Source organism: Strigops habroptila, chromosome 4 (assembly GCF_004027225.2).
Source record: "Strigops habroptila isolate Jane chromosome 4, bStrHab1.2.pri, whole genome shotgun sequence".
In the NCBI taxonomy this organism is placed as follows: Eukaryota; Metazoa; Chordata; class Aves; order Psittaciformes; family Psittacidae; genus Strigops; species Strigops habroptila.
In genome coordinates, this window is record NC_046358.1 from 27,503,240 (window position 1) to 27,637,085 (window position 133,846).

Sequence of the window (133,846 nt, forward strand, 5' to 3'; positions counted from 1 at the left end):
TTCTTAAGAGCACAAGACCCACAAGTGCCCTCCAGTAATGTGTCCTTGCAATGGTGGATACAAACCTGATCAGACCACAAAGGGGTTATGTTCAGGTCTTAAGCACTTCCCAATCAAATCTTGCACTTTGTAAGCAAGCAGTGTTGTCACTTTTATAGAAGCAATACTCATCAGCAACAAACAAAAGCCTTTTTGCATTGAGTACTGGATACCCAAGTCCTTTATGGGCTTTCTAAAATGCCATCCTTTCCTCTCACAACACTTCCACTTAGACTGACTATAGTAATTTTTTTTTTTTTTTCTTAGTTCAGTTGGAAAATAGAGACTTGTTCCCTTATCTCAAATTTTAAGGCCAAATCCTTTTTTTTTTTTTTACAATCCAAATCAGAATTAAATGTTCTATTTCATTTGGGAGTATTTTAAAAAGTTATTTAGGAGCACAAGGGGAATGTAGGGAGTTCCATGTTTATATTTTATTTGGAATTAGACCAATTATCAAAACAGTGAAGAGTTTCAATCATGCACACACTACAGAAATTGCTGAGTAAACTATCTTTCTTAAGGAATGTGCATGCCCAAATAATAGTGCTCAAGACCCAAAACCAGCCTGTCGTATCTGCCCAAGCAAGACCAACTGAAAATTCAGAAAGTTTACTCTTACTTCCCATAGCTCTGCACAACTTTTGCAGGAATATCAGCTTCCCGGATTTTGTCTTTTATAAGAGAAACATTACTCAGCACTTATCAGTTGGTTCATTTTGGCATACTGATATGTTACTGAATAGCTGGTGTGTTCTTGAAACAGGGAGGGAAGCCCTGGTCTTTCCTCTAGAGAAATGGTCAAATTCCAGAGCAAGGGAGCTGACAACACCCCTAGAAATGTTCTGTACCTTTTCCTTCCCTCCCCTGTGTTCCCCTCACCAAGGTGAATAGTGACCTATTTTTTTACGAAAAAGGCTTTTTTAAGCAGGATTGGATACTGCTTCCACCACTGAGTAGATCAGAGCCTGTCTGTAAGATAATTCTCATGGGTAATCGGATGTGTGGGGCCAAATCCTATTGGGGTGCCGAAGGGCTGGATGCAAAGACTGTACTGTTCTCCTGTTTCTCGTGAAAGATATAACGTATTTACTGGAATATAACCCTCCCTCATTGTGCCATTTATGGGAAACACAATACTTTATGTTTATAAAGCAGTTAATTTATAACAGACAAAACCAGATTATCGCTGTTTGGAAGAGCAAATATTTGTTGAAAAACTTCTATGTGGGACAGACACCTTCATCTTGTTTTTAAACGTAGTTGATGGAGAAAAGTTACAGAGCAGCTACCTAATAGGTAAGACAAGATTTATATTAAGCATTTAAATTGTAAGGAGATGGATTATTATATTTTTATATATATATTTACACATAATTTTATATATTTATCAGCTGTTTTCTAGATGTGATGTTTTAAATTATTCTAGATCTTAATCAGCATTTTAATATATTTTTTCTCTTGCTCTAATGCCTTCAAAAGAAAAACACATTTGAGCAAGAAACTTCTCTCCTTGATATCTGAGACAAGTAGAAACAAGTATTTCTTAAAATGGAATGTTCACTTTGCTCTAATACTTAATATGTTTACTAATGAACTGTCTACACTATGCATAAAGTGAGTTCTCTAAAATTAGCTTCACTCAGGTCTGAAAATACAAGTCTATAATGTGCAAAAATATCACTTTATTGTTTCCAGAACTGTTTTTCCTAGGCCTAAGGGATATGCTTTATTTCTAACTGTTACAAAAAGTAAACGATAAAGCTGCTGTAATGTTAACTTTAATTTTTTGTAATCTCAGATTTGCAGTGAATGCTTAGTGCAATTGTGAGGTTCTTATTCTTGTGATGTCCATAAGACCCAAATCAGTAGCATTTGTATATACCTGAAGATGCAGGACTCTTCTGAGTGCTGAATGGTCTGGGATGTGCCTGTAAACAAGGGCTTCTGCATTTCTCCTGTCCTCTCAGCATGAAACCTATTTGCTTTAGGAAGGCAGAGTCCTCTGGAAGGCAGCTCGCTGCTTTCCCCATTCAGTCCCTTCACATGTGCTGGGGGGATCTGGTGGCCTGCCCGAGCTGTGTACTGTCCCAGACCTCTCAGAGAGAGACGCAACAATGACGTCTGCCAAACACGACACTGTCAGATGTTGCACAGGAATTGCACCATGCCCAGAAAAGATGATGAAGAGCTAGTGCTCTGCAACGTCTCATGAGCAGAAAGGCCTGATGCTCTTTTAGAGAGACTGCTGCTGTTGCAGAAAGCCCTTTCTCCATGACTGAATACGATCAAAAGCAAAAATTTGCAATCCCTGCCTCTTTGATAGAGCTGACTCTGCAGTGTGCAAGGATACCTCTTTGAAGTAGGGATGACTCCCAGCGGAAAGGACTCCTTCTTGGCTGCCAGGGCAGGCACACCACTGTGGCAGGAATAGTACCTCAGTGCCTGTGTTACTTCCCACAGAAGTGGGTCACTACATAAGGAGCAGAAATGCCTAGCAGTTACTGTAATAGCTCTTGACAGCACTGCTTGCAGTTGTGAGAGTAAATATCCCAACCATGCAGAAGCCGCATGCACTGTTTGGCCAGGAAGGCAGCAGCTGAAATCAAGTCATCCCCTTCTCTATTCCAGTCCTGCAAAATCCAGGTACTGGGAACCTCACTGAAAATCAAGCAAGAATTAATGGGAAAAAAAAAAATAAAGCAAAAAACATTCACAATCACAGAATGCTGCATATTTTACTCTGTTTCCTGCCATGCACTCAAGGGGAGGCATAACATTCAGGGATTTCAGTGCCTCCCGATTAAGTCATTACAGCCCATCTGTGTTGCACCAAGTACAGAATGTGACCTATTATTTCAAAAGAAAAGAGCACACCACCTGACTGCCAAAAGCACCCTGTGACTTGGCACCCAAATGTCTTGGGGCTCACATCAACATAGCTTTTCAGGACTAACTCAACTCCCACAGCCTGAATCAGGCAACTGTGAAATTCAGTTGAACTCAGAATAAACAGCAATCAAATAAAACCAACTTTCCCATGTGCCAAGTCACAAATTATACAATGACTGTAATTTGCTGTTACAAATCCTTAACGTAAAAGGAGTAGTTAATAGTTGCCATGTGTTTTCTAGATTATTGAATCACTTACTACTTTAATGATGGGCTGTATAATCCATCTTTTCATCTCATTTATCCATTTGCATGCCACTGCTAGAAAAAATGATTCTGTGCAGGCTTGGTGGTCTTGAACATCATGTTTAATTTACAATGGGAAAACGCATTTTTGAAGGTTATGGCCATTCAAAATTTTTCCATAAGGTGCAATTCAACACTGCTGTGCAGGAGAGAAGTTCATATGTTGCTTTGATGGAAAGATGAATTATAAGCATAATTGCATTTTGTGCTTGAAAAGTGTGTTTGTGTGTGCAAATTTACACAAGCAATGTCTCAAGGCCAGGCTGGACGAGGCCTTGAGCAATCTGGTCTAGTGGGAGGTGTCCCTGCCCACGGCAGAGGGGTTGGAACTAGGTGATCTTAAGGTCCTTTCCAACCCTAACCATTCTATGATTCTATGATGCTAAAGTTTGTCCGAGGCCTTCTGTAAGATGCGCAGAGTCCTCTCCAAACATTTTGTTGAGATGAGAGACCCTGTACTAATGTTGCTCAGAAATCAAAATTTGTGTAAAATATTGTCATTTTAAGCACAGAACAACTGTTTCATCCTTGTGCTACTTGACACTGATACTTGGTATTTTCAGAGATGGTACTGACAAACCTGCTCCAGCATTTGCTGGACAGTAAAGGACGAAAGAACAGGGAAACCTTTGGCATGTGTTCAGCAGAATGATGTTAAGGGAGTAATAAACAACCTATAGCAGAAGGATGAAAAGTGAAATGCAATGATGAAAGGCAAGCATGTAATTTCACCACATGCTGCCTAGAATTCTTGTGCTTATAGATGACAACAATTTTATAGGAGCAAAAGCTGAGACACAGGTCCAACAAGCCAGTTTTTAATTTTTGAGCTGCATATTGCGACTTGAAAACTGGGTTTCATTTTGTAGAGGAATTGCAAGTTGGCAAGGGAAAAATCAGTGAAATATTTCTTATGTGAACCACCAATACCAGAAGATCATGATATATCTCTGGATTCACTTAATGATGTTGGAAAGTTCTCTCTTTCACTGGTCTAAATTTGAACTTTCAGGTAAGTACCAGATCTTAGGTTTAGAGTAATACACTGAAGATGCAGAAAGATTGCCTTGCTATATCTATGATCTTTTTTTGCATTTTGAATAGAACAAACTAAAAAGTCATTGTGGTGCCTTTTTTTTTTTTTTTCTTTCTCCATTTTCTTTACTTAGGAAAAGAAAAGACCTCATCACTGAATGTCAACATGAAAACAGGAATTTACCTACTTCTCTTAAGTGAAATATGTGTTGAAATCATCAAGGCTGGCATCAAACATAACATTTCACAGAAGGAAGAAGAGAATAATTTCTTGGAAATAAATAAAAATGTCACTATTTCTGAAGAGTGGCATCATCATAAGAATACCTCACAGCCTTTTGAAGACCGAGGTCTCGAAGAATTCACGCTTTACAACTTCACTGAAAAGACTGCAAATTTTGGATTTAACCTATATAGAAAAATTGCAATGACACATGATAATAATGTAATCATCTCTCCTCTTTCTGTATCAGCTCTCATGACTGCATATATGCTGGCAGCCAAAGGGGAAACACACAGACAAATAGTAAAAGGGCTAAACCTTCATGCTTTGAAGGACAGGGTGGATCATCATCATTTACCAGCTTTGTTTAAACAACTGAAAGATAATATCACAATGAATGAAGAACTTCTCCTTGTGCAAGGTACTCTTTCTTTTATCCAAAAGGACTTCAGACTCAAGGAGTCTTTTCTCAATTTATCCAAGCAGTACTTTGATATGGAATTCCTGAAAGTGGACTTTGAAAACTTTACGCAGGCGAAATTGGTCATAAATCAAAACATTAACAAAAGGACCAAAGGAAAAATCCCAGAGCTTTTTGAAGAGTTTGACCGCCATAATAAACTGCTACTTGTGGACTACATTGTCTTTAAAGGTAACTGGTTTTCTATTTTGCAAAGTGATCATTTAATAAAAGAATCAGGACTCTAACTTCAGCTATATTAGGCGAAGTTAAAATGAATTTAGATGTCCTGTTTGCTCTATGTCTCCATCTAAATTTAGTTTCTGCTATTACATTTATTTAATAGGAAATTATTTTTCATGATAGGGAACCACAATTCTTCTATGCTTTATTATACATACATACACATGTATATGTATGCATATACATACATACAACAGAATCTCAAACAGAACAAAAAGCCCTGCAACAAACAATTTTAATACACCTTCGAATGATCCCTCCTTATGACTGAAAAGGATGTTTAATGTTTCTTCACTACTTAAAATGAAAAAGCCTTAATCATGATAGTCTTTTGAATGCTGGATACTGGACATAAAATAATTGATTGATTTTACATAGTACACAAAATCATGAAAAAAAAAAAATAAATCTCTATTTCAGTCAAGAATCTTTTTCCCCAGATGAACCAAAGTACCCCATTATATTACCTTACAGGGCGAGGGAAAGAAATACCTGTATAGGGCAGAGACTGTTTTCTGGAGAGGACCTCTACTGCCAAATATCTTATGCTCCTTTTCCTGTTGTTGGGGCTTTTCTGACCACTGTCTTAGAAGATAGGTAGATAAAGGACTCCAAAAGGATGTCCTGGTAATGACAGGGAGCTATAGCCCACCCTTTACTCTGAAACAGCCATACAGAAACCAGAGATACCCACTTTTAGCAAAAAACAAAAAGAGCTACGGTGACAGAGGGGACAAGAGCAATGCTCTGCAGAGAACCCGCAGTCACAGCCACTACTCCAGTCCAAAGTACTCAGCAGATGCCATCCATGAAAACCCCACTAAAACAAACACACACGAGAACAAAGAAAATTACCTAAAATTACCTAAAAAAATTACCTAAAAAAAAAGTTTATTCTTTTGTATTTACAAAAGTGCAGTTTGTCCAATGCCGAGGTTACTTTCCCTGGCAGAAAGTCAGAGAAAAGAGATAGATGGCTGTGGCTATATTTTAAAGCAACAGCAGAGATCAGAATCATTAGTATAGAAGAGGTCACATTCCCGTGCACCTTACAAGTCAGTGCACTGTTGAATCCCCATCCAAAATATTGCATAATTAATTGAACAACAGGATGTTGAACAGCTGGTGGAGAATTTTGGAGAAGGTGACATGTTAATAAAAGATGGATGATCATACAGCATTTAATAGACAAAAATGCTATCAGTTCTGAACTTGAGTGGCAACTAATCAACCTTAGGAAAAGATTTCTCTTCTTTTCCTGCAAATGAAGGAGTTTATTTTGTGTATTACTTCTTTTTCCTGCTGTAAAAAAAATTAAAGCACATACGCTAAATATACTACAGTTGTTATCCACTTATCCCAGACACAACTGACATCTACTTCAACTAGATAGAGAAAATATCCTCTACTTTTTTTTAACTGTTTCTGAACATTTTTCTGAACAAGTCTGAATGTACAGAATTATTTAATTTATTTTTTTTCCCTAGGCAAGTGGGTCTATCCATTTAATTCCAAATTCACAGAAATGGAGACTTTCCACATAAACAAATACAGAAGTGTACAGGTACCCATGATGTTCAAGTCAGATAAAATTAATTCAACTTTTGATGAGAACTTAAGATGCACTGTGATAAAGATACCCTACAGAGGGAAAGCCCACATGCTGATTGTCATCCCAGAAAAGGAGGGAGATTACATTTCACTTGAAGACCATTTGACTACAGAGCTTGTGGAATCCTGGCTGGGAAACATGAAACCCAGGTATTACTTTAAAACTCATTGGCCATAATATCTTTTATGTCTATCACAACAAAGCAACAAAGCACAACAAGGAACTTTTTTGGGGTTTTTTCCAAACAGGAAAATGGATATTTCATTTCCAAAGTTCAAACTGGAGCAAAAATACAAAATGAAGAAGTTACTTCATGCTCTTGGAATTAAAAATCTCTTTACACGTTCAGCAGATCTCAGTCATCTCACAGATCAAGGATATGTAGCAGTTTCACAGGTAAGCCTTCCAAAATTATCTGCTATTTGGACTATAATAGTACATAAATGGCCCAGGCAAGAGACTATATCATATGCACTTACAGGGACACTAACAGGAAAGGATCTCATCTGCCAAATATATGCAATCTACACACCTTAACCAGTATGGCTCTCGCTTCAAGCATGAGGTCTGCATAAGCGGCAGTTATATGTCATATGTGTTCAACACAAAGTTAACCCATCACAGGAGGAAAGCTCTGCCTCAAGAAGGTTGGCAAGGAATGAGTACAATTAAACAAAAACTGTGAGCAAGAAAGACATTGAAAATGACAGTCAAATGGGAAAAACCAGAGCAAGGGAGGGAGCGAGTGAGTGAAGGAAAGAAGGAAGAAAGCGAGGGAAGCAGGCAGGAAGGAAGGAAAGAAGAGAAAGAAGGAAGGAAAGAAGGAGGAAGGGAGGAAGGGAGGGAGGCACCCTTCCTTCAGGTATTTATACCCTATCAGAAAGAAACCTTCTAAGCTACTGGTGATGCTGTTACAAGTCTTCCTACACCAAACCTTACAGAAGCCTTTGTGATCTGCCAAAACTGTTAACAGGTGGTATGATAAAACTTCTATACAAGTTTCAAAAACACTAAGCCCTGAACTAGAGTTTTTCAAAATTGTGCTGATTTAACAAAATAACCTTTCCTGTAAAGCATAACATCCTAACAATAAATATTTAAAACAGATAAAATCGCAGAAATTTTCAGTTTGTATGAACTATTTCAGTTTTGGGAAATACAACAATCTGCAGTACTTTTCTCCCTTTCTCTTAATCATACAACTATTTCATGCTGATTGCCAACAGTTAACTCTCTTGAGTTATGAAAAAATCACACTTGAATAAGCACTTGCTGATATTCGAAGCAATATATTCCTCAGCTACAAAGTGCCAGAGAAGCATCCTGTCCCTGTGAATGATGATATCCAGCTTCATTATTTAAGAATATTTAGCAAAGAGCTCAACACTGGTGAAGTCCTTCAACTGTCTTTGCATAAGTCATTCTTAGAATTAAGAGTCTGGATGTTGGGAATGCACTAGCTGCCTAAGCAGTTCACCAATTCAGATCCAAATACAGAGGCAGTACTCAGAGATACATGCAGGCTGAAAGAACAAAAATGGAAAAGAATCACACCCTGCCAAACCGCAATTTCAATGGAGAGGGAAGATCCTCAGACCAATGCAGGATTGTACCTCATTGCTTTATATATTTACTCTGTGCTATGAAATATACAAATTAAAATTATAGAGGAAAAAAAGCCAAGATTGGTGAATTTGCCTAAGCGCTCACAAAATCAACTGTGAATGACATATCCAGCCAGTCAGTTTTTGTGACTGATGAAAACAGACTTCCCCCTTTTGAGAAACTCTCCCTTGTTAGGTGTCAGAGGAGCACTATAAAAATGCAATGGTTGCTTCATGCTACCAGTTGCAAGAACAAAACCTCTATGCTCAGAAATGTAGAAAAGCACACTAGCATCCACACTGCAAGTATTGTGGTCATGGTGGCTGTACTACCCCCTCCGCTGCTAAAGTAGACAGCACAAGGGTCTGTCAGTCTAGCAGACAGAGCTAGATTGCACAGGACTACTCCTTTTAATCCTTAATAAAAGCCTACTTAAACTGAGTGCCTTGCACTTGGAAAAACATTTGTCATTTTAGTATTTATTTCTGTCACATACCTTATTTCTAAATTGCATTTCAGGTTGTCCAAAAGGCAGTAATTGAAGTGGATGAAGAAGGAACTGAAGCCACAGCAGCTAGTGGGTCAGAAATAACTGCATTCACAGTGCCTCCTGTGATCAAAGTGGACCGGCCATTCCTTTTTATGATTTTTGAAGAAACTTTTAAAACATTACTGTTCATTGGCAGGTTAGTTGATCCAACAGAAATGTAAATAAAGGAAGCAGTTTCCTTACTGGGCTTTTTTTGCATTTGTTGTGGTCTAACCCCAGCTGACAACTATGTACCATGCAGCAGCTTGCTCACTCCCCCTCGTCCCCCTAGTGTGATGATGATGAGAACTGGAAAAAGGTAAAACCCATGGACTGAGATAAGAACAGTTTAATACTTGAAATAAAATATAATAATTGTAATGAAAAGGGAGGTAACAAAAAGAGAGCAAGAGGAATAAAACCCAAGAAAAGAAAGTGATGCACAATACAATTGCTCACCACCCGCTGACCAATGCCCTGCCTGATCCAAGCAGCCCTTTCTGGACACCCCTGGTATATATACTGGGCATGATGTGCTGTGGTATGGAATACCCCTTTGGCTACTTTGGATCAGGTGGCCTGTCTCTGCTCCCTCCCGGCTACTTGTGCCCCTCCTCACTGGCAAACCATGAGAGACTGAAAAGTCATTGACCAAGGTAACCGCTACATAGCAGCAACCATACATCATTGTGTTATCAGCACTGTTCTCAGACTAAAGCCAAAACACAGCACTTGCACCAGCTATTGGGAAGAAAATTAACTCCATCTCAGCTGAAACCAAGACACTGTTTTATTAATTTACATTAGAATAAAAAGACAGTGAAATATGAAAATACAAACTCCTATTTTGTCTCTCCAGCTAGCAATAGGTCATCCTATTTATATTAATGCCCAAGTAACAAGCTAAATTCACTAAGGCCTAAAGTGGCAAAAATGTCTGTTGTAAAATGTACTATGCAAATAAAAAAACCCAGTTAAATAAAAAAAAAAAAAAAAAAAAAAAAGCCAAACACAAAACTGAACTTTCAAAATATTCAGGAAGCTCATTCCCAAACACCACAGGCTTGATATTCCTCAATATTATCTTCTGTTTCAATGAGACTTAAGAACCTACTGACCTCAGTGTTAGCAGAATTTTGCCACTTACAAAAACAGAAGAAGGATCAAGCCCTAAAAGAGAATTTACAGCCTCTGCCTAGAGGTTTTATTACTGCAGAAATTACACTGAGTCTATCATGAAGCCTGCAGCAGCTTGGAGTATGACCTCTTTCAAAGTGTTTATTCAGAGTATCAAAGCACCTCATTTTCCCAGGGTACATGATGCGCCTGCTTTTAAAATACTGTTTCTATTAAAGACAAAATAATTCTGAAAAATAACTTAGATATTCTGAACATGTAAAATCTGAATCTGGACTGCTTCATAACACCAAGCTGGGCCTCTCCGAAAAACAGAATTTCTGCATGTATTATCATCTAGATATCAGGGTGAACTACAAAACAGGACTCTATGCCTGAACTAAGACAGGCTTTGGTAGGAAAAACCTGTGTGGAGTTCCAAAAAACAGTGGAATAGATTTATTCACAGAGTTGATCCTAAAATCGAAAAGGTGCTGCAAAAATGCTTCAGAAAAATATTTCTATGATCAAAATACAATTCACTCTATTCAAGTAGTGCAGTGATTCCAACCAAACAGCAAGATCTTTAACATTTAGCAAATTTTTATTAGCACTAGAGTCCTATATATTAAGCATGGAAAAATGCAAAAAGCTGCTTCTAGCTATATATAACTTAAAGACCTAAGCATTACTCTACTTGCTCATACAGCCTTCACAAACAGCTGCCCAAAAGGGGGAGAAGAGTTTTCAAAATCATTTGACATATAAGCTTCATAGTGTCTATCAGTAAACACAGAGAGATGCATCTGCAAGAGAAGATACACAAGATACATTACGGGGTAAAGCTGACAAACATCTCTAAAAATCACATCAGTTACCACTAGAGGTCTACCCACAGCAACCCGGACGCTGGTGTAAGCCACTCGCAAAAGGATTTAGCAGGCAGATTCTGGTATCTGACTAAAACACAAAGGCGCATCTAACCTAAGTCCACATTGTAGTATGAATGTACCAGGAAAGAAAAAGAATCACTCATTTCTGCCTCTGAATGAATAATAGGAGGAATGATGCTCTATATCAGAGCCACCCGCTTAGCACTGTACAGTTGACCTACAGCTGTTATTCTGAGTTGCAGGTAAAAACAGTGCTACAAAGGGTTCAGAAGTGTTGGTGCTGTCCAAGAAGTAACCCAGAAGTAAGCAGCCCCAAAAAAGACTGCTGGGATGGAGGTCTGTAGTGTGACAGACTTATGAAAGTATACAGAAGACACCAGGAGCATTGTACAAGGAAGATGTGCAGACCAAAAGATGTCTAAATAAAGCAATTAAAGATTATATCGCAAGAATTTAATACACAGTAGGGTTATTGAGCGGAGTACGTGTTATCAGCATTAAATGAATTAATCAGTTAAAAATGACAGACATACAACAGCCAATAAGAAACAAAAGAGACTGTATTAGAACTCGTTACGTGCTTATTAAGGGGAGAAACAGCTTGGATTCAAGTTTCTGAACTTACTGGCTGTTCTGCATTGCTCTAGTAAAGGCTTTGGAGGGTTAAACACAGTTTTGAGTCCTGTTCTGCAGCTGGGTACTGCTGATACGAGTTTGGTCCCTGGCAGAAGTCAGACTGAACAGACTGAGCAGTCTCCTGCAGCCCATGGGTGAGCAGCTGTAGCTGGGATGTTAGCTGTCCCTGGGGAACTGGGAGTATCTGTTTGTATTAATGAGACAAAAGCAGAACCTAGGAGGAGTCAGTATAGGTCATCTGCGTATTTGTTCCAATATTGAATGTTAAACATCATAATACTTGAAGAAGCCTTTAAAGAAATCTGTGATTTACAAGATCCTATGCCAGGCTACAGAACAAACTGAAAACTGGAGTGTTTCCACAGAATCCAAACAATGTCTGTGACTTAACAGAGAATACTCTTATATCCAACTGCTGTCTAAGAAGCTTAAGAATTCAGACAGCAAAACACTGCTAAATCCAAAGACACATTTTGTACTTCACACAAGACAGCATACATCCAGTGTTGTTATTATTTAAAATAAATACCTTCTATAGGTAAATGCTTTTATTTAATTATAAAAGATGCCCTGAGAGTTGGTTGGTTTTTTTTCAAGAACATGCATGTACAGCATTGTCCTAGGTTTTATTTTGAGTAAATCATCATTCATATTTTTACATTATAAAAAGTAATCACACACGCATATGCATTCACAGATCAGATCACCTTTATCATACACCAATAAATTTTAAAAACCACATATTTCTGATATCAATATATTTATGCTGCTTCTACTCTGAAATAGAGAAGCTGACAATAGCTTCATAGGCTCTCTCTCTAGTATTGGCATAAATAGAACTCTTCAAAATAGAATTGCATGTTTTCCCACAGTCAAATTTTGATAGAAACATTAACATTAATACAAACGAATGCAGATGACATCACTGAAGCATGATAGCTTGCAATAGCAGCTGATTAAAAACTAGTTTCATCATTATAAATTATTCAAGTGAAAATACAATCTGAAATACTAAAAATTAAACCAGGTATTTATACAACAAAACTTATGAAATAAAACTTTTTTTATATCATTTGAAGACATCTGCTTTTAGGTTGCTTTGAAACTTACACAGTATTTTTATGCACTTTACTTAGTACTTGTAAAAACATTACCTCCAAATTCACAGCATAATGCTACTAAAGCTTATGATATAGACTGATCAATGGTTTTGGACTTTGGTCTTAAATTAGGTTTCAATATTCCTTAAAATGTGGGATTACTTTTTCATATTAATTACAATTCCTTCTATTTCTTGCATAAAACATGGGTGCTAACAATTGCTATAATTGTAAATAAGCCAATTAATTACTGGGTATGTGTATTCTAAATCCAAGAATTTGAACTACAAACGCATAATTGAAGAAAACAAAATCCTCTCTTTAGCTGCAGCAGATTAAGAGCACATAGCTGAAGTTATATTTCATAACATTTCACTACAACATTAGAATTCTGTAACTGTTACATTATTTATTGGAACCTATTTTACATCTCCGGATTTCATTTAAAAGATAAAAAGTTTTAACATTGCAAGATGCATTTTATTCATTCCAGGCATTAGAGAGTCCGTCTGCTGCTCCCACCTTACACCAGAATGCTGCTTCCACCACTCTCTCGTTCCCTTTTTTTTCTGTCAGAAGATCTTAAGAGTTTGATTTTCTGGATTTTCTTCATACAAAAGAAGAAACACACATAATATGTTTTTGCTATATTATTAAATAACATAACATAAACTGCTATTGTGTGTAACATTTTAATATAACTCAGCTGCTGTACTTTAAAAATTACTAGCTGCTCTACTGTACCTACTGAAAAAGCCAAATGGACACATTCTGAAGGCTTTCTTCACAAGAAGGGTATATTTTTCTCCATTAAGCTTTCTACAGAAGGTTGTGTAGAGATCCTTGTAAGTAAGATGTTAAGGTAGTCCAAGTAGCCTACTAGCGGCTACAAATAATGCCACAAGTCTCCAGCTTAACCCATAAAAGCCTGGGGAAAGTGGAGACGGGCAAGAGAGAGAAACTCTGAGCTCTTCACAGTGTTATTCCTAGGTCTTCTGCTGACCACATTAATTGGCAATTTCTGATTTTTCAGAGACTCAATTTTTAATCTTTAAATATATTGTTCTCGACTTCACAGAATTGTAGCTATGTCAATTATCAACTTGTTTTTATTGGTCAGAAATATGTCAAAGAATGGGGCTTAATTTTTAGAACTCTATGGAAATATTAATTTGCATCAATATTTTACAGTATCATTTACAAACAACACAATATATTGTTCTGTTTCACATTTTTTAAATTGCTGATGAAACCCATCATGATAATGTATCAGTGTCAGAATACCTACTAGCTTGATCTGAGAAATGGGACCCAAATCACATGCCAGACCCACTGGACCTCAGAAATCTTACCATCTTAAATAGCAGGATGAAAATGTGGTTAGAAGCTTTAAGTAAGCAACTTAAAGTGTAATAGATCAGTGGCAGAACTACTTCATCTTATGCTCAACTTCCTAAGCAATCATATGATTGGATTAAAGACACTACTTTAAAATACTTACACATATAATGCTTACTACATGGTCACACACCAATGTGGATGTCTTGAAGGTCAGTTGTGGACATCTTAGAAAATACTGACTTCAATTAATTATTATGAAATTGATTTCTATGCAACAATAAATCTACTCCCACTTTTTACAGAATGGAAAACTTGTACCCCTCATTCTTCCCTGAAAATGACTTTTTTATTAATATGTGTATATTTAGCATCAGGGCTGATTTTCTGAATGAAAAGAAACATAAAAGAGGTAGAGCTAAACACGTCTGTGGTCAACAAGATTATGTGGATGAATGCATTGAACACCAACTATTCCTGTATCTGTATCTCTTAATATTTCCTTATAGAGCTGCTCCATTTTCTTTGAAAACAAGTATTGGTCTACATTACAAAAGAAAAATTGAATCTGCGGTGCAGCAGACATTCTGCTAACTTGAGAGATGCATTTTCCCATAAGAACATAGAACATTAAAACTCTTATTCAGAACTATATGTAAGTCATCCTAAGCCTGCTCTTCTTTCTCCAAAAATGTTTTTCTTCCCCTAGTATATTCTCTTAGCTTTTGACACTATGCAGTTTAGGGACTTTCTGAACTAGAGAGAGCATCCAGTTCATGGTGTTTGATCAGATACCTACTTTCAAATAGTCTGCTGCTAAGGTATTCACCAATGTACCTCAGTGGTACACTGAGACTTGAAGCCTAGTCTCTTACATTCCACTTTTCTGCCTGAAGACAAAGGTACAAACTGCTCTGTGTGAGGTTTTTTCTGTCCTTTTGTATTCGAGCAAAAGATATCAGTTTTAAGTGACAGATAGATAGAAAAGTCTTTGCTTTGTGAGTATTAATCCATTTATTTTCTCCAAATTTTGTGAGACAGATGGGTAATTGGAATTTCTGCAATGGCTGCTAAAAGATTTATAACATTAGAACTAATTCTCCAGTTTTAAATAGAGGGAACAGAGGTATACAGTGATTAGAGTGAAAGCACATGGGGTTTTGACCACACCTGATTTTTGAAAATATTTGGCACTGTATGTCATTTTATGTACTCAAGATACAGTCCAATTTATGTTATGGATAGCTGAAAATGTCAGCATGTCTACTAATCTGTTGAGTTTGAAATCATGTGCTTTGAAATTAGTGACCACCTCATGATCACCTATAACAAGTCTGAAGTACTGTGAGTTAATACACACATTAGACTCTGGCCAAGGCAGGGATAGAGTGCAATCTGAATTGGCACTTTAAAGTACTTCTGCTGTGAAACCACTGACTCAACAGAAACAGTCCACCTTCATTCACCACTTGTCTTCCAACCTTTTCTACAAAGAAAATCTAGTTTTAAAAACAATACGTCATTATGCAAGCTTGATTTCTTTCCAGAACAAATTTATCTTGTACAGTGAAGGTGGTAAAATTGCAGCAGAAAAACACTATGTAATCACACAGCAAAAGACTGTGTATCATAATATAAAGTATACAAGTATTTGAATGCAAGCTGTTCAGAGAACAAGTTCTTATATTTGTTAAACTTTTGAGTGTTTTATTTTACGATTTGGGAATTTTATTCACTTGTATCTATGAGAAAAGGTGGTGACAGGGGGAGTGTTTTGGTTTGTTTTTTAAAGGAACCTGAAAACCCCAGAAAGGACCACTCAAGAGATATCACTTTCACTATTGTTTTCTCTTTATACCTGGCAAACCAGTGTGTTTCCTCTTTCCTGTCTGGTGTAGACTCCGTGTCTCAGCTCCATTATCTTTGAGGCAAGTTATAACTTCACATCCTGGACGACTCTTTCATTCTCTCATGGTGGTCTCTCATACCTACTCAGACTTCCAAGGCCCCTGCTTGAATTTCCCCATATTTTTCAGCTTCCAGTTCTAGTTCCTATTACATTTAAGCCTACTTTCCCAAACAACCTCCGTTTCTTGAAATAGCTTGCTCCTTTCAATTCTCCATTCCAACTTGGCTCAGAAATCAAATCTCCAATAGCAAAGAAAAATCTCAGTTTGAGCACCCAAAATTACAGCCAGTCCAATGACAGCAATTTAGAACTACAATTTATAGTGTAAAAGGAATATGAAGGGAATTCGCTGCTAGAGTCTACAGGTATTTGCTAAGTAAGTACACATCACAGCGAATTTCTAGGACTTACAGTTTTAGCACAGGAGCAAACAAATTCATCTGTGATTTTATTCTTGCAAAATGTTGAACAGTTTAGGGTAAAGTTTAAAGAAAACCAGCCTGAGGGAGATGCGTAGCATTGAAATTTTTTTACCTAAATGATTAAGGTAAGGCAAAGGCAGCAGCCTTAACAACAAGTAGCAGTACCAGTTCAACATAACTCTCAAACACATAAAAATATAGACGTATATAAAAAGGAAAAGGAAAAATTATATCATCTAACAATGCATATATTCTATTTCTCCAACTACAGGCAGCTGAATCACTGTGACTGTAGTTACTATACATCAAATGTAATAACCTTCACTTTGTCGCATTCCACCCTCCCTACAATGTTCCAGCTGAATGCAAACATGTGCAGAGGAAACAATGTGAAAGCCTAATTAAAAAGGAATGCAATCTTAAAAACTCTTGCAATTGCACACATCACATTTCTACCCTGCTATTTTAGTATTTCAAACTCTGGGTGCAGAAGTATCATAAATACAAGCTTAATTTCACATGAGTGTCTTCAGTTCCCTTTGAAAAATGTTACCCATAAGCTTGATTTAAACTCTTGTCAACCACTTACATGCTCATCTTTCGGGACTGACTCTCCTTATTTCCATTGCTCTTCTGGTCAGTGGAGTTAAATAAGTTGCGAGAAGAAGAACTGGAAGGGAAGGCAGCGTTCCCACTATTACCACTAGAATGAGTCCGGAATGAATCATCTGAAATAAAGAGTTGCAGTTCAGACAAAGGATTTTGTCTGAAAAACGTACACAGAGAGTAAACAGAATGAGCTGGTTTTTCTGTGGCAATTGTGGCATATTTCCTATGGCAATAATCCAAAAGTTAAACTTTCTGTAACAGAATGGTTTCAACTTAACATTTCTTCTTCTTTTATGGAAAAATGCTAAATAAAAATAATTAGAAGACACATTTTGGAAGATAAGATTAATACATTTCATGTATGAAAACAGTGGGATTTAACTGGCCAATCTTTAGGTGCTTAAAATGTATCTATTTAATCCAAGGTAATTGTCTGGTGTCTATTGGTACTGAATGGAAAAAAGACAGGTTCCTCCAGGAAGCCACTAATCTCACTCTAATCTTTAATGATCCATACTCTTCAACAGCAAATGAAGAGAGCGGCACTTCCAGATAGCAGTTTCTCTCCCCTAATTCAACAGAAGGTATACATAATGACCCTTTCCTCATGTAAAATGGATGGAGGCAAATTGCAAAACCAACCTTTTTATGACATCCAAAATATCAAGAAATGTCAAACTCATTTTACTTTTACTACATTTAAATATAACTTTATACCTACATGTAACAAAACCCAAACAAAACCAAAAAGAAGCAAACAAAAAAAAAAAAAAACCCAAACAAAAAGCAAAACAAAAAATGCAACCAAAAAAAAGAAAAGTAGACTAACTAGACCAGCATTTAAGTGGCGAAATGTATTGGCTATCTATTATTCTATGTTCTTTAGGAGACTGATATCTTACAGTATGCCTGGTAAATGGGGTGTATGTGGGGCCCACATATTGAGCACCCCCCCCTAAAAACTAATATAAGATATAATAGAATAACCTACTTACCAGTAAAGGATAACATACAATTCTTTCCCATTCCTGAAGACGTATATCCTGTAGCAGAGCTTTTAATAAAAAAAAAAAAAAAAAAAAAAAAAGATCAAAACCAAACTGCTTATTATAGAAACACGTTTCTCTCGATTGTATCATCCTGCCCTTTATATAATATTGGAGGTTATTTCTGAGTTTATATGAAAAAATTAAATTAGAAAGTTATACTGAAATTTCTTTAGATTTAGCAGTTCATATCAAAACTTGTTTTAATATATGATAAAAGGTGACATATTAACTTGAAAGGAATACATAACAAATGAGTAGGATTCAGCATGCCTTAAAATGATATATCTTCCCTCAGTTCGAAACTGCATGCCTTAATCAATTAAACAGGCTGAAAATTAAGGTCACAATTCAGTGAGCACATCACTACTTTCACAGAGTCATGTGTATATAATTTCATAACAGTTGCCCACGAGGTAAGGAATTAAGATAATAAAGATACTTAGGACACTTGTCTAAGGTGCTGTATTTTGGATGTAGTGCTTGAGTACTGAAAGACTGGCTCCGAACCAACTTGGATTTTTTGTCTTCTTTGCCTAAAATTATAAGCAGCAAAATTTTTTAACATAGATATAATTGCATTTCTCCGGTAATTAAAATCACTTTTTAATATAATTTTCTGTCAGCTTATGCTAGCTGAAGGAACTGATTTAAATACTTCAATAATAATAAATAAACTTCATGTCACTTACTTATATACTGAAGATTAAACTAGAACTAAAAAACATCGAAAACATTCAGTTCTAGGAGTGGAATAATTTCCTGTGTGTAGTAGGTTAAACTAGCCCACAAATCCCAACAGCAGCTTTGCTGGGTTTTAACCTGCTAATGTTACACCAAAACATTCGAGAAGAGTTTTTGAGAGTTCTTACCTGCTGATGTAGCAGAAGAGCTTCCAGGAACAGAGAGTGTGATACTTTTTGCCAAACCTGATGATGTTTTACTATCTCTGCCTAAAAAAAATCCAAGTATAAATACTCGTCTCTTAAAGCTTAACTTTAAAAAAAGAAAGAGGACATAACATATCACAGCCCTGGGATAACCAGCAGTAATATCAAATCCATTGCTACTAATACTTCACTAATACCACAGACAAGTACTTACATTACATGCCAAAATTAAAAATACCAGAGAACTAAAACTGTCATGTGTTTTATTAATAAAGCCAAAAGTCTTCCCTCTAATATAATGAGGCCAGTGTTTATAAGTATTTTTAGAAATATATAGAAAAAAAGTTTTATTGCCACTTTCGAAAACTATTTACTGTATGTTTTTTCTCTGCTCCTTTCTCCTACTTTTGCAGAAGAGCAATGCATGCAGAAACAAAATGTACACAAACAAACTTACGCTTCTTTTCAAATATTTTGTTATTAATATTTGTAGATCTTCCTTCATTTTGCTGCTTCTCTTTTTCTAATTGTTCCTAAAAAACGGATAATTTTCTTAGATATTCCTCAGAAAAAAATAAACTGTGTTTCCAACTGGAGATTGCTTCCAAATCACCAAAATAACAGTTAATTCCTACTCTCTCCAACTTTTACTACAGCCCCTAGTGAATATCTTGATAACCAATTAAATAGAACAAAATTAAATCAGGGTACATATTGTATATAAAAGTCACACCAAAAAATGTTGACGGCAATTATGAAGGAACCTCAGAGTTGAGGTTCAGATTTATAACTTATTATTAAAATTACACCTGGCCTTTTTTAAAAAAAAAAAAAACAGAAATTTGCTACACAAATAATCTGATAATAGGCCTAGCAATATTTTTAAGTTAAACATACAATTCAATGAAAATGCTTTTCTCAAATGGTAAAGTGTTTCACATATGTTAAACTTTTTAAAGGTCTAAAATTAACATCTGCATTTGATAAGCCTTTATGAAAACCAAGTATTACAATTGTTCAGATTTAAGGAATTTCTTTGCCTTTCTGTAATATTAGCTAGCCTTAGGACCTTTTGAGAGTACATTCATAAACAGATAACAGTGTTAACACAGCTACATCAATAATTTCGAAAGTCAATACTTGCTTCAGGATTGTTGTTGAATAGATACCACTCCACCTTCAAAAAGCTATTTAATGTTAGCTTATTTTCTGTACTATGTTAATAATAAAAAGTGTCAAGTGAACCGTAATTGTTCTACTCTATTTTTTTAATGTCATTCTAATTACTACCCAAGTTAAAAAAAAGAAAAAAATAATAATTATTAATTCAGGTCAAGGTTGCTGGAATATAGTTTCTATTAAGACAGTTGCTAAAATTAAGAAAATGTATTAACATATTCAGTATTAAAATCTGTAGCAGTCAGATATGTTTAAGTAGGTTCACCGGCTCCTCATCTATTTGTGACTGCAACATAGAATCATAGAATAGTTAGGGTTGGAAAGGACCTTAAGATCATCTATTTCCAACCCCCCTGCCATGGGGAGGGATGCCTCACACTAGACCATACAGTCCAAGACTCTGTCCAACCTGGCCTTGAACACTGCCAGGATGTCACAATTTACTGTATGCATCTCCAGTTCCTCAAAAGCATGCTTCTCACAGACAACGCTTAATGAGATCTTTGTGATACAGAAGGTATGCCCATTTCAATGGGATATATCACAAAAATACAGGTGCTCTTCTAAAGTCTAGCTGCAGAAATAGGGTAAAAATTAATGTTATTATACAATAAACAGTAACAAAGAGCATACCAGAGGCTAATTTACCACGGCCCCAACTGCTTTCACTATAAAAACATTTATTTTATCTGCCTAAAAACTGATAAAGCTAAGTTCAAGTCTTTGAATATACGTATGCAGGTCCTGATAACAAAGCTTGAACCTTTGCTACCCAAGAGAAGGTCTGCAGTGCCTATTGACCTTAAAGTGGGTCAGAAATGTAGGCTCTGTAGAATCCCAGAGAGGAAAAAGTGTTTTTTGGACAGTCTTGAATCTGTTCTAGTTCACTACAGAGCAGCTTCATTACCTCCAGTCAGAGAAACCATGCTAATGAAATTCAGTTTCTTCTAAATCCTATCACCTTCTTACCTTCTCTCACCTCAGGCTGGAGAGGAGGTAGCAGAGCAGAATACTGCAGTAATCTCATCTAGGCTTTGTGAAAACATAGTAGGCTATGTGGGGAAGCACCTGCTGCAGCTTTCGCTTACAGACATGACTAAAGGTAAATAGTTTTATAAGTTGAAAAACCATTCTGCAGACTTCTCTTCCAAATCCTAAGTAATTTTCAGCACCTTTGGTCTATACAACCTGCACTAAATCTCCCTCCTGACAGCCGGCAGATATCAATGGCCTTTTTTCTGATTAACAGCAAAGCTTGCAACACACAGAGCCTTCTTCAGCTTCCTTGGCACAAAAGCTAGGACATTCATTGCTTTGCCTAAGGAAGCTGTCTGTCAATTCTGAGGTGTTTCATTATTCGATTTATTATGTTATACATGCATGACAAATTGCTAAGCTACCTAAAATGATTTCATAAAGGTGTGCTGAAGGGCTTGGATTTTAGAACTATCGAGGCATCACACATGAGTATTTTTCAAGAAATTACAGTTTGCCTTTCTAATTGATACAGCAAAATTTAGGTAGTACAGAAAAGGAAGTTACATGTTACTTATGTCTTAACCCTGTTGTAAACTGTAAAATGAAACCACACACAGATTATGAACCTACCAGGTGTCTCCATAATGTGCACTTCCCCTACCTTAAAATTATTGCCTCATTAATATTTAGCTACAAACTACTAAAAAAAGGACAGATTGTACTCATAAGATATACCATTTCCAAAAGGAGATGTTCTTGTCTCTCTTTTTCTTGATCCAATAAATCATTTTCGTAAAATCTTTTCTGAAACTTCAAAATAAAATCAATAAAAATAAAAAATCACTACATGAAAATGGGAATTAAAAGCACTTTGTAAGTATTAAAGTTACTAAGTACTTACAGCATCTACAGAGATCTCCATTCTGTCCAATTCTAACACTGTCTATAAAGAAAATCAAAACATTATTGTTACTCAGCAGCATGCCACACTTTTAACTAAAAAACTATCCAGTTAAGCAGCTTAGAACAGTCATATTCAAGATTAAACATGCCTTTTCTTCATAAACATTTGAAGCCTATGCTTGCATTTTTTTCTATAAATGCAGTTAAAAATTCTCAGAGCACTGCTGAGACTCATGAAGAAGACTAATAATTGACAGACTATCTATCTAGAATTCAAAGTACAGTCAAAGAAAGCACAGAAGCATGAATGGCTGGAGCATGGAACTAGGAACCAAGACTATAAAAACAACTCAGGACTTTGTGAATAAGCCAGGATGCTCCCCTGCTCCAGGTGCTCACCCATTCTCTCCTGCAGACTGGCCATATAAGGAAGCCACCTACTTTAGCTACTTCATGGCTTCGTTGAAACTAAGCATGGGCATCCCTTAAAGATGTACTTTTTCATGAATATTCACATTACAAAGACATTTGTAACATTTCAAAATCATGCGAATCCTTTATCTGTATATTGTAAATATATAGATCAACACGGTATCTCTACCTGAAAGACTTGATCATTTTTACTAGGGTCAATATTTAATCCTATCTTTAGTCATCTATTATTTTTTCACAAACGGTCATTGAGCTAGTCCTGGATCCCAGTCGCTATAAAATAACCACAATATTAGTAACCAAGGAAACAGCAACTCTCAAATTTGACAGAACGCAGTACCCTACATCTTCTCTTAATTGTCCAAAATTATATGATAGACAATAAAATTCTTTAGTCTCCTGTTCTTACATTAAGAGAATCAACAGAAAGAATAAGGTGGATCATCTTTTAACAATAACCCCAAAACAAAATGCTGCTGGAAAAGAAAAATGCTTACTTTTTTTACAATAGTCAGGACATCTTTGTCTTTCTCTTGACACAAAAGTTTCCTTATACATAACTCTAACTGCTGAAGTAAATGTTTATCAGTGGGTATCTTCAGAGTAGATTTAACTTTTGGCAACAAATAGCATAGCTTCATTCTAAAAAAAAAAAAAAAAGTATATATTCACCTTTTCATGCAGATGTTTAATAAACATTATTAAATTTTGTATTGCATGCTAGCATTTCACATAAAATAGTTAGTAGGTTTGATTTTTCAGAAAATTATTGTTGCTTATGTATTGCTTCCAGATATACTGTAACATTTTCAAAAACTCCGTAGATCAGGAAAACAGTCCTGAAAGTCAATAAAGATTTCTTTTGGGGTTTTTTTTTTAATTGTTATCATTTTTGTTTTGGCTGAGTTTTTGGTTGGGGTTTTTTTGTTGTTGTTTTGGGTTTGAGGGGTTTGGCGTTTGGGTTTTGTTCATTTGGTTGGTTGGGTTTTAACCTAGAATGATAAGAAGACCTCTAGATTTTAAAAATTATCTACACGTCTAACTCTTTCAGGTACCTAAATACACTGGAAATCTGGTTCATCGGTACAAAGCAGCCAAAGTCTCATCAAAACTCATGTAACCGCAGTTCCATACAACTGCAAGAATGAAGGTAACTTTGTGATCGATAACATTCAAAAAGATATTCTTATGCAAATTCATCTTACTGTTTTCACACATTCAAAACATTTTAATCTTCACAACTTCCATCACAGAGTTACACCACTCTGTGAAAAGCTAGAATATCTCCCTATGTTTGTTTTAAAATCATGAGCTAACAAATATGTCTGACTTCTAAACTTCTGTCCACTATAGATGGTGCACCCTTTCTGTAAAAAGTGTTAGGGAACAATCCAAAAAAGAATTATGACAAAATTAATTTTAATGTCAGTTAAGGGATTGCAAGTTATTTCAAGTTTCCATTAAATTTTAATATTGTATCAATAGCACTTTTAATTAAAATGTTTGTTAAAAGCAAAAAAATGAATAACATACCAAATTCCCTTATATTTTTATATTCTTGAATTTACTTTAACAATGAAGTAGAAAACTTTTACACAAGGTAAAACCTATGCTAACTTGTTAAGCTCAGACTACTTGAAGAACTGCTTGTGTGTTTTACTTTGTGTAAAAAGAGATAGAAATGAATGGAAGTTAATGGAGACTGTGAAGTTATATTTCTCTCTCTATACCCATGAAACAGCAAATTATTTTCTTCTCACCTACTGTTGGCTCCTCAGCCTCACTGTTCCTTTCACTCCCAAAACCTGACATTTTTGATGAGTCCCCCCAACACTCAGACTGACCTACTTACGTGGTTTTCCAACATCATTCCCATAGTGCCCTACATCTTTAATATTGATCACCCTGAAGGCTCTGTACGTGTTTACTCAAGTCCCATTATTTAAGCAAGACGTGAAACCTGTAGCAATATTTCTAAATATAGCATTAAAAGTTTTTATTTCCTGTTTACTGCTGCATACTCTTTGTACAGTACCTCACATTTGCCACTGGATCATGTGTAAGTTCAAGCACAGGTAGAAAGAAGTATTTACAGAAGAATGATTTTGAAAACAGTTCCATAATGAATTCACATGTATCTAAAAACCGAAGTCTGTTCCAGTAACTTTTTCCTTGGCCCAGTTCTGAAAAACAACAATGCACAGATATTATCTATTAAGTTTTCAATCTCAGATAGATAACATTTCAAAGGTTAACCTAACATTTCAAAGATGATAGTCACACTCATCACAAGACACACCTCCTCAGATGATCTCAATTCTTTATTTCAGTGAAAACTTAGACTTCTGAATTCAATGACCATACCTGTCAGTGAGCATTGTTCTTCAGAAACACAAGTGGTCTCTCTAACCATTTGAAAAAGCAAAAATAGTAACTGAATTAGCTACTGTGTTGAACAAAGCCCTGTATGCCAATCAAACCATGTCACTGGTGTATCAAAATTACTGTGTAAACTTTAAGGATTGCTAATGGGAACTATTCAAACTGCTAACCTAGCTTTCAAACACATAGCATAGACCAGAAAGTCACCTTACGTGACTAACTTGTTCATAAATTAATCTCTGCGAAGATTTATTCAGCACTTCTTATGCTGAAGCCTCTAGAGAATTTTATTTCTATAGAGGAACTCTGTTTTGTATATTGCAGCACTTTCAGCTGAGCAATTTTGGATTCAAGCAGTAGGACTGGAGGGGTCTTGGCATATTATCAATTTCTCACATTGCCTCTTTCCCAATTCATTTCCCAATTCATATCCCAAGTTTCAGATATTCCTCGCATACACACAATGTGTTTTGCCTGGTGATAATATGAGCAACTGAACGTCTTCTAAGTGCAATCCCTCCAATGATGGCAGGAAGTTACACTGAATAAATATAACTATATATAGAAATAGATCTTCAGTCAAGACTAACTGGCATCTCTAAGTAATCATGGAAAAATTATCTTACGTTCAATCAGTTTCTGAATAACCTCATGCCTCTGTTCTTGTTTGCGATTATAACGCAAATAAACGCAGAGAGTTCGAGCAGCTGCTTTTTGGACTGGTAGGACATTCTTGAAAGAAATAAAGGGAACAAAATTAAACATACCTGAAGAAATATGACTAAAAATGTCAAAAATTCTAGAAGTAGAAAAAAATAGCTAAAATAAGCCTAACTTTATAAATTTTGAAATAATTGTCATAATGTAATGGAGAATCAGGAATTTTGACCAATTCATGAAACACCTACTTCTGTATCCCTTCTACCTAAGCTGTTTATTCAACTATTTCTTAAATGCCTTGAAGTATTCCACATTTGGGAGGTGCCTTCTATATTACAGGTGTTAGAAAATAAAACATCTCTTACAACGAATATTCATTTTCAGAATAGTGTTCTTTCCTAAAGAACGAAACACAACATGAAATAACGTATGGAATCAGGAAAAGGCGTATCTGAGAGGAAAAAAGTTTTGATTTACCTAGAAACAAATTGATAATGAGCACAAGGAAACAAAAGAACTCTCGGGTGGGAGGAAAAATATGACAACCTGTCAATCCAAATTTTGCTCCTCAAATTGGGGGGAAGTTCTCAAGGCAACTTCTCAGTCTTATATTAAAAAAACCACAGCCTGATATGCCATATGCAATGAGAAATAGTACTTTAAGATAATTTAAAAAAAGTACTACACATAGCACATATCTGGTGATACTTGCTCATGACCAAATAGCATAAACAAACAAAAAACAATGGGAAAGAGACAGGTGGGCTCACATTTGTCAAAATGATTGTCAACATTCTGTGAAGAAAACGGTAATAAATCTGATCACTTGATATGATATGAGGGAGACATGCATATTTTTGTAGTAACTTCTCGTGAGTTCTCCATTTCAAAGAAGTTGCTGCTCTCTGTTCTGCTGTTGTTAATGCAGTAATCAAGTCAGGAATAGACAACAACTAGAAACAAAAATATAAACATTAAAATAATTTTACATGTTCTAGCTGTATGTCACGTTACCATGCTTAAAAAGTACATCACAACAATGCAGCAGATGAAAAGATTTTTAAGGGGTCAGTTAATTCCTCTCCTCAGACAAGATCAGCTACACTGTGTCCACTTCCAGCAGTTGTTAGTCTAACTTGGTTTTAAAATGTAATGATTGGGTCTAAACAATCTCCCCTAAGCAGTAAATTCGATTTTACTACTCAAAAAGCTATTCCAGTTCTTAACTAAATTAACTTTCATTTCCAACACCTTCTCCTGACAAAGAAAAACTGATCACTATACCCTTTTAGAGATACGAAAGACCATTATGACAACTCTCCTCAGTCTTCTCTTTTTCAAACCAAATAAATCCCATTTTCCTTCCAGCCTCTTGATCTTTGCAGCTATTGTTCTCAGCTCCCTAGTTGATTTTAGTAGGAATTATACATCTTTTCTCAGTGGGAGGCAAAGACTTTGTAGTAGTCAAGCTAAAGTCTCTTTAGCACTAAGCAAAATGAAACAGAGTTCCACATTTGACATTGCACTTGTTATACGTTATATAGATTTACATCAGTAAACATCTGAAAAGTTCACATTTTAAATTACACTCTCAAGTTTTCTCCACACAAGAAAATAAATTTATTCATTTCTTATATTGTTGGAATATCTCAATTTCTCCATATATTGAGAAAGTATGCTCAAAGCATCTTGAAGTAGGAGATGATCTTTTATGTTCCATCTTACAGCTGAGGATTCACTGAATAAACCATCATCCAGAGCCACACACAATTAAATTAGTGAAGTTGGGAGCTGACTATAGATCTCCTAAATCCTATTTCAGTGCCTTTCTTCAGCAAGTAGGCTTTCTTCTAGCAGAAACTGTGTCTGAAAATGGCAACCACAGGCAGTTGCCACATAAATATTAAAAAAATTATAATAACAATTCTGTGTTAGCTGTCAATCCTTTAGCATGAAACCAACTTATGTTTTAACTTAATGATTGTATTCCAAAATTTTATTTATTTCAGCAAATCTGTGGCTAATTAGAGAAAGAACATGGATGAACATCATTCTATCAAGTCTTTCACAATTATTTTTATTATGAAGTTTATAAAGCCAAAGAACAATCACAAAACCACAGAAACTTCATATGTCACCAAAGCAGAAACTAATAACACAAGCATGTTCATACCATTTATGTCTGAACAACTTTGCTACTACCTTCATTTAGAAATCAAATTAAAAAAACATGAGAATACTCACCTTGTTCTCTGATCCACTGTTTTCTCCTGCATTAGTCATTAGTTCAAGGATTTCAGGGAGGTGACCTACCAGGGCATCTAGCACCTATTTAAAGAAAGGCTGCATAAATGAGTTCTGTAAATTAACTTGACTCAATTTTTATCTCTCACCAACAATACCTCTAGTGACATTTCTTATGGTATTGTTCTTTCATATCCATCTTAACATAAAAGAATGAGATGCAACATATTTGCTTTGCTGAGGACTGGGATTTAAAATTGATGTTTTAATGTATTAAGTAATATAAGTACTATAGGTTAAAAGTTTAGGAAAACAAACTGTAGTTTTGATTTATATGAATACCGCAGTCAATGCTTTCTAAGCTATTCACAGCATACAATATTTTAAAATGAACATTCATTCTTAAACAAAAGAGCCTTGACAAAAACAAAGAAATGGGTTTTTTTTATATTTGTCAGCTGAATCTTAAAAGCAATTTTTCCTGCTTTAAGAAAAGCTGCAGTTGATAAATTAAAATAGAATGTATACCCTATATTAATAGAATAGCCCTACTTTCAAATGTTATAATATTTAAAAATAGACGAGGAAAGTAATTAAATATTTTTGGCACCAATTCTGACTGAGATGGTAAATAAGATAAAGCACCAAATACGTTTTATTATAGGTATCAAAACAGGGAATTTTTTGGAATCATCAGCTGCTTCTGAGTCTCAACTTTCAGGTGTTCAACTTGAGAAATCTTTAAAGATGGGTTAGAATTTCATAAACTAAAAGTAGATGTTCTATGAAGACTTTTAACTCCCTTGAAAATATCTAACAAAGGGTACCAAAAGAGAACCTGAAAGCAACAGGAAATGATGATTTTGTCTCAATAAATATTTGTCTTTTTTCTAGACCAAAAAGTTCTCACTATGTCACCTGTAATATAGCTAAGTGATTCACATTTTAAGCAGGTTGAAACTGAGGTACACTAAACTATCTCATAAACACTCACAGATTCTGTATCAGACCTTGGACTGAAACTCTTTCTATAAATCTTGATCTTTGAACCATACACAACTTCTTAATCTCCCCTTCAACTGGAGAAATTAAAATAAAACAAAGCAAAAACCTTGAACAATAGCAAGGATTATTTTAACACAGTACCAAAACCAAATATTTCCATAGAATTTGTAAGGTAATAAATAATATAGCAATTAAAACAATTTAGAATATTTTTAAAAGCTAATAAATTCAGTGTGGGTTTACTAAATTCAAACACCTTCCTATTTTCCTCCTTTCTTATTCACAGAAAGCTGTCATCTTTATGAAGCATCTGTGAAACAGAAGTAAAAGCTGTCGATCCTTTCAAACTGTTACTCTACTGTCTTATTGAAGAGTTATTAAACACCAAGATCATCTGCTTCAATGTAACAAGCAAAATAAAAGTCCAATAAAAGTATGTTACCTCCAGTGACTCATCTTGCAATAGTGTAACCAGTTCTTTATGTATTGTATACACACCAGAATTTAAAAGCTTAGCCACCTAAAAATGACAGTAAAATAGCAAGGTGAAATATTCTCTAGTTTCATGCCACTACAACATGTGCTTACTCTACAGCAAGCATGAAGAAGGGATGAGGAACAATTGTTTAGTATCAGACTTCTAAAGTTGTGTGCTTTCCCATTAATCACATTAAAATATGCTAATATAAAGAATATGAGTCAAGAAACTGGCCTATTATCTAACCATCAAACATGCCTTTAAATTTAACACTATTTTACAGTTACCAAAAAATTTTAAGACTGCAAGGCTAGGAAAAGATCCTTCTGGAATATTCAAATGTTGTAGATCATGCTCCTTAGGAGAATTAACATTTCAGACTGCTACATAATTTACAAAAGATAAAACATAAAAATTGGTTTAGCCTGTGCTGGATTTTACGTTTCCCCAACCTTTCTATCTGAAGTTTTCAGTCCTCCTTTGGTTTTTTTGACTGTGATTCATAAATTACATATGAAATTCTAAAAACCACCCCCAGTCCATCTCCAGACTGTTAAAAGAGTTTTAACCCTTTTAACATGAGAAAACCTTGAGGGATAAGATTTTTGTGATACTGAATATTTAGATAATGATTTTTAATGATCTTCTTTATTTTTATAAGCCAAGCGAGAATAAGAGCTTGCTCCTAATCAAGATGAAGCTTTAAGGAAATGTCTACAGGGAGTTTATTTATAAAAAAATAAAAAAAAATAAAAAATGTGCACCTAGCAGTGAATACCATAAATTACCCATTTTTGGCTGTCACATGGTTGCCTAGTTATGGTGTTAAAATTAAATCAACAAGCACCAAATGTACATTCAGACCAAGGTATAGTTTCACAGGCTTTTTAAAATGAGCTAAGATACTGCATATTCAAGCAGTACCTTAAAAGTGTTATACATCTAACACAAAATATTATGTAGATGTTAATTTTACAATTTCAACAATTACCTTGGATTATCATTCCCTAAGACAAAGCGTCAATAGGTAACAAGAACTGGAAATATATCCATCTTTCTTATAATGGTGGAAAAAAAATCATTTAGGCCTCTACTAGTGATTTAAATGCTTTCAGCAAGCTTCTTAACTTACCAATTTCCCCAGGAACAAAATGGGATAAAAGGCTAGCTCGAAGACTGAAACACAAGGATTCTCAGTAAAACACTATGAAAACCTTGACGATCTCCCTACATAGGTTACTACGATCTGGAGAGAGTGTATTTTCCTTTCTGGAATTCACCCCACATACCTAATAATATCTACGCAGTTGCACATTTTTTAACTTTCATGAAAATAATACAGTGGAATTTATGTAAACTGAATGGAGTAATAAGAACACACATTCTTTTATATCTGCATAGATTTCCAAGCAGTTTCATATTAAATTGAGCATTTAACTTAGATTTGACCCATATAAATATTCTCCACAGAATACCAGCATACAGCAGCAAACTCCATCATTCTAAAGGAGGTTTTCAGGACCAGAAGTGGCAAGTGCCTTTCTCCCATCTGTCTCATTGTTTTCTAATAGCATTGAAAACCTTCAAATATTGTAATTGCTACAATTGCTTATGTTTGTAGTACTAGACCATTATAAGTTCCTTCTAGGTTTTGCTCCTTAAAAGCTCACCTAACAGCAGGCTCTTGTAGCCGAATGTCACGCAACTTAGACTAATGCGTGTATATGGGCTATATATAGAGCTTAGAAGGGACTGAACAACTTTGATAAACTGAATCCTTTCAACAAGTTTTCTCAAGTCTTTTTATTTTGGTTGAATAGTCATAAATGTAAGCTGAAAGAAGAAAACAACCTAAAATAAAAACATGTGGGTACTAACAAAGAACCATTGTAGACTTACTTCATAGAAGCTTAAGGCCATAGTATATCTGACAGGAACTTCAGGGTCATGACAAAGGCAGAAAAATATAGAATATAGTTCTAAATGGAAATTCTTTGGGTCCACAAAAACGATCATGGCCTGTGGAAAGATGAAGTCTTCTATTAACTGCATAACTAAAGGACCAATTATCAGATCAAAACACTGAGCTACAACCAGAAAGACACCTGAGAGGTAACAGGTTGTGATTTTAAAGAGGAAGTGTGGCATTTTTGATGGCTGTGTCAAAACACAGGCATCAGACAAACTCTGGAGCTGAGAACTAAACTGGATTTACATATCTTACAGACATGCTGCAGGCTTTTCTTCTGATGACACAGATTAAAACCATAAGATACAAAACCTTAGTTCTATAAGTATTGCTAACATTGCCTTACACTAGCGGAAGGTGCAACTGGAGACTTCAAAAACAACAAACATTTTAGCAAGCAGCAAAGCAAGCATCTGAATTTCAACATAGTTTTTTGTGTACATACCTTGGTTTTGCTCAAATAAACCAACAGATGTCTACCTACATAAAAGGTGCTTGTCTTTAAAAGGCAGAATAAAAATAACTGTCTACTGGCTCGTTACAAACATGCCTTCTTATAATATAAATATAGAATGTCAAAATACAAAGTAGATTTACAGAAACACAAGTAGTACATTTAAAGACCTCACTTTAACTTGGAAAGACTTTCTGTATTCAGGCAGGAACATGACTGAAATATTAATCTGACCATTCAGATTCAACCTTCAACTCCCTAGAATGCCATGACACACAGCAAATGTGAAAACCTAGCTTTGAATGGTTTGAAACTGGTAACTTCTGTTTCACAGCCATTTTCTCAAAGCCTTTGTGCTAAGGGTTTGAAGAAAATGTATAAGAGGGTGAAACCAGTAACTTCTCAGAACAGCAACACTCGCTCAGTCAAAACTTGTCAATAATTTTCCGAGGCTCTGTAAAAAGGAACCTTTCCTAATAACTCTTTGGACAACCTCCACTTTAAGCCATTAACTTGAACCTTCCAGGAAAGAGCTAGAATCTAGCTAAAAATGTACAATTTGAAAATAACTTCTCTATCACTCATGCAGTCCCTATTTAGTAAACTATATGCACAACACAAATTATTTAACCTTAAATTAATGTCACTTACTGGAAAATTGTAAGCACAGTTCTTCCTGACCAAAATATACTTCTTTTCCTGTTCCAGATTTTGAAGTTGTAGTTGATTATCATTGTGTCCATTTTCTTGCTGTAAACCCAGTGTGGAAAGCTTCTTATAAAATTCAAAAAACCGTAAGTGCTGTTCAGGAGTAAAAATGCCTTCAAAAGAAAAAAAAAAAATAAATAAAAATTTACTTTTCTCATTACGAATGCTATTAATAACATCCCAAAATAAAACTCATTTACAAATCTATCAAATATGTAAATTTTTATTTCTCCTCCCCCCACCTTGAGTCTACCAGAATATCACCAGTACACATTATACAGATAAAGTGATTACAGAAAAAAGACAGCTAACTATAACAGTGAATCTTAATTTCTGTTTACATAATTGTTGTAATACTCAGAACTTTATGGAACTCAGTCACATGAAGAATGTCTGCAGAAAGTTGAAAAATTAGGCCATTTTGCTACAGATAATAGAGGTATAAAAGTAGAAAACACTGAACAAACTGCAATACAACTAGAAAAATTACTTCAAAAATTACAGTTAATTTTATTAGTACCTTAGTAATAAGAGAACAATCAAGGAAAGGCTCAGTACAGTTAACTGTGACAAAGATTCAAGCTTTAAGCAGAGAAAGAATAGGTCAGTGAATACTTAAACACGAGAGGTTTTCAAAATGTGCAGGGTCAGATGTGCTTCATTCTAGTGTTCAAAAGTATTTAAAGTACTAGCTGCTGAAATCTTAAATAAGTGAGATATCAGAATGGACAAAGGCTGAAGTGGTACTGATATTTTATCATTGGAGAGGGGAAGGACAAGCCATATAATTACAGATCAGTCAGATTACTTTCATGTTTTTTAAAAAATTGGAACAAAATAAAAAAAATCTAAACATCTACTTGTAAATACTGAAAAGAAAACAAGAATATGAGTAGCAGCCAACATGGCAAAAGCAAACTTGTCAAAATAATTCCATTTCCTTTTATGACTGTGTAACAGGACCTGTGAATACAAAGAGGCAGTAAAGGTCATGTTTTTCACAAGCAAAATTAGGGATCGATAAAGAGATGTGGAAAACTATAAAGATGCTGCAAAACTGTTCAGAAAAACAGTTAATAGAAAGTTACCTATGGTTCATTGACAAGAACTGGAAACTGTATAAAGAAAAGGCTATCCTTGTTCTGCTACTATTCAGTAATTTCATTTGGTTTCTTGGATGTTGGGTTAGAAATTTATTCAATATCCTGATAACACTTAGGAGGGAGACTGATCGTTCTTCAAAAGGTAGAGGTCAAAATAATCTTCAAACACTGGACATACGGTCTTAAAAATTTAGACTATTATTCCAGTAGGACAGAGACAAGGTACCATGCTTAGGCAGATCCACATCACCTGCACAAGGCCAGGAAAGAGAAGAGTAACTAGATACCAGGTATATTAAGGTAAAAGTCTTCATAGGCTGCACTTGAACAAATACTGTCAAACTATTGCAAACTGTTAAAACAAGAAAAAAGCAGTTTTTCACACTGAAAAACTTAAACAGCAATATAGCCTCAAGACACATGAAGCAAGCCTTTCACTTTGTTCAGTTCTCTTAAGGCATAATACTTCAAGAAAAATACGAACTTGCCAGACAGAGATCAGAGGTGAAGAAAGATCAGTAATTAAAGTCCTTAAACCCAGAGAAAAGAAGACTGGGAAGACACAATAAAACCAGGATGGATGTCTTTGCTCTGTGTTTCTGTAAATAAGTTTGACACTGTGGAACAGCCTTTTCGAGTTATTTGTAGTGAAGCAACAGTCACTTTGATAGTCTAATATATCAGAAAGGATCATTATAAAGACCTGTAAGAATGATCAAAGGGTTTAACAGTCTAGGGTGAAATCATAATGTAGAATGTAAAACCATAATTCTGTGCTGTCCCTCGTCAGGTAAGCTCTGTGTAGAGAGTACACAGTGAGCAGAATGATCGAGTAAAGATCTGTCCTGGTCAAGTGAAAACCACAGAAATTATGCATACAGATCTGGCCTCAGCTGCAGCTAGGAATCCACAAGCCATTAGGTCTTCTTTCTCCCCTGAAGTTCCTTACGGGCCACACTGTCTACTGTGCCTTGAAAAGGTTATCAATCACAGAAGTAACTACACACATTCAACATCATACCATGTTTTCAAAGGTTCTCTAGTTTCAAAAATTCAGTCATCCAAAAAGGGATTAAAATAATCAGTCAAACCAATAAACACAAACCACTGTGTTTCCATCTCTGACGTTGTCTGGAAAAAAAAACCTCTGCCCTGTCCAAACATACATGCACAAAACCCCCAGACAATAAAGAAATGGACACCCAAAGAGGAAATTCACAAAATCCAGTATTTATGCAATAGATGATTTCAGAATTTTACTTCTCTATTTCCTTTTATAACTATAATTTCATTTTAAATGTTCAAATCTAGGTATTTTCCAAGGGCTTCCAATTCTCTAATCTTTACTCATTTTTAAGATTTAAAAATAAATAAATAAATTGATAGACAGATCAATAAATAAATCATACCATATAATCCATTACACAGTTTCCCTAAATGGAAAGATAAAGAAACTAGGATAGATTCATCTGCTTTGAAGGATTTTTCACAGAACGATTTCACTAAAGGAAGCACAGTTTGACTCCTATCATCTGAAAAAAAAAAAAAAATTATGTTAGTCATTTGTTGACATCTAAAAAAAGAGCACAGAGAGAGGATTTCCATAAGAAGTTATGAAAAATCTCATTTAGTATTTCAGGAGTATTTTTGGCAGACACACACTGGAAGTAGAAAACAAGCAGTGAAGAGAATGATGAACATACTACTATAATGCAGGGCCTAAATTTTAACACTTACCTTTTTATTTTTTGTTTGTTTGGATTTTAGGGAAAAGGCATCACTCAGTAAAGGATGAGACAGTCACTAATATAAATGAACTTTTCCATTCACCAAGAACACAGGGAGCGAAACAATACTTCAGTACTCCAACAATAAGATTTCCTACAATAGTAGGAATTCAGGGAGGTCAAGACCAAACATGACAGTAAAATAGAAATCTGCATACATCAGAAGTGAATTTTTTCAATCTACTGAGAAGAGGATGTTGAAAATCTTTTGGTAAACAAGAAATTCACAGAGAAACAAAATAATTAAGGATGGAGGAAAGAAATGAAATAATTTAGAAATTAAAGTCAAATCAAAGTACTCTGTGTCCTTCTAAAATAAACAGGTAAATATTCAAATAAATTTATGTGGTTTGACTTGTTTTAAATAAAACCTTTGTATTTGTGTACAAATACATTTTAAAAGTTTTAAAGGGATTAGTATTTTTTTAATGGAAAAATCAACACTGACGTTCAGCACATAATTATGGCCAAACAAAATATTTAGGTTGACATGAAGAAATATTTTGATCTTGTGGGAAAGAAACTCTAGGATACAATTTTGGGTCATCTACCTTCAAAATGTTCATTTCTCGTTCAACCACAAAACCAAAAACTGCACAAAACAAAATTCTAGAAATACATTCATTACAAACCTGTAAATAAATAATCCCTGATTGTTTTCTCAAAGCTTTTTTCAATGGCTAAAAGCAGTAGTTACAGTAATTGGGAGGTGCAGGAGGAAGAGTGAAGACTGAGAGGTGCAAAGAGAAGCACAAACTTGATAGCATCAATGAAAAGGCTCAATAATTTGAAAATTAACCTACTATCATACTATTACTATAAGCAGTAACTGCTAAAACTTCATTTTCAGTGATTCTCCCCAAAACTATCTTATTTCTTTACGTACTTCTCCATATGGTTTATATGCAATCATGTTTTTTAGTAGTTCACCACTATGTTCCTGTACAGTAAATATTTGTTCCTCATTTATGTATCAGGAAGGAGTAGTAGAGTCAGTAAGATGGGAGTGGGAGTGGTGCAAAAGACAGAGTTAGTACTGAAGATAAACAACTGAAGAATTTGGAAAAAGACAATATAAAAGGCAAAGTGGCAAATAATGAGCAGTGATCAACAATACAAAATATTTTTTTCATATACACAATAGCAATGATCTATCATGTGCTTTGCTGCTTTGTACATTTCCAGTTGTAAAAAAAGCCAGCAGAGAACACAACTGAAACTGAGCCAGAAAAGCTGACTGTTATTGTCTTCTACATCCCCCTGAAAAAATCTAGACAGAGCAGTTGAGTTGATTGGAGGACAAGGCACAGTGGTTACCCAGATGACTCCTATACTGGAGCAGTCACAATAGCTCTCCTTAAAGTTTGTCCCAATCAATGCTGAACTCAACTTATGATGAGAACCTGAGAATCATGCGTGTAGATAACCCACCACCACTATGCCAAAAGAACTGGATACAACAAAGAATTTCTCCTTCCTCACATGAAGACACAGACACTCACCCCTAGACCTGGAGAAGCATGAAATAGGCGTGTTGATCACAGGAAAGATACAGAGCACTGAGAAAAACACAAGCATTTACATTTCCTATTTTAAATAAAGAAGAGCTTTATAAGATACACAAACTTTCTCATTGCAAAGGAGAGAGCTTTCAGTGCCATACAGCCACAAGTTTAAAGGGATTTAAATAGTAACTGCTGACACTTAGTACCTCTAAAATTGATCAATTGTGCACACTGCAGTTTATGGAACATAAGGAAATATTTTCTGTTCCAAAATTTTTAAACCTATTTTACATATAACACTGGATGTTAAAACCTGCAAGGTTTACTGTTACACACACAAATATCATATCATTGCCCCAGTCAGTTCTTCAGCTCAGAAGACAGGCTGCAGTCGGTAGTTGTTTTTAGCTTTGCTTCAGTTAAGAGGCAAAAACTAGTTAATAGCAAAAAAACCCCATGCAACAGCATCTGTTGAGCTAACATTTTGTATTGCGTATTGATAGTATTAACTAAATACTAACAACCCAATATTCCTATCAATTATACATTAATTTTACTTATTCCATTTAGTCACATTACATTAGAAACTTGGAATAAGGTAATGGATTTCGTGGACAACTGGTTCACCTTCTTTAAAACTTACTATGTATAAAGCACTGCAAGACATGAAATACATGAAGGATAAAACAATAAACAAAATAAAATCAGAAATGCCTGAAAAAAGCAGACAGCACAAAAAGCATTTAAACAAATTTGTAAGATGCGTTAAAGCGTTAAGAACTGGGCTAATAAGCCTATATTAAATTCTTACCTGCATCAAGCATATCAAGCAGATTCACTAATGTCTCAAAAGCTGCAAGGCGTACACTGCTACCCTCATCTCTTGCAAGTTCTACTAACTCAGGAAGCACCACAGTTTTTGTTAGTTCTGTCCTGCAAAGTGAGGCAAGCAGTCAAGAGAAAACTTCTAATGAAACAATATTGCCACAGCAAAACAGAATTCTATCTTGAAATAATTATTTAGGTATTTTTTTGGTAGTCAAGGAGGAAAAATTGACAAAGTGGTAAGGAAATAAAAATGAAATAAAAACCTCCAGTCAATCTCAGGACTTTTTTCTTTGTCAACCAAAGAAACGCGCAAATTTAAAATGCAAAACTTCATCATTAAAAAAGCATTCAAATTAGCTCAAAACAAATCAGAGAAAATGAAGTCTGAAAAAAAAATCAAAGGAGTCCAGCTACTTCACTGTGTCACTAAAAAACCTATTCTGATCAAATATGCAGAAACTGCTCAGTGCAATGGTCCAAAGTCAAAAATTATTAAATATAATGCTGAAGTGACTGGAAATCTTACTCTTCAAAGATGAGCCTGCTTTACAGAGGGTAAGCAACTACTGCTCAGAGAAAACATGGTTTCCCAACTAGTCCAAACACTGCCTCCTGGGCTTATTTTAAAGTAGTAAAGAAAGGGTTCTGCTTGTCTGTTTTTGCCTTGGTAATTACTACCACTGCCTGTGTGTGATGGTCCTGGCAACTTGAATCTATACACTGGCAGCAGATTGTCAGAGTTTATTGTCCCATAAACTCTGACTTAGAAATCAGAGTTGAATGAGAGAGGTGACTAAGGAGGAGTGAAATACACTTGACACAGAAACATTTACACAGTAAGGTGACTGGCATAGTAAGTTCAAAAGAGATTTGCCTCTTGGAATAAAAGTATAGCTGTTGTAAAAGCTACCAACCAGCATAATTTCCCATGTCCCAGCCTACAACCAATTCTTGATTGCTTTAAGAGATTAGAAAGATCTTTTTTGCAGCCCTACTATCAACAAGAACTGGGAAGACATATCCAGTATTTCCACCTTTTATCCATGGAAATGTAGACAGTATCTCAAATAAGACACCAAAAAAAAAATCTCATGGGATTGAGCAATAACAAATAAGAAAAGAGGAAGGAAGGTGATTGAGATAGACAAGAACATACGGCCTAGGAATGGTCAGAGAAGAGAAGAGTAAGACTACATCCTCTTTCCACACCCAGAAATTGAGTTGGTGGGGGGAAATGACTACGGACATGACAAGAAATGGGGAGGAGGGAAGAAATTCTTATGCAAATATGTTTCTGGGGATTTCTGTTTTGGTGGCATCAAAAATCTTCAAACTAATATGACAGTTAGAACTACCCATCCCTTCAAAACTTCGTAGTTATGGAAAAAAAAACCTCGCTCCCTGAAGTTAAACAGAACCCTTTCACTCATCTTTAATCTCGCATTAAACAGAAGTCAACTTCAAGATAAAGATACATGCGTACAGTAAAAATAAATGCAACCTCAAATTATTCAGTAATTGAATTTAGTAAAATGCATGTTAAATTTCCAGTTTTACAAATATCAACAATACTGACAAAAACTACCTTTATTTTCTACAATCACAAGTTCTTTTAAATACAAAGCCATTCAATATGGAAAGTGTTAAAATTATTTACCGTGCTAACCTATGCTTTGTTATAAAATTAAATAAGCACAAAACCAAATGAGTAACTTTACTGAGATGAGTAATATTGTGATTTCACATTATTCACATCCTCTGAACTTTAGCAGGAGAAAGACATTGCAGAAGAGATGCCTATAGCACATATAAAAAATTATTTTGCATGCAATAAAGACAAGTTTATCTAGGAACCTAGAAATTACTGTCCTGCATGACCTTCCCAAACCAAAGCTCAAATAAGAATATGGCAGTAATGCCTAGTTCTTAGCATGAATATTCATTCCTTATATCTGAGTATGCTAAAACACTGCCTGGACATACATTTTTTCAGTATTCCATGGCTGAGAGGTAAATCACATTGTGTCAAGAATTTCTGGTGGTTTTGGTTTGTTTTGTTTCTGTTGTTTGGTTTTTGGTTTGTTTTTTTTTAATAACTCAGAATCTAAATCACAACATAACTCTCCAATAAATCAATCAATCAATCAATCCACAGCAACAGGAAGGCATCTTTTCCATAAGTACAGGTATGAACAAGCTAAAGTGCATATTTACCTTCTTTCAAATTACATTTAAGTTTCAGCCTCATCCTTGTATTTGCTCATAAATTCACATTTTAAAAAGCTAGAGGGACTCTTCAGATCTAATCTATCCCCGCTGTGTAACACAGGGCAGGGAAGCTTACTTGATCATTTAAATCTGTAAGAGAAGTTACTGCTTTTTTACTTCCTGACACAATAACAGGTGGAGACCTAGAATTTTAATATATTTGTTCACTCAGAGACCACTCCTGTGTGGGTAGTTAACATGTACTATTTATTAAAAGTTCCAGACTTTTTCTGTTCCTAAATGTGCAATATTGAAATTCTTCCATCTTAGAGTAAAAGTTGATACTGAACTGAAATCTGCTTACTAAACACATTTAGCATCTTTTCACAAATAACCGCACAGTAATTATTAGAAACTGCTAATACTTGCCATAATCTTTCTCCATTTTTAAGCAAGCACAACAACATCAATGGATAATTGAGATGATTTCAAGAAGTGTAGATTAACTCATTATTTACAAAAAAAAAATTTGTTTGCATAGTTCAGCAATTTTGCTATCATAGAGAAGCAAAAATTTGAAAATGGAAAAGAGCCAACCGCCAACTACTAATTCCTAAGAACACATCTGTACACTCCAAATCCACTACCGAGTACACATGAATTAAGTTAGAAATCTTAAAAGGACTTTTTAGGTTACCATTAAATATTTTAAAGAAAGATTTTGCATTTAAAAGCTGTTATGCAAATTATACTCACCCTATTCCTTGAGCTATATGTTCCAGTTGCCGACACATGAAAGTTCTAACTTCATATTCCACGTCCTGGCACAGTGATTTTACCAATGGAAGAATGTCTCTTTTAATACTAAAAATGTGAACATTTTTTATTAATTTACAGAACAAGAATATATAAATTTCACTCTGTAGTACTCAAATTTTACCCATATATTACTTCTAAAGAAAATTATATGGTACATCAGACGTGTTTCTATAAAGAAACAGAAAAAGGATTATTTACAGTCATCATAATTTGCTCATATTCCATCTTCTTTTTTTTTAACTACAAAAATAGTAGGCTTAGAGATGCTGTCCTCATTTAATAACGATCTTCAGTAATATTTCTGAACAGCCACTGCAAGAATACAAAGAATTATATAAATGGAAGTGCAAATCCCAATTAGCCTCTAATAACTCATCTTTGGTATACATGTATCACCAAGGAGATATTTGGGCGAAAAAAAATATAAAAAGAATTTAAGATTAAAAGCTTCAGTGTTGCAATGCCTTTATGGAAGTAGACCCAAGTATTCAATGGCAGATACAAAATAACTATCTTGAATCTATTTAAGTAAGAACACATACCAAAACTTGGCAGAATCAGCCATTGTGTTTCCTTTCACTGCCCAAGATGCTGTCATGAGTATTCATAAAATATCTCTATCCAAATCCTTATGTTGTTGCTAAACTCAAGAGAAATATGAAGACACAGACAAGAAATTTTCAAGCCAGCTTGCACAGCCTCCCCTCATTCCAGTAAAAATTAACTTACTTCCTAAAGCAAAATTTGGCCTCAAGTTTTAAAAACTGTACAAGGTCTTGGGAATTCGGCATTGTAAGAATATTCTGAAGTAGGGACTACTTGTAAAAAAAGACTTGTTTTTAACTAGCTGTTGGAACGGAGGCTAGAAAAGCTGATGTTCTATTCCAAGGTTGGGATTTTTTCAATACTCTAGAAAAATAACTTGGGAGTCATGTGAAATACAAAAGAAAAGTTTTAAATTATAGCATAAATTTCATCAACAAAAATGATGCCATTCTGAAGAACATCATTAAGATATGCCTATAGATCTTATACATTGGCTACTTCTGAGGCCAGATATGTCTCCTGAGCCTATAACAAGCAAGACGCCTCTTGCTAGGGGAACAACAGTGCATCATTAATCTTAATTCAGGCTGCGACATTCTAAACCTGTGGATCTAGGTCTCTTTTCCACCCTCTGAACTGCATGCACTCAGACCCCTCTACCAGAGAATCACTACGTCCCAGAAAATTCTCAGCTGTCTTCTTAACATGTAGCTTCTGTATAGAAATGGTGCTACTATCTGTTCATTGAAATGAGGGGTTTCCTACTTCTAACAGCAAGGAATCATATTAAAGAAACCCAGCAAAAGAAGGTATGATAATTTGAACTTATAATGGCTAACACTATTAAAATTTCTCATAGGATTCCAAGTAATCTGGAAAGTCACTTGATTTTCATAAGAATGTAACATCAATTAAATAAAAGCAATTCTGCCAGAATCCTACAAACTGAAAATAAAGATTTGAAGGCTTTTGTAATAGTATCAAAAAATACTACTTTACCATGCTCATTAACTTTTGTGTGTCCAACAAGTGTATTCTACATGGCAAATCAAGGTGCAGACAGCTTCCTTTTGGCTGCTTCTAGTTCTTTTTATTGAAAAAAAAAATCATAATTTAAAGAAATTTATTCCTAAATGTCTTGTCATATGGTCCTGTGGTTCACCTTTTCTGTTATGCTGAATTTTTGCATTTTAGAGCAAATCAAAATCATTATTAGAGAGCAAATCCTCAAATAGACATGGTTTCTGTGCATTTCGTAGCCCTCAGTGGATTTCTTTTGTAATTCAAACTCACATGTGGCCAACTACCTGGATAGAAAACACATTTGGTGATATGGTCCCACTATCCTAAGACTGGACAAGCTGTCCAAGGAATGTACCATACCAGCTTTGGTCAGATTTACTTTCATCATTGCTTCCCTCTTCTGCACCTCTCAGACACTGAATCTAAGAATTGGATAATATCAGTGGCTCCTGATACATCTCCATATAATTAGCGATAGAAAAAAATATATATATCTACATGTTGAATTTGGTTAGGCAAAACAGAAGTTAGGAACAGGATTCTTCTCTTTATGACAAGAAAGTCTAAGGTGATGTTGTTTGTCCCTGTAAATTGCAGAGAAATTCACTGTTTGGCTTATTTCCTAGTAAGAAAAACAATATGGAAGAATGGCATGACAATGGACCCATGTGAACCTCTGGAAGAACATAAAAACTGAAGTTATAAACTGATGAACATCACCAAGTCTGAATAGCCTAGTTACATAGTGAACGTATTTTTATTATTAATATCCAGATAAAGGGATCTGTAAAAAGAAAGCATTTAATTTTTGCAGTAAAATCTACTTTTCTTGTAGTAATTTTTGCCCATTAACAAAGAAATACCGGTATATACTGTGAAATGAAAATATATGTACAGTCTACTTACATATGAGCTTCAAATTTGCTAGCTAATTTTCCCATGATTTTACAACTAACTAGGCGGGACTGAAGTGATTGAGAAAGCTGTGCTTTGGAAACTAGTGGATTCAGGATCTATATGAAAGAAAAAAGAAGAAATATGAACAGAATAAATGTGAGCAGTAAATAATGTATTCCTCTTTAAAAAAAAAAAGTCTAGAAAAAAATATCCCAGATGTCATCTACCCCTTTCATGGAATTAATCAGTACTAACAATAATGCTGCCTATGTACTATGTCTTAACAGCCTATTGGAAACCCATATTTAATATTCAGTGCTAATTATAGCATATTAAACCCAAATCTTGGCCCAAATAGCAGTTTCTGATTCACATCACAGACACAGTTTTACATCTGTCTACTTGTGTCTTTATTTTGAGGCTATGTTGTATATGAATATTTATAGCTATTAGCTGGTAATTTTCACGAAAGTTGTTAAATATATTCCTGCACAAGAAAAAAAATATACAGAGAAAGGTAAAGGAAGCCTCTCTGAGGTTCTTTCTATAAGTTTTCCCAGGAAACACTTCCTTAGATGTAAAGTTTTGAGGCAATGATCCCCCTCATTATGCATACTTTGGGGATTTGTAGGGAAGAGGTTTCATTTCCACACAGATGCAGAAAAACTGCATCTTTATGAAAGCTCTGCCATCAGTTGTTGGATCACCTCTATGGTGCCAGAAACAAGCTAAGAAAGGCCTTTAGCTATATTATTTTTTGCGCAGAAATAATCACAGAAATCCAGGTGCCAGACCAAGAGGAACATTACATAAATGTATCTCATGTTGTCTGCCACAGTTCCTCACTCAATCTCTTTTGCAGGGCTTCACAAAAGGATAATATACAGGGTAGGAAAGTCCACCATTATTCTAAAATACCGGCTGAAATTTTGAGGTGAGAGAATCTTACCACTCTAAGGATAAACAGATCACCCAAACTAGAATTAGTACATAAGACATGCTTCTACCTATAATACTGCATAAAGAAATATGCCGTTAGTTATCTAAAAACTGTATATTACTTGTTTGGTCTTTGAACTATGACAGCAAACACACCACGTTTAGTAATACTAACTCCAATCACTGACCTAGACACAGTCTCTCCCATGAAGTGGCCATTGCCAGAGACAGGATACTGGGTCAGGCTGACCTCTGGTCTGACACACACACCTTTCTTTATATCCCTGGAGTCTATGATAGTCCTATAGTTTTTACTTACAAAAAAAAACCACCAAACATCCAAACAAAAAAAATCTAGAATATTCCATGTTTTCTGATACAAAAATCACAGAATGGTTTGGGTTGGAAGGGGCCTTAAAGATCATCTAGTTCCAACCCCCTGCCACACGCAAATATTCTTCAAGTAACATGAAAGGCCCCTTTTCAGATTTAGGTTTCTGTATAGCTCCTGAATCAATACTTTTTCCAGCTGTGATCTTCCCAAAGCAAATCTTTGTGGAAACTTACACATGTGTTCCTAGAGACAAATCAGGGGAGAAACTCCACCATCTTTAAATGGCATCTGTAAAACTGTGTTACTGACCTTTCTTTAAGGTCCCTTCCAACCCAAACCATTCTGTGATTCTACAACTCTATGGAAAAGGTGACTAACGCTGCCAGAGCTGAAATGCTCACAGAAAGATGACAAAAATAGCCTTGCTCATTTTGTGACTTAGTATCTCCTTTTGCCTCTTCCCTGAACCAATCCACCTCAAAGGTGCTTTTTAGGTTTAACTCAAGAATGAAATTTGCAGGGAAATAAAATCTTACAAAATATTATTGATTTATTGTTAGCATAAGCTTGAAAATATTGCTACCTCATGTCTGATAGTCTCTTTTGGTAAAGCTTCTATTACAGCGAGAAGAGTTTCTAGCCATGCGTTGCTGACACCTGTTACAATGAAATGGGTTAAATGTTATGTTGTACATATAATGAGTATAACAAAACACATATCAGTTTTACAAAATTAATTATTACTTTTTACATGCACCTCTTCAAGGACCTATGTATCTAAAAGCCACTGAATTAAATATTTAAAACTTCAAAATAAGAAGTAGCATAGGCGAGAAGCAAATTCTGTCCCCATTTCTTTGATCTTTTTGATTCCTGTACAAGAAAAATTATTCTCTTTGTTTTGAAAAGATTATTTCCCTCATTTAGTATCACATTCTTTTCTTATGCCCACCGAAACTTTCTAGTTTTCTAAGAGGCTTTTTTTTCCTTTGTTTCCTCAAAATAGTGTCAAAGACATTAAGTAAAACTAATCATCACAGAAGAAACTTCAAACATCCTCCCTCCATTTTCTCAGCTACAAAATCCTGGTACTTCAGCAGAAGCTCGGACACAATAGCAACTAGGATTTAGTCCTCCAGACAAAGGATTTTTGTTTGTTTCAATCAGAATTACATTTAAATATCAGTATGTAAGTAGTCAGCATGCAAAAATCTTTTCATTCATGCAAGTCTAGATACAAAGTGACAGTGATTGCACTCACTGCTTTACACATGATTGTATGGCCACTAAGGAAACAAAACATACAGAAGAGATCAGTCATCAGTATAGCTGTACAGCCCTGACCTGCATCTCTGTGTTCCAGGTTTTGGAGAATGATGTGTAGGAAGGAGTGGGAGTACGTATGAATGGACACCAACTCCTCTTGCAAAACAGTCAAAAATGAAACAGCAGCTGTTAACTGCATTTCCACTCCTGCAACATGCAGCACCTCCTGTATAATTCAAAATTATATCAATTTAGAACATAAGGCAAAAATGTACTGGAAGAACACTCAAATTTGTGCATTCAGTTTTAAGAGTGAATATACAACAACCTGGGTAACCTACAAAATTGGCTGTAAAAGTATTTCCTCTTAACAGTAATTACTTGGAGATATTAAAATCTCTGACAGAAACTTTAAAGAAAAATAAATTGTAATATTTTTAGTGACTTTCAGCTTCAACAATGCATATGTGTGGGTTTTTCTACTGTAAAAAATGAGAGCTAAAAATAGACCAGCTAACAATTGCAATTCTGCTGTCTATGCACATTAAAAGAATTAAAAAGAAAGGATTAAAAAGAAATCTTTTATTCATCCAGTGAGAGATATGAAAGTAGTGGAAGGAAATTCAAATTTTGTCCCTCACCAACTGATACAGAACACAAAAATGTGTGTGTTTGTGTGTGTGTATATATATACACATATATACATGTAGTCTTAAGAATAAAGCAATATATACTAGAATACTTACCTAGGTAACTCAGCTTTTGCTAGTACTTAGCTTTAACCATATAAGAATATAATTAATCAGGCTGTCTTTAAGAGCATCAGTTCAGAAGTTAAACAAATACAATAAGGGAATGAAATATTACTAAATTTTTGAATGAAACAAAAAGGAAATTTCAATTCAGATCTATGTACATGCCAAAGAGCTTGCAGGATGCAATCTGTGACATAGCATTCATTTTAAGTATGTACATACCTATCAGCTAGGTGAACATTTATTTACTTGTCTAAACGTGTCTCGCCCATGGAAAAATAAATTGCATTATTGTACTACTACAGCATTACATTCATTTTACAATTGATTCCAAATTTAGTAAGAGTTTAAAGCCCAGACTTCCTATATAGCACTTTATATATGTGGGTTTGTTTCTGTTTCTAACGTGCTGAAATGAACAGCATTTTCTCAGATCACATATCAAAAATCAAAGATAAACTGGTATTTTAATTTTTTTAAAAAAATAACCTAGACCGGATTAAGAAAACATTCATTATGAACCTAAGTATTACACAGCAGAGGAATTTTGTTGAGAAAACAGTTTGCAGAGAACATCTGAGAAACGTAGTAACTTCACTTTAAAGTAAAACAAAAAGAAGTTTTCACTACGGAAATGTCAACCAGTTTGCGTGTGCAAATGCATAACTTTTAGATTATCTGATTTCAAAGAGAACCATTACTTACCTCTCAACAGCTGTCTTCATGTACAGCCACATATGTTTATTTGTAAAAGCATTCTCTGTATCCCTGCTCTCCCAAATGAAAAAAAGAAGCAGCACTGCACAGCTTACCAATCAAAGTGTGATAAAATATTTGCATTCAATAGCCATGGAAACCACCCTCTTGTTATCTCCACAGCCTACTCTGTCCTTGTTCCTCCATTATTATTACAACAGTCACAGCCAAGAATAAGGACTCCTACCAATTTTGTAATTTGAATATTTCTGGGATCAAAATACAATCACACTGTTCTGGGATTCTGGTTTACACTTGTTCAAAAAACCATACCCAAAATAACTAAAAGAGCTATTTACACACTGTAGATACTAAGACACCACTGCAGACCAGAACATAATGGAGCTGAATTCAATTTTATGTATGTATTCACTTTGTACGCAATGCAAACAGGGTTACTTACCATCAAATAAAGTTTCCACAGTCTCCTCCACAGATCCACACAAATCTGGATAATCATGTTTGAGAACACATTCTCTGGATGTGCCTCCTCATGGACCTCAGGAGACATTGAAATGTAAATTTCTAGATTGCTTACACACCTGCCTGCATTGATGCTTGCACTCAGAAATGTACAGTTCCACATATGCAAATATATGGGTCTCCTCATTCGAATTTCACTGAACCCAAGTGACTTAAATTTACTTAATATAAATTTATTTAGAAAGTAATGTTATTTTTCCATACATGGATCCTCCATGGATTTTCACTCCAGAGGAAAACAGCTTTTCCTGTCTTATTCAGACAAGCATATTTAACAGAATTTGAGGGTATTACCATGTTCTTGAACTATTCTTACGTCTACAAGTTAAACTCAGGCAACCAAACCTGCAAAATTTAGAAGACCTGGCTTACTCCATTAACTGGAAAACAGAAAATTCGCCTCTAGTTTAATGCACTTTATGTCCTGCAGCAACAGAATTCTCTTGAAAGAATGCTGCAAGCAGAAACATAGTTAATTGTTTTAGTAACTGTGTTGGTATAACAAAAATCTTCCTTTAGGACTAGAAAGACACAGAAATAATGGAGATTACAGAAACTCAGAGATACAATAAGGATGGACCTTAAAATAAATATTAGGTATAAGACAGGATTGAAATCGCCCCACCTCTTCTTAAACTATAAAATCACCTAGGGAAAAATAAAAGCTTTCAAGGGAAGACTGCTATAGTAGGAAAATTAAGTAACCATGAAAATGAGTTTGGAACTAATCAAATAGCACTGAGTAAGGCTAGATGTAGACACCAACAAGAGTAACTCCAGTTTTCTGCAATCATAGCATTTGGAAAAGTCTCTTAGTAGTTAATCAGACACCTGCAATCTACCTTCACTTCTTCCAGTGGTGGTGCTCAAAGATGGATAACAGGCAAAAGACTAGTAATATCATTCGAAAAGAGATATTTGGTGCACAAGAAGAAATGCTGATGAGAATGTCTAAGTTTTCCCTAAATCCGCATTTCAATGACTTCCAAGGTTCATGAGGAGGTGCATGCAGAAATCCAGAGTGAGGATCTCTATGCAAAAGAACCCATACAGGGATACCACTTCATTATAATTACAGAATTCTAAAAAATATTTCATAATCTCATTCTTACATTAACATCTAAATGATATACAATGTATTTGTTTTATTAGCACAACCAAAACACTGATGCACAATTTAATCATTACTTAGATCTGGCATGTTTATTGACATATAATATGTTTGATTTCTCTCATCTCGGACCTAAACCACTTATGTTAGATATACAAAGGGTCTTTGATATCATTTCAATTTACTTAGGTTTTAAGGAATGATACGCAATTTGCATATATTAATTTCTATATTTCCTTATAAAAGTAACCAGGTTTATCAATTACTCACAAGTGAAATAAAAATTTGTAATGTATCCAGACACAACATTCCCTGCATGTATTTCTTCCTCTGGCTGTTTTATCCTCAGCTTTTATAAAAGCAGTATTTATTTTTGCCTTAGGTTTCTGCAAGTACCCTGAACAAATACACTGGTTTCCCTACCAGTTATATGGCGACAACACTTTCAGATTGTCCTGGGTTCAGCTATAGCAGTCATTTTTCTCCTTCTTAGTAGCTGGTGCAGTGCTGTGTTTTTTAACTTTCAGCCTGGGAACAACGCTGATAACACCGATGTTTTTAGTTGTTGCTAAGTAATGTTTATTCCAACCAAGGACTTTCTCAGTCTCATGCTTTGCCAGGGAGGAGGGGAAGCCGGGAGGAAGCAGAGACAGGACACCTGACCCAAACTAGCCAAAGGGGTATTCCATACCACAGCACGTCATGCCCAGTATATAAACCGGGGGGAGTTACCCGGAAGGCCCAGATCACTGCTCGGGTCGGGCTCGGTATCGGTCGGCGGGTGGTGAGCAATTGTATCCTCTCCCCTTGTTATTTCACTAATCATTATTATCACTGGTGGTAGCAGTAGTGGTTTTGTGTTATACCTTAGTTGCGGGACTGCTCTTATCTCAACCCGTGGGAGCTACATTCTTCCGATTCTCCTCCCCATCCCTCCGGGAGCGGGGGGAGGAAGGGGGGGAGTGAGCGAGCGGCTGTGTGGTTCTGAGTTACCGGCTGGGCTCAAACCATGACAGTTCTTTTTGGCACCCAACGTGGGGCACGGAAGGTTGAGATAACGACAGATCTGACCAGAGTGTGTTTAATCATATTTGTGATAAGCATTCATTGCTACTACTCGTCACAATGGTGATTATTTGGCTCTCAGACTTGTTGCGTTTGATCTCAGAGTTTCAGCATGTTGTACCTTACTTACAGCCACTATTTGCTGTTTTAGCGTTTATCGGCTGGGGGGCCTGGGCTAAGGTTCTTGTTTCACTGTACTTCATGGTAATGACTTGTAATACAATAGACTCATTGATCATGAAACTGGTCTGGTTTGTGCTTCCAGCGTGGCCATCACCTCTATACATTGGGAGGTATATAATGAAATATTTTAGCAATTGCATATCTTTTTTTTTCTCCTCGGAGGGTAAACTTACAAAGGAAGCATTCTCTTTCACCCCTCGTTCCCCCACCAGCCTATTTGCAACAGCAGTTGAGAGTTCTGAAGGTTTTAGATGGCCTTTGAGTACCCTTGAAACCTGCCTGCTGATTGTGCTGGGGATCAGCATGTTGGCAAACATACGGAGTGTGTTTTACCCACGGCCATCCCGTCGTAGAAACGTCCTATTTCGTTTAATCTCAAAAATTCAGCAGTATCAGGTTCGAATCTGGTCTAGGATTAGACGACGATATAGGAGGACCACCAAGAGATTTTCCCTGAGGCTGGACAGTTATGAGTGGCAGGGTGCGTGGGATAGTATGGGCAAGTATCTAGGCCAGTGGGCCCCTCCAGTGCTTTGGAACTTCACCACTGAACAAGTGCAACATCCGGAAAAACTAGTAAAACACTTAAACGAGGTGTGCTGTCGTCCTGGTTATACCAGAGAGGGACAAATCTTGGCAACGTGCTGGGGCTTGGCCTATGCCTACAGAGCCCTGCTCAACACTATCCAGCACCTTCAAAGGGAAAAAAAAATGTCTCTGGATCTGATGGCAAAGCAACAGACAACGCAGCTATGCCAACTACAAGCACAGCAGCTACTCAGACCCTGACCACAACAGACAACACAGCTACTCCAAGTACAGCAGTTACACCAACCCCAGTGACAAGCACAACAGCTACTCAAACCCTGACAGCAACAGACAACGTGGCTACTCCAAGCACCGCAGCTACACCAACCCCAGTGACAAGCACAGTAGCTACTCAAACCCCGACAGCAACAGACAATATAGCTACTCCAAGCACCGCAGCTACACCAACCCCAGTGACAAGCACAGTAGGTACTCAAACCCCGACAGCAACAGACAATGCAGCTGTTGGTGTTACTCAACTCCCAAGCACAACAGCTGCACCAACCCCAGAAATAGACATTGCAACCACTCCAATCCTAGTGGCAGACACTGCAGCCACTCCAACCACAGTGACAAACACTGCAGCTAAACCAAATGTCCAGTTTGTGACAATGTCTGTTGCCCCTGTAAGCAAAAGCAGACGAGAGGCACAAAGAGCAACCCGTGAAGCGAAGAAAGATGAAGACCCAATGCCATTACTACATGCAACAGCATCTGAACAAGAGTTACTACTATGTGGGTCAGAGGAAGAGGAAGAAGAAGAAGAGGTCACTTCTCGACCCCGGACCTCAACCGAACTGCGGAATATGCGAAAAGATTTCACCCGTCTTCCAGGGGAGCACATTGTCACCTGGTTGCTCCGATGCTGGGACAATGGGGCCGACGGTCACGAACTAGAAGGTAGGGAAGCCAAGCAGTTGGGATCACTTGCTAAGGAAGGAGGAATTGACAAAGCGATTGCAAGAGAGAAGCGAGCCCTCAGTCTTTGGAGGCGGCTCCTGGCAGCTGTGAAGGAAAGGTTTCCCTACAAAGACAATATTACGAGTCGCTCAGCCAACCAGACCACGATAGAGAAAGGCATCCAGTCCCTGAGGGAATCAGCCATTATAGAGATGATCTATCGTAGGCCGGATGCCAGGAACACATCCGTAGATTCAGATGAAGTCGAATGTACACAACCCATGTGGCGGAAACTTACACGGAGTGCGCCATCATCATATGCCCACACATTGGCATCAATGACCTGGAATGACGGAATATCACCAACAGTGGATTGCCTGATTCGTCAACTCCGAGAGTTTGAAGACAATCTCACCCCTTCCATCATTTCAGCTGTGGAAAAACTGTCCCAGGAGTTCAAACAATTGAGAGACGATTTATCCGATCTATCCAGCTCCCCACACGTACCAACCCATGTCTCAGCTATTAACAGAAGGCGCCCTACTGCTTGAGAAAGAAAATATAGGAGGTACACGCCACGGGCCACCCTATGGTTTTACCTGCGGGATCACGGAGAAGACATGAGAAAGTGGGATGGAAAACCTACTTCAGCTCTGGAGCAACGGGTGCGTGAACTGAAGAGGAGAACAATGGTCAACGATGATCCTCCCAGGAAAGCTGCTGCTCCAGTCTCTGGTGAGCAGTTTCCCAGATGGAGTGAAAGAGCTGATTTTACTCCAGCTCCTGTGATAAGGAATACTAATCCCTTTCTACAAGACAGAAATGGAGAATTTTATGATCACTATTAGAGGGGCCCTGCCTCCAGCCAGGTGGAGGAGAGGGATAATCGGGTTTACTGGACTGTGTGGATCAGATGGCCTGGCACATCAGTCCCACAGAAGTATAAGGCTCTAGTAGATACCGGTGCACAGTGTACTCTGATGCCATCAAGGTGTCAAGGGGTGAAACCCATTTATATTTCTGGAGTGACAGGAGGATCCCAAGCGTTAACTATGCTGGAAGACGAAATCAGCCTGACTGGGAGGAAGTGGCAAAAGCACCCCATTGTAACTGGTCCAGGGGCTCCATGCATCCTTGGCATAGACTATCTCAGGAGAGGGTACTTCAAAGACCCAAAAGGGTATAGATGGGCTTTTGGTATCGCTGCCTTGCAGACAGAGGAAATTAAGCAGCTGTACACCTTACCCGGTCTCTCAGAGGATCCTTCTGTTGTGGGGTTGCTGAAGGTCGAAGAACAACAAGTGCCAATTGCGACCACAACAGTGCACCGGCGGCAATATCGCACCAACCGAGACTCCTTGATTCCCATCCATAAGCTGATCCGCAGACTGGAGAGCAAAGGAGTGATCAGCAGGACCCGCTCACCCTTTAATAGCCCCATATGGCCAGTGCAAAAGTCTAATGGAGAGTGGAGATTAACAGTAGACTATCGTGGCCTGAACGAAGTCACACCACCATTGAGTGCTGCCATACCGGACATGTTAGAACTTCAATATGAACTGGAGTCAAAGGCAGCCAAGTGGTATGCCACAATTGACATTGCCAATGCATTTGAACAAATTAAACGAGAAATAGTTCATGCAGTAGCCCTTGGACCAGTCCGGGCCGGGCCAGATGTGAAAAATGTGCTCTATACCGCAGCTGGGGAGAATGGTCCTACCTGGAGCCTCTGGCAGAAAGCTCCAGGGGAGACTCGAGGTCGACCCCTCGGCTTTTGGAGTTGGGGATATAAAGGATCCGAGGCCAGCTATACTCCCACTGAAAAAGAGATACTGGCAGCCTATGAAGGGGTTCGAGCTGCCTCAGAAGTGATCGGAACTGAAGCGCAGCTCCTCCTGGCACCCCGGTTGCCTGTGCTGGGCTGGATGTTCAAAGGCAGGGTCTCCTCTACACATCATGCAACTGATGCTACATGGAGGAAGTGGGCCGCACTAATTACACAACGAGCTCGAATAGGAAATCCCAGTCGTCCAGGAATTCTAGAAGTCATCATGGACTGGCCAGAGGGCAAAGATTTTGGGATGTCACCAGAAGAGGAGGTGACGCGTGCTGAAGAGGCCCCACCATATAATGAACTGTCAGAGAGTGAAAAGCAATATGCCTTGTTTACTGATGGGTCCTGCCGTATTGTGGGAAAGCATCGGAGATGGAAGGCAGCTGTGTGGAGTCCCCTGCAACAAGTTGCAGAAACTGCTGAGGGAGAGGGTGAATCGAGTCAGTTTGCAGAGGTGAAAGCCATCCAGCTGGCCTTGGACATTGCTGAACGAGAAAAATGGCCAGTACTTTATCTCTATACTGACTCATGGATGGTGGCAAATGCCCTGTGGGGGTGGTTGCAGCAATGGAAGCAGAGCAACTGGCAACGCAGAAGTAAACCCATCTGGGCTGCTGCATTGTGGCAAGATATTGCTGCTCGGGTGCAGAACCTGGTGGTGAAGGTACGCCACGTAGATGCTCATGTACCCAAGAGTCGGGCCACTGAGGAACACCAGAATAACCAGCAAGTGGATAAAGCTGCTAAGATTAAAGTGGCTCAGATGGACTTGGATTGGCAACATAAGGGTGAATTATTTTTAGCCCGGTGGGCCCATGACACCTCAGGCCATCAAGGCAGAGATGCAACATATAGATGGGCTCGTGATCGAGGGGTGGACTTAATGATGGACACTATTGCCCAGGTTATTCACGAATGTGAAACATGTGCTGCAATTAAGCAAGCCAAGCGGTTAAAGCCTCTCTGGTATGGAGGACGATGGCTGAAGTACAAGTATGGGGAGGCCTGGCAGATTGACTATATCACACTCCCACCAACCCGCCAAGGCAAGCGCTATGTGCTTACCATGGTGGAAGCAATCACCAGCTGGCTGGAAACATACGCTGTGCCCCACGCCACTGCCCGGAACACTATCCTGGGCCTTGAGAAACAAGTCTTGTGGCGACACAGCACCCCAGAGAGAATTGAGTCAGACAATGGGACTCATTTCCGGAACAACCTCATAGACACTTGGGCCAAAGAGCATGGCATTGAGTGGGTATATCACATCCCCTACCATGCACCAGCCTCTGGGAAAATCGAACAGTACAATGGGCTGTTAAAAACTACACTGAGAGCAATGGGTGGTGGGACTTTCAAACACTGGGATACATATTTACCGAAAGCCACCTGGTTGGTCAACAGTAGGGGATCTGCCAACAGGGCTGGCCCAGCCCAATCAGAACTTTTACGTACTGTAGAGGGGGATAAAGTTCCTGTGGTGCACATAAAGAATTTGTTGGGGAAGACAGTCTGGGTTATTCCTGCTTCAGGTAAAGGCAAACCCACTCGTGGGGTTGCTTTTGCTCAGGGACCTGGATATACTTGGTGGGTAATGCGGGAAGATGGGGAAGTCCGATGTGTACCTCAAGGGGATTTGATTTTGGGGGAAAACAGCCAATGAACTCAATTGTATGCTGTTGCCTGCTCTATAACACTTTTACAGCCCACCAGCTAGATATCTTCAGGTCGCCAGCAATTGACCCTGACTTCCCTCCGATCATCACCTCAACAAAGAATGAATTTTGAGCAAACCAGACGAGCTCAGCAGTGACCAGACGAGTTTGGCGGTATCATCAGCAGGCAACAACCCAAGACTACATACCGTCCCTCCTGCCCTGAAAGACTATTACAAGAGATGGAGCCTGACATCATGGACTGGATGAGTCCAGCAATTTTACAGGGATTGGTCCATGGACTAGGGAATGATATCTTTCTCTGTGTGTGGGTGTGGGTGTATATATATGTGTATATATGGGACAGGGGTGATGGTGTGTTGAGAGATGTGGGATCTGAGCATGACGTGAATGGTATGGAATAAGGGGTGGATACTGTCCTGGGTTCAGCTACAGCAGTCATTTTTCTCCTTCTTAGTAGCTGGTGCAGTGCTGTGTTTTTTAACTTTCAGCCTGGGAACAACGCTGATAACACCGATGTTTTTAGTTGTTGCTAAGTAATGTTTATTCCAACCAAGGACTTTCTCAGTCTCATGCTTTGCCAGGGAGGAGGGGAAGCCGGGAGGAAGCAGAGACAGGACACCTGACCCAAACTAGCCAAAGGGGTATTCCATACCACAGCACGTCATGCCCAGTATATAAACCGGGGGGAGTTACCCGGAAGGCCCAGATCACTGCTCGGGTCGGGCTCGGTATCGGTCGGCGGGTGGTGAGCAATTGTATCCTCTCCCCTTGTTATTTCACTAATCATTATTATCACTGGTGGTAGCAGTAGTGGTTTGTATTATACCTTAGTTGCGGGACTGATCTTATCTCAACCCGTGGGAGTTACATTCTTCCGATTCTCCTCCCCATCCCTCCGGGAGCGGGGGGAGGAAGGGGGGGAGTGAGCGAGCGGCTGTGTGGTTCTGAGTTACCGGCTGGGCTCAAACCACGACACAGATAAACAGCACCCTGAAACTACCATACAACTCATTTTTCATAGAATCAAAGAGTTGTTTCGGTTGTTACGATTCCATGATTCTATGAAAAAGTTTCATGTGCAAATTTGAATTTACAAATTATTTTTCCCAATCTACAGAAGTGAAAACCAAGTGCAGTAATTTAAGCCAGCTTATTTTCCTGCAATGCCAGACTATATTTGAAAAACTATAATCGCAGTTGAGTTCCATTATGTCTTTATAGACTATAACAGTTTCCATTTAATGGTCAGGACTACTCCTCCAATAAAAACAAGGATAAGACAAAACAACAGAAAAAAAAAGGTGAAGTTAATGATTTTGCAGTTAAAAGTGCAGTGAACATGGTTACAACAGACCGTTCATTTATTACAGATTAAATAATTATGAGATAACAGAGCACCACTGAAGAACCTCCTTTACAGCCACAGAAAGAAATTTAACTCACATACATTCCAGAAAGTTTCAATTTATAAAGTTTAAACCTGAAAGGAACACTTAGATTTAAACTGACCTCATTATATTTCAGTCCTTTACCTCTGCCTTAAGCCCATTAACTTAAGTTTCATCTAATTTATCATCTAGGAAGGCATTCAGTTTGGATTTAAATGACACTGCAAGATGAAAAACACACTACTTTTCTCAGTTATTATTACAATTGCTTGCTTAATTTCTAATAGTTCTGTCCTCAGTTTCTAACTCTTCTTTCTTCATATGCTGTTTTCAGTTGAATGTCCTTCAACAGTTTGCAGGAAGATATTTTTACAAAGTAATTAAGTACTGCCTGATCTAAACACACTGAACTCCAACTCTAACTATACAAATATTTTCCAGGCCCTAGGCCCTCATCATGCTAATGATCATCCTCTTAAAATTTTTTTTCTATCAATATATAAAAGACCTAAGACTAGAATCAAAAACTGTATTCCTATTTGGGATCACAAAAGTATCAGGAAATAATAAAAAGCTGAAAGGTGATATCTGATATTCACAGAATCATAGAATGCTTGAGGCTGGAAGGGTCCTCTGGAGGTCATTTTGTCCAATCCCCCTGCTCAAGCAGGGACACCTAGAGCCAGAACGTGTCCAAGACAGTTTTTAAATACCTCCAAGGAGGGAGACAACATCCTCTCTGGGCAACCTGTGCCAGTGCTCGGTCACCCTTACAGTGAAAAAGTGTTTCCTGATGTCCAGAGGGAACCTCCTGTGTTTCAGTTTCTGCCCATAGCCTATGGTCCTGTCACTGGGCACCACTAAGAAGAACCTGGTTCTATCTTCTTTGCATGCTCCCTTCAGGTATTTATATACATTGATAAGATCCTCTCCAAGGCTTCTCTTCTGCAGGCTGAGCAGTCTCAGCCCTCTCAGCCTTTCCTTATAGGAGAGATGCTCCAGTCCCTTAATCCTTTTCAGGGCCCTTCATTGTAGTCTCTTCAGTATGTCCATGTGCCTCTGGTACTGGGGAGCTCAGAACTGGACACTCCACGTGTAGCAGAGTTGAAGGAGGAGTAGAGGGAAAGGATCACTGTCCTCGAGCTGCTGACAATCTTTTGTTTAATGCAGCCTAGGATGCTCTGTCACAGGGACACACATCTAGCTCATGTTCAACTTGGTGTCCATGATGACCCACATGTCCTTTTCAGCTGTGTAGCCCACATATCTATCAGTGTACAGAATATTACCGAGTACATCTACCAAATGGAACCTAAGACTCCTCTACAGTAGGGCTTGCATGTAAATATCCTACAGAAGAATATTTGCTAAGTAATCATGTTGAAGACTACATACATATCTTTCAGTCAATAAATTCATAACAAAAGAGCAGAACATAAGTCATTAAATCAGTTATTCATAAATTCTGAAATGTCCCTTGAGCACCCTCTTTCTTAAGATTAGGGGACAGAGGGAGGATTCAGCTTAAGACCAATTCAACAAGAAGTAAGAAATACACCATTTTTTCATAATATGATATTTTTTCTGGAATTCTTTTATTAATACAATGTTAAGGTAGCTGCCTGAAAAGTAGAAAGAAAAAATTCTAAAAAAGCTGAGAGATATATGTCCATACAGCTCTTCAACAAAAGATGCAATTCAGTTCTTTAAAACTTCAACAAAGAAAACAATGAAATATAAATGAGAATTTACTGGAATAAGTATCATTTTCGCATGGGCTCACATTGCTATTTAGTAATCACTTCCTTGGTAGATAGAAAACTCTATAACGTAAGCATGTGACTCAGCCATCTCACCTTTGTTACTAATATAATTATATACCGTCTTACACCTGGCAATGAGAATCTGATACAGATATAGCAAGAAAACTCACAGCAGCTACTACAGAAGACTTCTTCTCCCAACCCTGAAGTGCTTGCGATAGAAAGGACGAGTTAAACTCTTTCCGCCTTTCTGAAGTGATGTAAAAAATCTTAAGAATTAGTTGTTTGCAAAATAAAATAATGATCCTGTTGGCAAATTGTATTTAAAAGGGAAAGAACTTTAAAGTATATGGAAAAAAAAAATCTACAAAGTGTCCTGGTAAAATCATGACTGAGTCACACTACTGAAGATGTCAAACTTACCTGCATGGGGACACTGAGTCTGTCCATAAAATTAGGAACACAGTTCAATGATTTCAAAATAAAATTTTGACAAGAACCATTGCGATTGGCTGGTTCTCAAAAAGCTGTCAAAACACTGGTAAATTCTTAGAATATGTAAATAGTATAAATTCTGCATTCTTTTCCTGTTGTAATTTTTTTTCCCCCCAAAAAAAAGATTTAATGCCTGCAATACTTCAGAAATTCAGTGAATTAATGTGGAAGATGATCAACTGGACATACCTCTCCTAGAGATGGAGTTTGCAGTAAATTGGCATTTTTTTACCTTTGTTAACCTACTATTCTATGTTAACTATTCTATGATTCTATGATACTTATACTGGCAGGAACAGATACATTCAAACTTCGTTACACACAACTTACTCTGATTTTTGGTAAGACCCGACGAAGTGTTTCTGCAGGACTTTGTCGCATCAGGACCGGAAGATTTGCCACCACACTTGTTCCTTGGATATCCTGGCCAGAACTTACAAAAATATACACATACAACACATTAATCTCTACAATGGTTACAAGCTCATAGCTTTCATTAAAGAAAAAAAAAAAAAAACCACAACAAAAACCAAACACATTACCCAGGTTATTCAAATAACTGGAGAGGCATTACTTTTTTTTTTGTATAGTATGTAGTAGAAAACAACATTAAAAAATATATCTATCATAAAAGCTGTTATGTACCATTTACACTCGACATACAACATTTTAACAGAAATCTACCATTTTTTCCTTTTTGTAGAGAAAACAGTCAGATGTATAATCAGATGTACATTGACAAACATGATTAAAGAAGGGTGCAAAAACATGGTTAGATTACAGATCTTGTATCTTTCTCCTCATCCTATCTTTCTCAATGGTATCCCACAATTGAAAAAACTAAAGTAACAAAAAAAAAAAGGCAGAATGGGAGGGAAACAGTAGGCAGCTATGAAGAAAAGGCATGAAGTGAAGACAAAAACTACTTAAGTGGATAAACTCCTAGAACCAAATAAGAAAGAGAAAGGCTCTGGATGTGAAGCTTAAAGAAAAAACTAAATATCAACACATTCTTTTTCCTGTTTACATGCATAAAATCCATTTTGCTAAACAAATTCAGATTTGTTAAAGCAGCTAAGCAGTTCATTTTTAAATAAGCACACAAAGCTCGACTGTATCCATGCAAGCATTTTTCTTAGTGTGACATGACAATTAAATGTACAATATGATTATACACATAATTTCAAAAGAAATTCACAGTAAACACGTTAAAATACTTCCATATATCACTCCACATCCCATCATGATTCCAAGTTTTCTTAGTGAAACATATGAGCTCAAGAAGGGGACTAGGTACATAAATTGATCACAGGACAACAGATTTGCACAACCACCTTCTAGTTTTGTTTTGCCTCCAAAGTACATTAGGGAACTAATGGTTAAAACACAAAGCCCTTCTGCAGCATCTTTACACATTCCATTAATGCTCTACATCATCTGCAACATTCATGGCTTTCAGAAGGTCAAATGAAATTATAGATACAGTGGTTTTTTAATCCTCTGATAAGACTGCTCCTGATGTAAGATTAAGCTAATGTGAAGGCCACGTTGGACAGTACCTTGGGCAACCTGGTCTAGCGGAAGGTGTCCCTGTCCATGGCAGGGGGGTTGGAACGAGATGATCTTAAGGTCTTTTCCAACCCTAACCATCCTATGATTCTATGATTCTGAAGAAATATTAGGAACCAATGTTCTGGCTAGTTACCATATACACCCCTCCATATTTTTAATTGTTGTCTGTAAACACAAGAAAGTTGACAAGTTTTGACAGGACAAAGCTACACCAAAGCGCTTTTTAATGCCATTCAAAACAGCAAGAATGGAGGAGAGTACAGATTTTCAGACTGATCTTAATAGTATCAACCCTTCAATCTTACTTGGTAAACATGTATGAGCTCTCAACAAAAACATATCTCCCAGTAACATCTAAACTCAGTGAAAGGACAGTATTCTGTCAGCTACTGAAAATGGACTTAAATTAATGTTTAACAACTGATTTATTTACAGCTTGCAATATTTTTGCATTATTCAAAACCATTTTATTACCTAATTTAAAGCCATGAATATTAAAGCCTTTCATGCTTATGGCAGATTTCTCTGAGTATCACATACTAATTCCAACAAAGCTTTAAAGTAAAACTGAGAAATCTAAAGCTCCCAGAGTAGAAAAGGGTCACAATATGGATGAGGCCCACAACTCCTTATGACAAACTTGCAAGGAAAAAATGCATACATTTGTATTATCCAGCAATAATGCAAAAGGTCAAGGTAACTTGGAGAAGCTATTTAATTGAAAATTTTATTCATTTTGTATCAAAGTAGAAGAAATCCTAACTGCTAAAAAAACGCAAACAAAACACAACCTTTATCCATCAGAAATGTAAAGCAAAGGAGAGCATTTCCCTTTAAACCAGAAATGCTTAGTACCTGGCTTGCTGCCAATTAAGAAAGTGAAGCAGGAGGCATTTCAACACCTACACAGCCTGTAATTTTCCAACTCTGGAATATTTTTGTTCTATATCTACCAAGGGAGCTGCATCATAGATTTTCTTTACATATTAAATAATTCAGGATTATAGTGAATTATTGCTAGATGCTCAGATTTAGACAATTTTGTACTAATAAATGTATTAAAATAAATGCTAAATCTTTTCTTTAGAGTCACAGTAAGCTCAATGTAATGAAGATGCTATTCCTTTATTAACTGCGCTAACTATAGAACTCAACAGGGCCCTATACTTAGAAGCAATCTTGCTCAACCTCTTTTGTGCTAGCAAAATGCATATAGATAATATCATTTAAATATAAAACTTCAGGACTCATCCTCTGAGTTCATCCTACAGGAGATCCCAGTGACTTTATAATACTGGGAATCCTCAACCGGGGGGAAGCTCTCATGCCTGAACGCTTCTGTCCTACCACTTACTGCCTCTGCAACACCAATTGCTCACTGCCAGCCAGCAGCACCAGAGCTGGTTTAACTACACAGCTCATTGAAGAGCTGGTATTTCTCAAGTGTAAGCATAGCAATAAGCCTCTCCCTCTAGCCCTTACATTTGGTTTTACTTTTTTCTACCCTCACAAAATGAAGTCTGTGTTATATTTGGGAGTGCCTTGAGACTTCGAACAAATCCTCCTAGAAATCATTTACAAACATACAAAGGACAAAAAGTGCCTGGGAGTCGTCAGCCTGGATTTGTGAAGGGGAAAACCTGCCTGACCACCCAACTTGACAGCCTTCTACAATGAGACGACTGGCTTGGACGGTGGAAGTGGTTCAACTTATTTTAGCAAGGCTTTTGACACTGCGTCCCATAATATCCTCATAGATAAATTGATGAAGTACAAACCAGATAAATGGATAGTGATATGGACTGAAAACTGGCTGAACTATCGAGCTTAAAGGGTTGCGATCAGTGGCAAGGCTGCCAGCTGGAAGCCAGCCATGAGTGCTTTACCTCAGGAGTCTACACTCAGGCAATACTGTTTAATGTTTTCATTTATGACCCAGGTGATGGGGCAGAGTGCACCCTCTGCATGTGGGTGACACAAAACCAGGTTGAGGGGTTGATAGATCAGATGGTTGTGATGCCTCAAGTAGCTGGTGAAACAAACTCTTACAAAGGTCAATCGTGGGAAATACAAGTCCTGCAGCTGAGAATGAATAACTTCATGCACCAGTACAGGTTGGTGGCCAGCCATCTGGAAAGTAGCTTGGCAGGAAAGGACCTGGAGGTCCCAGTGGGCATCAAGCCGACAGAAGCCATCAATGCATCCTTGTGGCAATGGCAGGTGAATACATTGCCATAACAGGCACTGCTTTGAGCAAGGAGGTGAGCTAGATGATCTCCAGAGGTCTCTTCCTACAACTATACTATGATTATATTCAGGATAGGTATTTCCAGGTTTACCAACTTCCAGCAAGCTCAGGGCTGACCATAAGATTTCTTATCTTTAAAATAACTAACTACTTAAAATGTATGCTTAAAAAATCAATTTAATTTTAAAAGCATTTTAAAAATCAGATTCTGCAAAATTAGAACAAAAAAACTTTTAAAAGTCCCTGGGTGCTCAATTAGGAGCATTTGTATCTGGAAAGGGAATGAAGGTCTACAGCTCCTACAGCATGAAGAAAGAAGATTAGTCACTGAATGTTCCCCAATAGAATATTACCACTAAGGAATCTGAAAAAGAGAAGATAGATTTACATCTCTCTCTACTCTACTTGCACTAGCCTGAAAAACACAGTAACAGGAGCAGAATACAGAATTGGAAAAAAGACTGAAGTACAACGTTTAACCAAGCTCTAACTAAAGCACTGTGTTTATGAACTGACTTTTCTTTAAAATGTGGTTAACTGTATTAGTTCAGCAAAAAATTATTTGCTAAATAGCAATTCTCGAATCAACCACTGAAATCTGTGCTTTGTATAACTTAGTTTTACAAACGAAGTAGTTCTGATGGATGGCTGCAAGGGATTACAATGTCAACTTAACACCCCTAAGTGACATTATTGTCAGTGCAAGATGCCAAAATGTTCTCTGCTGGCCTAAATCTACATTTGTTGATAAAAGAAGTAAAAATTTACCAACTTCAGTAAGTGAGGGATTAGAATAACAAGATAAAAATTGAATAAGGTAGTCAATAACTAATTAGGTATTAGAATAAAGAAATTCACAAAGAGCATTATCAAACATTGAAAAGGGTTTCAGAGGTTGCGGAATCCTTGGAGACATTCAAAGCTCCTCTGACAATGTCTTCAGCAACCTGATCTAACACTAAATTACATTAGGCTTGGAAGTTTGCCCTGCTTTGAGCAGGGCATTGGACCAAATAACCTCCAGAGGTCCCAAACCACCTAAACTATTCTTCGCCCGTGATTCTTAAATCCTAAACTCAATTTCCTATTTGTATAAAAGTTCAGTATCTGACAGGATTTAGCCTATTCAGAATGATTCAATATCAATTCTCCTTTCAGGATTTTTCTTCTCCTGTACAATATACTGGTTGCCAAGGCAAACTAGAAATCCAGATAAATATTTCTGTCAATAACATAAAAGTGCTTGTCCCATAAGACTTCCTCAGAGAACCTTCTTCATTTCATTGTAAAGATTTTGACATAGCAATCTTTGTTATACAGATGGGTAGACACAGACTTAAATTTATTAAACTGCTTTCTATATACTATTCTTCTTAAGTAAAAACTAGCATTTTTACAAGTTTTATTTTTAATTTTGTCTTTACATAATTTCAGGGGGGTTTATAACAAAAAGAGGAACTGTGCTGGGTTCAATCACGACATGAACAAACTCTAGAGAGTAAAAAAAAGTCTTGAAATAACAAATATATGTGATTTTAAGACTAATTTTCATTTTATTTTAAGGGGAATACTCCTTTGATAAAACAAAATCTGGTATTTTCTGTAAAAGTATAATCCTTTCCTAACACTGGTGTAAAGCAGTTACTTTTATTTTATTTTGTGTTATGTATGCTTACATTTATGCTTCTGTAAACAAATTATATAACAGGAGTGTCTGAACATCTATTTGACATACATTGTTATAAGTATACTATAAACAGACTCAGTCCCATGGAAGGTTCTGTCACTTCATTAAAATAACTTCCTTTAAAAGCCTCAGTTGACCAAAGCCTGAGAAGCTTGAGCTGTGCAAATATTAACACAGCCTTGAAGCTATATATTACAAGGGAGACTTTATAGACTAAGTGCTGTACAAAATTGTTTGCATATTATCCTCTGCCATGTTGCAAATGACAAACAAAAGTAACTGGAATCAAAACGATGCTTTACCTGATAATTTTTCCTAGGATTTGAAAAAGTGAAGATACACAAGATACTTAGGATAATTTTTTTTAAATCAGATATCTGATGGCTCAAACTGCTTACATTTCTGGCATTGTACAGTAACTGCTAAAAAAAAAGAGGTTTCTCAAAGAAAGCTAGTACAAGAATTTTAAGAAGATTACTCATTTAGACACGCACATATACATAATTACATATCTATGTATCATATTAACTCTTTTGTACACTATAACCAATCTCATGTTTTCAAATACAATATTGGGGCTCCTAAACTATACGCTGTAATTTCTTCACTGTCAGAACACCTTTTAAAGACCACAGTTAGCCGGGCAGCATATGTAACAACATGAAAACCAATTTAAATTGTCCTAGAAGTTAATGTCCTTTTTATCTATGTACTAATGCACTATATAACATTTATATATGCAAGCCTTCAAGTACATGACATTTATGATAATAGGCAAGATTCTAGAATAGAGATATTAACCAGACTGTAACTAAGTCCAAGACCATGATGGAGCCAAAGCATCGTTAAGCAGCTTTGTCTTTCAGCTCTTCTCTCCCTTCCTTTGTTGCCTGTCTAGCCAGAGCAAATAAAGAGAAGAAATTTTATTTTCAGGCTGCTATAATTTTGCTGAAAATAAGACAGAAGAAAATGAATCTGAAAATGTAGCATGTGATTAATAACCATTTTCAAGAAGCCAGAAGTCCTGATAATATCACAATATGAACACCTCTTCGCAATTGATGTTGTAACCCTTCTATTAAAACCTAATTTTCAAAACCACTTTCTCATCCTGATCTTCTACTTCAGATATATGTGCCCATGGTCATTTTACAGCACATCTGAATAAAATCTACATGATCTACATATTAAAAAAGAAGAAATTAATCTGCTCTTAGTGCATATCTGAACATGCACCACTACACATTGAAACTTCCAGCGCAATTAAAGTAAGAATGGAAAACCTAGATTTAGCTGCACAGCAGTTTTGTATTCATAGTAACCTTGTTTACCAGGATCAGTTTGGTCAACTGAAGTTCCTTATTTCTGTTTGCTTGCTGAACTGTCAAAGAAAGAAAGGATGTCTAACTTAAATACTCCTTTCTGTTCCTGAGCCAAAACAAATGTACTATAATGACACAATCACTTCATTCTTCCTAATATCATCAGTTTCTGTGATTTTAGACAATAGTTACTATGAAGAAACATTAACCTTTTCTCTGCTGAATTTTAAGAAAAGTTTCACAAATGTAAAAAGTGCCTCAAAGGAATACAGTTTTCCTCTCGAATGTTACCCTAGTATCAACATTACTACCTCCCCGAAGATAAGTTTTTCCTCTTCCTTAGAGGATGTATAAAACATACTGCGTTTTGCATGGTCTCTGAGTAAAATTCATCTTGTGCTTTTTATTTTTGCATCTAAACTTGAAAAGTAAAACCAGTCTTTTCACTCCAAGATCAAGATAACGCAATTTCCAATTTCTGGGTCACATAACAAAAATGAGCCAGTAGCTGATATCTTCCTCTCTGCTCAGTCCTTATTCACTGACCCTGAAATTCTAATTTTCACTTTCAATAAGACCTGTCATTTCACAGCATGCATTCATTATATCATATAAGAAGTCTTCTGAAAAAAGTACATTCTTCTACACAGTAATTTTTCTACACAGAAAGTGAGAAAAAAAAGAATCACAGATGCTAACCAAATTCTAGCAGGGTAAATTACTTCTCCTGACCTAAATTTATCTTACAGTCTAATTTAGACATAGGATCTCTTTTCATTCTCCAGTCTTATTTATCATACCACTATATTTCATCCCCAGAGTTAGCTATTTGTGGTATGAGAGACATGAACACTTCAAATGACCTAACAAGTACTTAAAACCTACTTAGAGTCTTCTTCAACAAGTCTAATAAGTGTGGGGCGTTATAAACAATAGATCCAAAAGCTCCTACTTTATTACTTATCTATGTCTTTCTATCATGCATTCCCATCCTCTCTTACCATAACATACTCCATCTTGTATCAATTCTGGGTTGTTTAGTGGGTTTTTTTCATATCAACTCTAATCTAACAGTTGTGGAAGTGATAAGAATATTCTCCGAAATATTTAAAGGTTCTTGATCCAGAAAGCTATGTTTGTATATCTCAACCTCGCCTTTAGCAAATGAACTCACAGGTCTAAAAAATTTGCTTTAGCTATAGAAGCAGTTCTTTTTTCCTAGCCAAGGAAATCTGACTGTGATCTCAGAATGACTTTAGTTAACACTAAATTATTGCTGTAATACTCAAAGGGCCCGGTAACTCAAAAGAAAAAAATAATTAGAAAATGAACAGAAAATTGTGAATTTACTCCTCATATAAACTACCTTTTACGCAGCTCAGAAGTGGAAACCTTTGCTTGTTCGCCTTCTGTTCATCAGTCAAATATTTTCAAGGAGTATTGGACATTACTTCAAACTGATGCAGTTACACGCATCAGCAATGCAAAGAACTAACTCTAGTGTTGCTTTCTCATCTGTCAGAAGCAACCATAGGTCAAAGGCAGCTTTCCGAGATTAACATGCAAATAACTAAAAATTACCTCAACTTCAAGCTGTTGCTGATTCACGTTCTGTCAAACAAAAAAGTGTTTTACTTGATTCATGTTCACTTTGGGAAGTAGGATGAAATTCAGCTACTTAATTAAAATGAGGAAAGAGTCAGAGTCATATCTCAGAAATACATGAAATTTGTTCCATTGACAGCATACAGCTTGGAGTGGACAGATAATCAAATCAGATAATACAATTAACATAATAAACGAAGTGATGACACAAGCCTTGCAAATTTCCAGCTTTCTGGCAGAATAATTTCAAACAGTAGATAAAAATCAGTATTATATATACAGATAATTCACCCATATTTACATTCCTGTTAAAATCATTATGAGTGCACCACCAGAATCTCCCAGCCTACCCAACTAGGCTTAGGTAATTATAATCCCAATAATGTTCCCTACCTTCCAAATCACTACAATGATCTTAAATAGCTTTTTTTTAGACTATTTTTTAACTCACATATTCATATTTTAACTTATTTCTAATGGTATAATTATCCCCCAAAGACTTTGACATTCTGCAATGGAAAGAATAAATAAAGCATTTACCAGTAATTCCACCCACATTTACCAAAATTAGTTCAGATCATCTCTGGAAGAAAATATCTCTTTCCTTTGAATGTGTGTCAAATATGTTCCACTGCATAGATCCTTCACAGCACACCAGTGTTAACCACCAGATTATCTGGCTTATCTGTTTACTGTGTTAGTATCAATATCCTTCTACAGAAGCAAAAGTAACATGGAAAAAGAAAAAATTACGCTAAAAGGCAATCACTGATACAATACCATTTGCACACCACTTCCCCTCAGTCCCACTTTGGTTTGTTTGTTACTGAAAATGGACAGAATTAACTGATCACTAAAAGTTGTTGGACAGTAAACTTTCAGTCTAAACTCAATGTGGAATATTATCAAAATGTATTAATACTACTTTCACTAGGTATCTGACATGGCATCCATTCTAATGGATATCTACAGGTACAATTTACCTTAAAAACAGAACGCAGTGTTTAGAATATCGATGCGAGTGCAGTGCAACCAGAACCCCAAAGTTCTGTACAAGTATCACAGGGACAGTGTTTACAGGTGTCACACGAACCATCTCAACTGGTATTCAGTGTCTAGGCTCCTCCAGGAGAGGATAATGATCTTAAAGCAAACCCTCAGTTACAGGGATGAAAGCAAAGAAAAGGAAAACAAGCTGTATGCGCTTGCAAGGGAAGGAATAGCATTTGGGGAAAAATAAAATCAATCATCTTCTGTATGTTAGACTCAGAAAGCAGGAGCTACAGAATAAAAAAAAAAAAATATACTTAGTACTTGCATCCTACCAAAAAGCAGCAAGTGAGTCATGAACACCTCAAATGAACTATTAAATACTAAAATCTACTTAGACTCTTCTTCAGCTCATGGGGCTTGTAGGTGGGGGGCATTATACACAACAGATCCAAAAGCTGCCACGTTCCAATTTTTCATTTAAAAAAAAAAAAAAAAAGGCATCTTAATTTAACCAAAATGTAAGATGAGGCACTGGAAAGGTATTTAAAACCTTCAGAATTGGCAATGAATAAGTAAGAGACAAAGATCTGGCTATTAATTTTATCGCTTTATCCACTCTGTAACACATCGTTCTCAAACAAGCACAAATACATTTATCTGCCCTTAGGAGTTGATTTTTCCATACCAGTATGCGCCTAATCATTCACTACAAACTCATGGTGCAAGTATTTTTTTTGTGTGTAATACAAAGGCATGCAAGATTCAAAAGAAGTTACAAGTAACCTACATGGTGATAAAAATAAGAGGAAACAGACATATTCTTGGGCTAAAACCTGTACTAAAGAAGCAGTTTAATTTTAAGTAGCATTCATCCTTCTCTCAATTGATTCAGTGGTTATCACTTGGTATATTTGTAAAAAGCAAAAATAAAATTAAATCTTGTCTTCAAAACTACAACCTAAACAACTCCTCGCTCCCAAAATGGCAGAGAAATAGGTATCCTAATCCTGAGCTTTTAAATGAAATTACATAAAGAAGATTAACTGTTTATAACAGAAGAATTTTGGTGCAAGCAGCAATGAGGCAGTGACTCATGTTTTGCTATTTAATATGGACATAAATCCTCCTCCTCAAAAAGCTCAGTTACAATTTCAGCAGTGAAAATGGCATCTTTTCTGTTTCTGCCTTTAAAGCTGGCATTTTTATCTCCAGGTCTACCCAACAATGTAAGTAGTATTACCATGTAAATACAAATATTTAAGCAGATGCCCTTCACATTTCTCTTTTACATATGTTTATTCTGTCAGAAACAATACAATCAATTCGTATTTACAACAAAAACATAGTTAGCATTTTTAAAGCATTTCCTTACTGTCCCTAGTCTAGCCTTCTCAAGACACTCTTGGTAACAGAGGGGAGAGAAAAAAAATAAAACAAGTATATACTACTTTAGAAAGACTACAAGCTGATGAGCTGCACTTCTTATACAGCATAGGTAAACAGTAAATCATCCCATTTTGCAGACACAACACCTTGCAAGCAAAATGTAATGGTAGTACTGAGGGCAACAGCACTTCTACTGTGCAGCTCTGTTTATACCAATTGAGTTATCAATGCTTTGACACAGCTTGAATCCAACTTTCCTGCTCTTCCCCAACTGGTAAAGAGAAATGTATTGGAGTTCTACAGACAGCTTTGAACAACTTCTACTTAATCTTAGCATAAACTGATGGCTCCGGTGCTTAATGTTGTTCTTTGTCGTTCAAGAATAGTCATTGGATGGGAAAGCTCATTCCTACCAAAGTTAATTCATTCTATTTACTTCAAGAAATGTGGACTTTTTACAAGGGATACAATTGGCAGTTTGTACACAAAGCCATTTTCGTAAGCAAAAAAACACGGGCTCCTAGATTTTCTGTTTTTACCCTTCCTTCATGCTCCCAGACCACCACAGAAAACGTTGTGGCAACTCCTGCAATTTTATTCAAAGTTACAGTGCATTGCTTTTTTAACAAAATAAAACAGACTATATCTTTCTGGTTTAAGATGCACTGGGGAAATTTAAAAAAAAAAAAATCCTCTTTTTTTTCCCCACAATCAAATGGAAGATTTAACTTTAAAAACCTATGAGAAAAATGCCTGTATTGATCTGTATTGAGCCATCTGCAAAGCCAGAAGAATTCTCTTAAACTGGATGATTACTGAAAAACGAGAAAGGACAAGAAGAATGGATAAATTACTTTTTCCTTCCCCATTAGAAGGAATGCAAAACTATGCTCTTTGAGGTTTCACTTTTTCTTCATCATTAAACATAATTTTGAATTGGTGATGCTGGTTACCTTTATTTATATACTCTTACAGAAAACATACGTTTAAAAAAAAGCCTTAAGTCCTACAAATACCTCCCCAGCTACTCTAAGCAGATAATGAAACAAGACCCCTAGTTACTATACTCAGCTTGGGTTCATACACTTAAAATGATGCGATCCATTCATGTCAGTTCATCTATCCCTGCTTATACTCAACCTGAATCTGACTTTCTTAAGCTATAGTAAATTAAAGAAGAGTGGAAGAACAGGAAAGCAGGAATGACTGAGAAGCACCAGGACTAAAATCACACTGTGGCATGTTTCTGTAAACAAATAGTGTGTAATTTTGGAATTATACAATGACTAAGTAGTAATGTCTATCTGTAGAATCTGTCAGGAAAGGGGTAGGTATCTAAAATCCATTAGGAAGTAAGGGGTAGATGGGCAAGATGTTTCCAACAATAGTTACCAAGTTCAGTAAAGCACAGCAATTCCCCTTGGTTCTGCTGTGAATCAGTATAACTGACAAGGAATGACTCAGCTAATCTGCACATGAGAGTTGTACACATTCTCAGAATCCACAGTCACGCAACATGGAATAAAGAAAACTGCTCCTGAAACAATCACTACCAAGATACAGAGGGACATATCCAGAGCCTGATATTTTTATTCCTTAACATTAAGCCCTTGTAGTGTAATGCTTTGCAAAAAGAAACACGCAGAAACATACTTGAATGCAAAAGAAGCTAAATGATAGAATTTAAATGAGGATACCTGCAACATCAAGAGTCCATTCAAATAATAACATGGGTATGAAATAGCTGGTACATTTTCCTGCTTGTATAAAACTATCAGCTAGAGGCAATAAAGTGTTTTTCAGATAGAATCTAAGAGATCTAGCAGACATTTGCAAGTGGTTCTTTGTCTCTTTTCTCATTCTGTTTGATTATGACTCATAAAGCAAAAAGACATTTTTCTTCCATTACACAGGGGTGTTCATCTGATGGGCTATAGGGAATTAACACTCAATGGGAAAGACACCATTTTGCCAAAAAGCGTCTCCATAAGACCGGCAAGGTTATTCATGGAGAGAGTAGCAACTTCAAGAACTCCAGTGAATGGGATAGCCATAAGAGTTAGAGAGCCCTTATTTTCTAAGCCTGCAAAAGATACTGTTATTGTTCAGACTGGAAAGACCCATACACAACCTGTTCTAGGAAGGTACTTACACACTGGAATAAAGATGCAAGAATGCCAGTCACGTGTTATTTCTCAAAGTGTGAGTTTCAGGAACAAGTCAGCTACATAGCATTCCCATCACTATCACCTTCAAATGAAAAGATTCTTATTACTTTCGCATCACTAGCCTATCTTTTAAAATGTTCCCCTGAGGACATAACTCTGTCTTCGGCTAGAGATGCTACTTGTGGCATCAGTTTTTGAATCTGAAATGACCTCTTTCTCAGGAACAGAGTCCTATAATTGTATATAATTTTAGAATTGGTTCTTTAGCTGTAATACGGGCTATGCCAGACTATGTCAATAGAAATTCTCACTATAGAAATCACTTCTACTTTCCTTTGTAGTTTGTCTACAAGACCTAAAGAGAACTTTTCTTACACAACAAGCTACCCCTGAAAGATTAAATAAGATGCTCCTACCAAAGTAGAACTTCTCAATTAATGGTAAAGACCTCCTTGAATTGCTTAGCCTCAGGAACTGTCTACATTCCCATTCTGGTTTCTGATGTAAAAAATGAAATTAAACAACCCTGCTTTCTTTCCTGTGTCATAAATCTTAGGGCTCTGAGGCTTGACAAAGATCCAGTGTAACAAGACAGTGTTGGCATTTAGACTACCAGCTGGTGGAACAAAGATGAAAATGTTAATAGCATTAAAGTTAACTCGAATATAGCTAAATAAAACAGTTCTAGAAGTAGGAAGGCTCTTCAGACGGATCTGGACAGGCTGGATCAATAGGCTGTGGCCAGTGGTACAAGTTCAACAACACAAAGTGCTGGGTTCTGCTCTTGGGCCACAACAACCCCATGCAACGCTACAGGCTTGGGGAAGAGCGGCTGGAAAGCTGCTCGGTGGAAAAAGACCTGGGGGTGCTGACTGACAGCCGCTGAACATGAACCAGCCTGCACCCAGGCAGCCAAGAAGGCCAAAGGCATCCTGGCCTGTATGAGAAACAGTGTGACCAGCAGGGCCAGGGAAGTGACTGTCCCCATGTACTGGGCACTGGTGAGGCTGCACCACGAATCCTTTATTCAGTTCTGGGCCCCTCACTGCAAGAGAGACATTGAGGTGCTGGAGCAGGTCCAGAAAGGAGCGACAAAGCTGGTGAATGGTCTGGAGCACAAGTCTTATGAGGAACAGCTGAAGGAACTGAGGTTGTTTAGCCTGGAGAAACAGAGGCTTTTCATTTTAAACATGATTTCATGGTGGTCTTGGCAGTCTTGGGGTAAAGGTTGGACTTGATGATCTTAAAGGTCTTTTCCAACCTAGTTGATTCTACAACCCTATACCCCAGAGAACAGGATTAATTTTAAATCTCAATGAAGCTATTTTGTGTCTCATTCCAAATTAATCCTGTCCTAGCATATCAGCTGAGGCACAGGCCCAAGCCTGCAGAGCTAGTTCCTGAAGTCCTTAAATTATAATCAGAATTTCATCTCAGTGAAACAACTCCCCTTCACACAAAGTGCAGCAATGTGAACCAACACATAAACGTGTTATCTGCCTCACTTTGTGGAGATTCAGAGCAATATCTGAAACAGCTCTGAATGTAAAAATATGTGGTGCATCAGCACCACATCAGCGAGAATCATTCTTCTGAAGAGTACTCAGATTTTTGGGACAGGTAATGGTGCATGCTACTAGTGTGATACTCACAAAACTGAAATATGTACTACTGCTTTTAGAGGAAGAGTAGGTGGGCCAGTACTAACTACTGCTGCTGCTTCTCTCTGTCAGCAACAAATGAAGCAGAGTCAGAGTGCAGACCCATGGAAGCATCACACCCCGACATGTGAAGGGCTCCAAAAGCCTCCAACATAGTCCTCAAAACACCTGAAGGAATTTGCAAGAAAATCTGCTAAGTACTTGTTTTAGTCACTAACATAGGACAGTCATGTAGTACTGGGCACGATCACGTGGAAGTGCTCTCAGACTTGCCATAAACCAACAGCTTGACCTACCTCTTTGAGGAGTTTGTACTCTTGATAAATTCTAACACAAATCATTACATTTTCCCACCTACATGCTCATGCAGTTTTCACTGGATGTATCTCTAGGTTCTGACATAAACTAGTGCAATACTAATTCCTCTTGCCAAATCATGCAAAGGATACAAACCTAAAGTAGTAATACTGAGCAAGCATGAGAATAAACACTCCTTACAGGTGCTAAATGTTGTTATAAACACTTGGAACTCTCTAAGGAAGGTGATACAAAGGAAAATTATTATCCTTACACATTAATTATGTGCCATCTCAAAATTAACCATGCAGCTGTTAAAGTTATTTATTAAATACCAGTGTTCCTCTAAACAAAAACAAAACGAACTCAGTCTCCTGCTGGGCAACATGCTGTATGAGATTTGTGATATAGAAAGAAACATTGTAAATATTTAGCTGGATATTCCTATGTAGATCTTTTCTAGGAGAGCGTGATAAGTTTTTCTCAGACAGAACAATTTTCAGAAGTTAAGAAAACCCAAGGTTCTTTCAACTGTGTTTACTATTAAAAAAGGCATCCACACAGCTACTTAGCTTCTCCTTATTATGTCATGCCCAAAGATGCTCTGAAACATACTTGACAACTCCAAAGGAGAATTTGACAATGCATAAGGAAGAGCTACTACTGATCTCACCCGCTGCAGCTCACACATAGGACTTCCAGAAATTCATTTCATGTCAAAGGGCTCATTAAGTACACCACAGCAGATACTTTATACTCTCTGGTCATTTCACAGTACTTGACTGTGTACTTGACTTCACAGATTCAAAGTATAGATTCAAGCTTAGAGTAACGTTCACTAAATCTGTTCTGCGATTGATGGGAGAGCGATTTACCAGCTGTGACTTCTCTGCTCACGCTCACAGTTACAGTAGCATGAGCAGTCACGCAGTTGCACATTTTGTTGGGAGTACCTGAAAGATTTGTTAGAACTAGCATTAGTTCCCTAACCTGACTGAGCCTGCATAACTGCTATAGGACTACTGCTGGCACACATAACTTACCAGTAACATGCAGTCACATAAGGAAAGGAAAGAAGACATACTCTTTCTGTTATAGGAAGAGCTTCATTCAACTTAACCTTACTGTGAAATGATACATCAGGAAACCTTCGCTCCATGAACACTGTCAGCCAGCCAAACGCAGTGCTAAGTGTCAAAGCCATTTCACCCAGTCCCGAGCAAAGTTCCCATGCTGCTACCCAATCCCTTTGTGCTGGTACAAGTCTTCAAGGTGCACAAAGTCCTGGATCACACAGTTGATCTGTTTTAAAACTAACCATTATTTTCAGGGTTTCCCTCAGATAAATTCCCCAATGTGCTCTGCATGCACATGGGCAAAAGCTGCACTAACACTAGAAGGGTGAGAGGACTGGCACTGCCATCTTCCTACTGGTTCCTCAGCTATCATTCCAACTCAGCAAATATGATCAACACAAGTATTTGCACAAATTTAAATTTTAATAAAAGTATGCGACTTAGCGTCATTTCAAAAGACTACAGGTATACTTTTCACCTTAAGGTGAAAGAATCAATTCCATAAACATTAATTTATTTGCATAACAGAGTCAGGAAACTAATTTAACCATTCAACTAAGTGAATGAGGAATTAAACTTTTATAAAACTTAACTTGTAATTTACAAAATAAGACGGGGGGGGAAGCAACTGAAGAAATATGTTTTATGTTAGTATTTACAGCTTGCCAGTATAGTTGGAAGAGTTGTTTTCCAATGTGCCTAGCATGACAGCTGGATCTTTCCGTATACTATGTATGCATCAGGACCATAAATTCAGCAGCTCTATAACTGGGATAGACTATTCAGTTCTCATGATTATGTAGCACAAAAAAAAAAGCCACAATATTTATACTAGAAGATCAGCTCGAGAGTTATATTTAAATGAAAACTTTAATTTAAATTCAAAGGTGAGTTTCTCTAGAGAAAAGAAAATCTCCAAGACTAACATGATGAAGGCTAAAAACTGGAAGAAAAAAAGTTAATCTTTTAAAGGGTAGTGGGATTGACACAATTAACAACATACGCTGTATGAAAAGATGCTTAGAATTTGAGAACACCCTAGCTAATCAAGAATGACTACAAAAGTACAATTGTTTTGTTTTGGTTTTTTGTTTTTGTTTAAAGACATGCTAAGTTTACAGGCATTGAATTCTGTCCAATTTAGATAAAACATCTATTGTGTCTTCAAAAACTGGTGTTAAATGTTTTGGAGAGGGACTGTGTTGTTTTCTAAACTGAGAGATAGGATCACTCCAAAACTAAAGTACAGTACGTTCCCAAAAGGGTGAATAATGCAGTCTTCCACCTTGATAACTCATTACTACCCTGTTTTTTTGAGTATGACAGAAATGTCAAGGCCTGGAAGCTTTAACACTAAGCAGGCACAAATAAACAGGAAGTAGCTGAATACAAAATAATAAAGTATACACAACAATGTAAAACCCCTAGGGATATCTATCAGAAAAGTCCTCAGAAAACAAAACGCTCTGTAGTGTGCATACCAGTAAGCATCCTTGTATTCAAAACAGGTTCACATCAGGCAAAGAACAGATATTTTGCTATTGGCTGTATGCCATAAAAGGGTGAGCTACAGTAAGACTAATAAAAATCAGTAATGGCATCAATCAAATGTCAGCAAACATGGAGATGAAGACTACAGGCAAAAGTTCATAGCAGGAATAAAATTACTGTCCCTGAGCTGCTTATTGCCACTGTGCCAGTAGAGGACACGATGCCCTGAAGTGGAATGCAAACTATTCGGTTGCTCCAGTGCAGTTTGACAGCTTGTCTTAATCTGCTGATGGCTGTATGATAAGCCATCAATCTTGACATCGACATGGCTGAGATGCATAAAGCTATTTTGCTCTCCTTGTTCTTCTGTGGGGCCAGCAACAATGCAAAACACAGTCAGAATACAACTCTGGTGATTCCAGTCAGATCCTCTAGTAACCACCAAGCACTCAGGCTGAAGATCAAAGACATAGATCCTAGACACTCAGATGTCTCTCACACTTTAGGTACCTAAATCCATTTTATTTCAATGGGAAGTTCACAAACATCCCTGATGACCTGGTCTAAGGAAGCCCAGTTCCTCAACCAGAATGAAGGTTAATTGAGATTACAACAAATGATGGCCCAATTTGCTACCACATTCTTATTAAATTAGAACTTGCTTAGTCTAATTGCACAATGTTACCTAATTAAAACTGAGCACTTTGGGCAACAATGATCTAAAGCTGAAGTTCACCCATGCTTACGTCATCTTAAAGTGACTCTAGCCATCAGGTGAGCTCTCAAGTCCCCTCGTGTTTGCTTGCACGACTGGTGCCATATTCACATGAGTAGCCAAATCAAGGAGTTGATTTAGTTGAAAACTACCTCACTGCATAGCTACCTGAAGAATAGTACTGGCAGAAGAGGGGAGACTGAAAGCAAAGTCATCCCCTAAAAACGAGAGGGGGAGGGAGAGAGAGAGAGTTGTTAGGATTATCAAAATTACAATTAGCACTTTAGAATGTAAAACCAAACTATGACAGGTAACAATAGAAAACCAATTAAAATGAAGCCACATCCCTATGAAAGTGAGATCTCAAACATTATTAATGTGTCAATGTACTCACCATGTGCTAAGAACATTTATAGATGTGAATTTATGTCATACATAAGAGAAGACAATGAACAGAAATTTACAACATCTATGACAAAACATCCTGGCTAGATACAGGCAGACAACACATTGTAGAAATACAAAATAAGATGGATACCAACGTATACTAGATGAGCAAAACAAATAACTTTTACAGTATCAAATAGTAAAAGAGCATGCGAAAAAACTCCTTAATATTACTGACAAATGAGAAGTAACACAAGAGGTGAAAAAAGAACTAACTGATGAAACTAAGTGGAAAATTGACACATTCTCAAATACACAGTATGGTGAGAATCAGCAGAAAATAACAAAAACCAAACAAACAAACAAAAAGCACACACTCAAAAGAAACAAAACTCCCCACTATTCAAGCACCAAAAACCTCAGTAAAAGCCTGTAGTATTCTCTCCAACTAGGATGTCAATGTAGCTGTTTTCAGAATACAACAGTAAAAACCTTCAGAAGCATAACTCTAGAAAAGGCAAGTATCTACTAAATATGCAACAACTCTGCATATATGTATCCAAGTTCAACAGTGGGGAGGAGAAATTGGGGGCAGGTTTTGGAGGGAAAGGAGAATGCAAAAAGAGAAGAAACTGGTTGAGCTTTTTGGTTCAGAAGCAAAGCCATTAAAATGTGAGGACTCTTCATGGACATTTACAGAAAATAATTAGCAAACATTAGCTTTGCTGTATCATTCTAAGGTTTCATTCAGTATTAGTCAGCTCCACTGTACTGTACAAGCAACATAAAGATATCCTCCTCAGTAAATTAAAAATCACCAACTTGCAGGTTAAGGTTACATAAATGACAATATAAAAGACAATGTGACACAACATTAAGTATTTTGATACTATTTGTAGATACTTAAGGAGTGAGATTTGCTTTCTATTATTGTTCTTGCGTATTTTTTAATTTATATGGAGGTAGCATCATCCTTTCCAAATGGAGCACAACACAGACGTCATTAACAATTCATTTCAATCTCACCAAAGCAATTTTTATAGTGGGATATTCAGGAAAGGCAGTATCTTTTTGGATAACATCAAGGAGAGTCCCACATCAGGGACAACCTAAAGGACAGCAAACAATGCATCTGTGTGAGAAAATGAGGCATGAAAAGACCAGACTGACATTACTGTCAAACAGGAACAGGCAGAGTTATTTTATTATACTAGATTTAAAAATGCCAGACAAGCCAAAAATGCATACCTTTGTACATTATATAAAGGATACTGTCTGTGCTACAGGCAGCTTTTCAACTCTCCTTATACTTCACTCAGTACAGGGAAGGCAATATACTACTGAACAGCAAAAGCTTCCACTGGATTATTGTATTAACATACCTGGACAATCACAGCAAGTGATTGCCTTACAAGAAGCTTATCAAGCAGAGTTGAAACTACCTTTCAGCAATGAGGACAATGCAGAGGCAAAAGTGAAAATTTCATCACAAGGAAAATAATGTCTCCAGAACAGCTGCTCAAGTGTAGAGAAAGCAGATGAAGATGTCAGGAGAAGATCAAGGCCAGGTTGAAAAGCAATTAGTAAGATAAAGATATGAAGTGGGACCTTTTACCCTTTAACAAGGCAATGATCCAGTAAAGGCATATTGCCGGAAACATGATCTTTAATTAGGAAAAGAGCAAAGAAATTTGCTGCCACACAGGGAAAGTCAACTATGATGATTGCTATGAGGTAAAAACCCAAACCAATATGCATCTTTTGCAATTATATGCACCACATGCAAACTATTTCCTCTGAATTTCCCTAGAGCCAACAGACTGCTTTCATTACAGGAACTATTAGCAAAGCAAGTTTTAAAAACCACTATTTATTAAAGTTCAACATTTATAAAAAACAACCAACCAACAAAAAAGAAAGCACCCCGCCAAAACTCAGTATCAAAAGTAGCATCAGTCCTTACCTAAAAATAATGTCACGTGCCCCCAAAAGAGAAAATTAAGTCACTGAGAATATCTACTTTAAACATTGATGACAGGCATAAACTAGAAGAGCACTTAAACCAGCAGAATAAGCAAACTGAGAGGGAGCTACAGCTGGTTCTCCAATTACTAGGTATTGTTTAAAAATGCAACTCAAATCAGAACATTTGTACTCTCAAAAATGACTTTACATAGTAGTTGAAAGATCTTTACTTTAAACTGTCAAATGTAAGTTATTCAAGTAGCTGCAAATAAATACTTCAAGCAACAAGAAGGAAGACATAAAATGACAAACCAGAACACAGGTAAGTATAAAAATAGTATCTTCTACAGTATTTCTTAAGGACTATAAAACTAATCTCTCAAGTTATCTCTTCTGAAAGCCCAGACATATACAGTATGCTCAAACAGCTCTGTTATCAGTCTGTGGCAACTGTTCATGAGTGAACATTCCCTTAGAGTGAATACAAAATCACGGAATGATCGGTGTTATTAATGTTAACACTCAGGGAATCTTGCAAAATCAGCTGCAGGGGAAAAGAAGATGAAATACAATGCAGTGTTGATGAGGGAGGGCCATATCAGAAATGCAGAAATGTTTATACATGTACACAGGTATTCTATGCATTTAAAAAAAAAAATACAGTACCTATTTTTATCTTGCCTATATGTTTTACATAGCAAAAAGTAAAAAAGAACTGCTACTGAAAGAAAATAAAATAAGTAAAGAGTAAAGCACTAAAAAAGCTGGATGTAAGCATGATGGTCAGCAGTGTTTCACAGTAATATTTTAGGAAATACCTGAGTAGATAAACAGCCCTTTCAATATCACTGAGTTCTTCATCAACTGTCAATCTTTCTATTTCTTCTGGTGTCTGTCAAGCATGAAATAGAGATTATGAGTTTACAATGCTTTATTACTTCATCATTTTAATCTTCTTAAAACAACCCCTTCTTCCCAACATATCCAGGGACAGTTCCATGAGTAATTTGAATTTAATCCCTGAAATCTCTAGCCAACATTTCAAATTCAACCAAATAAACCTTTCACCAGGAAAAGATGGAATATAATATAAGTACAGTTCCATGTCAGACACTATCACTACTAATCACTTAAAGTATAAACAAGTCACAGATTAATCTAAAAACCTAAGTCTATTTTTTTCCCAGCTTAATATTCTCATACTGACAATATTAAGCCCCTGCTACATAGAATTCAAGACTGTTTATTCCAAAATGACTGAAAACAGTTTTTAGTATCCCGGTGCTGTAAAAAATAAACTGCCTATTCAGTTAGCTGTGCATAAATAAATCAGACACGATTTCAAATGGATTTTAAAGCATCACTGTATTTTGAAGTGTATACCTTCAGGCTCCTGCGAACTGGCCTCTCTATAATAGTTAGTTCCTGCAGGTCTTCTATGTATCCAAATAAATTGCTCTGACTAAAATCCATTTTGGAGAAGATGATTATTGGATGCATGTAACAACTAAAGCCTTCGGCAAGCGATGCTCTCCCGGAGTCTCTCTCACATCGCACTGAAGGAGGCAGCACCGGCACCGCGCAGCGTCCCTCCGAGCGCGCCCGCCGCCCGCCTCAGCGCAGACACTGCGGCAGCGGCCGCCGCTCGCCCCCGGCGAGCCTCCGGACGAGAAACTTTCTCCACTTGGCCCGGGCGGGCAGGGAGCGGGACCCGCGCAGGAGCCCGGTGCAGCCAGTGGTACCTCGGCGGGGGGTAGTTTGGAGCCGACTTTCCCTTCTTCATGGGCCGCCCCTGCCTGTGGGGGCGATGGGGCACGCTTCACCAGGGGAGTGGACGGCGGAGCCTCCCCGCGCAGTGCCCGGGCTGCGGGACTCGCTCCTCACCGACGGGGCAGGGCAGGGCGCGGTGCCCGCGTGCCGCCTCTCCCCCCCCAGCCCGGAGGAGGGACGGTCGCTGCGGTGCAGTGACGCTCCCCGCCCCCGTCCCGCGACGCAGCCCCCCAGGCGCCCTCCCCGGCAGCGCGGGCCGAGCGCCGCGGCACCCGGGCCGGGGCAGCCCCGCACGGCGCCGGCCCCCGCGGTGGGGCCGCCCCAGACCTGCCGAGCCGGTCGCCGGGGCAACGCGGCGCTAGGGTGGCCTCCGCGGGGCGAGACGGCTCCGAGCGCGGCAGTACCCGAATGAGCGGGGGGCGCCGCCCCTTCAGCGGCCGCTACCCGCCTGCGGGGCCTTGCCAGCGGCCGCTGCCCGCAGCGGAGCCTGCCCCACCGGGATCCCCCGCTGCAGCTACAGCCTCCCTGGAGCTCCTCGTCTACTGCTGCCCCCTCCCCCGCGGGGCTCCTCGTCCACTGCTGCCGTCCCCTCAGCTCCGGTAGCCTGCGTTTCCAGCTGTGCCAGGACTCTTCACCGGTGTCCTGTCCCGCTGTCACAGCCATTTCAAAGCAGAATTACACAGAAGAAACCTATAAACATGCTGATTTTGATGAAAAGTCCAAAGCAGGTTCCTGTCCCAATGCTTTTATATATTGATCTTAAAGAAAACCCAAACAAACAAACAAAAAAAAAAAAACCAAAAAACAAACAAAACATTAAAAAACAAAACAAAACAAACAAAAAAAAACCCCACGGAATAAAAGCCCCACAGAAAAGCCTTTGACGTCCTTGGCAGTGAGTTGTGAATCTGCACCAAAGGCATCGCTTTGATGACTCTTAACTTCTTCACCTTTACAGTCTTTTCCCCAACTCAGGTTACACACCGCTCATACAGCAGGACAGATTTCGCCATGCATATTCTTACCAATCCGTGAAGTCAGGCATCGTGTGCTGTAAGATTTACCACTTTGGCTCACAAATACAGATTACATTGGGGGTACAAGGGAGAGTATTTATTTCAAAATAAAGGTATACCGGTTTTACCCCTAAATGGTGTACAAATAAGCATGAAAACACTATTATTTTTTAAATTTTTTTTTTTTTTATTTAGTAAAACCATTTCTTTTGGGATGGGTTACTGATGCAAAATGCATGCAGGTCAAGAATCAACACACCAAGTTGCACATCGCATTTACTGAGCTAACTAATTCTCCAGGCCTCAAGACACTGGCTTTTGCAGTGATTCAGAGCAGCCCTGCAGAGAAGGACTTGGGGGTGCTGGTCGATGAGAAACTGAACATGAGCTGGCTTCCGTGTGTGCTCACAGCCCAGAAACCAGCTGTATCTTGGGCTGCATCAAAAGGAGTGAGATCAGCAGGTTGAAGGAGGTGATCCTGCCCCTCTACTCTGTTCTTGTGAGACCTCATTTGGAGTACTGTGTGCAGTTCTGGTGTCCTCAACGTAAGAAGTACAAGGAGCTGTTGGAGCAAGTCCAGAGGAGGGCCACGAGGATGATAAGGGGGCTGCAGCATCTCCCATACGAAGACAGGATAAGAAGGTTGGGACTGTTCAGCCTGGAGAAGAGAAGGCTGCGTGGAGACCTCATTGCAGCCTTCCAGTATCTGAAGGGGGCCTACAAGGCTGCCGGAAAAGGACTCTTCATCAGGAGTGGTGGCAATAGGACAAGGGGTAATGGGTTCAAACTTATACAGGGGAAGTTCAGATTAAATATACGGAAGAAGTTCTTTACTGTGAGGGTGGTGAGGCACTGGAACAGACTGCCCAGAGAAGTGGTAAATGCTCTATCCCTGGCAGTGTTCAAAGCCACGCTGGACGGAGCGTTGGGCAAACATGGTCTAGCATGAGGCATCCCTGCCCATGGCAGGGGGGTTGGAACTAGATGATCTTAAGGTCCTTTCCAACCCTAATTATTCTAAGATTTTATTCTATGATTCTATGGAACACAACTAAACAACCAACACTCACACCAGGAGTTAAAAAAAACCTGTAAATGTTTCACAAGGGCTTATTTGAGTGGCAGCAACATTTCACTATTACTGTGAAATGCCCGCATGACCCACTAAGTTTTGTTGATAAAGGATAAAAATAATTCCATAAGTTGTAAGGATTAGATAATACTATGCCATATATTGCCCAGAATTTTATTAACTTCTATTTTATAATTTGTAAGTACCTCATCTTTTATTTAGCAAAAAATAAGCATCGTCTTTTGTGTGTTACTTCTCTGTGTACCCATTAGGCCAAATCCTATGCTCAGTTAAACCAGTAAAACAGTAAAAAATTAAAGCATCTCCATTAATTTCAGATGTACAACAGAATTACTAGCAGAAGAATCTAATCCAAAGTACGTATAAATAATTAAACTGTTATGTACCAGAAAACCGAAACCCTTTGGAGCTTGCAAAGCATGATGACATATTAAAATGAGAAACACTAATTTGAACATCTTGTTTGCATTATCCTTTTAAACAGAAGACATCATCAGACAGCAAATAGAATAGTTATAACTGAACTAAGTCCTCTTGGAATAGTTAGTTAACTAGCTCCACAAGAGAAAAAAGAAAAGAGATTTATAAAATGTTCTCTTCTCAAATTCAGAATCCTGACACGCAGGCTTCTGCCAATGATAAGTATGAAGAAAACATACTAAAATCTCAATTACAATTAGTTAGGAAATCCTTTTGCAAGTTCTTTCACAGCCAATTCATGGTTATTTCAGCTTACGAAAAGTTCTCATGAATCTTAAAGATCTTATGAGACCAAGAACACTTTTTTTGTGTGCCTTGAATTAGGAACTCATTGCAGTTTTCAGGTATTTCATAACTCAGTTCTAACGTCTGAAAATGAGTTTAGAGGTACAATTAGGCTGATATATTATGTTTTACATAAATTTTGTAAGCCAGTAAAGAAGAGGGGTTTTTATAAACATGTAAACAGCTCCCTTAATGCCTTTAAAAATCCGTTCTTATAATTCAGTCTGGGAAAACACGGTGCATTCATGACTGTCATTGATTTTAAAATCAGTAGACCTGTCAAAGAGACATACATATATCCTGGAAATGTAAAAAGCAGAATAAAAATAAGACTCTTTTTTTTTTTCTGTGAATTGAATACTGAACCAGAATAAAGATCACAGAAGGAATTAGCTTGCCCAGATTCAATATAAACATACCTCCTTTTAACCCACACATTTGCCAGAGAGAGAAAAAAAAACCCCTCACATATTTTGTTCTGAACCCACAAATATAAAAATTAATCCCCTCCAACAATATATCTGCAGGCATGTTCGCCCGAAGTGGTCTGTCATTCTCATCTCTGGTGAAAGTCACATAATGACTTCCCCTCACTGCTGCTGCTTTCAGCTCCTCCCTTTTCCACTACTCTCTTCTCCCAAATAAAGCTCTACTTACAGCTTCATTCTAAACTTGCCATAGCTATTTTAATTGTAATAGATTGTAGAGATATTTCACACTGCTTTTGTGAAAACCAGAGTGAATTGGAACCTCCATTTTAACACAAGAACTGTGTAAGCTTGTGAAGCCAAAACAGGGCTGATTTTAAATAATCCTTCCTTGATGGAGACAACTGCAGAGCACCTGGGAAAATGGCACTTAAACCTAGTGGAAAAAGAGAAATAGTGTTATTCATGCCTTCTAAAGCAATAAACTCTAAATTCAATACAGATGAAGATCAAAACCAAAAAAAGGCAAAATGGATGGGAGGACTTTGTACGTGAAGGATTCTTCAGGTACACTGACTCGACTAAGGACTCTTGGGTGAACGGATTTGTCATGTGGCACAGATGCACAGTTCTCCTTTGCTACTCAGCAGTTAGGTGTCTGTCTTCTACAAACTGCTCGGAAAAGGCTGCAATTCTTACTTTACCTGTTACACATTCTCAAAGAATTAAGCTGTACATCAAATTGTTCACAGAGAAGTAGAAACTGTAGGAAGTTTCAGAATGTATTGCAATGACTGAATCAACTTGAATATAAAGGAACTGGTTTGGAAGGTTTAGAAGGATATGCCAAAAAATGCTTTCAGGCAAAATGTGTACACTCCAGATTAAGAGCCAGAATTTCTTATGCAATAGCCAAACAAAAAAAAAAAGGAGGAAAAATCCAGCAGAATATTTGTTTATTATGTTGGGAGGGAAAAACAAACAAACAAACAAAACCCCAATACATTTTTATTCAACTTCTAAATAACACTTTCTCTCATGTTTTTTTGTGGGTTTTTGGTTGGTTGGGGGTTTTTAACTTTTGTTTTTATTATTATCATTTAGACTACTGAAGAATTTCCATAAAGTTCAAAATTAAACAATTCATTCTTCATTTCCTTTTTTCTATCAATTTAATACTCCACAAAAAATAAATAGCCTTTCATAATGTACACTGTGTAGACCATGAACTGTGTAATCACATTTCTGCTCAGAACTCAACAGCTAAACTGTACAGAAGTTCAACTCAGTCTGTTCATCACCACCCAGAGATGGCCAAAGCTGTATCAACTGTCGCTCACCATCCAAATGAGCAACCTCTGTCCACTAAACACTTAAAAAAAGGGCAGCTTTAATGTTCCATCGAATGCTTTAGCCTTACAAAAAAAGATTTTTTTATTCCATTTCCATTCATACTTATGGGTACAAATGTTTGCATGAACAGTGGTTCTGCAGAAAACCTCCATGTCGAGACAAACCTGTAAACATTAATCTAAACAAAACACAAAAATCGGGGTCTACTTCAGAACAATGCTTGGAACATAGCATACACAACCTCAGCAGGAAAAAAGTATTAGGTAATTTTCCAGTTTGTTGCTAAGAAACTGTTGCTTCATTCTACTTTGTCATTTGCAGATAACGTCTGATTGTTCTTTTGCCACTTTGGTCATCTTGTTCTAATAGCTGTATAATTAAAAGGGTTATAAAGGAAAAAAACACTGTAGTGTACTCACTGTGCTTTCATCGTATGTAGCCTGGTCTCCCATACTCTCTTCTGTAACTTAGTGCCCTCCAATAAAATCAAAAAACCCAAAAAGATTATTTCACAAGAACACAAAAAAATTGGTTTTGTTTTCATGTAATATATAAAATTTGTAAGTTTGCAATCACTGTGTTATGATGTCCTTCTGTAAGAACTAATAATGTTGTCCTCCTACAGTGACTAATGTGCTACCCTCTGTCCCAAAGTAGTTATAGCACATGCACAAAGACAGACTAACAACAGAGCAAATAGAAAGTGCCATTTTTCCTCATATCTTCCAGCTATTTGTAGGATTTTTGACCTAAGAGTAGGATCTAATAGCTAACTAGTTTATGAAGTTTAAATGAATAATTTTCTATTGTAAAAGAACGATTTTTTTTTTCAAGGTTTACTTTTTTTAATTTCCAAATATCTGCATAAAGCAGAATTTGTTTACATTTTAGAAATAGGAATAATAGCAAAAATCTCAGTGCCATCAGAATTTCAGTAGGGAGGTCTGTACCACATTCTACCATGAATTTTCTCAACCCTTAACAATGAGCAGGGAACGGAAAACATCTCTGGAACCAGTATCAGATTAAACGATAGCAGGCATGGTACAGGGACTGGATCTCCATCATTCATGCAATGAAATCGACAGTCCTCGAGGTCCCCGATGCCAGCCTGCACGCTCCCACACAGCTCCCTGGCTCAGGACAGGCATTATTGCTCCTAAAACACCACCCTGCAGGTAGTAAGGATGCAAGTGCCCCAACCTGGGAGGGGAAGAGAGTGTACCAGTACGGACTTGGTCAAGCCACACCAGTCTGTCTCAGAGCCAATGACTGGCACTGCTATATTCATAACATAGAGGTAGCCGATGAGTCCAGTTCCTTGCTATGACAACCATGAACACTATCTGTCATATGCATGTCAAACTTTGTATTAAAACTAACAACTTCTTGCCTTCAAGTATTCTGTACTCACTGGTTGCCATAGAAACTTCAGATTTCCTACCTAAAATTACTGTTGGCCAGTTTACTGAGTTTCTTCTTGTGACAGTGTTGTCCTTTAAATTATTCTTCCTTTCCTGTATTTAAAGACTTCAGTCCTTATCTGATCTAATGCTGGGTTAAACAAACTAAGCTTAGCATTTAGTCTTCACTTCTAAAATAGGCTCTTCATTCCTCTGATCACCCTCACAGTCCCCTTGTTATCTGCTGCACTTTGACTTCACCTCTCCTGAGTTAAGGTGATCAGAATATAGTATTGAAAATAAACATTTCAGGGAAGTAATGTCTCCTGTGAAGAACAAATATCTGTACAGGAATTAGTTTACCAAATATGCTACATTGGCAGCTCTCAGTTATCTTGTGATCAATTAATACTGTCATACACAGTGATCTAAAATTAATTAACTCCCATCTTAATAGTATAAATTCTCAGTATTAGCCTTAGCTGAATGGTGCTGCACTTTTATAAGTAAATTAATTGAATTATTCTGGTCCTTGAGGTACTTTCTATCTGCTGGATATTACAATTCCTCTCTGTATTAGTAACTGTGTCATCAGGAAATTTAACATTGTGTTACAGTTATTAATGAATAAGATTAGTCCTCAAGACTTCAAGAAACTCCTTGAGTAAACTCCATATACCTGGTAAATTAATCTATTGATAGATACACTAATGTGCTCCCTCAAATGAAACATGCATTTCCCTTCCTCTTTAGTCAACTACTTTCACCTCCAAGTTCTCTCCTATTCCTTGTTCTTAATTATTTACCATATAAAAAACATTTTGAGGATGCCCAGATAGATTAGATGAACTTTCTGTCACTGCCCAGAACACCAGTTACTCTATCAGGTGACATAGCCTGGGTTCATATCTCCTCTTGGTTAACCACTACAGCCTTTTATTTCATTTTTTGTTATCTTTGTAACTTCCTTTACCATTCTCCCCTTCAAAGTACATGCTGAAGTATCTATTGCATCTGACTGCATTTGCAACCATTCTAAATGTTTCTTTTGTATCAAATGAAGGCGTCTTTGCTATTCTGCAATCACACAGAAAAAAAATCTTCACCTTGGTATATCTGTACTTGAGAAAGTCTTTGCTATTGTAACTAAAATTAGATGAGCCAATACTCTTCAGTCTCATGCCTGGAGATTATCTTGTTGTCCTGGCTTTGTGAACACATTAGCTGAAGCAGCAGCACTATGTCTTAGACAAAGCATGCCATATATCAGAATGGTTCAGAGGTAAGCAACTTACCTGTGAAGTAAAGAAAAAAGAACAAAGAGAGAAAAATAAAAAAAAAAAAAAAAAAGGAAAAGCAGCACAGACAAAGGGATATGTTTTCAAATGAGGTTTAACAATAGAGAACTAATAAACTGGAGAAACATAGGAAAAAATGTTCCAGAATGCTACAGAAGACAGACAGAAGAATCCAACCTAAAACTCTTGCCCAGTTAACAAACCATCTCCCAGAGTTATTATTTTTATGATGCTATGTCTTAAGATCTTGTCAGTCCTAGCACAATATTCCGGAACTTTTGAATATGAGAGCAAAGGCCTCGAGCCTGAGAGAACCAAGATTTTACCTTTCTACTTCAAGACCAGGATGACTGGCCTTAGAGATATTTAATATGTTTATTTCTGCCCTTGGCCTTAACAGATGAAAAAAAAAAACCCAAACAAACAAACAAAAGACCAATCAAAACAAAAACCCCCAAACCACAAAATCCTACACACCACAACCCCGAACAAAAACCCCAAAACCCATACAAAAAACCAACACAGCAAACAAAACAACCTTCCATTTCCCTGTGCCCTCACAGAACCAAGAAGCAGGCACCTGCAGGCGCCACAGAGAAGTAATTGTAGTTGTTGCTGTAATTGCACCTTAATCTCCTGTCCTGGTCTCTACCACCTAGAAACCTCCTGCTTTTTTTCCTCTCTTCCCCACTTCTCATAGCAAAAACAGCCGTTCAGAGTATTTGCCAATTTTTCAGCAGAAATAAAAATCTTCCATTATCATAGTATATAATTTATGACGTCCTCTTCCCACACCAAGAGCAAGCTGCCAAGGGCACTTGATGGCACAGGAGGAAAAAAATCATGCTGTGACCTCAGTGGTATGCTTGCTTTTATAGCTGTTTGCAACTTCTCTCTAAATTGCATTACTTTACCCACAAGAGTCTTCTGAACAGGGAATAATAAACAACACAGTAACACATAAGCAAGCATGAATAACAAGTTTTTTATTGAATGAGCAATGCCAATGACATTCAACCTTAGCTGCTAATTTCAGAGTTGAAATTTAAGAGGCCCTTTATGCATTCTTTCTGGAATGAGATGCATTATGCACACAATAATACTCTATAAAGATGTTGATTACATTCTGAAATAAAATCTTCACTTGCAGTAAGGTAAACAAATTTTCCTATTTCTTCTTTTCAGGGCCGCAGCAGTATGTCTAATCTACCCTTTAGTAGTAGTATTTACATGAACAACACCATAGCTACTAATGTTCTTGTGAAAGGTAAGGGCAGTGCCTGACTAAGAAAAAAGGTATGTCTTCTTCCATGCTGGTGAAGTGGCTGTCACAATCCGCATTGTCAGCCCAAAGGATTGCAAGCCACGGCTAGCCTGCTGTTTGCTTTGGTCAGAGTGTAGGCTGCAGTAACAAGTTATGTTGATAGTAACGCCAGCAAGCAGGTGCTACTTTATCATAACCCAAAAACTGGAAGGAAGAGGGTGTATCCTCATTTCTTCACGTTAGTACCTTATATATTAGAAAGCTTGTCTCATTAAGGTCAATCATACAGCCAAACGGTGAGGGAGTCTGGAGCACTCTTAGGGACCGTGTTAGAGCACCTAAACTAATGTCTCGCTGAGAACAACCCCCACCCCTGACCAGCACACCTGCTTTACCTCTGAAGAGACAGCAGATGCCGGCGCCCACCAGCAGGGCCCAGCCTCCAGCACCCCCGCCGCCCCCAGCCAGCCGCCGCGGTGAAGGACGGAACCAGCCGATGTACCGGGCAGCCAGGCCGCCTCGCGCCCCCGGGGGCACCCTCCTCCCCTCCCCGACGGGCGGCGCGGGAACCCGCCGCTACCGCAGGCGCTTGCCCTTGAGCCTTCCGCTCTGCGGGCCAGCTCCCAGCCCCCGGATCCCACACACCGAGCCCCCGAGCGGCTCCCGCCGGGGCACCGGGTAACGAGACCCGGGCCCGGCCACCGCCTCCCTCGGGAAGACAGCGCCCCCACCGCCTTCAGGGCGCATGCGCACGCCGCGCCCTCCTGGCGACCCACCCCGGAACGCGCTAGTGGTGCTGCGGGTGACGTCACACGGCAATGGTGGCGACCAGGAGTGCACGCGGCGGCCGGCGGGGTTAGCGGCAGCGCCCCGCCGGACCGCTCCCTCCTTCTCTCCCTCTCTCCGTCCCGGGGCTGCAGAGCGCGGTAAGCGCTGGGGATGGCGGGGGAGCCCCTCGCCCCCGGGATGCATGTTGGTGGGGCCCCGTGGTGCCGACCGCAGGTGCCCGGAGCTCTGCCGCGTGCGGCGGTGGAGGCCGGATCAGGCCTACTGAGGCCCGGGGTAGACAGGGACGGGAGCGCTTCGCGGCCTCCGGGGATTTATCCGGCAACTCTGGCGTTATCCCCAGAGCTGTTCCAAGAGCAAGGCCTTAGGCCTGGCCTGCTGTATTCACTCTTCAGGCCATTCATAGTAATAATAGCTCAAAAAAATACAGGAAGGGGAGGTTGAGCTGTGTTCTGCATTCTCATTTCTTTGAGTATCGTCAAGGTAGTTCTCATTCTTTTGATCTGATCCTCTGCTTTCTTTTTACCCCCAGGTTTGGGGGTTTTTTAGGTAAAAATGAAGGCCAGGAAAGGAGGGAGATTCAGATCTTCTTTTAAGTTGAAACAAAAAGGCATTGAAGTAATTGGAAAATGGAAAACTGTGGAAATCGACCCAAATCTGTTTGCTGAAGAGGAGTTTAGAAATATAGTATGTTTGGAGGAACTTACAGACTACAGGCAAGTAAGTTCTTCCAAAGTGGGAAAATTAAAAGAGAAGAGAAAGGCTGAGAGTATTTCAGAAGAAGGTAATGAGGAAGAGGAAGAAGAACCTGTCATCTCTCACAAAAAGAAGAAGAAAACCAAAGATCTGAGAAGCAAAACGGATAAAAGCGATGATACCGCTGCAGCAGAATTTGATGTGCCAGTTGATAGAGAGGCAAAGTGTAATGAAATAATCGAACTGGTAGATGATGAGGACCACGGGCCTGTGGCAGACAGTGTGTCAAGTGCCAAAGATGCCCCAAAGAAAAAGAAAAAGAAGGTAGCTAAAAATAAGGCTTCTCAAGCTCAGGAAGCTCTTCTGTCGGTACCTACTTCTAAAAAAGTTAAAAACTGGACAACAGAAGTTCTGTCTGCCTCAACTGATCGTAAAGCTGATGTGTCTGCATGGAAAGACCTCTTTGTACCTGAACCAGTGTTGCAGGCCTTGAGCTACCTGGGGTTTAGTGCTCCAACTCCTATTCAGGCCTTAGCCTTGCCTTCTGCCATCCGAGATAATATGGATGTTCTTGGTGCTGCAGAAACAGGTACAAATCTGTTAAATTAGTTGTATGTGCTGGGAACTTGCCATCCCCCTCTCTTTAAACACAGCTCGTGATTACAGGCAAAGCATAGGAGTGGGTTCCTCTGAAGAGGATTCAGTACTAGCTTGGAGCACAGTGCTAGGTGTGAATATGACCTAGGCCGTTACTGTAGCAAAAGAGGCTCTACCTTTGGGCTTGCCCTCTGTGTGGTCACCAGCCCTTCTCACTGCTTGTGCTTGAAGTGAGTATTACATTGATGGTTGTAATGTATACGACTGGAACAGAGAGGTGCTGTCTCATGTCCATCTTCTGATAAGCTCCTACCTTTGTCTTTGAGTACTGCTAGCCTTTGTGAAAGCTCCATTTTTACTTCCTGCTATGAAGTCTCAGAGCATTACATTCCCTCTGACTTTTTTTGCTGCTCATACCTTTGAAGTTTTGTCATCTGTAGCAGTGGAACATTTTTTTTTTCTCAAAAAAAAAAAAAACCCTAAAAATAGGAAGCATAATTGGAAGCTCCTTGGTTTAAAGGCTTCCTTTGCATTCTTTTCATCTGTTCCAGTTGCCTTATCTCGCTGCTTGTTTTGTAAAGCCATTTACTATTCTTGAGTATGAAGGTATGGTAACTAATAAGATATGCAGTCATTTGCATTTTTATTTTAATTAGAAGCTAGGCTCGTGCTATTAACTTTAATAAGATTAGAAAGGCCTGCAGGGAGAGTTTTTGAAAATGGAACTGAAAATTTAAATGGTGGTTTTATGGTGCAAAAAAGTGCCATTTGGGCAGTGCTGGAAAGCAAATCCCTCTCTAGCTGCGGAATGGTTGGTGGCAGGTCATGTTGTTGCTGTCTAGTTTTGTGTAACACCGAGGCAGTAGGACTGTGGTTTGCTCATTCAGTTTCTTTCATGAGAGAAAGCCAGGTTCTCCCCAGAGAGCCCAGTGGGTCATCAGTGTTCCTGTAGAAACTTGAGAGAAGATGTGGACAATTGTCCGTAAGGAAATGCTGCAGCTGGGAGAGGCTTTCTTCCGCCTCCTACCCCTACATTCTAGCACTTCCCATAGCATTGGGCCTGAAGGAGAAACATGACAGGTGAAAGAACTACTCATCTTCCCTTTTCAGTAGTAACATAAAGAATGGTAGGATTTTGGTACAGCAGTATCTATATAGCAGTAGATCCCTGTGGAGATCTGATGCAGGGAATATCGAGGCTTGTTTCTGCAATGGATCTAACCAGTTCCGTTCATTACCATGTAGAACTAGTGAAGTTTTTGATTAAGGAACCCAATTTTATCTATGTAAAAATCTTACGATTTAGAACCAATAAAAAGAGCATGAATTAACTTGAGCTGTAATGTCTGGGGGTTACCAAGACGTACTTTTCTCCTGGTGTTGCAGGTCTGGCTACGGTATGTGACCTGTGTATTGTGAAGATAACATGCCCTGTGAGATGATTATTTGATTAATTTGTGGGTGAATCTAGTGCCCGCAGAATAGTTCTGAATATCACAGCCCTAATCTAGCTGGGTGCAGTACTGATATTTGCACCAGCCAAATTGCATTATATTTAGTTCAAGATCAGCAGTGTTCTTCACCTTAAAAACAGATATTCCGGTAATGCAGAATCTTACTATATAAGCGCTCTGCAAGTCTATATTATGAACATTTTCTGCTTCAAAGGCAGAAATCGTAAGAGACCTCCCAGACGCGCAGAAAGATGGGGAAGGGGATACGAAGAGACTTCACAGCAGTGTTAGTCAGGATAATGATACTGGGCTTAGCTATGTATTAACTAATATTAAGGTTCTCGCCTAAACAGGCAAAATTCTGTGATGCTAAATTTGGCAAACCATTATGGGTTTGTGATATGGACAAACAATGTTCAGGGAGCTGATCTGAGATTTCCAGAGGACTGCTTCCCAGCAGTGGCCTATTACAGGACTGGTGTAATACTGTCTTGTGCTCTGAATGCTGCTTTTGTGGTCGATGAACTGGTATTGATGAGAACCTTAACTGGGGTGGATGTGCTACCAGGCTTCTCCTAATACCTTTATTAGTGACAGTTCAGAAGGGAATATGTGGCAGGAATGCAACTCACAGTTTTGTACAGTGGACCCCTGAAATTAAAGTCGGGGCATTTTTATATTTGACAGCCCTCTCCTCTCCAAAGTGCATTATCTGTTTTAGATCAGATTTACATGTTTTGATTGTAAATATGTGAGTTGATGATAGATCAGGAGATTAGACAGTGGAGTATTTCCAAATACAGTTTCTTAGATGTAAACACAGTGCTGTAAATTGAAGATGGAAGCAAATCCTTGAAGTACATTCCAGTTTGTCCTTGGCCTCATTTGCCATTCCCTTATTTGGAGAACATGGATTGGAACTGTCAATTAGGGCATGATATTCTCCTTATGGGCATAAAAATATCTTGGCTGCAACTGCAGCTTTTTAAAAACACTTTGAGAACAAATGAATCTGCCTGACCTGCTAGTGATTGGAAAAATACCTGTTCTCCAGGAAATATGCTATCAGTGACCTCAAGAAGACTTATAAAGGGAGCAGGGAGGAAAGATGCTGTTGCTGCAAGTTTCTGATCTTCTAAAGATCGATAGTGTGTGTCTGTTACAATTATATGTTTTAAGAACAGTGTGCGATTATCTGTTGCTTTTCTCATCTTTTCAAATAAATGACTTGTTGGTCTGTGTTATTATTCTTGTTTGGTTTTTTTAGGAAGCGGCAAAACGCTTGCATTTGCAATTCCAATGATTCACTCTGTGCTGCAGTGGCAAAAATCAAATAGCTCAACAACCAGAAATGACAGTGTTTCTAAAGACTCCCATCAGCATCATGATGAAACAAGTTGGGAAAATGAGGATGAAGCAGAAAAACTAACCCATCAGCAGGCTGAAGATAGCGGAGATGAAGATGATGCATCTTTCACAACAGGCTGTGTGAAGGTGCTGGAAAATTTTGAATTTGATTCCGATGATAAGACTCATACTGTTAGTTCCCATAAGAAGACGCCGCTTTTAGGACTGGTCCTTACACCCACAAGAGAATTAGCTGTACAAGTAAAACACCACATTGACGCAGTTGCAAAGTTTACAGGTATGTAGACCCCCTGGGCCATGTCCCAGATTACGCTGGGTTTGGGTCTTAGCATTTGTGTTGAGCCAGAACGTGTGCCACAGTTTCTTCCACATTATAAAATTGGGGTGGCTTTTGCAGGACTAGGGTTTGTAGTCACTGATATTTGAGAAATACATTAAGATTCTTCAGTGGGATGCATGCGGAAGTAAAGAGTTAATATGAGATATTTTGCTTTAAATTGTTTCTTCTTTCAAATAGCTACTAACTCGTGATTTAGCAACACAGAATCAGTACTCAGCCACAGCTAACTTTGTCCTGGTTTTGGATAATGTAGGTTACATATGAAAAATCATTTAATTTATATATCTATATCTATATATAAAAAATATAGATCATCATTTCCTTTTTGACAGGTGTATCAATCTATGTAGCTAATAGATACAGATATATCTATATGTATCATTTTCATCTATCTATCTGTGTATAAGAAAAAGAAATCATGGCCATAAATTTTAAGGGTAGAAGGTATTGCTGGATTGTCTGACTTACCTGCAGCAGTCATGCCACAGCATTTTGCTGGGTAACATGCCTCATGAAAGACATTCCATCATGTTCGTTTCTCTTCCAAACCAGAGGTCAGCACATCTGTTAAGTGACTGAGTGAGGTTGTGAAACTGTTCAAGATAGGGAGAATTGGGAAACAACTCACCACTTCTCCAACAGAAGTAATTATTGATGAGGATATGTAGCACAGCGAACTGCTTTTAAGCACATCTTCCTTTGGTGTCTGTACGTCCTGCTGTGCTCATCAGTCTACAGCTAATTGCAAGGCTAATTTTAACTCCTCAATTAATGTCAGTACAGTTCTGATAGGAGCAGTGCTATTTGTGCATAAAAATCTGCTGCACAAGTGATGTATAGTTGCTGCAGCAGAAGAGAAATAGAAAGCAGGGCTTTCTTTATTGTCTCAAATTCACTTTGAAAAGAATACCCACCTGGAAGCATGGGGTTCCACAATAAGAAAGAAGAGAGAGCAGTGGTAGCTCAGATACTGGAGGAATCTTGCACACTAGCATTCAGTTTGTCATGGGCCGGTGTAGTCTTTGAAGAAGTAGGGTGAAATAAGCCATGTGTGGACTCTGCTTCCAAAGCTAAACTCCCTTTAGTACCTGAGCAAATTAATTAAAGCTAACTTAGGGTCTGTGCTGCTGTGCAGTCCAGAAAATTGTTAATTGGGCAGAGGTGTTCTTGTTAGGATTATTCCATAGAAAATGAGCAGTTACTAGCAAGACAAGCATTTCTCAGTCTTATTTTTGGAGGGGCCTGCTGGTTATTCCTAACAGGAACATGCTTGTTCATGCAGATACCATTGACAAAACATGAGATTCTGAAATATGGGTAAACAAAGCTAACAGCTATGGTGGGCATATGTGATTCTTCCTGCTGCTAGAAGATACGTACAGTGAAAGAAAAACTATTTTATTTTTGGCATCCAGCTATAATGAGGATTTTTGTGTAAAATTGAGGGCATTGCTGTGCGTTCAGTGTTACATAAAACCCCTGAAGTTTGCTGGCCAAAATGCTCGCTGGAAGTTGCGGTGCAGATTTCTTAAAATAATTCTTTGGGTGGATGTATGTAAAGACATTCACTTATAAATTATTGAGATAAAAACTGTTATTTACATGTTCTAGGCATTAAGACTGCAATTATAGTTGGAGGCATGGCTGCACAGAAGCAAGAACGTGTGCTGAATCGAAAGCCAGAAATTGTAATTGCAACCCCAGGCCGCCTGTGGGAGTTAGTTAAAGAGAGACACCCACATCTTTCAAATCTTCGGCAGCTCAGGTAACGGTGCCTTTTAGACTTAACTGCTGGATGCTGAACTGGGCGTCACTGCATGCTGATTGTGTTTACTAACTGATCAAATAATTTAGACTACGTAAGATCACTTCTTTGTCAGACTGTTTTATTGTAATGCACAGTGGTTATATTGGTGGAGGGAAATGTCAGTTAAAGCCAGTAGCAAACACACCCTTTTTCCTTTAAAAACCTGATTTTTCAAACAGAAATGTGTAAGGCTAGTGTAGCTACCCTGGTGTACCTGGTGTTTCTTTGGGTTTTAAATGCAGAACTTCCCTTATGTATTTAGGAGGAAAAGTTCTTTTTAAGTGTATCAGATTTGTATTTATCTGCAGGAGTGTATTTTTACTGTATGTTTTCTGTTTGACAGGTGCCTTGTGATTGATGAGGCAGACCGAATGGTTGAGAAAGGTCACTTCTTAGAGCTGTCGCAGTTGCTGGAAATTTTAAATGATTCACAATATAACCCTCAACGACAGACTTTTGTTTTTTCTGCCACTTTAACTTTAGTCCATCAGACTCCCACAAGAGTTTTACAGAAAAAGAATGCTAAAAAGATGGACAAGAAGACCAAACTAGAATTGTTAATGGAAAAAATAGGAATAAAGGGCAAACCCAAAGTAATAGACTTAACAAGAAAAGAGGCTACTGTCGAGACACTGACAGAAACCAGAATCCACTGTAATACAAACGAGAAGGACTATTATCTGTATTATTTTCTTCTCCAGTATCCTGGAAGAACCATGGTCTTCGCGAACAGCATAGACTGTGTAAAACGCCTCAGTTCTCTTCTCACAATCTTAAATTGTGATCCTCTTCCTTTGCATGCCAACATGCACCAAAAGCAAAGGCTGAAAAACTTGGAAAGGTTTGCTGAGCGAGAGAGGTGAGTTGATTTTCTACTTCCTAGTGGAGGAAATCATGTAAAGGGTAGCAGGGAGAGGAAACAGCTCTGTTAGAGTAGGAGCAGGTTGGGAGAGTTAGCTGGGGAAGCAAGTCCCCCGTTCATGAGCCCAGGGTATTAATAATTAAGGATGAGGTTTCACAGGATGGTTGAGATGATGAACTGGAGCAAGTTCAGTGGAAGGCCACCAGGGATGGTCAAGAAGCATTGGCTTTGTAAGGGTGAGAGGCTGAGGGTTTGCATATCACCTGGGGAAAAGACGTAATGGCAGCCCTTTGATATCTTAAAAGAAGGTTATGCAGAAGATGAAGCCAGGCTCTTGACAGTGGTGCATAGCAAGAGGATGAGAGATAACAGGTACAAGTTAAAACTACAGGTTCTGGGTATAAGAAAGAGCTTTTTCTCCGTGAGGACAGTCAGGCATTGGAACAGGCTACTTGTTCTTGGAAGTTTTCAAGGCTCGCTTGGATACATCCCTGAGCAACCTGATCCAACCTTATTGCTCATCCTGCTTTGAGTAGGAGGTAATACTAGAGACCTTGTGAGGTCCCTTGGAGCCTTAATTATCTTGTGGTCTGGCAGCTCATTGCTACTGAAGGAGCTGTCACTTGCCCCATTTGCAGCCATATGCTTTATAACCATCCTGCACACCTCTCTGCTCCTGTATCCTATCTCTGAATCTCAGTTGATAGTTCTGTAAGTTGTTTCATCTTGCTAAGCCGTCAGAAAACTAACCACTTTTTGCTGGGCTGGGGTATTGCAGGTTTAGTTAGATGAATTAGCTTCCTGAGGATCAAGGTATCGTACAGCAATAAAAGATAAGGGGTAGTTGTGCCTTTCAGCAGCAGTAGGCAGTCAGGTTTACCCATGCAGGCCTGTCTTACTGTTTCCTGCTCGCTTTGGAATGGCCTTTGGGAGGAGGTTGGTGGTCTCAGTACTTCCATAATCCAGACACCTCAGTTTAGTGCTGCTGTGAAGTGCTGCTATGCTGTCTGACTGTGGGAATTTGTGCCTTTGTAATAGACTCAGGCAGGGAGAACAAAGATTGAATTGCTGTGACAGATCTGCAGTATTCCTTGGCAAAATGTAGTATTGATAGCATTGGTCTGGGCCAGCTAGAGCATTTTCAGGGACTGCAGATTTTCAAGGCAAGAAGAAATCTATGAGGCCATCTATCACGACATCTTGAAGATTGCAAGCCATAGATTTTTCTGAGTTTATTTCTCCTTTGAGCCTTTTAGCAAGAGAGCATACAGTCAGATGCCATAAAATCTTAACCAATTCCTGTCACCTACAAGTAACTCGTTTCAGTTGCTGGGAGATTTTTAAAAACAAATTGTTGCATACTCTAAGGAGACTTCCTTCTCTGTAGTAGACTGTTTATGTAAAAGGTCGTTCTCATGTTTATATAAAAGTTCATTTTTTTGGGGGGTAGTTCTTCATTTGTAGGAGTAAGGAGAAATACTAATTGTCAGAACAGAATCCCCCCCCATAATTCTAGCTTTTAGTTTTCTGAGAGAACTTATTTGCGTGCAACTTGGTAGAAGATATTTCAGCCCCCAAAAGCTCTTAATTATAAAGTTAGTAATGTGATTCTCAGCTGGTGAAACTGTCTGTACTGCCAAAAGGTCAGCTGTGTTGTTAATGGTAATGTCGTATCAAGCTAAAGGTGTTTTCAAACCCAGCCTGAGCCGAGCACTGAAAAATGTAATGAAGGGGAGCATACTCCCTTCCAAGTGGTTGGGTTAGGTTATTGAATAGTGGTATGCACTAGCATTCATGTGAATTGGGAGAGAATAAAAGCATGGGAAAACAGAATCCAAAAAGGTAGTGAATTTCTTTATTGTAAACAGAATAGACCTGCTGAAAGTAGCATTTGCATTTTTTTTTTGTTTTATTTTAAGAATTGCTGTTTCAAGACTGCCTCTGATATAATACTCAGTGTTATTTTCTGTAAGGCCAAACAAGTAGTGTATTTCCAGCAGATGATATAGTACAAATCTGCTCCTTAAATGGCTGTGGTAGAATTCTAGGTTGCTGTATTTTATGTTGTTTGGCAGATGGTTTACTCTTCAATTTTATGTTCATTAAATGTTATCACTTTCTCAGCTGCGTCCTCCTGACAACAGATGTTGCAGCTCGTGGCCTTGATATTCCCAATGTGCAGCATGTCATCCACTACCAGGTTAAATATGATTTTTTTCTTGCTTTTACTGTTTTGGTTTTGAAATTAAATTTTACTGATCCAAACCCTGAACAGTGAATCTGTGATTCTTGGTCCTGTGTATGGTCCCAAGTATAGAGATTTAACCATCATTAATTCAACTGTACTTAGTGCTTTTTACTTAAGGATCTTATTGTTGCAGTGACTGACTGTAGTAGGTAATACTTCATGAATATGTGATTGTATATGAGGAATGACATAACAGATATGATTCTCTGTGCTTTTTGCTTAACTTTTATCTCCAAAGGTGTCAAGTGACTCAGCCCTATAACTCTGCTCTGAAGACACATATAATTTTTTGCAAATTAAGTGACAGAGGGTCTGAAGTTAGGAGGGACTCACAAAAGATTATGCAAAGAAGAGTGCTGGACTAGAGAACAAAAAGTGTCTCTGGGCATTGTCTTTTATATTACCTTCAGCTGTGTTACTTCCAATGTACCATGTGTATATAAAAAACAATGTCCTGTGGCAAGCTCTTGGCCAGAGCACGACAGGTTCCTGCTAGTTTTCCATGGTGAACTTCATGGTATTTCCTGAATACTTTCAGGTCCCTCGTACTTCTGAGCTGTATGTACACCGAAGCGGCAGAACAGCCCGAGCTGCCAATGAAGGCCTCAGCTTACTGCTCATTGGCCCTGATGACTTGATCAATTTTAGGAAAATTTATAAGACATTGGAGAAGAGTGAAGAGCTGCCATTTTTCCCAGTTGAAACCAAGTGCATGACTTCTATCAAGGTAAAGAAACAACAATCTCTTTGCAGCCTGAGTAGTTGCTTGCTTACATATAATACACATTTGCATTGCTCATCACGTTCTTTCCAGGTTTTCGATGAAATTTACTCTTCAGGACCTGGATTTGAAAATGAAGTTAATCACACTTTATCTTATTTTAAACAATATTTATGATTTCTCTTGAATAACTGGCCCAAGAAAGGTGTTCAAACCTAAATATCACTTACAGTTTTCTTGCATGTTGATATGTAGAGCTTCTGTTAGCTGGATTCCCAAAAACAGTACAGGGAAGCAAGTATGGTTTGTGGCTCAGGTGCTGGGATGGCTCTGTTAAGTGTTAGACTAGAGAATGGTAGCAGGTCCAGGGATCTTCAGTGGTCTTTGTCTGCCTCTTCTCAGTTGATGTAGTGAGTTGTCTGCTTTTTCAAAAGTTCCTATACAATGAGTCCATTGAACCCCATCAAAAGGGTGTTTAGTATGAACCTTTCAGGAGATGCAGCTTTCTGAAAGAGGAAGAAATCAAAGCAATGCTTCCACAGTCTCATATTTCTCCTCTTGTAACAAAGAGAATTTGACTATTTTTTTTTTTTTCCCCCATCTCCCCCTCCGTCTGCCCCCTCCACCCACCAAAAAGTTTCTGGTTACTGAAAGAAATCTGTTGTTTTTAGAGTGTTTCTTCAGAGGTCTCTTCTGTGTTTCTTGATGAGTAGTTCTCTGCTGCTATCATGCTCTGTCAATTAATAGGTAAATAAATACTGTTTCCACACTCAGATTTTCCTGCCACCATCTCACGATCTCTCCTATTTGTAACAGAGCTCCTCTCCCTAGAAAAGATGTCTGTAATTGTAATTACAGGACTTCAGCCTCGTAGGCCCTTCATATGGGTCAGGTCTCATTTACACTTTGCCCTGGGCTTAGTCACAAAGCCATTGTAGTTGGGACAAATAGTGCTACGGGTTCTTTATGTCTGTCCCTTTGGCATGCTCATTCCCTGGTTCTGCTTGCCTCCCTTCAAGTTCAGGAAAAGTGTGAAGGGATTTCACACTGGAGAGGAATAGAATTGGTGAACCATGGTAGAGGAAAGTCTGAAGGAGAGCTCAAGTTTTACAAAGATGGAAAAACTGTTTAAAATTTCTTGTGATGGTCTAAGAAGATGTGACTGACTTGCTTTATTAGTCCACTGCACATTTAATTTCCTCTCTCTCTGCTCCTTAATTATCTGGCAGTTCTAGCTGGTGCAGCTACTGTGTAGCACCAGACTATTCAGTAGGGGTGGTGAGGGTGTCCAGCACAGGGTTTGTTTTGTGTAACCACAGGCACATTCCAAGCCACAGAACTTGCTAATGGGTTGGTTATTATTCATTGTCAGTGCAGATTTTCTTTCCATAATGAATTGGATCTAAGACAGCTTGGCCTAGCTGGAAGGCTGCAGGTCATGTTAGGTTTGCTGGACATCTTTGTTCTATCTGTGTGCATCTGGGAAGAAGGACAGGACATTTTGTCCTATGCCTAAACAAGATCCAGGTGCGTTTCTGAAAACAGGAATACCTTCTTCCATATGGGTGGCAGGAGCTTACTTCTTCAGAGTGGGATGAAGCTAGTGGCTGCTCCTTATTGCTGAGACTAGTAACTTTCCTATAAGGTGTACCATGTAACTTGGAAATGTCTGAATCATGGTTTGTCCTTGATGTCTCTGAAGTGTTTGTAATGTTTCATTTAAAGAACGAGGAGTTAACATTTTGGCATGTTTAGTAGTTGAGATGTTTTAGAAGTCAGATTCGATCATGGATCTGAAGGAGGAGAATGCTTCAGCAAATGGTCTATTAAGTGAGGCATCTGCTTGGGATATCAATAGGGAACAGAAGTGTCTCTCTGCACCTCGGTTGCATTGCAGTGCATGTTCTCAAGTGCTGATTCTGCTAAAGCGCCCAAAGTTTAAACCTGATCACAGTGTCTAAAATGTACTTTTTTTGCAGGAGCGGATGAATCTGGCACGGCAGATTGAGAAGGCAGAATTTTTCAACAGTCGAGCAAAGCAACATAACTCCTGGCTCCAGCAAGCTGCAGAGGCTCTTGAGATTGATCTTGATGATGACATGCTTATGGGCAAGTGGAAATTTTTGCTTGTTTATGGATATAAACATATGGGGCTCACCTAGTCCCATAGAACTGGTGTTCAGAAGCAGCCACACCGTGGCAGAGAAACTCTTAAAACCTGCAAGGCAGAAGGGGAAGGGAAGGAGTGTCATTACTTAGAACATAGTGATGCTGGTATTTCCAGGATGATTGTGCAGTAGATAGTGCTGGAGCTGAGGGAGTGAGGTGTGACAATTCTGGCAAGCTGCAGACAAGTCCACGTGTTGTAGGACAAGAACCATTGAGCTTCTGGCAAACATTTTAAAGTAATCTAAGAGCCCAGAACTACTTGCTTGAGTCTTGTCTCCTCAAAGAAAAAGCTGTTTCTCTACTTGTATGTCTCTCAGCCCCCTGTAGTCAGGCAGCAGGACAGGAGCCTGACAGCTCTGTGTGGGAACACCCAGGAAGTGCTAGCTAACACCAAAATTGTGTGAGCCTTACTTAGGTTGAGTTGTGTGGGCTAAACAGCCAATGCTTAGATTCAAATTGCTGAGGTTTTTGGTGGTGTTTTAGAAGTAAATAATTTCTTACATTTTAAAAATTAAATGTTCTGAAGTCAGTGCCTGAGAGAATGCAGGCTGTGTATTCTCAAAATAGGGCTGCACAGAATAGGGCTGTGCAGCTAGAGGTGCCTATTAGTTCAGTGCCATGAAGTTTTGCAATGCTTAGATGCACTGTAGGATGCCACATTGTATTCAAATTTTAGGAGCTGAAGGTATGATTTCCTACCAGTTCTATGAAGGCATGCTGAATAGGGGTGCTGCCTGGGCCACTTCAGCTTAAGTTGTCTCTAATGTGTTAGCTGCTAAATATGCAGATGCCTAAATTTTGAAGCATGTTCAGATTAATTTTTTTCTTTATTCATGGCTGGACTAGCTTGTTCTCAACCACTTTGCAAGCAAACACTAATTGTCTCAGTCCAAACTGTTCAGGAGCACTCTCAGATAATTAGCACTCTGCTGTCTTGTTTTGACATAATCTGAGTATGCTGTGCTTTGGAATGAGTTTCAAAACAGCACATCCAGTCCAAGTAAGTTGTGGCTCTCAAGTGAAGCACTTTGTAATTGCCACACAGAATCTTGCCAGATTCATGCTTTAAAATGTATTCAGTCTCTGATTCTTCTGCAGTTTGTTGGAGACCAATTAAAATCACAGTCATTCGTCCCATAAAGGAAATGCCTCTTACACTGTTACAAAGGATTTAGTAATGTCCTTTCAATTTACATCACAGCAACCTTGACTTCATTTATTTTCTCCAGTTCAAGCCTCTGACTCTGTTAACTCTCAAATCTTTTCTACGCCCTTCTTTCTCCTATGTTATTAAATCTGAACACCTCATTGGTGTTCATGTATAAGGAGGAAGGACTTTCAGTTTTACAGATGCTGAAATAAGGCATGCATAAACTAATGAAATACACAGAAGCGGCTTCTGCCTGAGGTAGAAGCCCTGGGTTAAGAACTTATCTTCTGGACCCTCTTTCCTTTTGTTCCTGAGTCCATTCAGGGTTGAAAGTCAACTGAATGATTTAGCAGAATAGTACGTGGACTATAGTTGCTCAGTAGTCAGGATTCTTCTTGATCTTGTTATCTTGTGGGCAGCCTGGGTTATCTGAAAGTGTCACAAATGACTGGCAGACTGTATGGGAGTTGTGACCTTGTTAAGAGAGACAAAGATGAGATTAGCATCTCACTGTAGCATTACAAAAGCCTGATGAAAGAGGCCAATGCAAGTTCTTCTCTTGTTGTAACATTCCATATCATTGTTTTCTGCCCAAAGGAAGAAAAACTAGTGAGGAAGAAGAAAGCCAGAAGCAAAAGATACTGAAGGGGATGAAAAAACAACTGAAACGTATGTTGTCCCAGCCACTGTTTAAAGTTCTTATGAAAACCAAGTACCCAACACAGTCTGGAAAACTACTCCTGCCTCAGACGTCAGTGAGCATTTCAAAATCTGCTCTGGGTACTGTGTCCAAACAACAAGCCAAGAAGAAGAAATCAATAAAATTAAATCAGGTAACTGGATGAGATGACTTAGTGTGATGGAAGCAAGGACAATCCTTATCAAGGCTGCCAGTGCTTATGGAGGAACTCAGCTAAAAGACACGTAGTTATCAGAGGATTTGTCTTGGTTCTGCAGGCACAAAGCAAAATGTTGATTTAAAGGACTCAGTTAACATGCAGTAAATTACAGTTAAGTCTTGTCTTGGATCTTGTTTTCTTATTTTTTTACTGATTTTTTCTTGCTTTCTGTATTAATAGAAGTTAATTTGTTTTGAAATCACTCTGTTTATTACTCCCTTTTGTGAGATGGGTAAAAGCTACTGGGTAAAATTCACTGTGGGCATACTTGATTTGAATTTTAAACTTGATTTAAACAGAACTTGATTTGAATTTCAATGTCCTTAAAGGACAGGGGTACATAGGCTGTATACAGTCCAAGTACAATCTGGGCTGTTATTAGTGGGAGGTTTGGCTTTTACTGCAGCCAGTTCAGTGAGACAAAGGCAGCAAATATAGGTAGTGTTACCAGCAAGTCTATAACTGTGGTTATGGAAATCTCTCTCAGTTTTCTTTTTCCTCTGATAATATTTCTCTGCTCTGTTCTCCACTGGATCTAATTCCATTAGTCTGGTGTTAATATGTTCTAGAATGTGCAAAAAAAGTCAAAGTGACAATGGGCCAGGACTGACCTTGGAAGATGTGTAGATTTTTGAGGAATAAGTGTTGCTACTCAATGTTTTATCAACTAATATTTGGAGTTAAGTCTGTATTTGAAAGCATGTTAGAACCTTTGCTTGAGTGGAGCAGATGTTGTGAAATGTCACTTCTGAAGAGTGCTTCATAAGAATTACGCTTGTAAGTCATTTTACCTAACCTGAGCAAATAATTTTTTAAACATATTTTTAAAAATATGTCAGAAAAATATATTTTGAATTTTTGTTAAAATGTATCTGCTATAAAACCCAAAGTCTGTGTCTGTTTTCAGTCACTTGAGATTTCTAAATTCCTCGTAGCAGATGCTGTTTGCACTTAGCAGGCAAGGAGAGGGGAAAGGCACCCAAAAGGTAAGAAATAGCAGTGGGATCTGTGCTGATGGGAGCACAGGGAACCTTCAGCTGTCAGCTCTAGATCGGGCTGAGATCTTGCACGTCAAACAGTATAGAACCAGTGTTGGTGCCAGGAGGCACCAATTTACTCAGCTAGTGAAAGAGCAATCTGTCTATGGAGTTGAGTGCCCCCTCCAACCACTTGCTGGGTATGTGAGAATGGCAAAGCCTTTACTCTTTCATCAATATAAGTAATTGAGCCCTCTCCAACCTCCCATCTCTGGAGGGCTTTTCTTTTGCTTCCTTGCCTTACTGAAGAGCTGTGACACAAGCATAGAGAGCTTATCAATTATGTATGAAGCTTTCCTTGCATCGCTCTGTTTGTCTCATGGCCTTCAGAGTAAAAGGGGGAAGTTTTGTGGGGGAAGAGATGGTAGGGTTCTGCTTCCTCACCCGTGTGAGAAGATGACACATCTTTGAAGTTAATGTGACATCTGAAAAAATGGAATTTAAAGGCAGTTCCTTGTAAGGAAAGCTGAAAGAAAAAATAACTGAGCAAAGGCAAGCATGCCTTCATTCCTTTTCTCTGCCTTTTTAATCACATTCTTACATTATGGAAAGGAAACTTGCATTGGGTTTGCATCGCTGAAGGGATTGAAGACCAGGTCGGCCTTTTCTGCATCTTGTGATACGTTATTGCTTGCAATTCATCAGCAAAATCAAGGCTGGATCCTGACACTAGAGTTCTGCATCTCCTCACTTGTTTGAAATTTGCATAAGGCAGGATAGTTTTGGCAATTTATAATTCCATGTAATTATGAGAACTGAATTGGGTGACAGTGAGAGGATTGTTATTTCCTCTCCATCATTGCTGTCAAGTTTTTCAACTGCTTCTGTTTCCCTGTGTTTACCAACCTAGTTCTCACGCTCCCAGCCCACTGTCTTGCTAAGTCTCCCCAAGATGGAGCACGACACTTCTGCCCTCCTCACCACCTTCATGCTTGCCTGTGGGGCATGCTCTGCTGCTGGTTTTCTCCCACAGCCTCTGATGAACTCAGCATGAGTTCTCAATGCTTGATCTACTGATGCTGCACCCGCACAGGAGCTCAAGCGGGGCTTGGACCCTATAAATATCTTGGTGTCTTAAAAAGAATACTTGTCTCGTGCTGTGAAAGCTCTATTGAGGCCTCCTGCTTTGCCTTGTCCTTAACGGCATACCGTGAGTCCTCTACCTAGAGGAAATCCTTATACTTGTTTTACCTAATTTAAACAAGTTACTAAACAATAACTGGAAAATAGTACCACTTAGTTGCCCTCCTCCAATGGGACCTAGGTTACTGCAGGAAGAGAGGAAGGCCAAGGAGAATGTTTTGTCCAGCTCTGATCATTTGCATGTGCATCACTGGTGCAAATTAGACATGAAGAGTTTTATATCAAATACATTTGGGCAGTTAAATTTTAGTATTTAATGAAATACATTGTATCAAATCTTTTCCGTAATGTTCTGCTGGCACAACAGTTACACCAAGGCCTCAAGTAATTTTGTGGCAGCTTATGTCTGCTAAAATACCCATTAATTAAAGGATTAATTAAGTCTGTTTAGGCTATTTGGAAGTTGTCACAGCAACTTCCAAGTAGATGAATGAAAGTGTGAGTTCAGGAGAGTATTAGTAGGGCACAAGCTGATACAGAGCAACCAGTACTATGTAATAGAAAACTGAAATCCTAACAGCTTTTGAGCCTTCATTTTTCATTTTGTGAATAAGAAGGGCCAGTTGACATCATCCTTGCTGCAGAGTTCCTGGTCTGCCATACTCCTGTGAAGAGAAGGAAGAGTCCCTGTAGTGTAAGACATCTGCTGAGGAGATAGTTTGGACAGGATCTCACACATTAGAAGCAAAGTTTCCGAATTTCCCCATGCCTTTTCTTTCCCTCCTTCCCTGTATGTTAATAATCCAGCAAGTTAGCAAAGCAGGATCTGGAGTGGTGCCTTGCCATATGCCAGCAGCCCAGGCACACAGCTGGCCATGTGGCATAGAGAGGTAATTTGCACCTTACTGGAAAGGGCCGTGTATGGCACGCTTCCCACAGTCATTTGTGTATCCAGGTCCCTAAGGGGGAGAGAGGAAGGGAAAGGACACTTGGCTACGATCTCACTTCATACTGCCTGACACCAGGAGGAAAATCTGATAAAAAAAAAAAGCTGTGCTTTCTTCGTTGTTAAAACACCCACTGCTTTGTCCTGTGCTAGCAGGGTGTGGTTTTGGTGCCTGAGTGATTCCAGATTGTTTGGTGAATGGCTTGGTGAATGAAGGTGCTCAGAAGACCATGAGTTGAGTGACTAGTAACTAGTGCCTAGTAACTAATAACAGACTGATAATGTAGCAGACAACAGTATGTAAGTAATATCTAATAGTCCTTGCAGAAAAGTAGGACGTCAGAGGTCGTACGATTGAGGAGAAGAAGAAAGGCACCAGACAGAAAGGCTTTCTTTGAGGAAATGGTCCTGATTCTGTAACCATCCATAGACCCTTTCCATGCCTCCTTCTGGCACTTGGGCAGATGTCTGATATTCTTCTGGCCAGTATAAGATTTCCTATTCCAGCTTCCTTTTGTGAAAAGTACTTCAAGGCTTCAGCATTTTCTCAAGTCAATCAAAAGCTTCTCCTGGGGCTGGTCCCACAGAGTGGATAATGAGAAAGAGGAAAATAATCTGCAACTCCTGAGGTAAATTCATTGGCCTGGGGAAGCAAGTGAACACAGCCGCTACGCTTGTTTGTCTTGGAGTTCAACAGCTCTTGCTGCGAAGCTGGAAGAAATTGTAGCCTGTTTCCAGAGCAACCAACTTTAGATGGTACAAATTGCCAAATTTCTGTAGGTGAGGGCTGCAGTTACAGAACGCAGAACCAAATCCTGGGTTGGAAAAGGAGAAAGGGCACTACAAGTATACACGGGCTTTGGTACCACTGGGCTAATAAGAGGTCTGATGTTCTTTTATTATTGATGGAATTATATCAGTCTAATAAGTACTGTGGATGCTTCTCTAGGAGTAGAGTTTATTTTCCTTCCCTCATGGGAATATCTACACCAGTATATATATCTCTACACCCATATATATATACACCTATATACATATATATGGGACCCATACCCCAGATCACACCCCTCAATTATACCTGTACCACCCATCATTCGATCCCCAAAGTCCAATCACTTAATTTGGGTCAATGATCTTTTGATTTCTTATTCATTTTCACTGTTGCTGGGCTGATCTTGTGAAGTTAACTCATTCTCTTGGTTTCTAGATAAGAAAAGGAACCAAAACCTCTATACAAAGAAGGATTAGTACCAGAACTAAGGTAACAACTCTACTCCTATTTTAAGAAGGTATAGAGGATAATCTTAATCTACTAAGGCTCGTGGCTAACTCTTCTTCACTGGGCAGTTGGTACCACCTGCATACACAGCACCAGTTTATGTATCCAGCTGTACCTGTTCTGGTTATATTTCCCCCGCTCCAACCTTTGTGGTGGTTTTACTAATGACCTTTGTAACAGTTATTTATTAACCCAGGATGACATTGACCACAAATATTGCAGGATAACCAAAGCCAACCATGCTGGAGCCATCTCAAACCTTTCCCTCTTGGAAGTGATCCTGGAGAGGTTACCACTCTATAAGGACCAAACAGGACACTGTCCTTGACTTATGGTCTCTGTTGGTCCACTTGATCAAGAAGTGGATGACTCCCTGGTCCAGGTTGCTCTAGAAGGAAGAGAAAAATTACCTTATCCTGGGATTTCCTTCAGCCTTTGTAAGCTCAAACAGTCCCAGTTTCAATCTCCAAGTTAGGATTGATGGAGTCCTGTGGGATTGATGATGGTGCATATAAACTCATATTCTTTGGGCAGTCATTTAACATGAGACTAGTGAACCCAGTTATCCTTTTCTGCAACCTTTACAGCAGAGTAAGAGGTTAATAACAAAATATATGGACCTTCCCATTTAGGGTCCAACTTTGTTTTGCAAGGGTAGAATTTTATCATTTCTGCATCCCCAGACTGGATGTCATGTACTTGCGTTCCAGCTGAATCTGCTTGATACTGCTTGAGAGTGTCTGGCTTGTGCCCTCTTTTCTTGTAGATGTTTTTGTATCACCAATATAAATTTGGTACCTCCAAAGTCCAGTTTTGGTACCCCGGAGTCCAATTTTCATCTCCATCCAAGAGGCTGGTCCTAGCAGGGACAAAGGCCCCAGGAACAGCTAAGTGCCTGCCAAACACCATTTCTGCTGATGACAATGCTAGAGGTTGGCAAGGGGTATTTCTAATATCCCATAGCACTGTCCTTAAAACTTCAGACCATTTCAAACCTACCTGGCTACAAGCTCAAGCAATTTTATTTTTGAGGGTCCTATTTATTCTTTCCAGCTGTCCTGAGGACTGCAGATGATATGGAATGTGTAGTTGTCATTGTATTCCTAAACTTTTATAGATGCTGTTAATATTCCCACTGAAAAATGAGAACACCTATCTGATTCTGTGGTTTCAGGTATTTTGTATCTGGGAATGATTTGTCTCAAGAGTGCTTTGACCACTCCCATAGTATCATCTTTTCTGGTGGGAAAAGCTTCTGCCCATCCTGATCCACAATTATCAGCAGGTGCTTGCATTCGCTCGCAAGAGGCATGTCAACATAATCAATTTGCAGTCTTTGGAATGGGAAGTATGCTTATGGTTGTCCTCCAATCTCCTGGTTGGGTTTTGCATCGGAAAACTTCCAACATGTGGGACAAGAACTCACAATCTTTTTTACTGCCATATGTATTCTGGGGGCTGCCCACATATTCCGGGGGCTGCCCACATTTTTTCAATCTGGTTAACAATTGCTGTCATCTGTCTATGTGTTTTATCATGAAACCACCTAGTCTATTTTCTTAGTAAAATGGGTTTTCCCCCAGGAGTCCAAATTCCAGTTTCATTTTCCACAAAGCCTCTCAACATTCCCATCAAGCATGTTCTTCCAGAGTAACCTCTGCATACATTTGAGCTTGATTATTGACCTCAGTTTTGCTGGATCCTTTGGTATGAGCTGGACAATGTACTATAGGGATGTCCCTTGGAAGCTTAATAGCTTCCAATCGCATTTGAATTTCAGTTCCATTGGAAATACTCTTTCCTGCTGAAGTAAGGAACCCTCGTTCTTTCAATAGCATATCTGCTGCATGACACAATACAAAAGTGTGTTCAGAATCAGTATAAATAGTTACCCACTGATTACATCCCCCCCAAGACTGCTCATGCTTATGCAGTTAATTCAGCCCCTTGGCACTCACCAAGGGTTGTAAAGGTTCTGCTGCAAGTACCTATAAATTTCTCACTACTGCATAACCTGTGTGTCATTTTCCATTCACATAGTAGGAAGATGCATCGGTGAAAAAGGTTAGATTCAAGTTCTCTAGAGATTGATCCTGCAGATCTTCCTGTAGGTGGCTGGAGTGAAACACTACCTTAGAACTATCATGGTGTGGCTCACCATCTGAGGGAACATGCAGTGAAGTTGCTGGATTCGAAACATTGTATCTTTTTAAGATAATATTATCCATATTTAAAATCATTCATTCATAGCAATGCACTATTTGTGGGGACACTTTTGTAGCATGTTACTTAAGAATCAGTTCTACTTCATGTGGGATATACACAGTTGTTGGGTGACCCAGGGCTAATGGTCTGCTGCTTTCTACGATAGTTGCTAGTTGGTTTGTTAGTTGGTTTGCTTTAGCACAGGAATTATTCCCTCCCACTACAGGATCCAGGTGAGTGGTGTAATAAGCCACAGGGCAGCGGTGTGGACCTAGCTTTTGAGTAAGGATTATGAAATGATAAACAACTGTGAGCTGGAAAAACTATTGTCATCGCATATTTCAAAAGAAACAAGAAAATCTCAAGGTTCAATCTCAACTAAATCTCAGCTTAAAAAATGCACCTGCCTTGAAGACTTGAAACAGGATCCCTGATACAGATTTACCTTTCTTCTTCCTATTTCCCATCCAAGGACAACAAAAGTGACATTGGTTCATTGGCATAAAAAGGAAAAGAAGGGGATTGAGACCTGATATTTGGAGTGTAAAAACCAGGACAGTTTTATCAAGTTGAAATTCCATGTTATTTTCTCCTGTTTAAAATATGATCAATAACATCACAAAAATAAGCATTGACTAACATTTATCAGGAACTGTTTTATTAGAAAAGGGTACCATCATTTATCCCAGCACTTTTCTGTACACAAAAGTCTGAGTGTTACTAATAGCCAGGGGGCAGCTTTCTGCTTTCAGTGAAGAAAACACTTGCATTTTCCATTATACTCCATTATGCTGCAAAGCCTTATTATTTAAAAAAAAGCCAACCAAACAGAAAAACCCAACAAAAACCAGAAAACAAACAATAAACCAAAAACCTAGACTGGGAAAACTGCCTCTCATAAGGCATCAGAGTGACTGCGAAAGGTTTATCTACTGTATGTCAATGTAAGCTGTCTTTGTTATTCTTGCATTTTAATCAAACTATTCCTCATATACAAAGGGTGAAACCAGAATTCAGTTCACAATGTACTATAGCCTCCTGCGGTTGGGTTATGGTGCAAGAACAAACAGCCGTGATACACTGGTTCCACTGCTGAGCAAACAAATGCCATAGACAAACATTTCTGCTCTTTAGCGTACTTTATGACCATTTTATATGCTCTGAAAAGCAAGTCAGGCTCCTGAATGAATGGCATCTGTGTGCATTAGAGAGAACTAATGCACAGGTACGCACAGGGCTGGTAATGTGCTTTGCTCTACCGAATGGCCAAAGCACAGGAGTTAGGGAGGAGGGAGTTCAAGAAAAAGATTTTTCTGTGACCTTGCAGTTGCTAGAACTACATGTTCTCCCTCTCTGCTTTGTTTTTAAGCTATCAGCATAACTTTCCAAATGAGTTAATGTGAAAAGTAAACACTCATTTAGGAAAATTGATTAAATAACTTGGAGCGTTGCGGGGTGGAACTGGATTCGACTGACAGCTTTACAAGTGGAGCTTGCCAATTCCTGACAGCTCTCATTAGTTACTGATCCAATACCGTTAATATAGCCAGAACCACCAGGTGCAGACCAGGCCTCTGTGTGCTGGTTGCTTAACAAACATTGAGCAAAAGATTGTCCAAGTCTTATGAGCCTGAGCCTGTTTGGGTGTCAAATAATTTGTCATTTTAGAACCCCAGGAGTTCAGGAGGCTGCATTGTCTAGGGGATAGACAGGCATCATTCTCCATTAAAACATTAAAAGATTCTGGCTTTATGTGGTGAATGATGACTATCAGGCACTCTGTGTGTGTGCCCTATGCATAAAAATGCCATAATCCTTCAAAAGCTTTTCTCAGGATCTGGAAGGAAACCTTCAAATTCAAAAGGCTGCTGCTGTTGTGCAAATAGGCCTTCTTTCTGCTTCAGCCATTGGCTTTATCCATCCTGGCAAATGATAGTACATTTTTCCCTAGCTAGAGCTGAATTTTAAGTAAACAAATTCATTTCGCTATTGGATTATAAAGTGCACAGCACATTGCAGCACTGGATACATTGAGGGATAAGCTGGTACAGTGATAACTGCCATATTAGTGTCATGCAGAGGTCTCCTATGAAGATACTGTTTTGTCCCATGTACAAAACTTCACCAGGGTGATGCTGCTGCACGAGCAGTGGATATTCTCCTTGTGGAATCCCTCCTCTTCCTTGCAAGAGGGAGATGAAATACAGTAAGATGAAAGAAAGAGCCCTGCTCTCCTCTCAGTTCTGCCTCAGCATTTTCTGTCTCGAAGTCCCCCACCAATGGCTGTAGTTACCACTCCACTTTTCTGTCCCTTTTCCTTAGGCATTATCACAATAACAGAGCATGAGTTGTTACACTATCTTTTGCTGGTTATCACCATGGCTGAATATAAATTCCTATCAATATCTCTCTTCTTTTTACATTTGCAGCTTTCTACATATTTATTTATTTGGCTGTTGCATTAAACCCAAGTCTTCCCAGTTGTCATTGCACTGCAGTGATTGAAAAGACAAGAAGAGTTCTTGAAAGATGATAAATACTCATAGTAACTACACTGCTGATAATTCACTTCATGGAAACAATAACATAGCAAACATCTGAGTTGTTAAGTGTCTCCTGCTAACATGATATTAAAAAAAATTACGATAGGACAGTGCTGTTTAACTTTAATCCTACTAATGGTAGGGGATTCCTAGTCTGGGTCATGTATTTCCCTTCCCTTCCTCTTCCAAGCAAAATCCTCTGTACCTTCCCATCAACTCATCTCTGTGAAGAGCCTCTTCAATACCCTTTTCCCAAGCATGCAGGAGCATGTTATGGGGAGCTAAGAGAGGGTCTAAACTTGTCCTTTCTTCCCGTTAATCCAGCGTTACCATGACAGCTACTTATATTGCCGAAACCTCCCACATCGCACTTCCTGGGCAGCCAGCATACCTTGCTGCTGAGCAGAATGGAAGGCTGGCTACTCCTCCTGTCACCCTTCTGCTGGTGATAGCTGTGTGTCTGAGCTGGCCTCGGTGCTGGTGGCTCTGCCGGCACCCACCTTCACCTCACACGCAGCAAGGAGGAGTAGGACTGGGTGAAGATTGGGACAGTCCAAAACGTTGACAGAAAAAGAGAAAGGAGGGGCTTTTCTGGGACAATCAGGCTTGTTACATTGTGCTCCTCTGGCCACAGCTGAAGTGCAAGTAGAAAAGTTTCCTGGAGTCTTGCTGGTTTCTCAGAGTATCATCACCTTTGCTCACATTTGTCCAATTTTCTGCAACTGGCTGTTGCTCCTTGGCTTGTTTCTCTATAGGAAACGTTTTGCATTTGAGCAGCTGATCCATCTGGCTCTTCGTAAAACAGAGATGCAGCCACCAGGCAGCTGCAGCATTGCCTGGAGGTGCATCAGGCAGGAGATCTCCTCTTCAGCACCTCTGCGGCACATTGCTCAATGCCCTAAAGATGTGTTCAGCTGCCCTTCCCCTAAATGCAGCAGCCTGGCTGTGCTGCCTGGGGGGGGGTTTCAGCCATACTGAAAGCATCACATGGCATTAAAGATATTTCAGGCTGTTGCATGTTGCTGCTTTGGTGTGCTTTTTAGGTTCCCATCAAAATATCAGCACTGTTTGCAAGAGTTCTACTTAGCAAGTGGCCCTCCTGTTATGCCTGTGGTCATGGACACCTTGCCTGGCTGGGTCAAAGGGTTACCTAGGCCAGTATTCTGTCTCCTTCAGGAAGCAGCAGGCTCCGTATTTCAGAGTGTACTGACTCTGCAAACATAAGGAGTGACTTTTCTGTAAGCCTTAAGCCTTTCTGTGTTTTCTGAAGCCATACACATGTCAGGTAAAATGCTCTATTGTTTCTACTGGCTTGGGGAAAAGAATTGAAACTCTGGTGCCTTACTTACACAATTACAGTAAAATTCAGGCTGACTGGAATTGGTGGGTTTGTGGGATTATTTGGGGGGGAAAGGGGTGGGTGTCCTTCCTCTGTGTCGTGGAGTGTGATGACTTTTTAGATTAAAACATCTATATGACCCTTACGAAAGTTGGTCCTACAGCAAGAACCACCAACACTGAATACGCCTTTTTTCCTTTGCTCTTTTCTGGTCGCACATAGTTTTGGCATCTTGTACTGAAGATCATCTGTTTGCTGCAAATATGCGAGTAGGGTTTTTGGGCTCTGACAAGCAGATGCCATCTTGCTCTTGCAGATCCAGCTGAACAGAGGCTTATGAAAGCTGTGATTAAATAGCAGCTTATTAATTAGAGAAAAAGGCAAATATATTAAGGCACTTCATGCTTCATTTACCTCTGGAATGTTAACTCTAACATCTGTTTTAACAGAGCTTTGTGCTTTCTCTCCAGAGTGAAACACCCAAGCGCTCTGAAGCACTTAAAAAAACATTGAGGGAATTTTGAATGCCTTCTGAGTTGCATTTCATTGTGAGGTTCCCAGAGGGCAAAACTGCAGCACTTTCTTTTCCATAGGTAGCAGGAAAAGAGATGGTCAGAAAGAAGTTACTTAACCGTGTCCATCTCTCCCTGGCGTTTGATGACTTCAGAATTGTGTGCTTATGGATGCAATACAGTTTGTGCATCTTCTATCTTAGGTATAGCTTTACCCAGCTAAACTCAGTAGCAATTAGCCAACTAATTACTTTCCAGAATGTCTTTATCACAACCACGGCCTGCTCAAAATGGGACATTTCGGTAGTGAGGGAGAACAGACGCTAGATGGCAGAGATGCACTTGCAAAGCAGAAGGAAGGCTGGGCTGAGCCGTGAGCATCGTCCTGTCTCCCGGTGGCCAAACCGGGGCCTGCGCAGCGAAAGCGCCTGGGTGGGAAACATAAGGCAGTGTGACCAGAGTACTTATTAACCATAAGTGTAATAAGCTCTGCTTCGTTAGCTTCTGCAAGAGGTAGCACAGGCCAGTTTATATATTACCTGTAAATGTTCCTCTCTGATTCGTGGGTTAAATTATGAGTATTGCATACTCACATTGCCCTTGCACTTGCCCAAACTTACCTTTTTTTTTTTTTTTATAATTCATTTGTCTCAGCACAAAGAGCATGAAGCAAACTAGACTTTAGTCTCACTTACATCCTCAGCAGTTTGCTTTTGTGCATTCATGTTGATCTGTGTATGTTCAGTCTCAGAAATCGTAGATTCATAGAATACCAGGAAGGGACTTCAAAGATCATCTGGTCCGAACTTTCATGGAAAAAGCACAGTCTAGACAAGGTGGCCCAGCACCCTATCTCACTGAATCTTAAAAGTATCCAATATTGGTGAATCCACCACTTACCTAGGGATGTTATTCCAATGTCTGATGTTCTTATTGTGAAAAATTTTCCTCTTATGTCCATTTGGAATCTCCTCAGCAGTAACTTGTGCCCATCACCCCTTGTCTTTTTCCATATGACTCCTTGTAAAAAGGGAGTCTCCATCTTCTTTGCAGCCACCCTCTAAACACTGGACCATGGTGAGCTCTCTCCTGGGCCTTCTTGTCTCTAGGCTGAATAAACCCAGCTCTCTCAGCCTCTCCTCATATGACAGGCTTCCCAGTCCTTTGATCATCCCTGTGGCTCTTCTCTGGACCCTCTCCAGCCTGTCCACATCTTTTTCTTACAGTGGGAACCAAAACTGAATACAGTATTCCAGGTGTAACCTGACAAGTGCTGAGTAGGGTGGGATAATGTCTTCTTTATCACTGCTGATGATGCCCTTGTTCATGTAGCCCAGCATGCCATTGGTTTTCTTTGCCACTGCATCACACTGTTTACTCATACTGAGTGATGGTGATGAATGAATATGATCACAGTTGTCCCTTAAGTCTACCCTAGTTAGGCAGGGCAAAGGAAGCTGGAAAAGGTCTAAACAAAACCTGATGTGAAGCAAGCAGACAGGTATGGGTCTTGCCAGCAAGGACCAGCATTATTTAATCAGGTGAACAAACCCCTGTTACTGTCTCAAAGCTGTCCAGACGCAGCAGTTCTGTTTTCCCCATGTGCCTCCTGCCTGAAACAAGATATTTTAACTCTCCACACTTACGTTGGTAAATGGTCTAAACAGACAGCTCTTGTGGGTTTCTCTTTTAGGGAAATCTCACTCAGATGCTTCACTTATTGGTACTTACACTCTATTAGAGTACACAGTTAGACTCCTAATTGTGATGATCACCATTTATGCTGGTCAGCTGCATACAGACCTGGCATGGGGCAGCAATAGATCCATGGGAGTTTGGGGGCATGCAATAGGGCTGTTTGCCAAGCACATCTTGGCATAGATATCCACAGGTATGACCAGAGGTGACATTGCTACCCTCTGTTGAGCTTCCACCAAGAAGCTGGAGCAGCTGGATCCCAATTTGCTCAAGTGCTGTTGGTGCTTGCAAAAGTACAAACCCAGGGAAAAGCTGTAGGGATGTGCTCTCCAGCCAAGTCCCCACGTCCCCCTGGGGCATTTGGCACAGCCATGAAAGACAGCAGCGGATGCTGCCCGCAGCACCTGCCCTCTCCTGGCTTTGATTTCTTGCTCTTGCTATAAACACTGATGACAAAAGAACCTCAAGCCAGAAGCCAGACTATAAAAATCATGAAACAAATACAGCAAGTACAGCACCTGCTTGCACCTGATATATCCACCCATTTTTCAGCAAACAATGATTTAGGGATTCCCACTTCTTCACTTAGTCTCACATTGCAATCCTGGAAAGCCTGTTCAAGAGTTGCAAGAACCCTTTCATGGGATGAGCCTGAGCAAGGTTGCAGAAATACGCGAATCTAGATTCAAGTCATAATTATTACAAATGTGGGAGATTTTAAATTTAAGGGGAATCTACCAGATACTTGTTTTTAATTTTTACTCTCAAGCTTCATAAGCTTTTATACAGTCAGTGCTCATGCTCAATTTTATGTACTTCTGTTACCTGAAAGTCAGATAGTACCTTTTGCTGTCAGTATTCCGCAATCTTCCCACTTTGTAGGGCCAAAGCCCTACTTAAAGTTTACAATTCCTCCTCAGATTCCTATGAAGAAATGAGAGTATGAATCAAAAGTAGGCTGGATTTAATTCAATCCATAACATCAAATACTATGCAGATATAATTCTCTCTAACACTGAGAGCAAAACATTCCCTGAGTGACAGTCAAGTAATACAAAGATGTTTCTTCAGCTAGGAAACTGAACTATGATTGCTTGTGTTTAATCCTACAATGTTGATGTGATAATTATCTTGTTTTAATGAGATATACATGTACCTGTAGCTGCTGAGGGTATGCAGCCATTTGGCAATAGGCTGATCTGTGAAATGTAGGATTTGCCATTGTGGATGGCAGCAGTAGACCAGCTTCCATCTCTGACAGCAATCAGAGGCAGCTCTTGAGAAGGAATACTGCAAAAAACCCAACAGCTGGGGACAGGCAGACGTCAGTTAATCAGTTCTCCATAGAGGTCTCATACTGATCCCAGAAATTAGAGACTGGAGTAAACTTTGAAACCCAGCATTCTTCGCATCTGGTGTACTTTGTGGGAGATTGACTTTTATCCTATTCTCTTCCCCTTCCTTTCCTTCTCTTTCCCTTGTCCCTGAAGAATACATTTTGGGTGGAAGGGATGTGGCTGTTCTATGCAGAACATGGTACATGATGGGAAAAATCTCTCTTGAGCATGATGATCTTGTTTCATGAATACAAACTCTTTTTTTAAGCAGATAATTTTGGAAATAGATACAGTTTCATCAGATTGCCATCCCGCCAGTTATGCACATTTATTAGTGTAACAATAAAACAAACTCTTCTTGCTGCCTTTTCCATTAAGTAATTAAATTGATAGATGCTATTAAAAATCTTGTTTAGGATTTCAATGTTCTTGATGGCTTTTTATATTCATTTAACAAAATTAAAAAAATATAAAACTTCAATTGTTTGACCGCATTGCTCTAATACCGAGTGGGCTATGGATTAGGTTTCAACACGATAAAACAAGATTTGAATTGCTTGGTTTGAGGCAAATCTCTATCTGTCTCTGTCTTGGATCTTAGCCGTGGTATTCTATACTTGGTATTACTGTACATCTTTGACCTCTCTCTGGGTTAGGGTCCCTGCATGAAGCACTATATGTACAGGTAATAAGCAGAGCTAACCAAAAAGTGAAAGGTCTTGGGAAAATTTTAACTTTTTTTTTTCTTCTTCCCCTTAAAAACCTGGGTTAGATCCAAATTGGGCAGGAACCAATGTTTTCCTGAATTTCCAGCAGACTGAAACCTGCACAGTCTGTGGTGTGGCTGGCTGGAACTGACACACTTGTCGGTTCCACTGCTAACAGCATCTGCAGGCTGCACTCCTGAGCTCTGGGTCCAACTCCAGCTGCCAGCTTTACCAGTGCTAGCTTTTACCACTGTTTGCCTCCCTGTCCTGAAGGTTAGCATCCTTGGCACCAGTACCACTCCTTGCTGAGCTTGGCAACAAGCACAGGGTATGAACAGTACTCCGCTGCTGTCCCGCAGGGCTTTTACTAGCTGGATAATTGGTGACTCAAGGAGCGCTGGTCTTGAGGAGTGGTTTGATGCCAGAGCTATTAAAACTGATGCCACCCTTGGCCTGAGACAAAAGATAAGGAGTTTGAGGCTAGATCCGAAAGAACTTGACACTGCCTGCAATGAGCGCCTTTAGCTTCATCAGCTGGTGAGTCACTTAGGAGTGTCTAATTCAGGGACTCTTAGGAAACAAAACTTTAGCAACCAGCTCTCATGTTTAGACTGGTGTGAGGAAGAAGTCAAGGACTTGTTTCACTGCAGCCTCGTGCAAAGCACTGTCAGATGCTTCCTTTCCAATTTGGTAGTGTTTTCCAGCAGGCTTGCTCTAATGTGGAGATTTGGCAGCCTGCAGGAGAGCTGTGAATGGAATATGCTGTTACAACATTGGAAATCTTGGGCAAGATGTTCACCAGGCATAAGTCAGTAGAGCTGTGTTTCATAGGTAATGAGTCACCTCTCATACAGAGTGATGGATGCTGTAATAACAGTGCAGTGTGTGTTACTGGCCAGAACTCAAGTACTGCCATAGTATCATGAGATCTGCAATGCTGGGTTCACATCCTGCCCTTTCTTGCTCCTTCATTCCTGCTCACAACATCTGGCCCTGGCCTCTGCTCCTGATGCCCTCCTCTACCTCTTCCACCCCAGAGCAGAGGAGCCCCCCAGGGTTCATTGGCACTGGGGAGGGAGTGTAGGAAGAAGGATGAGTGGAACAGAATTGCACTCCATTCTCTTCTTTTGGTTGCTGGTGCTCTCAGAGCTGCCAGGTGGTCTGAGCCCTTGAATAATGGACTGGGGAGGGGTCTGTGTGCCCTGAGGGAAGGGGGTGAGGGCTAGACTCAGCACAGCCGTGTTTGACTCCAGGTTCAAGGGAGTTTAGAGGGAGTAGTGTAAACCCTGTGGGCAAAATGAGATGGAGCGAGGAGCTAGCATGGGGACAGCAAAAGGCCAAATGCCTCTGATTCCCACTGCTCTCACTCTGAAAAAACTCTGAAGTACCATGATACAGACAGTTTGGGCACTCTGAGTGATTCCAGTAGTATCACTCATCACTGTTCCCATAGTGTTCTGGTATGCAATGCTTTGTCCGTTTTGTAACTCCCTTTCTCTCCCAGAGAAGAAGGAAATAAAATGAGGGGATCTGCACTAATTTCAAAGTGGATGCTCTGAATCAGAGTCAGCACAACCAGTGTAATGTCAATATATTTTTTTTTATTGCCAGTGTATTTCCATTATCCAGCCATTACGTCTATTTTTACCAAGCTTGGATATGCAGGGAAAACAAATGAAATGAGCATTAGAAGAATTAGTTCAGAAAACCAGCTAGCCTGATGCTGAGGTTCGCATTTTTAATCTGTTGAAGCAGCAGAACATTAACCTAAGATATACTTTCCACTTTTTCTTGCCACTGCCCACCAGTAGCCTGTTTTGTGCCTTCTTCACAGCATCTTGCACTGAACCTTGTCTCTGAAGTCAGACTGCAACTTTGCAGATTCATCAGGCTGTGTCACTAAGTGTATGATATGAATTTTTTCAGAAGCAAATTCTGCTGATGAAAAGGAGAGGATTCTTCTGCAGGAAACCATTAATTGCCTCAAGTCCCATCCTAACCTACAGGATTTGAGTATCCAGCTCGGCTCTCAGCCTGTGTGCTCACCATAGTCTCATCTTGGGGTTGTGCTGTGCCTTGCAGGCACGTGCTGTAGCCAGGAATGCAGGCAGAGTGGGCCAGAAAAAGTGAAGAAAGAAGTCTGTTTCTGTACCCCTTTAACTAGCAGTAATGGACAGTACTGGGATAATTTATTAGCATATCCTATCTTTAGGATTTCCTGCCCTTGCTATAAAATGCATGTAGATGAAGACTAGGTCCATGATCTGGGTTTTGAGACCATAATCTGAACTGATTTCCTCGTTCCTCTCTATTTTTGCAAGGTAAAATAATTTGTCTATTCTCAGTAGGGCCAGGCTTTCAACTGAAGATTGAGAGAGATGAGGCAAGGTTCAGAGTTAGACCTGAAGCTGTAACAATTTGGGAACTGTCTTTGGACGCTACACTTGGCACTTTCCCTGGCTCCTCCTCTGACCAAGCACTTCTCTATGTCTCTGTTACCTCTCTGTCAAGACAGGATTATTCTGCTAAACCACTTTAATACAGGGCTTTGGGAAAGGCTGGAGAAAGCCCTTAAAATATTGATGGGAAAAACATTGCAGCTCTCACTTTCTAGAAATGTCCATATATAGCTAAACTTACTGTCCAAGTTGATGGATTTATCCCAGCAGACTGCATGCTTTGTGGATTTCTCCAATGATACTCTGCTCCTCAGGTTTACATTCCCAAGGGCTGAATCCTGAAAAGATCAGCTCTGAAAAACATGTTGTGACATATCTTGGCCAAGAAGTACAAGCCTCCCTGTACTGGCTTTATATCCTGGCCGTTGTCAGATCATCTGAAAGGAGCATTATCCACTGCTATTTGTCTAACAGACTGGCAGCAAGATCAGACTAGCAATGTTTTGTGCAATGTGCATACCACATATGCAAGGTGTGTGCTACTGATGATATATAGCCCTTTTTAGCATCTTTCCACCCAGTATTTCAGTTAATGCATCTATTAACTTTCAGAGAAAATGTGAGAGGTGGAGAAATACTGTTCTTTGTGGGGAAAATGAAGCCTGGCGTTACATGACTTTTTCCCAGTCTCTTTGTAACACGCTAGTAGAGCTGAGTTTGTATCTTCCTGTTCCTGGTTCGTTGCGCAAGACACTGCCCACCATTGCAATACCCCTGGTCTCATCAGTGATGCTGCTAGTCTGGGTGGCAGTGTGTTTCAGAGGGCTTAAGTGGGCAGGGTGAGTTGCCGGGTGTTTGGCTGACCATAGGGGTGTGCGTGCTCCTCCCAGAGGAGTGCCACAAGCAGCCATGCTCAAAGTGTGTTTGTTAATTACCTGCCTCATGTCCTGGCTTGGTAGCAGCCCAGCCTCCTGCCAGGGCTGCATATGATGGGTGGCTGACAGCAGCCTTCCTTATTCCTGGCTCTGCCCCAGAACTAAACCCCTGCATGAATTTCTGTCCCCTTCAGTGAGTCTAGGATTGCCAAGTTCCCAGAAAAGGCCATTACTCCTATGGGGGCAGAGCAGGGCTCCAGCCTGGTACAAATCCCTTTGGGAGTTACTCTTTTTCTTTTGGGAGCTTCCTAGTGACACTGCTGCTTTTGTCCCTGTCCCTGTTTCCTCCCTGTGACTCCAGCTGTGCAACCCGCTCACCTGCTGTCTGAAGCAACCTTTCTCCTGGGTGATGTGTAGCTCCAGCTCTTTTGTTTTTTATCATGATCTGTTGCCCATTGTCTGAAGTGGGAAAGCTCACTCATCGGCATCTGGATGAAGAAAGCAGAAAGCTCATCTCCTGTTGTGCTTCTCACTTGCAAAGAGGTAGCCAGCTGTGATGGCTTCCAGTTACCAAATGACTTTCCAAGTGACTGTAAGTGTCTTTGCAAATTTACCAAGCCTGGGGCTACGCTGGAACAAGTGTAGGCTAGGCTGGTCCACAAGCACCAAGGCTGTTCAAGGGGCTGTGAGCTCTGCCTTTGCTGTCAGGGCCACCTTCTTCTTTTACCACCAATGCTGAGGTAAGCCTCGAGCAGCTCTGGTGTCAGCCCTCAGCCATTGCTGAGCAGAAAGGTCGGCGCCAGGAGGAGTGCTGCCTGGCTGCAGGCCAAGCCTTGTGGGCACCACTCAAGCCTCCTTGGAACCTGGCCTGGAGAATCAGATCCAGGCGATGACCCAAGGCTTTTGTGGGACTGCTTTCTCTCGGTCTTTCAATTTATCCCAGTTAAAATAATGAATAAGGGTGATTGATTTAACTAAAAATATCAGGAGTGATCTTTTAACCACAGAAATTGGCTTCAGCAGCAGCATTCTGTAAACACGGCTCAAAATTAGGCTTCAGTAACCATGTCTCTGTATTGCTGTGGCCTGAATTGCACTTGGATCCCATCCAGAAACCCACCTGATATCCATGAGAGACTTCCAACAGGGAGGGAAACCAGGCTGTGCGGTGGCCACTGACACCACTCATTTGACGACGCAGATTTTTTTCTAGCCTGTGCAAGTGAGGGGGATGTATTTTATGTTTACAGTCAGCTATAACTAGAGAAACATTCCCCTCTTCAGCTGTTACATGTGACTCTTGGCCCTAAGGATTTCTTGCAAGAATATGACATTCAGGACCACAGAGAATTTGATTTTTAGGTGGTGGGACTCGACCTAAATACCACCCTATAAACCATAAATAACATGCTTAATAATACTATGATTTTTGTGGTACTATCTTCCCATAGCAAGGCTTCAAGGTCATGCTGGGTTTTTTTTCAGTCGTCTGACAAGATAACTAAATTCTTTATCAAGTTCTGGTTTGTAGCTGAGACACTCTCATGCTTTCTGATGATAGCTCTCACCATGGGGTCCTCACTGTGTTTCAAATAATTGGTAGAAGGGCACAAGGGAAATGGATTTCAAAGTGGCTATAGGTGCCACTTACTATCTATCACATATAGCTTTCTGTCCTTTCTTTGCACGGTAGGGGCCAAATCCTGCTGAGGTACAGACTTCTTCTTGGAGGGTATGCTATTCTGACTGCTCATGGACGTCTGAGGAAGCGCCTGCGCCTCACAAAATCCGTGAAGGACCAGAACCTCTGCATAACAGCCTAATCTCACTGCTGGGGAGTGTGTCTAGCAGTGGGAATCGATTCAAGATGACTGGTTAGGAGCACTTGTGTCTCAGCACTCAGCCTGCTCCCCTCTACTGCATCTGGAGGTCATCTCCACAGTCATGAATTCCAAAAATAGAAATTGGGAGTTCTTTGTGCTTGCTAGTTTTTAAATGTGAGTTTCACATTTTCAGGTTCTTTCCCTGCAACTTTGAAGAAATGGACTTGAAACGGACTCGTTAGGAAAAAAATACACCATGCCTCCTTCCCCACTCCTGCCTGAAGAGTGGAGAGCACTGCTTAACCTACTGAGTCCAAAGCACCAGCTAGTCTGAGGTGTGAGAAAATTATGTAAAGTGCCTCTGCTAGTGGATGTCTGACAAAAGGAGACAGCGCTATTTTACTCAGAGAATGTGGAAAGGTAAGAAAATGAGGCAGCTGAAGTGATTTCACGTCAAGGTTTTGTCAGGGAAAAGTATTTGGCTTCATATCTCTGCTACTGAGGGCTTTAAGCTTCTAATCCCAGGGAATCTAATTTCTGGACAACATGGCGATAAGGATGGAAAGGAGGAAAACTTCACCAAGTAAGGCATTGCTCTGTGAATAGAGAATGAATACGGGCAGAGTTGGTAGTGACACGACGACGAAATTAATCCAGTGTGAGACCTCACACCAGTAAGTGAAATGAGTCTTGAAGAGAACTTGTTTGGTTTGGGTTTTGATTTGGGTTTTGTGGTTGGTTTTTTTTTTTTTCGTTTTGGTAATTTGGATTTTTTTTGTGGGTTTGGGGATTATTTTGGATTTTTTAAGTCTGCATAGGGATTTCTGTGCCCTTTAAACAGGCTATTCCTACAAAGAGACCTGACCTCACAGTGAAAGCAAGCCAGTGACTTTTCACAGTGCAAGGTCTAAATGTTGCCAAGACATAAACTATTTATAGGCTTAACACCTGACTAGGTGTTAAATAGCTCTTGCTGATAAATCTTTTGGTGCAGAATTATCACGTAAGACAGAACTGGACAGAAAACCCAAAGACCTGGAATGCTTAAATGGATTCAGGTAGGATTTAAGATGCATTTAAGAGAGTGCATTTAATGCATTTTCTGTCAGGTATGTGTAACTCAGCAAGATTAGAGACTTTGTAATGATAGGCAAGTCCTTTACCTGTATGTAAACAACAAATCAGTGAATTTACTTAAAAGAAAAATCACCTAAATGTTTAAATACAGCATTAAAACACAAATGGGTTTATCTACACTAAATGAGCCTTCTGCAAGCTGGATCTATGTTTAACAGCCTCCACTGGGTGGTGGCCCCCTCATTGTAACACAAATATTCCTTTGAACCCAGTATATTTGTTATAAAAGCAACAGAAAAAATTATCAAAGCTTGTTGGACTGACTTGCTTGTTTGGAGAAGCTGATAGAGCATAGTTGACCTTAGACATGAGCAAGGGGGGCATGGAGCAGGACTATATTCATTTTATAGTGTAGTAAATGTTCCAGCATATCACAACCCTCTTGGTTGCTTCGCATCGGTCACAACCAATTTGCTGAAAAACACTGAGCTATAAAACAGTCTGGAGCCTCTTTTACTGAAGCCCTAATCCTCTAATAAATAAGTGGAGAAGCACAGACTGTGTCACTCACAAAAGGGTGGAAGTAGAAGTTCAGAGCTGTCTCCTATCCACGCTACTCCCATGCAAGCATGTGCTCTGGAGCCACTCTAGGGCAAAGTCTACAGCCACCTGGAGGGAAAGAATCCAGCCATGGTCAAAACCTAAGTCCTGGGGACTATGTGGTCTAAGAAAAGTGTTAAGCAAGGCCACTAGGCTTCAGCTTGTCCAGACACGTTTCTTCAGGGTGGCTCTACCAGAGTGTTGTGTGGTTGTGCAGAGCCAGGACTACTACAGAGCTAACAGCCAATGATGGTAATGTGAAACAAGGGGGTCAGGAGGCTCAGGGTGCTCATAGCCACTTTAAGTCTAGTCTGTGCTTGCAGTGAGTGTGGTGGAGCCGTCCAAGCACCACTACCCTCTTCCTCAGGCACAGCAGCCTTTTCTGTCCCTTGTACTGGTATCAGCTGGAGAAGTGTGTGCTCCTAGTTTCCAGCCATAAGGCTGTGCAGATCCCATGGTCAAACTGGGTTGCAGCTGTTACAGAAGGGAACTGGGTTGCTTGTCCTCCACCTACAGCTTGACAGTGTTGACCGGGCACATAGGCTCAGCTCCAAGAAAGTGGTTCTGACTTGCTCCCAGCTGCTCCTGCCATCAGCTGCCAGCTGCATCCCAGCACAGCTCTCTGCACAGCTGATTGCTGGTGACTGCCTTTACTGGACCACAGCTCTGGAGCAAAGGGAGGCAATGACAGCTGCTGTTATTGCAGCAAAAGAGCCAGCAGGTGCCTGAGAGTAACACTTACTGTCAGGCAATTTGTCGCTGGTTTTCAGTAGGAAATCATCAAATACTCCGTACTCAGCAACTTTCCTCTCTAGCTTTTGCCGTCTGCAAAGAAAATGAAGAAATACACAAGACTATTTTGGATGAGTTAATTCAAACAGTGAGAATTAAGTATGTTGTTAAAGGTACCCTTTGGTGTTGAAGGAGCTTTTAATTGTGCTATGTTACACAAAGAGGGTTTCCATGATGTTAGAGGAGTATGTAAAAACAACTATCCTTTGAGGGAGAAATCTGACAGTTCTGACAGTTAAGCCTCCCAATGCCCCCCAATGAAATAACAGGAATGCTACTATTCATGACGAGGTATAGTAATAGTAATGGCAAGTATTAACATCCTGTGGTACTAGACATTAATGAGATCTACTACCAAATACTGTGTGAAGTGTTTGCTAAAGGCAGACTCACACCACGCAGGTGCAGGCAGGGAGAGCTGAGCAGAGGAGGGGAACTGAGAGCCCCTCTGGGACAAGGGGAACTTGGCTGGATTAATGCTGGCAAGAAAGTATCCCAGAGTAGACACCAGTCCTTTCTATAAATAAAGCAAGGGCATAACACCAGGGAGAATGAAGAGCCAGTTAAGCTAAAGAACAGAACTGGCAGCAAAAGAAATAAAGGGCCATGAGTCAATTACAAAAAAGTTTGTAATCAGAGGAGAGATGTCTTGAACAATATATCGCTGGGTGTATTGGGAGCTGGGGTTACAGCTATGTTGGACGCCATCCTTTTGCATACTGTCATTGCAAGCTACAGCCTCTTGAAAGCTCTCTGATACTGGAGGTGGCTAAATCACTTAGCATTCTCCCATAAGCATTGAGAGTCTCCTGGGAGCTGCAAATTCTGTGTTGCCACATGCTCAGCACTGCTCAGGTGGAGCAGCTTCTTGCTTTGGCTCACACTTGAGCACCTCCAGAAGTGGCTGATCACCAGCTGATATCCTGGGGGTTAAACCTGGAGGGCTCCTCACCTGAGGTGGCAGCATTTCTCAAGCCTGTTAGTAGTAATGATATGTGGTGCATTGTCATGGCATACAATCATACAGCTCTGCTTGTAGTGCATGATAGCAAAGATGAGAAAGGGTTGTGTTCAGACAAAGAAAAGAGTCTCTTTCATTGCTCTGGCATCAGTGCTTTCAGTGCCAAAGGGGTTTTGGTCTGAGTGTTTACAGAGATGACTGTACTTTGAAATGTTCTGCATACAAAATGAATGGGTGTTTTATAAATATATATATCTATATGGGCAGGGCTCCTTATGAGGACAAAGTGGCCTAAATGCAGACTGAGGGAATATAAAACAGACCTGTCCAGCTTCTTGACAAGTTAGTGCAATGATTATACTTTAGTACTGCACTTGGGCCAGACAGCAAATACATTGTATTATATTTCTCAGTGGAGTAATGGAGAAAGGCGTCCAGGAGGCAGGCGGGTTTTCCAACAGGAAGATTCAGTATATCACACTTCTCTTTTAACATCAATGTTTAACTCCAAAGATTTGAAGTTTACAAATCTGTGAATCCAGATCCTGATAGGCAAGACTGACATATGTTTATCAGTATAAATCCGAGTGTGATGGTTTCTTGAATGGATCCTTCTGCATGGAGGGGTGCTAAACAGCTCCTGAGGATTTTCTTCAGATGGAATATTTGTCCTGCAACCCCTGAAGAGATTAATTCAGTGGACACAACTGTTGGAACCTTGAAGAGAGTACCTGGTCTCATAGGTTTTACAAATTGGGAAATGAGATATGGTCCCAGCTACTGATTTTCCACTGGGCACATGATAAGCCTGGCAAATATGGAATGTAAAATGAGGCTTCTTTTCCAGGATTAGACCCATTCAAAACGTTTTAAGTGATCTTATGTATTTGGTTTGTTTATGGTTATAAATATTGGAAGCCCAGAGTCTTTTATTACTAGGAGTGGAGGTCTTTAAGGGCAAACTGCAAGAGAATGGTCTTGAAATGCACAAAATTAACAGGCATGTCTGATACGTTGCCTATTCTTTTGAAGAGATGTTCTATTGGAAGGAAATGCTGCCAACACACATGAGAAGGACTGTGCCCCTTGGATCTTTTGCACCATTTTGAGAAGACTGATGGGCAAGCCGTCTACATGTAGGCATTTAGGCAAGCAGGTTTGGGCAGCAATTTAGATAAAGCAGGTCGATGCATGTATGTGTCAGAGCTCTGCAGCATGTAAATAGATATCACAATGGGGGGCACATTACAGTTGAGGGGTGCATCAGATAGGCTCACACGTGAGCAGCAGCTGTACGTACTCAGTTTCCGAGATCTGTCCTAGGCTTTTCTGGGGCTGAGCCAGCCAGTTGTGCACATATGTGTCGTATTATACATAGTGTTGTTCTGTCATTTTATTTTTAATTACTCCATATTATCTGCTATAAATTTTAATTTTGCAATGAGGAATCATCTCATTGCCTTCTACAATCTCCCCCATTTTGCAAGACAGATTTAAGTTTGGTCAATACCTACTGACTTCATCCCAGTCTGCTTTTACTTCCTGGGATGCCACCATTAAATGCACAGCACTGTGACTCCATCAGCTTCTCTGGCACTGACACAATACACCTGAGCATACCACTAAATGAATATTGGTTCCCATGCTTTGTTATACAGATGTGATGCAGAATAGAAACAAACTGATCCTGAGGCCAAACATGTGGTATGGATTGTGGTTACAAGGATCAGTGATGAGGACAGCACCCTCCAATTACTCCAGTGGTTTCTGGTAAATCTTCCAATTTTTTCCCCCTTAAAAAAAAGAATTTTTGATAAAATTATTATGAAACACTCCATTCCTATTCACATCCTGAGCAGTGAACCAATAGCCAGAGACACCACATAACACTGGTGAAAATTTACACTATCAGTCACTTTTTTATGATAGGAGTGTTTTGGCTTTTGCCAGACACAAATGTGTCTAAAGCTCTGCTGATGCCATGTGCTGCACAGGCTGCCCCAGTGAGTGTGTGAGCACCTGCACTGAGAGTTCCTGCCTGCAAAAGTGAAGTCTTGGTGAATGTATGAGGTTTGGGATTCTTTTTCTTTGACTATGTTTTAAAGCTAACCACAGTTTCCTGTGCAGCCTGAACTCGGTGTTCACAGCATGCCTCAATGTCATTTCCGTGGGACTCGATGTGTCAAAAGCTAGGTTGGTGTGTGCAGCCTGGCTTTCCCTTAGTCACTGGCTCACAGTGCTGGCATCCATCGGGGTGGAGATCCCTGCTCCTTGTGTTCAAAGCCACATGTGGGTCTCTGCTGGTACACAGCAAGAGGTTGTCAGAAGGCTGACAACAATAGCACAGAAATGTGCTATTTGTGGCTCTGCGACACGTTGCCTCAAAATGTCACAGAGATAAGAAATTTAGCAAGATTCAAATTCGGATTCAGTGTTACATGAAAACAGGACTGTTGAGAAGTAAATGATCAGAAAAATATTTGTAATAGTTGCAAAGTGCCAAGTACTGGAGATTTAAACCAGTCTTTATGAGCTGGCAGGATGTGTCTGAAGGGGACTACTTATCTTGACAGAAGTTTCTTGCAAATTCTCCTAAACCACCACTGTCAGAGACAGCCCATGGGGTCTTCTTAAGCTGACCATCGGCCTGATTGATTTTTAGGTATGAAACAACAGAAAATAAGATTATGTCAGAGATTAATCCATGATACATAACTGTGACCACAACTAATGTGACAGACGTGATGTACAATTGCATCTGAGAAAGCAAAACCATTTTTATGAAAAATACTACATGCCAACTGAGAAATGACTCAGTCTTTGCAGCATTTCAGTAACAATACTTTTATTGTTATTGCATGTACCCAGTTACACTCATATATAGTGTGAGTAGCTTAAAATGTCTAAACTTTTCTCACAATCTCAGGTCAAAAGGAAATCACTCATTAAAGGAAAAAAAATGGTAAACATGATTTAAGCACTGTTGAAAGGTATTGTGCTGGCATGCCCTCATAGCAAATCTTTTGGTATCTGGATAGCAAGCACAAAGAGGATCGATAGATTTCCCTAAACTGATACAGTAATCGTGTCACCTCGCTGTGGTCCCAAAAGGCTGTCCCACCTGAGAGTGAGAGTTTTTTGCTGAGGAGACCTGGCAGTACCCATTGTAACCCATGATGTGATTGATCATCCTACCCCACACTGAGACTAAGCCTGCATGTGCTCCCATCAGCTATTGGGCAACTCTCAGGTATGAGCCCCCTTCATTTGGCCTGGACCAGCTTTAGCCTAGTGACCCAGGGAGCTGTTTGTATCCCATTTCTAATGCCTTGAAACAAAGCCCTCTCCTTGCTCAGCTGCCACAGGAGCGTTGGTTCGCTGCACTCCCCCAGTGCCAGCTCAGCACTGCTGCACACTGCCTTGGTGCTCTCAAGAGCACCCTGATGATGAGGTGACACTGTAGAGGGACTGGTCGCCCCTCGATTTGATGGCCAGCAGCATTAGGCATTTTCTGTCTAATCCCAGTGACCTTCCCTCTGCCAGGCTGTAGCTCTGGGGACACTGGTGGATGGAGACTCAGTGTACCAGCTGGGAACCTACAAGGACATTTCTGCAGCAAGGAGCCACGGAGGGTGCTGGCTCCTTGTACCAGAGGAGAGCTCAGCATTGATGGCCATCACGCACACGTGGATGGAGCACCTGTAGATCCCCACCATTCACGGCATGGTGAAAACACCCTAACCTTTCCTTATCAGCAGTGGGGGCCTAGGTAAATGCCAAAGGACAGAAGCATGGCAGAAGGTCAAATGGAGAAAATATGTCCTGTTTATTGTTACAGATCGGTAACATCAAGGCAGCTTGGCTGAGGTTCAGCTGTTCACTCTAGACTTCATCTGTGCTGTTGTGCTTGCTCTCATCTTATCTGTAAATGTGTTAAACAGATTTTCCATCTCCTTTTGTGGCTTTGACACTTGTAAAACACTTGGAGTTTTTTCCTGTGCTGTTACCTAGCCCTGGTGTAGCTGAGGAAACCATGTATGTAGCAAGCTACTTCATAACTGTGGAAGAATCTCTCTTTTTCTAGGCTTGGGGTGGGAGTTTTAAGAGCCATTTAACTCTGCTTTTGAGGAATCAGAGATCTCTTACTTTGGTGGGAAGAAACTCTAAAATTGTTTTCACAGTCATGTCAATTTTTATGACAATTTACACTGTCACACATATATTGCTATGGGACAGTAATTACTACTTGATACAATTAAAAAAAAAGATAGAACAAATACAGAAAAAGATTTAATTATTTTTCTGTCTTCTTACTTCTGACATCTAGTGATATCTCTTCCCTCAGTATATTTGTGACTTTTATTATTGTACTGACTGCTTACCAGCTCTGTAGATAGAGTCCAGAAGCCTGCTGAATTAGGTAAGTGTATGGTTATTTTTAACTGAGTTGAACATTACACGTTTGTATGGCATGTTGTGCAACAGATATACACTGGTGTCATGACATTCTGTCCAGACACTTGTCCTAAATTTCGATCTAAATTTAACCTGATAGATGTAGAGCATAGTAATAATAATTAAATGTCAGCCCTGCAAAACAAACCTATTGCATTATGATTTGAACTTAAAGGAGGCATAAACCTCTGGTCCTCTCTTGTGCATGCTCAGAGCAGTCATTGCAGAACAACAAAGCTTTCTCGGTGGCAGTACAAATAATGGTTAATTTGATTAGGGCTTCAGATACTGTATTTATTACATATAATTTGACCGCACAGAAAAAACATCATTGGCTAAATAGAGATGATAGTGCAGTGTCCTTTAGCACACTCCATTCTGGTTCTTTCACTGCTCTTGTTTGCACAGCAACTGATGATGTCCCAGGCCTGGCCAGCTCATTGCGGGAGCAGGCCAGTGTAGCATGGCAGGAGTCAGCATGGATGGCAGCTTGTGCCCCTGCTTTGAGTTTCTGAGCCCCGTGGCAGCAAATCCACGTCCAGCTGGGGTGGCCAGAAGCCACTTTCAGGATTCATCCCAAGCTAGGCTGGAGCCCATGTCTCAGGAATCAAAACCGACCACTTCTCCCTGAGGCTGTGCACAGGAGGGTCCTGCTCTGCCTTGTAACTCTGGTAGCAGCTCCTAGCATTAGTTTAACTCCAAGTATATAGGTATATAGAAAGTCATAATTCCTTGAACTTTATTGTGCTCAAAGTAATGGACATTTCGCAAACTGCTGAATTTTGGTAGGGGCATCTTTTATTTTTTGAGGCCTGTTTATCTGTGGCAATAGTAAAGTAAAAACAGATCACTATCTAGAAAGCAATGCAACAGATCTTACTGCAAACAGCAGGCCTAATAGTTAGAAACAAATCAGTCTTACAGGTATTAGAGGGTACCAGAGAAATGCATCAAAAGAGACTTTGTTCACAAACTAGCCTAAGGGATTGAATGGAGAGGTAAACACCCCTTGTATATTTCCAAAGACTGCTTTAATAAAAACGTGGAAAGGCTGTTTCCCATCAGAACTGATTTCACTTTTCTATCATTGTTGTTTTGGAGTTGTTCTTTTTCCCAGGACCTTTGCTATTCACAGCAGCTTATGTCTCCTGCTGCCATTCTCGTCCTCCTGCTCCCCTGCAAGAGCCTTGCAGCAACTTCTCTGAATTTTGTGGATTTTGTAAAGGTCAAGAAAAAGACAAATCTTTCATTAGAATTCTTACTAACATATATTATAACATAAGATAAATGATATTTGCACTGCAAAATGTAACTAAATGATAATGTTCATGCTTTCCCTCTTCCTCCAAGGAAAGTGTATTTGTTTATACAGTCTTTGGGTTGTATTCACTTCATATTAGCATTTCATGTTCTCTCTGACTGATTCCTCTTTCAGTTTGAGTAAGTGGATGTGACCTTATGATGACATTTCCAGAAAGGCAGGGACTGCAGTAGCTGCGCCCTCTTCCAAAGCTCACTGTCAGGGCAGGTCTGGGTTGAGCCATCAGGTAACTGAAATGGGGCTTAGG

General features: G+C 39.1%; 3 protein-coding genes across 4 annotated transcripts; 2 read left to right on the forward strand and 1 right to left on the reverse strand.

The window, feature by feature from the left end:
- Positions 1-1,256: 1,256 nt before the first annotated feature.
- On the forward strand, positions 1,257-9,154 carry SERPINA10 (serpin family A member 10). Its single transcript, XM_030482996.1, has 5 exons — positions 1,257-1,338; positions 4,407-5,147; positions 6,686-6,959; positions 7,059-7,206; positions 8,935-9,154. The coding sequence occupies exons 2-5, from the start codon at positions 4,439-4,441 to the stop codon at positions 9,124-9,126; spliced, it is 1,323 nt and encodes a 440-aa protein (XP_030338856.1). The 5' UTR covers positions 1,257-1,338; positions 4,407-4,438; the 3' UTR covers positions 9,127-9,154.
- Positions 9,155-12,132: 2,978 nt separating this feature from the next.
- Positions 12,133-81,218, reverse strand: PPP4R4 (protein phosphatase 4 regulatory subunit 4). Of its 2 annotated transcripts, XM_030482997.1 has the most exons (25): positions 80,507-81,218; positions 79,942-80,015; positions 58,881-58,983; positions 45,629-45,776; positions 44,868-44,941; positions 43,021-43,127; positions 40,483-40,590; positions 37,502-37,623; positions 34,808-34,930; positions 32,239-32,408; positions 31,064-31,183; positions 29,129-29,206; positions 27,682-27,765; positions 26,208-26,390; positions 25,404-25,509; positions 24,431-24,578; positions 22,893-23,037; positions 21,962-22,003; positions 21,796-21,870; positions 19,361-19,436; positions 18,886-18,966; positions 18,456-18,549; positions 17,963-18,021; positions 16,948-17,086; positions 12,133-13,296 (listed from the first exon to the last, which is right to left on the reverse strand). In XM_030482997.1, exons 1-25 carry the CDS (start codon positions 80,621-80,623, stop codon positions 13,272-13,274), a joined length of 2,601 nt encoding a protein of 866 aa, XP_030338857.1. In that variant the 5' UTR covers positions 80,624-81,218; the 3' UTR covers positions 12,133-13,271. The 2 variants fall into 2 exon arrangements, with proteins under 2 accessions (XP_030338857.1, XP_030338858.1); XM_030482998.1 differs by lacking the exons at positions 58,881-58,983; positions 79,942-80,015; positions 80,507-81,218 and adding an exon at positions 47,011-47,071.
- Positions 81,219-90,292: 9,074 nt separating this feature from the next.
- Positions 90,293-105,259, forward strand: DDX24 (DEAD-box helicase 24). Its single transcript, XM_030482999.1, has 9 exons — positions 90,293-90,439; positions 90,832-91,584; positions 94,314-94,691; positions 96,366-96,519; positions 96,905-97,420; positions 99,548-99,623; positions 100,210-100,398; positions 102,372-102,501; positions 104,309-105,259. Exons 2-9 carry the CDS (start codon positions 90,855-90,857, stop codon positions 104,554-104,556), a joined length of 2,421 nt encoding a protein of 806 aa, XP_030338859.1. The 5' UTR covers positions 90,293-90,439; positions 90,832-90,854; the 3' UTR covers positions 104,557-105,259.
- The last annotated feature ends 28,587 nt before the right edge of the window (positions 105,260-133,846 follow it).

Coding starts and splice junctions, on each gene's coding strand:
- PPP4R4 (XM_030482997.1), bottom strand. CDS start 80,623: ATGCATCCAATAATCATCTTCTCCAAAATGGATTTTAGTCAGAGCAAT. Junction 43,128..44,867: donor AAGAGACTATCAGACATGAG/GTAGCAATATTT, acceptor TCTTTCATATAG/ATCCTGAATCCACTAGTTTC. Junction 26,391..27,681: donor ACAGTGGATCAGAGAACAAG/GTGAGTATTCTC, acceptor TTTTGTTTCTAG/TTGTTGTCTATTCCTGACTT.
- SERPINA10 (XM_030482996.1), top strand. CDS start 4,439: ATGAAAACAGGAATTTACCTACTTCTCTTAAGTGAAATATGTGTTGAA. Junction 5,148..6,685: donor GGACTACATTGTCTTTAAAG/GTAACTGGTTTT, acceptor TTTTTTCCCTAG/GCAAGTGGGTCTATCCATTT. Junction 6,960..7,058: donor CTGGGAAACATGAAACCCAG/GTATTACTTTAA, acceptor TTTTCCAAACAG/GAAAATGGATATTTCATTTC.
- DDX24 (XM_030482999.1), top strand. CDS start 90,855: ATGAAGGCCAGGAAAGGAGGGAGATTCAGATCTTCTTTTAAGTTGAAA. Junction 91,585..94,313: donor TCTTGGTGCTGCAGAAACAG/GTACAAATCTGT, acceptor TGGTTTTTTTAG/GAAGCGGCAAAACGCTTGCA. Junction 94,692..96,365: donor CGCAGTTGCAAAGTTTACAG/GTATGTAGACCC, acceptor TACATGTTCTAG/GCATTAAGACTGCAATTATA.